The 136,732-nt window shown below is 38.5% G+C and overlaps 1 long non-coding RNA gene across 1 annotated transcript; it reads left to right on the forward strand.

Moving 5' to 3' along the window:
- The first annotated feature begins 41,992 nt into the window (after positions 1 to 41,992).
- LOC144370580 (uncharacterized) lies at positions 41,993 to 101,705 on the forward strand. Its single transcript, XR_013430494.1, has 3 exons — positions 41,993 to 42,222; positions 89,310 to 89,427; positions 101,411 to 101,705. It is a non-coding gene; the product is annotated as an uncharacterized LOC144370580 (long non-coding RNA).
- Positions 101,706 to 136,732: the final 35,027 nt, after the last annotated feature.

The following is a 136,732-nucleotide window of genomic DNA, read 5'->3' on the forward strand; positions in this document are numbered from 1 at the left end:
GTTTCCGCCTTTAAGATGATTATCTCAGGTATTTTGTCACTAACACAACAAAGATATGGCACTTTTTCATTGAATTCAGGGACAGTATGTCAGTATTGGTATTGCTATGGTTTGGATAACAACTCCTGCTTATGTAGGAAAATTCCAAGGTAAATGATTAGAGTATGAGAGCTGTAACCTAAACAGTCCATCCTAGTTTGAATGGACTAACTGGGTGGTAACCGTAGACTGATGGGATGTGATTGGAGGAGGTGAGTCACTGGAAACCCGTGCATCTTCCCTGTAGCCTTTTCAATGTTCTCTCTCTCCTTCCCTCCTTCCCTCCCTCCCTGCCTCCTTCTCTCTCTTCTTCCTAATCCTTGTGAGCTGAGTGGCTTTCCTCTGTTGGGCCCTTCCGCCATGATGTGCTGCCTCATCTTGGGCCCAGAGCATTGGACTAGGCTGTCTATGGACTGGGACCTCTGACCATGAGCCTCAAATACACTTTCCTCCTCTAAATTGTTCTTGTCAGGTATTTTGGTTATAGCAACCCAAAAGCTAACTAAAAGGTATATTGATAATACACTACTTAATAAGTTATAGTATTATATTTTAAAATGACAAATAATTTTATATACTTATGGGGTGCAGTCAGATGTTTTTTGATATGTAGCCATTCCTCAGTATTCGCAGGGATTGGTTCCAGTATCCCCCTTATCAAAATCCTCAGATACTCAAGTTCATTGAATAAAACGCTTTCATATCTGCATATAACCTATCTATATCTTTTAGTATAGTTTCAGTTTTCTGAGATTACTTATGATACCTAATACACCATAAGTGCTGAGAGCCTAAAACCTGATCAGGTTTTAGGGAGTATCCGGCTTCTTGGGTTTAGGGCGGTTCCAGGTTTAAGGTGTACCCTGCCGGGAATAGGGCGCATCCTGCTGATTAGAGCCTGGTGGAGTACGTGGATTTTGCCCAGAACATAAATTTTTCCCCAGAACGTGTTTGTAGAGGGCCGGTGTGAGTTCGGGAATAAAGAATTGCTGTTTGAATCTACAAAGCTGTGAGTGGCTTGTGATTTTGTGCCCAGCCAGACTGCGGCACATAAGTGCAACATAAATAGTTGTTTGTATTGTATTATGTAGGGGATAATGATGAGAAAAAAGTCTGGACATGTTCAATACAGATGCACTGTTTCCCTGAAGGTTTTTTTTTTTTTTTAAATCAGGGATTGAACCCAGGGGTGCTTAACCACTGAGCGACATCCTCAGCCGTTTTTTTTTAATATTTTAATTAGAAACAGGGTCTTGCTAAATTGCTGAGGATGGCTTTGAACTCATAAGCCTCCTGCCTCAGCCTCCCCAGCCACTGGGATTACAGGTGTGTGCCAGTGTGCCTGGCTCCCTGAGGGTTTTTAATCTATAAACTGTTGACTTTGCAGATGTGGATCCTGTGAATACGGAGGGCTGACTGTATCATACATTGTGGAATGATTAGATCAAGTCAATGAACATCTATCACTTCATATACTTATTTTGTTGTTGTTGCTTTGAGAACATCTCAGATCTACTGTTAGCAATTCTGAAATATAAAAATACATCATTCTTAACTATGGTCACCATTTTGTGCAACAGATCTTGAAAGAATTTTCCTCCAGTTTAACTGAAATTTTGTACCTTTTGACCAGTGTCTCCCACTTTCCTACCCTCAAATCCCAGACTCTGGCAACCCCTACTCTACTCTTCTATAAATTCAACTCTTTTAGATTCCATGTAAAAATGAGTTGATGCATTATGTGTCTCTCTATACCTGAGCTTTTTACTTAACATAATTTTTTCCAATTCCATTAATGTTTTCACAAATAACAGGCTTTCCTTCTTTTTAAAGGTTGAATCTGAAAATATACCATATTTTTGATCCATTTTTTTTTGCTGATGGATACTTAGATTGACTCCATATCTTAGTTATTGTGAATTATACTGCAGTGAGTATGGGAATGCAGATATATATTTCATATACTGACATAAATTCCTTTGGATATATACCCAGAAGTGTCATTGTTAGAGCATATGGTAGTTCTATTTTTAATATTCCATATTGGCTGTACTAATTAACATTCTTATCAACAGCATACTGGGGTTTCTTTTTCTCCTTATCTTTGCCAAACTTGTTATCTTTTCTGTCTGATAATGACCAAACAGGTGTGAGATGACACCTCATTATGGTTTTCATTTGTATTTCCCTCATGATTAATGATGTTGAACATTTTTCATAAACCACAATAGTATTATTCTACTGCTTTACATATATTAACTCATTTAATCCTCATAATGAGTCTATGAGGTAATTCCTATTTTTATCCCATTTTTGTAGTTGGGGGCAGCTAAAACTCAGAAGTTAAATGAATTTTCCAAGGTCACACAGCAAGTACTGGGAGTAGGAATCAAGCCTGATAATCTAACAGTCCAGAGTACTCCCCAAACTATGGAATACTGTCAGGAAAGGAGAGTTCACAGAGCTATATTATTATACTAAATAAGGTCTGTATTTTACAGAATGATTTTTAAATCCTATTTTAATTAAGAAAATAATTTCTAAGGGATACATCTCTTTTACCACATCCTCCGAACCTCCTTTTTACCAAGAGAGTAGACAAAATGATGGGTCCATCATTTCAAGATGATCAGTTAACGAGTAAAAGGGGATATGCAATAATTTATTATTTCCTGCTGTGCCCTTTAAGTTCATCTTGAACTTCTTTGTAATTACTTTTGGGAAAATAACTTACCTTTTTGTTTACTAGGGCTAATTGGTACTTTTCTCCTGTCTGTGTGATTGCTAGAATTCTCAAACAAAATTCAGAGGAAACCATTTGAAGTTAAAAAATTTTAACTTCTCAATTCTGTTTTCCCCTAGTGAGTGGGTCATAAGTGATATTCCCTTTCAATATGAAAAACCTTTTTTAATGTTTTCAGTGATACAGATTAAAATTTTCCTAGAATTAAGCTACGGTATACCCGTAGCTTTGTATAAGACTGTTGACTTTGGTTGGTAAAAATATATATATATATTTTGGGATTCTTTTTCTTTTTTTTTAAAGAGGGAGAGAGAATTTTTTAGTATTTATTTTTCAGTTTTCGGTAGACACAGCATCTTTATTTTTATGTGGTGCTGAGGATCGAACCCAGCACCCTGCTCATGCCAGGCGAGCACTCTACCACTTGAGCCACATCCCCAGCCCCAGGATTATTTTTCTTTTTGGCCAAATATGGGGTGACACAATTATCACCAACGTACTTTAAAATAGATGACTTCTTAGGGATAATGCTGATGAATAATAGAATAATTTTCTGTATGAAAACAGGAGAATTCATTCTTGATTGCTAGGACTTCTGATTTTCCCTTAAAAAATTATAACATGACCTTTATTGAAATGTATATCAAAGAAGATACACAGAACGTGATTCTGTAGAATTCTAGTAAGAACCCTGCCGTTGGCTACCAAAACAAAGTAGTGACAAGAATAAGAAATCTTAAGATGACATGGTCAAGGTTCTCGAACCAAATACAATGCTAGCAAAGAAAAGGATCCTAACCACAGTACAAATTTACAAAACATAGCAACAATGGAAGCTTTGAAATGTATCTCTTTTAGATATAAAAGCTACTGGAATTACAACGCAGGTGGCAGGATGTTAATGAAACATGGATTAATAAAAGACAGATAATGGAAGCAAGACTCCTATATATCTTTAGAAGAATGATTGATTCTAGTATTTGTTTAGCTTTAAGTTTTGATCAGAGATTTTTTTTTAAAGGAATACTTCTTTCCAATCTTTTGTATCCTTTCAAGACCATATATGTCACATGGAGTCTCTTAAACAAACACTTCTTTCTGCATTTGTTAGGAGAGCTATTGAAAAAGGCTAGACAGTATGCCACTTAGGATTTCAGATCTTGGAATGCAGCCAGACTCTCAGCATTGAAGTGTATTCAAGGCAAGATGGCCACATGCAGTGACACATGTGTAAGGAATTACAGGCTCAGACAATTCAATTCATAAGGCTCTTGATAGTAGAAAGCATTCATCCAGCAATTAGGCATGAGATGAGTCCCTGTTACTGAGGCCATGGACCCTCCCTGGAGGATAACTTCAGCTTCTGGAAGACCCAGAAATCCTCAGGACATTCAGATAACTAACCTATCCTGTAAAATAGGACTCCCTTTACAGGCTATTGAGAAAGGGAGATCTAATTTGGGAAATACAAGTGTTAGGTCGGGAAGAAAGGGAGATTGTGAAGGGTAAACTTTTGTCAAAAGTTTTGCCATATTAAAAGTCATAAGAGCTTCAAGCATAGCTAATCCTGGTGGTTACTACACTGAGGGACTGTAAATGAGCTGCGGCATTAACCTTTGACACCATACTTTGAATTTATCCGTGACTGCTCAATTCTGAAAAATTATTCAACTAAACAGTAACCGAACTGATTCACCCAAGCATGTGTAATTTGGATTAATGACCCTAGGATCATGTAACCTTTAGTTGGCACTATCTAGGTGATCTAAACACATTTTTATTTTTTTAATTTATTTTAAACCTTTTTAATTTTTTAATTTGTTTTAATTAGTTATACATGACAGTAGAATGCATTTATGCACTTCTATATATCATACATAGAGAGGATATAATTTCTCATTTTTCTGAGTGTACATATTGTAGAATCACATTGGTCATGCAGTCACATATATATAAAGTAATAATGTCTGTTTAAAAGGCTCCAAATGTTTCCCAGTCTTCAGATTTACACTGGGTGGAAAGTATAGCTGATTTGCCAATTCATTTTTTTTTCTATCACAATTTCTTGTAATCTAGCTCTAAGCACAAACCTACCCACTCTTCTATCCATTCAGTCATTTATTTAAAACATTCATAATGTGCCAATTATGTATCAGAACTGTCAGGCACCAGAAAGACCCAGAGGATACTATTGCTGTATTCCAAGAAATTACAGTGGACCAAAGGGACCTATAAATGTAGTGCAGTCTTTATTCCTGTTACTCACATAAAAGGTGAATAAGAATTATGTGTCTTTATGATACTCCAATCTTTTAGACATGTTGCTCCAGATCAGTCTTCCTAAAAGAACTGCTCTAATCATGTTACTCCTTGTCCATCACTGAGTTGTCCAGACCTGGAATTCTGAGCAAATAACATTAATACAATAAATAAAAAGTGACACAACAGCAAAGGGTGAGGTGGTGCAGAGCAAGCTGAGCTAATAGAAAGGCTTTACTAGTTGATGATAGAGGGAGGATCAAAAGCATCAGCCAACTTCAAGAACTGGGAAAAGAGCCAAGGAAATAGAAGATGGGCTCACAGGGAGCAGTTTTTACTAGAAGGATCCAACAAGATACTGCTGCTGAGTAATAATAGCTGTGTTGTCAAGGTTGCCCACCTTCTCCTCCAAGTTTTTTTCTTCTTATGAATATTATGTTATAATATACATTGAATTTAAAATATTTAAATAGTATGGAAAAATAAAAATAAGGAAATTAATTACCATCTCCCATCACCTAGAAGCAACCTCAGCTATTATTTGGTATAATCAGCATTTTTCTACATGTTTCTTACATATTGTTTACATACTTGAGATAATACTACAAATAAAATTTTGTAGTTGGCTTTAAAAAAAATCAAGCTTTCACTTGATATGGTGGCACATGCCTGTAATCCCAGCAAGCTCAGGAGGCTGAGGCAGGAGGATTGCAAGTTCAAAGCCTTGGCAAAAATGAGGTGTTAGGCAATTCAGTGAGACCCTGACTCTAAATAAAATACAAAATAGAGCTGGGGATGTGACTCAGTGGTCGAATGCCCCTGAGTTCAATCCCTGGTACCCCCTCCCCCCAAATTAAGCTTTCCAACAAATAAACATTGTTGAAATGCTTCATCAGTATTCCAGCAGCTCCAAAAATCCAATACGATTGGATAGGAGTTTTAATAATGTTGTTTTAGTGATAAGTTTTCATTTTTCTCTAATGGTTCATTGCTATAAATAACTGTGATCAACATCTTTATATATAAAGATTTCTAAAAAATATTTTGAAATATTACCTTAGCTTAGATTCTTAGAAAAATTACTGGATCCAAAAAATAGGAAAAACAAAAAACAACAACTTAGTGTCTTGATATGTATTCCCAAATTGCTTTGTTGGAAGTTGGAATAAAATGATATACAGCAATGTGGCTGTATTAACAATACTGTGTAGTACACTTAAAATTTGCTAAGAGAGAAGATCTTAATTTTTCTTACCACACGTACATAAAAGGTAACTGTGAGGCAATGATTATGGTGACTTTTTAACAAGGTATATGTATAAAAAAAAAACAAAACAAGGTATATGTATAAGAAAACATCAAGTAGAACACCTAAATATATACAATTTTAATTTCTCAATAAAGCTGGTAAAAATAAGAGTAAAATAAAGACATTAAGATCAGTAAATAAATAAAAAAGAACACATTATTTTCATACTATCATGAGATAATATCGCTACTACCTAGAAATAACCTACTGTCAAAAAGTGAAATCACCACAAATTTATTTAAAAGATTTAATTTTATTTTTGAAGCACCTCACTCTATGAAATAGAGCGTTCCAATGAGCTGAACAAAGGACAATGGCTTTATATATAAGACACAAAAGGGCCCAAGCAGAAATAGGAAACAAAAAGCAGATTGGTTCTTTCAAAGTTACATCCTCGTAGGATCAAAAGAGAGGGGACTTCCTTAGTATTCAGACAAAGATAGTCTGAATTTTCTTTGGAAAACTGGTCCACTTCAAAGTACAGTTTGATTACATGTGTGACTCCATTCTGGATAGAGGCCTGGAGTAAGAGGCTAGTCCCAAACAGTGTTCTCACATTAACACTCCACATGGTGGGATAATAAATTAGGGACTCTTCTGGCTTTTTCCATTCTGTTTGTCTTCACTTCCTTCAGAGTATAACTGAAAGATCATGTTTTTAAAAATGTATTGAATAAGGGTTTGGCAAACCTCAGTTCTGTGCCTCGCATCTGTGCCACGTTTCTTCCTAGAAATCTCGATAAATCAGTCATTTCTTTGGAAAAATGTGGTTCCCTAAACTATAAAATAAAGATGTTATTGGTGGTGGGGAGAGGCAATAAGTTAGAACAAAAATGTTTTATCAATTAAACTTTTCAAAACAACTTTGGGAATTTTCATTAAACATCTTTGATAATTGCTTTGTTTTGTATTTCGATTGAGGTTGAACTTGCAAAAAAAACAGCTAGCTATTTACCAAAGACTTGTGTTTACCTTTCCTTAGCATTGCCTTATGTTAGGCAAGAGCAGTTGACCAGCTAGAACTTCCTTTCCAGCCCAACTTGCTCCTGGTTTGGCCATGTGATGAACTTTTGCTGATGGAAAACAAGTATGTCACAATAACCAGTAATGACTTAATGTATTGTTTAAAAAGTAAGAGTTAAATATATGTTTAAAACCAGTCAGCACATTTCCGCCAACCATCTACTCATTCAGCCATCACTTAATGTATGTTTGTTGGGGGTCACTTACATGCATGTCCCTGAGGATAGGTCACTGTAAGTTCCAAGTGCCACTGTGTAGCACCCTACCTAGAATCAGTGGCAGCCCATCCAATACAATTTATCAGGAGTTCTTTCTCTAGAAAGGAGGTGAAAATTCAAGATTATTCAGTTCATGTGCTTTTGTACAGGTTATATCAGGGAAGGAGAGAGGGTGGCCATTGCACCTGAGGGGAGTGTATGGGAAGGGAGGCCCACAGGCAGGAAAGAACTGGGACATTATCAGGGTGGTCCATGGAAATTTTGAGATAGTGGAGATAAGAAAACATCATTAGGTGCCAGCAGTCCGGCTGCAGCAAAATAGCGGGGGTGGGTGGGGGGGTGGTGGTGATGAATAACTTGTGTACGTTGATACAGCAGGAGTAGGAGCCATTTATTGTAGGACAACAGAGCTATTTATACATTTTGCATAGCTTATTTTAATTAGCATAAACTAGATACATCAGTCAACCAATAAGGAATCTCCAAACTTAATGGCTCGCTTTTGTTACTTCTCAAACCACGCCCTCTGGCATTTTGCCAGGCACCATCCAGACTTGTTTACGAACTCTAACATTCCCCTGGCAAAATACCAGGTGTTATTTTGACTTGTTTACAGACCTTAACAATTAGGAAGTGGGCCAAGGTTGAGAGATGTGTGAAAAATTAGTAGAGAAGGGGTCACTGTTATTCCATTAGAGATGTACATATAGAGCCTCAAATCCTCACCAGGTGAGATTAAGAAGCCTTCACTGGATCTTAACAAGGAGCAACCATCCATTTATTTTTAATAATTTTTTTCTGTTCTGAATTTTTTTCTGTTCTTACTTTCTTGGTTTTGATCTATCTGTTGGGTGAACTGAGACCTACCAGATAAATTATTTCTAGATAAACGGCAGGTTCATTTTTCATTTAATATTTTGGGAAATTAGAGTCATGAGTAAGCCAGTTTTCCTTTTTTTTTTTTTTTTTTTCCCCAGATCTAGTTTCTCATTGATGACATAGCTCTGGGCCATTCCCTTTGGTAAACTATCACTGTGAAATTGATAAAAATGGCTTTAGATGCTATCTGTAAAATAAAGAGGCAAACTGTTCCTTCCATCCTTAAGCATTATTTATCTTTCTAAGGAAATATATATTTGTCATAGGACTGTTTATTCCCAGGACTCTTGGACACAAAGCACATTGTCATTGCTACAGCTGCAGTAAAACTGCTTCTTTATGTTTTTCTGCTTAGATCAGGGAAAATTTGCTGGATTAAATCATCCACAGGAGGGCTCCATTGCAGTGTCTGGGGAAAAAATGATTCTGCAGTTGTACTTTCCTGGCACACATTTCATCTTTGCAGTTTTCAATGGCCCATAGCTATTTATAACAGTCAGATAGATAGCCAGAACATGTACCTCAGGTACATTTAGAAGAGCCATTAAAAAATTCCAGAGAATGTCCTGAAAACTTTAAGTATATTTCTATGGGAAATAGCATGAAAATGAGACTTGAGCCCTGTGTTATGGCATATGCCAGCTACTTAGAAGGCTGAGGCAGGAGGATCACAAGTTCAAGGGCAGCCTCAGCAACCTAATGAGAATGTCCTGCTATAACAAAAGGGTTGGAGATGTAGCTCAGGAGAAGAGCACTTCTGGATTCAATCCCTCATACTTAAAGAGGAGAGACTGAAATGATAAACTCCGATTTATTCATTTTATTTTTATCTCAAACATTTAAAAGCAATAGCTTATATTCAGGATATGAAACTTATAGGTGTCTAGTATATTTATAGTTTTGTATTATCCATTATTTTTCTTCCAGTCAACCAGAAAGACTTTTATTACAATCAAGTCTGACAGTCCAGATGTTACACATCTTTCTTTTCATTTATACCAGTGCTTCCCAATGTGTCTACAGGATGATAATAACTACTACAGGAAGAAAAGTATGGAGCTTCCAGATGAAACAAAATTAATACAAGTTTTTACTGTAGAACTTATCACCAATTAGGGTTCTTGAAGCTTTGTTTTTGAGATTTCTTAATAAAGTGATAGGACAAACATTCAAATAGGAAGGAAATCCCCACTAATGAGGCTTTTAAAGAAAAGTTAACTGATATTTCTTATTCTATACACTAGAAATTTGATTGAAATATTCAAATAGGGTCTATTTGAATCATTCATAAATACATAGCAGTGACTACAGGCTCCTTTTACCTAGGGACTTTATGAAAATTACCAATGTACTTGCTTGCAAGCTATTGAATACATTAAATAAGATATACATTCATATAGCGAGTTTATGTGTTTGAGTTACAAATACATAAACATAACTAACACTGCACAACAGGATTCTGATAACGGGTCCCAAATGCACTAAGGAATTGATAAGCATCTTCAATTCCCAGTGAGACCCAAACTGCATGCATCCCAGAGACCCTGCACATCTGCTTTCCATTGCACACTGTTATGATACTCATAGTGGTGGCATCATTAAGCATCTCTTGATGACACCAGCTCATATATATTACTTGTTAATCACGTCACAGCCATTCCAAATGGATACCATGAAGTTGTCATCACACAGAATTAGACTCCATCAATTACCTGCTGGGCTTTCAGGAATCAATGACAAGGGATGGGAACTCCCAACTATTCACACAATGTGAGCAACTGTGAAAACTATAGAGACTGTTTACAGGCTCAGAAACCGCGATGATTAAATTAACTGTTGTTAAATTATGTGTAGTTAATTGAGGTGTATTGATAGGTAGCTGATTACAATGAGAAGCATATTTTTCGGTAATCAGATTAAACGTAGACACTGTCAAATAGTGATGAGATAGACAGATTACCTTTTATTCCTCAGAAGTGTCTTTGGATTCAGTTAATGCCTTATCAAATGCTAATAAAATCTTTCTTTGAATAAGGAAAAAAAAAAAAGAACTTATCAGCAATTCACTGTGATCTCCTAGAATGGCATTTCATTATTTCTTCTTCTTCTTCTTCTCCTCCTCCTCTTCCTCCTCCTTCTCCTCCTCCTCCTTTTTTTTTTTGTCCTGGGGATTGAAACCAGGGACATTTAACCAGTGAGCCACATCTCCACCCCACCTCCCCCCTCCTTTTAATTTTGAGACAGAGTCTTGCTAAATTTCTTAGAGACTTGCTAAATTGCTGAGGCTGGTTTCAAACCTGCAATCCTTCTGCTTCAGCCTCCTAAGCCACTGGGATCACAGGCTTCTTCCACTGCACCTGGCTGAACTGTTGAGTTTTGAAGAAAAATCATTAATTCTCATCATTTTAAAAAGACATCACTTTATAAGTCACTAAAGATAGCCAGTAGTACACAATTTTCTTTTAAATAGAAGGGCATCCTTGTGGCTAAATGGTAGTTTAGATCACACTTCTTTGCTTTATTTTTTTAATTGTAGATGGACACAATATCTTTATTTTTATCTATTTATTTTTATGTGGTGAAGGGGACTGAACCTAGGGCCTCATGCATTTGAGGCAAGTGCTCTACCACTGAGCTACAACCCTAGCCCTAGATCACACTTCCTAATAAGACTCCAAAAATTAATTTTTCTTTTGTTTTAACAAATCTATCATCCAGGTCATCTTGGTATTTTATCACCTACTGTTGACTACTATTCCTCCTCTCTCCCATGGCTCACTCCTCCTTCCCTTCCCCCACCCAGAATACTACAGGTTGAACCAAAGCAGTCCTCCCTGCTGGGGACTGTTGATTGGCATCTTTCTTTATCTGAGCTATGATAAAGGAGACCTGCCCAGGTACCAGACCACATGGCTATGTAGACAGAGACTCTTTTCATAAGGAAGTTTTCAGGTCAAATTCTGCTGCCATAATAAAGAAATAAGGAGGTGAAATAAAGACAACTTGAGCTCATGAAAAGCACACCACTTGGTGAGCACCCAGGACAGGTGGGAGAAGACAAATGGGAGAAGGATCTATGAATGGCTGCTTTTTTTTTTTTTTTTTTTGTTGTTGTTGTTTTGTTTTTGCAGTCCTGGAGCTTGAGACTGGGAGCGCTCTACTACTACCCAATAGAAACATTTTTAAACTTTCAAATTCAAATCCCACTTCCTCATAAAGTGATCTCCAATCACCCCTGTGGAAAGGATAGTCTCCTTTGATGATTTCTGGCAGTGCTTACTGTTGTCATGATAATAGGCTCTTAGTATATATGGTATTGTGGCCTGGTGACTTGTGTTTCTGTTTTCTCAACTGAACTAGGAGGAAAGTTTTTAGATGGTAGGGAGTTTGTCTTGTTGCAGTATCTAGCATAGTGTTCTGTATGGAGGAGGTAGCCTATAAATAATTATTAAATCAAAATTGGTTGCATAGACTAATGATTTAGGTGGTCAACGACCAGTTTTTCTGACTCCATTACATGAAAAGCTTACAAATGTCTGGCATAGAAGATTAGGATACCTAAAGAAGTTTTGGGAGAATTCAGCCTCTGGGGACCCAGAGGCACTTGAGTAGCAGGTGCCAGGTATGGGTAAGGGAGGCCAGAAAGGAACAGAAAGTTCCAAACTTCACTTTCCCATGGTTGGCCTTGGTTGAGAGGGAAGGCTTTGCAAAGATTGAATTCCACCCCCCACCCCCCCACCCCGCTTGCCCCTCACATGCTCAGCACACCCTTTACTCCTGAAATATATACCCCACCCCCAGTTTCTGAAGATTGAGATTTTTATTATTGTACCAGACTGGACATATTCATCACTGAACCCAAACTAATTCCTAATGATCTAACATTGCCAGAAGACATTTTGTTATTTGAGAGTGACTAAGAGCTATGTGACCCATTCTAGTTTTTAGCTAAACACAAGAGGAAAACCTACACCAGATGAGTGGATTTGATAATCAGGAGGGAAAACAAACTTGTTTTCTAATTTCACCCCAGGAGTCCCCCTGCTAAGCTAATGGTTTCATGAGATAGACTTAAGTGTCCATTCTGGCCTGCTGGAGAGCAGGGAGAGAGTTTACAGCCAGCAGAGGAAAGCAGGGGTCATGAGAGGCTGATGTGCCCCCACAGAAAGGGGAAGCGATACTGCTGTGTGGCCAACAATTTATGCCCCTGCAGCTGTTCTGATTGCTGTGCAGCTGTGGATGGCTCTGCCAGCCATCTTTACTTCCCTTCCTCCCCACCATGAGGGAGACCCACCTCATTTTCCTCTGTAAAACTGTCACCCAGAGCCACTGCCCAGGTTTTGCTTCTTGGGCCCCACAGCATGAGTACACACCTCTATTTACCAGGCTCTCAGGACAGTTCTGATTCTTTCAAATCTCTGTTAGATTTTTTTTTTTTTTAATGTTTCTACTGAGATACAATTGTCAGTTGCCATGGTATTCTGTGCAAACAGAAGCCCTTTTATTCTATGGTATTCTTTCAGACAAGTCATCACACAGTATGTATCCTGGAATGAATTGTTCTGATGACCAGTTTGTTCACAGGTTACACCTCTAGCTGGCAAGTCCTTGAGAACTTACCATTTAGATCAGCTGCACCTGAGATCCGCTTGAAACTGGTGCTTGTGAATCACTACATGTGAAATCATGAGCTCTCACTTTAGTATTTATTGGTATTATCTTGGGGAGAGAGAGATGCATTTTGAGGGCTGGTGAAGATAGGTAGACTTGTTTTCTGTTAATGCCCAAGAACTTGGGTAATACAGAATCAGATTTAGTTGTTGTACCATAACAACAACTGGCCCTGGGGTCAGTTTTAGAAAACATGTTGGAATGTTTGTTTTGTCATTTCTTTGCCTTCCTTCTTCTCTGTGCCTTATTATTTCCTCTGGTCCCCGCTACCTCCTGTCAGCCCTTACTTTTGAGCCTCTTTTGGTTTGGATCTAGAATATTCACGTGACTTGGTCCCCAGCGGTTGACCCTATTTTGAGGTGGTGGGAACTTCTGGAGATGGGGCCTGTTTGGAAGTAGTAGGTCACAGAAGGGGTGAGTCATTGAAGGGGATATTTTGTCCCAGGCCATTTCTCTGATCTTTCTCTCTTCTTCTCCCTTCTAGCTACCTCTATTCCAGACTTCCATTATAACGTTCCCATCTAAGAGAACAGCTAGGAACTATGACATACAAATCAAGTTGTTGGCATTAATGACGAAATGCATGCCATTTGGGGCTTGAGAGAACTATTTCTAAATTACACTGGGAAAAATAAACTTTGGAAGATCTTTGTTTAGTACAGTTCCCAACTGGAGCCAGAACTCCAAGAAATTTATCCTCTTTGGGTATTGGGCTAGAAGAGAGTGGTTTCATTGTGGGTGCCTGAAGGAAAGCTAGCCTGCCAAGGAACAGGTTGCTGTTTGTCAAGCAGTAGCGGTTCAGCATGTAGATTCTACAACCCAAGGGTCTGGGGTCAGGCCCAGTTCTACCACTTAGTAGCTAGTCAAAGTTGGAAAAGTTGCTTAATCACGTGTCTCCCAGTTTTATTTTTGAAACGAGGGTATTTGCTTTGAGTTATTTGTTTAATCTACTTAGAGTAGTTCATGGCACATGTGTTATGTCAGTACCAGTTATTAATATTATTAATAATATTATTAATATTAATATATCTGTTTCTCAGCCTTTCTCAATGGAGTCCTTTCTGAACTGGGTGAGGAGGAGGGCTGTAGGAAGGACTCTGTGAGATCAGGGTTATGGGGAGCACTGTGTTTATTCCTAGTTGAAAATATATGCACCAGACAAGGGTGTTGGGGTGGCCCAAGGAGGCTATAGTTAGGCTTTCTTTGCCAAGGCATCTGGCAGGCTATGTTATGCTTTCAGTTTGTAACCAAAGCTATGAATTGGCTATGTTATGGTCAGTGTGTAGTCAAGGTCATAAACTCCCTGATTCAGCATATACACTCAAGGTCACAAAGATTTGCTTGTGAGTATGTGCCCACTGACATAACCTGTTGGCAATGTGCCTTTTTTTTTTGTCTGGCCTGGATATAAAAATGGCCTATGGAAATGGCTTGGGGGCCTATGGAACTGGCTGGGGCTGAAGATGGAGCTGGGGACTAGCTAAGAGCTATTGCCACCCCCAAATAAAGCATGTCTACCATCCCAACTGCATTCTGCATCTTCTTCCACCTTCAGGGATCCCAAATCTGTTTCCTGGGCCTGACCCGCATCCCCCTCCCTCCACATGACAAATGGTCTGTCTGTCACCTTGAGGAGTGTGACGTGACACTGTGTGGTGAAGGATCTTCAGGTTTTTTTGGAACATCAGCAGATAGTATAGATTTCATGGAGAGAGAGGGACCAGTGCCCATGCCATTGGTCTGGCAGCTAGAGTCTGGGAAGGTAACCGGATGGAACAACATGAGAAGCCTGTTTGTGCACACAGGACTCAGAGGATCTCTTCAGGGGATGCAAACCCCATTATAAAGGCAGGAGTAGGAATGAGTTTAACCTGAGTTTTAATCCTGAGGCCCCATCATTACACTAAAGCTGGCAAGGCCTTGGGAAACTCCAATTAAATTAATGAAAAATATCTTGAAAAATCCACTGACTCTGAGGAAGTCTCCTGGGGCTCTCAGTTCTCCTTCTTTTCTTGCTAGTTTTTCTTTACATTCTTTCCAAACCACATAACTGTTCCCTGAAGGTCTAGGTTTTAAAAATATTATTGGTCTTTCTAGGAGACCCAGAAACAAGACTGGGAAGCTATTACTAATTGACACTACTCAGGGTTTGGGGTTCTTTCTTGTGGATGCTGCCTCAGATCTACCTCTCTTTTCCTCCATAGTCTGTATATTCATTAACAATAAAGTCATTGTGAATGCTGATGCAAATATTGCTAGGAAAGCTGAGATAATGCCAGAGCAATGATTGGCACCTTTGGGCTTGTTGATGATGTAATTTACTTTAATAAGACTCATCTCATTGCTAGGTAAGCATAAGGAGATCTGGGCATGCCTCCCTCCAGGGCTTCTTTTTGAATAAACCAGCCGGCCCTTGGCCTTTGATGATGGATCTGCTCAGTCAGGAGAGACCTATGGTCAGCATCTTAGAGTTTGGTTCCTACTTTCTCTCTAAACAACTGCTGTTTATGTGTCAGTATTGTCTTTTAAGAGAGATGATCGTTTCTTGGGGCAAGGGCTGTCTTGCATTTCTTTGGTATTTCTGCAATGCTTAGCAGAACCTAGAATATACTAAAAATAAATATTTTATTAGCCATGTAAAAAAATAGAGCAGTGAAGTAAATGTTTTCTTCTTTCATCTCACACAGCTTCCACGTTCTTCTTGCTCCTATACTGTTTCAAATGTAAGGAGGGATAAGTCCCCATACTATCCTCACTTCTCATGCCTCTCATAGGAATGGGATTCGTATAGATTTTCTACATATCAGGATAAACATTGCTGCCATGTCAATACTACTGAAATTAGGAGTGAAGATTTATGGAAAGCTAATTGCAAGAAAGGGAGGGTTTTTTTTTGTTTGTTTTTTAAACATATATTGTAAATTGGCAATGATGGCAAAATATAGAGAATGGTAGTGATAATCTAGTGTGTCAAAGTAACATCAGACTAATGCATCACAATGAATGTGTGGTAGACCAGAATGCAGAAATCCAAACTAAGTCCTTATAGTTAGATTCCTATTAATTTACCGAGCAACGTACCTCATTTTATCCCAATTTATTGGGAGCAAACCTTTGCTAATCATGTGGATATTTTGTGTAATTGCTCTTGTGTAGTTTTACATACACTATATTTTAAGAATGCAGCTGAGAGTTGAATTTTTGTTCACAATTGCTCCCTTGTACTGCCTTGACACAGAAATTATTATGAACAGTGACTTCTCTTTGAGGATTGTGCCTTTCTTTTCCCAAGTGTTGAACTCAGTGCTAAATTAAATAAGCAGGCAATGCAATTAAACACAAATCCCAGCAGCTCCGGAGGCTGAGAGAGGAGGATTGAGAGTTCAAAGCCAGCCTCAACAATGGCGTGATGCTATTCAGTTCTGCTAGTCCTCTCTTTTCCACTCAAGTGCTCCTTCTCAGTCTTTTTCCTTCTCACTGTAGATGGTCCTGAGCAGGAGATGTAGGGCCATTAGAACCTGTCACTTTCCACCTAGGGATACATATTATTCTACCAGGGCTGCCAGAATAATGCACCACAGACAGTGGCTTAAACAACAGAAATTTATCTTCCGGCAATTCTGGAGCTAGCAGTCCAAGTAGTTTAGTTTTGATGCTGAGTTTGGTCCTTGTCCTCACTGCCAATCCAATAATGAGAAAAGGGAAAAATAAGTTTTATAGATTTCCTAGCAAATGAGGAAAGCATTGCACTCAGGCCTTAGAGGTCTTGATTCTATCTGCCACCAGGAACAGAAGGCTTTTCAAAAGGGGAATTCAAGGGCTGAGCTCCAGGTGTGACTCTCAGGAGACGTCAGGGTGGTAGCCTTGAGAGGCAGCCTAGTTTTTGGAAGGGGTACTGGGGATTGAACTTGGGGGCACTCAACCACTGAGCCACATCCCCAGCCCTATTTTTTATTTTTTATTTAGAGACAGGGATCTCACTGAGTTGCTTAGCACTTTTCCTTCACTGAGGCTGGCTTTGAACTCTCTCAATTCTCCGTCTCAGCTCCCTAGTTGCTAGGATCACAGGTTTGTGCCACTGGGCCTGCTGAAGGCAGCAGCCAGTTCTTAGATTGACAGCTACCAACTCCCAAGTCTGCATTTCTTCACTCCTGTGACCAGTAGCTGAAGGACACAATAATTCCAGCCTAGGACAGGAAGAATGTGAATATTGTTTCCCCCCCTCAAAGAGGAGGAGAGGGAGAGGAGGAAAAAGAAACATGTGGGTTTTGAAATAAATCATCAGTGGTCAAGCAGCAAGGTTTATGTTTAGGGCTTGAAGTGGATCCCCCTACATGAAAGAACCTTTGTTAGAGCATCTTCTGGGACCTTTCTCCTTGCCTTGAAGAGAGTTGCCTTCTTGTTATGTCCTCCCATGGTCCTCCTTTGGTTTGTGGTTGCTGTCTTCTAATCTCTTATTTGATGATGTCTTTTTTGTCTTGTTTTATTCAGAACAAAGGTTTGTGAACGTTAAGCATATATCTTCAAATATTAGAAGTGGATGCCACTTTCAAACGTATAGAAAATAATTTCCTTCTCTTCTCTAGAATAATCACATTGTTGGTTTTCAACAAAGGCAGAACAGCACTCTTTGGCAAAACAGCATTTCAGAAACCTGCTGGTTTTTGTTTGTCACAATGATTGGAGTGGGCACTACGTAAGGCATAAGCTTCTGGCTATTTCTGTAGCAGGCACATGTTGAAATACATCTTTCAAAATTACAACTTTGTTACATGCTGATATAATAAGAACCATATCTTTTTGGTCTTTATCCCTAGTTCCTAGCATGGAGCTCATTGAAACACTTGTAATTTCCTGAATGATGGGAGCATCTTTTGTTGTAATATTTGGCCTTAGTATCTGGTTGCTGACAGAGCTCCTAAGACCTTTGAAATCTCAGAAATGATAAAAAACGTCCTTTGTATGCTAATGAGGTGGCTTGTATGCTAATTGGTGGTTTCATCCCCTAGACAGTTTGAGGATGAAAACTGGGTGACAGAGAGACCCTGGTGTGATTGGAGGACTGGACAAAGGAAGAGAGAATTTCAGGAAGGAGGGCAGCACCATACGCCCTCAATTTCTTATTTTTCATAGAGATTAATTTGAGGATTGCCCTTGGTTTGTAATCCCCATGAGCTTGGTTCTGAATGTTTTTCTAAGTGGAACTGTTATCCCTGGGATGTCCAGTTGAGTGGCTCCTTTCTTATACCCTGCCTCCACCATCTTGGTTTCCCTGAACTTCTACCTCACAGAACCTCTTGTATCCCCACCGCTTCATATTCTCAAAGGAAAGAAGGATGAAAGGTGGGAGTCAGAATCTCCTATTCCTTACCTCTATGTCTAGGAAAATAAAGCAAAAGCAGTTTGGTAACCCCAATGTGTCCTCTGGGAAGCAGACTGAGATGGAAGTCAACAGAAGTTTAGCTGTGAACATTCTCAGGGTTTACATCTTCAGAAGAGAAGGAATGGGAAAAAAATTGAGTAGAGGAAAAAAAAATCAGGCTATAAGGAAGTCTTGACAAGCCTCAGCTGATCCCATGTGGAATGCCAAAACCAATGTCCTTCTGAATTTCCCATGTTGCAGGGGTGGGGCTGGACATTTATACCACACATTGGCCAGTCAGGCTGCCCGTTCTTACCTTCCCAGAGGGTGTGACCTTGAATGATTTCCAGAGAGGGAGTCAAATGAGAGCTGTGAACTCTGAGCCCTCCCAGCTGCCAGGGTCGGGGGTCGGGAGCGAGGTCTGTCTTCCTGAGGGGAGATGCGGGGGCTTCCCACAGTGTCAGATCTGCTTTTCTGGGATTTTGCTTTAAAGGCAGCAACTGCACAATAGAACCAAGCTTGTGATGTTCAATGTTCCAAATAAAATGGGGTCATGGTTTTGTTAGCCTCTCTCTGACTCATGGGGGGGTCTTCTTATCTTTTCTTTGAGGGTTTCCAGTCTTCCCTTTTCCTTTTGTCCTGGAGACCAATATGAAGAATGAGAGAAATGCACCAAAACCTAAAAATAGTCAACTCAATGCGGCATCTAAAGCAGATAGATGAACATTTATTTTATGTCCTAATGAAGACAAGTATTCCTGTTTGTGGATCTGCGCTCATAAAGTCTTCTGTTTCCATGTGGAACTGACAGAACCAAATAAAACAATTTAAACACTGTCCTCTCATCTTCCTTTAGAATGAATGAAGCCACCAAAGTGTCCTCTCCACTCCTTGTTCTCTTCCTTCTATTTGTTTCCTGTTGGAATGAAAATTAGGCTTTCTCCCTCCTTCCTGTGAGATACTTCTATGGAAATTCTCCAATAATGTCCTCAGATGATCTCCCACATTCAAATATGTTTTCCTCAGCCGAAAGACTTAGGCTCCTTATTCAAACTAATTTTAACTCAGACAATTTAAAAGGCTGGTGTTTTACTGACTAGAAGATGGTTTCTGCTTTGGGGCCAGAAAAATCTATTTTGATTTCATACCACTGACTGAGAAATTTATGCTACACAGGGCATAAAATAAGCAGGAAACTCAGAGTCACATTTCTCCTGGTTTCACGTGGCATACACGATCTTTCAATACATTTTCACAGTAAGTAGTTATATCTTTACAGAAAATACACGGATTCTGTTTTTTACTTCTTTTAATCTGTTGACTAGAATGCTCAGATTGTTACGTTGAATACATTGCTTAAAAATGTATGCTTCATTTAAGTCCTGCCCAGAGCCTAAGCAGTTCCTTAAATGTTCAAGGAGCTCAACATAACTTTCTTCATTGGCTGTTTGTCTCCTTTTATACTTTGATTTTTCCATGATGGTTCTGCTTGGTGGGACTGTGGAGGGTACAAAACCAGCCCCAACCTGGGCACCCAGCAGCTTCAGAGAGGGGAGGCCTTGGATGCTACCAGGATTCATTTTTCTGGAGTTGACTCTCCTCTTCCCACTGTCTTTTCGGATTTAATATTATTTGTGAGACAGAGTTGAAAATTGTTCATTGTCTTCGTTGGGCTGGGAGTCATCTTTAAACCTCGTTCCTCTCACCCTTTCTTATATTTAACCATCAAATCCTACTGGTGTAATCCTTAAATATATCTTAAGTCTTACTCCCCCTGCCATTTTCCTCAGGTGCGGCCTAGGTCCTGCCAGTGTGACGTCTTGCTAGACTGCTGCAGTTGTCTTTTGATGACCACCTCACTTCCATTCCCGTTTCCCTTCAATCTTGTCTACACATGCAGTGTAACCTTTAAAAAACAAACAAACAGGTCATATCATGTCAGTCAAGTACTTGACATATGCCTTAGTCTCCAGCTGGGATATGGTCCAAAGCCCACGCATGGCCTACAAAGCCCTGCATGACCTGGCTTGTGCCTACCAGAATCTGTGTCCCTCTTGGGACACACTCTGTAGCTCCGGTATGTACCTTCAGTTGCTCAAAATGACCAAGTTCTTCCCTATTCTCAACTTCGGTATATTTTATTTTTCCTACTTGAAGTAATTTCCCACCCTTCCTTAACTGGGCAAATTCCTTCTCAGTCACTTCTCAGAGAGGCCACCTCCCTAATACAGTTGTCTCTATTGATGTCCCTGTCATTTTCATTGATGGTGATTGCCACATCCAACATCAACATCTCTACATTTGCCAACACCACACTTCCTGTGTGTTTCATGCTTCTCTTTCCACCACACTGTGAAACTGTAGTGTCTAGTACAAATCCTGGTACCTAATGACTGCTCAAAAAATATTTCTGGAGCAAAAAATATGAAAGTAGAGTTTAAGGACTTTGTCAGAGTTTACCAGAAAGTGTAAATGAAATGTAAATAAAAGGAACTTTTATGCCTTTTGGATCTGAAAGTTTTCCGATGAAAATAGGTAGATGGGCATCAGGATTTCTTAGTACCTTGCAGATCAATCAATCCATAGGCAGCACACATTCACTTAATGAGCTGCTCTGGCCAAAGCCCTTTCTTCAATTGCGCAGAAATAAAACCCCTGAATTAGAAGGAGCATAAACCTCACACCAGGTACACTTTTACACTTTATAGTTGGCTACATTCACACATAACCCATGGGCAACGATATTAATTCCATCCCTTATTTACTGTTCTTCTCCTCCATCACCCTATCAAATGCATAACAATGTAAAAAGTAAATGAGCACCAAATAAAGTGACAGATTAAGTTGACCAAATTCTGGATTTGTTTAACGACCCTTAGGCCACAAGAGGGAGCTGTTTAAATTCTTGTTAAATAAAGAAACAATTGAAAGAGAAGATTTGGCAATCATCAGATTGGCCAGATGGACACCTATTTATATTATATTGACTGAGGAATTCCATTTATTTTTAAGCTGCAAAAATTTCAACTCTTATTATCTGCAGTGTGATTTACATTTTAAACAGTGTTATTAAAGGCAGAGATTTGGTTTTACTCTAAAATCTGATTTTAAGTTTATTTAATTAGTATGGAAAATGTAACTGTACAATTAAGTGACAAAGAAATGCTAATCCCTTTCAAACGAAGTCCATTTCCTTAATATGTATTAATGAACAGATTTTAAATGGTTAAATATCTGCAAACATCATATTTTTAAAAGAATGCCCAATAATGACTTGAAAACTCTTCTTAAGAATATTGAAGTATAATTATAGGTGCATATACATACCACGAATCCAATTATACAGTAGCCAAACCTACCAACCTTCCTGGTCACCCTGAGTTGCAGTTAATCTGTCTGAAGGGACGTGACCCAAGGGCAGTAGTGTGTTTTTCTACAGAGAGGCTAGTGATGGGGCAGGTTGTTTGGACTCAAATGACCAAACCACAGTAGTAATATCCACTGTGTATTTATATAGGCCAAGCTCTGTGCTTGAAGCACTTTACATGAATTAGCTCATTAATTCCTTCCAACCCTGTGGGGTAGCTACTATTATTGTTTTCATTTTAGAGATGAGAAAACAGAAAGGTTAAGTGACTTGCACAAGATTAAAAGCTATTAAGTGATGTAGCCAGGATTTGGATCCCCTCCAGGGGAAGGCTGCTAAATGTAATTCTCTTCAATTGGCAAATCTGACCATTGAGTGAGTCAAATCCTGGGGCCTCTGGGCCCAGTGTTTGTCTCCTTGTGTTGTGCCAAACCTGTACATGATCATCCTTATTTTGAACAAGGATATTCTGCCAAGGTTCTCTTCTTCCCATAAAATATTTTGTTCTAAGAAGGGAGAGAAAAGCTTTTGTAGTTGTATAATAGGCACCTCTATTGAGGATGATTGTCAGTAAATAGGAAATGTGGGAAAGATGATGGTTTTCTGCTGACTCACTGTGTGATGTCAAACCTTATGGGAACGCAGACAAACTTATCTGAATCATAAAGAACAGACGTCATTTAGTGTTAAAAGAGAAGCCACCAAAATGTTCTAAGACACAGGACTTTTTAAAAATTCCTACATTTTACTATAGTGGTCCTGGAACGGGAGTGTGTTTTGAGTAAGTATTCAAATATGTTCTTGAGCAGAATTCTAAATATCATCTTCCTGGCTCAGAGTGATGCTGTGGCCCATATGTTATGGGGAGACAGAGGTTTCAGAATCCTTTTGCTGACTATTGTCTATAGTCCTCCGACATCTTCTCCTTAACCCTACCCTCAACCTATTCTCAATTGGGATCTTCACTTAGAAAACTTTGCTGATATTTCTTATTAGAGTTATTTATGAGAAAATGTCAATCCCCAATATAAAAATAAACAACCCAATCATCATCCTTTCATCTTTTGTAATGTCTCCTCAGGCCTCTGCTGGAGTTTTTCTTGTGAACCAGGCACAGAACTTAAAAGAATTTTTAAGAAGAACTGAAAATCATAGTGCCTTGGGATTCCTGCATTTTCCTTTTGCTGTGGTTTCAATATGATTCGTGCCCCCTCAAAGGGTCATGTGGTGGGAACTTAGTCCCGGGGTGGTATCGGGATGTGGTACAGACCTTTATAAGGTGTATCCTTAGGTCCATTAGAGGTGTGCTTGTGAATGGGACTGTGGGACCTTGGTTGCTTTTTCCGCTTCCTGCCTCATCTGTGATCTTTCCTTCTCCATTGACCGGAGGCCCTTCCCCAGAGCCATGCCATTTGGACTTTGATCCTTCAAAACTGTGAGCTAAATAAACCTCCTTTTCTTTATAAGTAGTCTGTGTTAGGCATTTCATAATAATGACTAAAAGCTGATTAAATCATGGTAGCTTGCACTTTAAAAATATATATTTTTTAAATTTTTAACTGACACATAATAACTGTATATATTTTATAGGGTACGATGTGATAATTCAATACCTAGTGTCCTAATCAGATCAGGGTAGTTGGCATATCCATTACTACCAATATTGTTCATTTCCTTTTGTTGTTCAAAATCCTCTCCACTAGCTATTTTGAAATAAACAATTAATTGTTGTCAACCACAGTTATCCTGCTATTCAGGCTACCCTTTAAATTTCAGTGATTAACAAAGTCCAGCACCAGAACTAAAACTATAGCCTAATTTTGACCTTAGAGACATGTGTTCAAATATGGCAGCAAGAGTAAGAAGGGTCTGTGAAATAGGCTTTGCTTCTGATTTCAATGATCCCTCCCCACAGGGTTGTCAGTTTAAATATAGGCTGTTCAATTACATTTGAATTTTGGATAAACAAGAAATATTTTTACAGTATGATTCAAATATTACATGGTAGATATTTGCATTAAAAATTATTCACTGTTAGCTGGGCACAGTGTCTCACGCTGGTAATCCTAGTGGCTCAGGAGGCTGAGGCAAGAGGATTCAAGGCCAGAGTCAACAACTTAGTGAAGCACTAAGCAACTTAGCAAAAGCCTGTCTCAAAAAATAAAAGGGGCGATATAGCTTAGTGGCAAAGGGCAACAGAGTTCAATACCCAGTAGAAATTAAAAAAAAAATTATTCACTTTATCTGAGGGTCAAATATAAGGGATTGTCTTGTGTCTGTATTTGCTAAGTCCACCTGCCATACTTATTTCCCCTTAATGCATTGGTTGGAACTTTTTTTTTTGGAAGACAGTAATTATTTTAATAGATTTGTTTGTACAGACTAATTTTGGCATTGACTCCCAGTCCATTGGTTGGAACTTAATGGTTAAGAGTAAAGGCCATGAAACCAGACCATTGGCAAGACTGGTTAGAAGAATTTCTAATTCTGTGAGAATTTCAGCATGTTTCTCTGCGTCTTGGTTTCTAATCTGTAATAGAATCTACCTTTCTCATAGGTCCATTGACAGGGTTAAATGAATGAATGCATTAAAGCACTTCGTAATTGTCTTAGTTCAGGCCACTATACCAATATATATGGACCGTGTAGTTCATAAACAATAGAAATTAATTCTCACAATTCTGGAAGCTGGGAAGTCCAAGATTCCAGTTCCAGTAGATCCAGTGTTTGGTGCGGGTCTGCCCTATCACTGGTGTCTACCGGTAGCATCCTCACATGACCCAAAAGGCAGAAGGACAGAAGGGACTGGGGTGCTTCCTTCAACCTCTTTTATAAAAGCAACTAAGCTCATTCATGAGGGCAGAGCACTTTGGCCTAATCACTTCCCTTAATCAGTTCTTAATATAGGTAGAATATCCCCTGTGGGAAGTGTTTGGGGCCAAAAGAGTTTAAGACTTGGTTATTTTTAAAATTTTGTAATATTTGCATATACATTATGATATAGCTATGTCTAAACATGAAATTCATTTGTGTTTCACAGACCCCTTATACACATAGCCTGAAGGCAATTGTATGCAGTAATTTCTGTGCACCTGTATTTGGTCTGTGATTGGTTACACGAGATCAGATGTGAAATTTCCACTTGTGATATCATGTTGGCATTCAAAAGTTTCAGATTTTGGAGTGTATTGGATTTAGGATTGGGAATGTTCAACCTGTACTATCATATTGGGAATTAGGTTTCAAGCCTTCAAAGCACAGAAGTAATTGAGTAAATATTTAACAGTGTTAGTTATTAATAGTATTGTTGCTTTTGAGATGTTCTTCGTACCTAAAATTAGGAATAATTGTAGTTTGTATGTCATCAGAACTTTGACTTTCATCAATTTTCAAATATTGTAGAGGTGAAGATATGGTACCTTGTCTTACGACTACTGAAGGAAAGGTTTTTTAAAGGTCCTTGTGTATGGGGCAAGAGAGAGGGTTTAGCATATATATTTCTTCTCAACACTGATTTTGGACACTTGTGATTGAGCTTATAAATTTATTCTTATACAAGATTCTAAGCCCTGAGAGAGCTTATACATTTATTTTTTTTATACACGAATCTAAGTCCTGGGAGAGCAAATGATTTGGCCAAGGGCAAGTCACTCCTTGTTATGTCTAAGACCTATTGGTAGTTGGGCTTGTGAGGGGAGCCCTGAAGAGTCTCTCCTTGCCTGGGGCATTTGACTGGGTTATGTGTCTGTGCCCACGCTGCTCTCTAAAGTGCTGGATGCTCTCACTACTCACAGGAGATGGTGGGAAAGGGAGTGGCACTCCCTCACTGGGGTGTGAGGATGACCACCAGCTGAACAGCTCCCCAGAGGCCCTTTCAGAGCCAATGAATCTTCCCAAGAGGCTCATTCATCCCCAGGGAAGGACTTGAGTGGAGGAGAGAGTAGTTATTCATGCGTAGCCTCAGCTATGTCAGGGGGCAGTTGAGTATAAATTCAAGGTCTAATAATTTATAATATCTATTAATGGCTGAGCTACGGAAGGCCTGTGAAAACTGAAAATCTGCAGCTACCAAGAGCTATATGCCTGCAATATTGATGAGGCTCTTATCCTATCATCAATTTTCTCACTTGAAAATCTCTAAAAACAGGATAAAAAGAAGTAAAACTTTTCTTTTCATGTTATCATTTACTCCAAAGATTGCTCTATGGGGCCATGAGGCTAGAGAAGTAGAGTTCTATTTCAGCAAAGGCCAGAGAAGAGAAAGAAAACTGCAAGCTTTGGACTTGGCTTTTGTCTACATAGAAAACCCAATGGAGATGAAGAGCAAACCTAAATAGGAGCATCCATCTACCCCTTAAGGATGTAAGAGTGCCTCAAATTTGGAACCAGACGCTATCAGAACTGGAATGAGGCATAGATATCTAATATATCTAATGCATCCTGCCAGTTTACAGATACAAAAGCCAAAGCTCAGAACATTCTGGAGAATTCCACAAGGCTACCTGTCCGGTTAGTGGTAAACTGGATTTATAACCTTGTCTTCTTAATTACCACTGGGCTTGTGAAACGATTGTTGCCGTTCTTACACAAGGGCCAAGCTGAAAAGAGCTGTCCACTGAAGTCTGTGGGAGATAAAGAGCTACAGGAAGGATGTGTCCCCATTGCAGGGATAAAGATACCTTTCAAGGAAATGGGAAATAACTGGGAAGGTTTCCAGTGCTGACCTGCCTTAAGAATCAGGGTAATTTGGATATTCAGTTTATCCCTTCTATGAAGTGGGTATGTGTGGGTGAGGGACAAGTTCCCAAGAGTTTGGGACAGGAAGGGTTTCAATGAACATGGTACAGGATGAAGGAGAAGCCTCGGATTGGTTCCTGTCTAAACAAGGTGGAGAGGCAGAGCAATCCCACATGGAATCAGGAGAGGTGCTGATTTCTATTTCTATTATTCTATTTCTCAGGTGACCTAGCTTCTGTGAATCACTCCAACAAGAAAAACTGCTCTGTGTCTTTAAGGTGGCATGTGTTATTTCTGAGGAAACTAGGAGTCCTAAGTCTATAGGGTTCCTATTTACTAGAAGACAAAACGCCAGTCATCTACAGACAGCTTTGCACAATTTTAGAATTTTTGTCCAGAAATTGCTACCATGTGGTTGTCGTACCAGGAATATGCTGTCATATATTTTTTTGGTGACACTGTAGTTATGATTGTCATTTTTTCTTTGTTGAGTCAATTTTTTTATATGTCTGTTCTCCTCTCTCTCTCTCATCTTCCAGGGCCAGATATTTATTTGTAATGTAACCCTTTGGCGTCTTCTTAAAAATAGCTCAAGATGCTGGTTATGTGCTCTGGGCTTTGCAAAGATGAGACAGGTGTCTTTTTCCTGGAGATGCACAGAGTACCCTGGAGATGGGAATGGAGAGAAGCAGAGAGGATGGGGGGAGGAGAGGTCACACAGGCACACAGATTCCTTTACCTCAAGGCGGATATAAAAATAGTGCCACAAGATAAGTATCCAAACATGCTATGTCTATGCCTTGGAGATTTAATCTGCTTTCAGGGCAGCCTTCCAGAAAGAAAGGGAGATATTAGAAAAAAGGACGTGGAGAAGGTGGCCTTTGAGTTGGTCCTTGAGGACCTAGCAGGCATGTGTTACCAAGCTGCCAAGTGTTTTTTGGGAGTGAATGAATAGCCAGTTTGGCTGGGAGGGAGGTTACTTGAGAAAGCTGGTAGAGATAAGATTTAAAAACAATACTCAGGTTGAGGAGGAGTTTGAACTGCAGTTGATAAGTAATGAGGAAGCCCTGAAAATTGTTGAGCAGAGCAATGACACACAGTCTTACAACTCACTGTTTTTCCATATGATACTTTTTTTTAATATTTATTTTTTAGTTGTAGTTGGACACAATATTTTTATTTTATTTATTTATATGTGGTGCTGAGGATACAACCCAGGGCCTCGCATGTGCTAGGCGAGCACTCTACCACTGAGCCACAACTCCAGCCCCCATGTAATACTTTTTAAAGAAAGAGACAAATGGCAGAGAAGGTAGCTGATATGGAGATCACGCAAAGAACAACTGTGTGGTGCCACAGAACTGACTTTACCATATCTCCCAGAGGTTGTTTTTCACTTTATGTATAAATGTTGTATAAATGTTGTTCATATCAGTGGCATGAGGAGCTGTAAACACTGTTTAAGGAAGCATCAAAAGACATCAAAAACACTGCTTAGGGATTCAACATGGATGAATCCCAAAGGCTTTGTGCCATGTGAAATAAACAGATTCAAAAGATTCAATGCTGTATGAATCAAGTCATATGGCATTCTGAAAAAGGCAAAACTATAGAGACAGGATAGACCAGGGATTGCCAGGGGTTAGGAACTGGGAAGTCTGATTGCAAAAGGATCAAAATTGTAGATTTTTGTATCCTGTTTATGATGGTAGTTATAAGAATCTATGTATATATTATAGTTTATAGAATTGAAAATCAAAAATTTTTATTATTTAAAACATCAACAAAGAAAAGGAGGTCTGAGCATAGGGTGGTGCACACCTATTCCCAGCTACCTGGGAGACTGAGGCAGGAGGATCTCAAGTTTGAGGCCAGCCTTGGCCACTTAAACCCTGGCTCAAGAAAAAACAAAAAGTTTGGGAATGTAGCTCAGTGGTACAGTACCCCTCTCTTCCCTAGTACTGATAGAAGGAAAAAGGAAAAATAGAAGAAGAATTCATTATATTTAAGTAATTTACTGGAAATTTTTTTATTAAAAAACTGGTGATTTCTTTGTATTATACATGGCAAATATGTGTGTGTACAAACAAAAGTATGTACACATACATGTATGTATGTATGTATGCAGTCATTCTTCTTTATCCTTTGGGGACTGGTTCTAGGACCCCCACACACGCCAGGTACCAAGATCCATGAATTGTCAATTCCTTTATATAAAGTGACATAGTATTTGCATATATCATATGCATATTTTCCTGCATACCTTAGCATTTTTTAAAAAAAATTTCTTTCTTTCTTTGAGATGGATTATCACTGTTTTGCCCAGGCTGGCTTTTAATTCAGCTTTAGCCTCCCAAATTGCAGCCATTATAAGTCCTCTATACTTTAAATCATGTCTAGATTATTTATAATACCTAATGCAATCTAAATGTAATGTAAAAAGTTTTATACTATATTGTTTAGGGAATAATGACAAGAAAAAAATTAAGAAAATGTTTAGTACAAATGCAGTTTCCCTCACCAAAATTTTCAATCTGCAGTTGAATTCTTGGATGTGGAACCTATGGATATGGAGGGTTGATTGGTGTGTGTGTGTGTGTGTGTGTGTGTGTGTGTTGTTTTATGTATATATATATATATATATATATATATATATATATATATATATGTAATTACAATAACAAAGTATATACTGTGGCAATAAGAGAAAGTGTATTTTCTGAAAAAACCCAGGTGCTTCATTGGAGACCCCATGGCTCTGGTGTATTAAATAAGGCACTTGTGAATAGTATATGAATTATTTTTATAGTGATTACTCTTTCACTATTTCATCATGATTTTTTTTAACATTTATTTTCCATCTAGTTTGTGTTAGATATTTGCTTAATAAAAGTTTTTTTTTGCTATAATAACATTACATGTAAATCTGAGGTCCAATTTGATCTCACAAATAGTGAAGTTGGCTTTTGAAGTCTGGTTCTTAGAAATACTCTACTCTCAGAAAAGCATCTCAGTGATTGTTGACGATGTTTTTAAAAAGTGCAGCTATTGCAGCACATAATCCAAGTCAAAAAGTTTCAAACCACATTATCAAAGCACTGAGGATGGAAAGTAAAGGGCTCTGTTGTTTATTATAGCCCAGAATAAAAATAGGGACTGACCTATTGTAGATCAGAAGTTCCAAATGATTTCATTCCATGTTTTCTTTGAAGTTTTTTTCTAGTAACTCTCTTGAGTGCTTTTGTCTAAAACGATGGTTGATGATTCTTTTAAAATAACTCATTGCCTTTTCACTTAAGCCTGTGTTTAACTCTGTAGAATAATAGGTTCCCTGATCTGAGAGTTCTGTTCCTCAATGCCACTGTGATTACGGTGACTACTCTCTAAGAAGTAGAGCTGCAGGTACTAACTATATAAAGTCCTTTTGTGATATGGGATGCAACGAACAATTTGGATGTGCATTGGTGGTTTTAGTTTCATCCTCTTGTATTTTGTCACTGATTATACAGGGTAATATATATTGTTAGAGTTATTTTTAAATTAGTAAAATTAGGTTGTTGATATTTTAAGGTCCTTAAGATGTTTCAGGACACTGTCTTCAGCAGATATAATTTGAACATTTTCACTGGTACACCGTATTTCTATTGCATATTTCATCATTTCTGCCCCATCGCCATTGGGCAAAACCCATCCTGAACCATCACTTGCCCTGACTGTTCCTGTCTGTCTTTCATTTACACACTTGCAGGACTGACTGACAAAGCAGAGGTATTTAAAACTCTTTAGTGGATCCTCATTATTCTCAGAATAAAACCCCAAATCCTCAGCAGAACTCAAAAGGCTCAAATTATCTTGCCCTTGCTGACTCTACAAGATGCAATTCTTCTTGCTTGACTTCTTAAACTTAGTTCTTCCTTCCTGAGAGCCCTAGCACATGACCCCTCCACCTGGAGAACTCTTCTTTCTTCCCCACTTTTCAGATCTGTGTTTGAACCTCCCTTCTCAGAGCCAATACACCTAAGTCTCCAGCTTGAGTCAGTGCTCCTTGATGTTAATTTCTTTTATTTCTCCCTAGCAGCACCTGTCAAAATTGTGACTGAGTAGTCAGTTATCAAATTGTTCATTGGTTGTTTTCCCTGTTCAGAATTAGCTCCATGCTTCTAGTGAATATTTCTATTTTATTCACTGGTATTTCTCCAGAACTTAGCCAAGTGCCTTGTTTATAATGCTTGTGCAATGAATATTTGTTGAATAAATAAAAAACCAAGGTGAATAAAACTTAAAGTATAGTTTACAAATATTTTTAGTTAATGCTATTAAATGAGTAAAGTAGTAAATCACCCAGGGAGGCTTCTAAACATATGGCTTCTCAGGTTCCAGTCTCGGAAACACTAATTTCATACCATTTGGGACAGTGGCCAGGAATCTGTATGTATAATGAGTGTTGTGGTTGATTTTGATGCAAGTGTTTGGGGGATACTCATTGAGAAATGCTGCTGTGAAATAATGATTTTCACATAAAACCTGCCTGAGATTGTATTAACAACTGTATTCATGAACACTGTTTGGTATGGTGATCAAATTCAATACAGCCACATTGAAAACAGTTTTACAACATTAAAAAGAATAAAAAGATAAACTGTTACATCTGAGTTGTAATTAAGGTGTCAAGGCTGGGTTTGGTGGTGCATGCCTATAATCCCAGCAGCTTGAGCGGCTGAGGCAGGAGGAACAGGAGTTCAAAGCCAGCTTTAGCAACTGAGCAAGGCCCTAAACAACTCAGTGAGAAGCTGTCTCCAAATAAAATATTAAAAAGGGGGGCTGGAGATTTGCTCAGTCAATTCCTGGTACCAAAAAAAAGTGTCAAAATATTTTAAAAAGTTATTAAATTTAGATTAATAAAATTAGGTTGGAATTCTTATTGACATAGTAAATAAATCCAATGAATGTTGGTAAGTATAAACCAGTTGTGATACAAAAGATTAGTTTTTTCCCCAACTAATCTTTTATAGGAAACACACTCTATCCCTACCTCCCTTAACAACATGAGCAGCAGAGATACACATAGTTCTACTTGGGAATTACAATTCAATGTCTCTGTGATCATTTTTGGCACACATACTGGTGTGTGATTCAGGCAGAGCCAGAGTGGTTTTATACATCTTCTGATATGATAACCTGATCTCAAAGTGGATAATGCTGATTCAGAAGGAATGTAAAAAGAAATAAGTCCAAGGGCAAAAGATTACAGTTTTCACTGTTTATTTAAGTTTTTTTCCACTTGAGCGAAAACCGGAGGCTGGTTGGATCCCCTGGGCTTTTGCTTTAATGGGATAATGGAAGAAAAAGAATGTGACTGAGGGAATGTGCTGCTTCTGACTGGTCTGGTTTTTTTCATTGTAAGTTTTAAAAGACATGTTATAAATGCATTTTCTTGATTCTCAGGTCTTTTTGAGAACATTTTATATTGTAACTATCTGGGCAAATTACCACCTTATTTGAATTAAGCATCCTTAAAGAAATCAATTCACTGCCTTCAAGCTAAATTCCATGTAGTAATTATTGCTTCAGAGATTTCGTGAAAACTACCAGGACTGTCAGCCCTTAGTACTAATAATTCTATTCCAAGACTCAGCATCCAATTTTTCTAATGTAGCTGGGTCATTGTAGGTTGTGTTACAACCTATTAAAAGAACCTGGATGACATAAAAGGCCATATTTGAATTGTCATTGTGAATATCTTTGCTCAATGATATATTTGTGGGTGAAGCCTGAGATTCTAAGATAATACTTCTGTTTATAAAACCATTGCCTTTTCTTGAGCTTCCATGTCAACGCCCTTCAAAAACTGGACTTTTCCTTTTTCTTTTGAGGGAATCATGAAAATAGCCTTCATGTTTATTGAGTCAATTCAATATCATGATCTCTTTCATTTAGTTGGAGCCCTGATGATCCATGATTTTCCTCAAAGTATCCAGTTATCAATTTATCCATATTGGTCCTTCAGTTAACAACTGTTTTCAATATTTCGAATTGTGTTAAAAATCCCTAGAGGCATGATCTGGCAGGGATTGGCATTCACCTAGGAAGAATACAGTTTAGAGAGGATAAATTTCCTATGTACATTCCCACAGGATCCTGTTTTAATTCCCAGGGGCACCATCACCTAATGGCATCCTGTGACTCCTTTCCATTTGATAAATTAAAAGCTTTTAGTGGTGTGGAGTAAGCATAATTTTCTCATACAACAGAAAATAAGTCTGCCATATGCATGAAGTTCTTTTTACCAAGTGAGGTCTCTGGGAGATGGGACTTATCATTTAAACCCAGGTTTCTGACAGTGAAAGACCTCAGGCTTGCTTGAATCAATTTTGCCAACAGGGAGCTATCCAGGGTACTGGACTCCTCTGTCACCACATGCTGGCTGTGGAGGTCTGACTCCATTATACTGGTTGCTCACCTTGTCCTGACACTTGCCATTTTGTTAGAAAGAGGCCCATTCTTACTACTTGAACCAAGTTCTGTCCTGCTTGACATGATCTGACCTTTGCCTGGCCTGGCCTTGCCTAACCTCTATGCCTCACGTAACCTGTTGTGGTTGAAACATTGTCTACTGTGACAGTTGTCCTAGTTATCCCCTAGACTAATGATTCACAAACTGGCCCTGCTTCAGGGTCATTGGGGAAACTTTTAATGTGAATCAGAATCTCTGGACGTGGAGTCTAGGAATTTAGGGACCACTATCTTAGAGGAATATCTTGGTCCTCTTACCATGTTTCCTTCCAGGATTGGACCTAATCTTTCTTGTTTTTCTCTTTCATTTGATGGAAAGTAAATGTATAATACCTAAAATTTCCATAATGGGTAAACAAACTATATATATTTTCAATGGGATGCTGCTCAGTCATGGAAAGGAGTAAACCGTTGAATATGCTACAACATGAATTAATCCAAAAATAATTATACTGAAAGAAGTAAAAAAAAAAGCATATGTGCCACATAGTTCAATTTATATAGCATTATAGGAAATGAAATCCATGATGATATAAAACCTAGGGATGGGGTGGCAGGCAGGGGCACCAGAGGGCTTGGTGTATTCTGGGTACTTTCTTTTTTAATTTTTTAAAGTTATAAATGGATATAATAATCTTATTTATTTATTTATTTATTTATTTATTTATTTATTTATTTATTTATTTATGCGGTGCTGAGGTTCTTCAGATGTGGTAGGCAAGCACTCACCACTGAATCACAACCCCAGCCCTGCCCTGGGTACTTTCATTTCCTTTACTGTGGTCATTATTTTGTGGGTGTACACATGAAATTGGACTCTCTAACTATTTTCTATTTGTTGTATGTCAATTATAATGCAATAAAACTGTTACAACTAAAAATTAAAATAAATATATTTTTAGAGGGGTAATTGGATAAGTGTATTTTAAAATCCATATTCTGTTGAAAGCATTATGAAGTTTCTTAAAAAAAATAAAACTAGAACCAGTGTACAACCTAGCAATCCCATTTCTGGATATACATCTAAAATAAATCGATTTGTCCAAGAGATATTTTTCTGTACTCCCATGTTCATCACAGCATTATTCACAACAACCAAGATATAGAATCTTCCTACATGTTCATCCACTGACGAGTGGGTAAGGAAAATATGGCATATACACACAATGAAATACTACTCAGCCTTAAAAAGAAGGGAATTCTGTCATTCATTTGCAACAAGATAGATAAACCTATAAGACATTATGCTAAGTTAAACAGTCAATGACAAAAATATTTGTTCTATGATTTCACTTATATGCTATATTTAAATACTCAAACTCAGAAATAAATAGTCAAATAGTTGTTACCAGAGACTTGGAGGAGAGAAAATGAGGAGATGTGAGTTAATAGGTATAGAGTTTCAGCTTTGTTAAATGACAAACTTTAAGAGAACTGTTATACAAAAATCTGAATATAGTTAACAATACTTGAACTGTACACGTAATGTGGTTTAGATGGCAAGTTTTGTATTCTGTTTTTTTATTATAATCAAAATGTTTATGTTAAATGCTTAATTGAAAAATATTCTATGTTGGGGATGTTCAATTCAAGGCATAAATGAATAAATTGCTTGATAAGATCTATATATTTTCTAGGGTCTAGTTACCTTGGATTTCACACTTTATTTTGCTTTGTTAGCAAAATTTTATTTAATGTTTCTATTAGCAGGATCTTCAAGTGTCCTTATAGGAAAGGACAGTCTCTAGAGATGTTATCCATATCTTGTATCAGACCTTAGGGAATTCTTAAGCACTTATTTCTCTGGGTCAGATGTTGAATTAATTATTTTAAATTTTGTAGATATTATTTGATTTTATTGAAGTGTGTGTGTGTGTGTGTGTGTGTGTGTGTGTGTGTGTGTGTGTGTGTGGTGCTTGCTCAAATGCATGTTTGGTACTGAAGATTGAACCCAGAACCTTGAGCAGGCTATACAAGCACTTTGTTGCTTAACACTGAGCTAAATCCCACTACATTTCCTACATTCCCTTTATATTTGGGCAGGGTCTTCTGAGTTGCCCAGTCTGACCTCCAATTTGCAATCCTCCTGCCTCAATCTCCTAAGTAGCTGGGATTACAATGTGTGCCACTGTCTCAGCTCACTGAAATATATTTAATTCCAGTCTAAGTGATGACAGTGTACAGAGTTGGGAGAATTTTTAGCAGCATAATGTAAATCTCAGTGGGTCACTATTAATCACTAGTGTTCAATACATAAGAAAATGCAATGGGAAAATTATTTTAATAAGAAATGATCTAACTTTCTCCTTGGAGCATTTCAGGGAGTCTACATATTCTTGATTAGATTTGACCCTTTTTCGATAAGCCTGCTTTAGAGCTCCCATGAACCTTTGTTTTGGGTTAGCAACTCTTCAGAGTTTGCTATAAATAATTCCTGGGGACATGGACTGAATGAGCCCATCTCTAAGATGAATAGGACACCTATTCCAAAGTTCTTGGGACAATTTGGAGAATGCTGGTTGAAGAAGATCTACCTATAACTATACTAGATCCTCCACCCCTCCTCAGATGCATGTTTGAGAGGTGAAAGTGATTATTTTCTAGTCATATCAAGCTGTTTAAATTTCTGCCTTAGATTGATGAAATTATGAAAGAAAGAGATTCAGTGAGAAACTTTGAACTTGTTTTCTTTTTTTCTTCCCAAATATTTCTTCTAAGTCTTTCATGGGTTTATTGAAGACAATTTTTTTTAAGAGAGAGAGAGAATTTTTTTAATATTTATTTTTAGTTTTCGGTGGACACAACATCTTTATTTTATTTTTATGTGGTGCTAGGATTGAACCCAGCACCCCGTGCATGCCAGGCGAGTGTGCTACCGCTTGAGTCACATCCACAGCCAAAGTTTTTTTTTTTTAAATTTTCTTTTAATTGTTGATAGACCTTTATTTATTTATATGTGGTACTGAGAATCGAACCTAGAGCCTTACACACATGCCAGGCAAATGTGCTACTGCTGAGCCCTAGCCTCAGCTCAACAATAAGGTTTTTAACCTCTTCTACCTAAATATTTTTGATGGTCCAAAATTGTCTTTATACTAGAGCAAACCTTCCTAGATCATTATTTGACAAAAAACATTACATAACTGAAATTCATGAAAATCAAATCAAAAGAGGTCCACAGAGACTTAGCAAAATTTCTATTATCTTATAAACATGAGACCAGCGTTAAACACGTGGGAGGTGGTTACCATGAATTGAACCCAGGGGCATTAAATTACTGAGCCATACCCCAGCCCTTTTTCAGATAGTTGATGTGATTGAAAAGTAAACATCTATTGTTTGGCCTACTCTAACAGAGATAGAAACTACAGGCAAGATGATTAGCTAGAAGTGTGCTAAGATATAGTCATTTATTTTTCCTTGAAATAGCCCACAAAGATATCAAGGGGGTAGTAAGATAAAATCCTTTTAAATAAGTAAAAAAAGGTCTGGGGATGTGGCTCAAGTGGTAGCATGCTCGCCTGGCATGCGTGCGACCCGGGTTCGAGCCTCAGCACCACATACCAACAAAGATGTTGTGTCCGCCGAGAACTAAAAAATAAATATTAAAAATTTCTCTCTTCTCTCTCTCTCTCTCTCCTCTCTCACTCTCTCTTTAAAAAAAATAAGTAAAAAAAAAGTTAGAGAAAATAAATCAAGGTAGGAAGGGAAGATGAAGAAGAGACAGTATCCAGAGGATTAGGCAACCGAGGCAGAACACAGATGGAATGGAGAAGAGAGAGATGGAGTGAATTCATGGGTGTCCATAGAAAAGGGGAGAATGGGTAATAGCTGAATATAAGAGCAAGCCAAAGATGATTCCAAGGTTCTAGACTAGAGTTGAAAGAGAAGTGGTACCAACAGTTTAAGTGGTATATATGCAGTGAAATAGATGTTTATAGCATGTATAACAGTAGAACCACTTTAGCAGAGCTAATCAAGCTTACATTCTGGTTATACTGCCTCTATCTTTGTACTCTCTTGATATCACTCATCTCTGTTTTGTTTTTTTCTTCCTCCCTTTCTTAGCATCCTTCCAAGATTCTTCTTTCCCTGACTCCTATTTAACTGTGGGTGTCTTTCCAAATTTGGATTTCACTCTGCTTTTTTATTATTCTACATAAAGGATTGGCAACTTTTTTTTTTTTCTGTAAAGGACCAGATGGTAAACATTTTAGGCTTTGTTTTCCATATGGTCTCTGTTGGAACAACTCAACTTTATAGGTAAGGCCATGTTCCTATAAATCTTTATATCATAAGAAACAGGCAGTTGGCCAAATTTAATCCAAGGTTCCAAGTTTGATGACCCCAGACTTTCACTGTCCTTTTGGCAAGATATATACTCCTGTGACTTCATATACCATCCATGTGTTGATGGCTCCCACATTTTGTTTCCTTTCACAAGAATCATCCCCTAAACTCCAAAAGCCTGAGTATTACGTCTTACTAGACAGCTGAATATGGAAACCATCACTTCCAGTTTGGAACTTACATCTGTCTCCCTCACACCCTTCAACATCCTTTTCCTAAATTCAGAATCACAATGAATCACTCCCTCATCAGTTAGGCCCAAATAGAAACCTGTGAGTTAGCTATCATTTATTCTCAATCTAATTATACAACATCCTCTTTGACCTCTCTACCACTCTCCATTTTTGCTCCCTTTCAACCTGTTTTCTGAACAGAGAGATCTTTCTAAGTTCTTCCCCTGTTTAAGGGGAAGAACCTTTGGTGAAACCTCGGAATGAAATCTAAACTCCTTAGCTTAGCAAGTAAGGCCCTTCACCATCCAGCCCCTGCTTATTTTTGTAGCCTCACTTCAAGTTGTCATCCTGCAGCTGGTGCTCTGGCTCAGTAGAATCCCAGCAGATCTCAAATTTCCTGTGTGTTCCATGGGCCCTCATCTTCAAGCCTTTGTAAGTGCTGCCTTCTATGCTGGGATCAGTATCCTTTATATACCAATGATCCTCTGTTTTAGTCAGTTTTTTTTTTCTGCTGTGACTAAAAGACCTAACCAGGAGGAAAAGTTTATTTAGTGGCTCATGGTTTCAGAGGTCTCAATCCATAGACAGCTGGCTCCATTTCTTGGGGCTCAAGGTGAGGCTGAACATTATGGCAGAAAATTATGGAAGAGAGAAGTGGTTCACATTATGATCAGAAAGAGAGAGAGACTCCACTCTCCAGATGCAAAATATATACCCCACAGCCACACTCTCAATGACCCACCTTCAGTTACCGCTCAGTTAATCCCATCAAGGGATTAATTCACTGATTGGAGTAAGGGTTTTATAACCCAATCATTTCTCCTCTAAACCTTGCATTGTCTCACACATGAGCTTTCAGGAACACCTCACATCTAAACCTTAACATCTTCCTTAGTTTGCCTCTATCCAATCCCACCCCTCCTCTCATCAGGACCCAGCCTGTCATCATATTCCTCTAGAAGATTTCCACAAGCTCTTATTAGAAGCAGATTCAGGTTTTTGTAGAGCATGAAACCTACAAAATCAGCAACCCTCATTAAGACAAATGATACAAAAATATGCTTTTTAAATTTATCAAATTTATAACCATGTTTCCTGGTTCAGTACCTAACATTCTCCATTGAATTATAAGCTCCAGATAATAAGTTCATTCCCTTTTATTCACCTGTTTATACCCATTTTCTGGAATAATGCCTGGATCATGGTTGGATTTAATCAAAACTCTCTGTTCAATAAATGAATAAATGATCTGCCCATTCTATGCATGCTTTGTGCACCAGGGCATAGTTCTTATGAAATGAAAAGTCTCATTATGCCATCTCTATGTAATAAGAGCAGTTTGATCAAGTGGAGAAGGCAGAAGTTTTGGAGCTAGACAGTCTTGGTTTTTGAGACATGGTTCCATAGAAGTTTGGCTTTGAACCTCCTGGTGTTTCTGACCTATTTTCTAATCTATAAAATGATAATAATTATACCTACTGCTAGAGTTTGTTTATGGAGTTCAAATAAAACTGATATTAGTAGAAGCTGTATCCATAACTTACAAATAGCATATCATCATAGCAAGGAATATATGCCTGTCTTTATATCTATATGTGATATATAGAAAGATATGAACACATATATCTATACATATAGAAAAATGTATGTGTACATACATGTTATTGCTCAGAAGAATAAATTAGAAGAAATTAATTTCTTAAATTCATTAAGAGGTAGCCTTCTAGCATAAATCAGAGTTCTTAACCACCTTATTTAATTGACATTAATTGGTGTTAAGAGGGTAAATTTACAGAATCTTAAATTTAAAAGGGCATTTCCTCTTAGAGTTGATATTTTTTTCTCCTCCTTATGGTGCTGGGGATCAAATCCAGGGTATCACTCATGTTAAGCAAGTGCTTCACTGAGCCACATCTGTAGCCCCCTCTTAGAGTTTTGAAGCTGGGAGGGAAGAACCACCATGCTTGCAGTTCAGGAAGTCCTTGAAGTGCATGGTTAACAAATAGGTCAAGGAGAAAGGTGTTGAGGGACCCCTTTGAAGTACTTTCAAATCTTTCAAATGTCAGTCAATAAATGGTATCTTCCAAATAAAGGTTATTTCCATGAGGGGCCCATTGTATGTGACAACATCTTTCTCTTTTCTCCCAGAAGGACTAATGAAAAATATATTTCCAGCAGCTGCTTTCAGGAAATAAGTGTATACTTTCTTCATAGCTCTCCATGTTTCCCACACTACCTTACTAACTGAATGTCTCTGTTGGTGACTCATGGCTTAATTGTGCGGTAGGAACAGAAAGTGCTGAATTTCCTCAGATAATCCACAGAGCGGAAAATTGATTTTATGACAAACAAGGATTAGCAGAGAAAAAAAGAAATCAGAGTGTAAATGGTTATTGCCATAACCATTCTTCTAAAGAACTCAGTTGGGAAAGTTTTGTTATATCTCCATGTTCTTTACCCCCACCATCCCATTATATAGCTCCATATTGTGTAGAAGATGGCTCTATGCCACCATATTAATAATATTGAAACTAGTGATAGAGAGAGGTTTAATAATTCGCACAAAACTACACAGCTCACTGACAGCTAAAGTCAGGACTCAAAGCTAAATTACTTTACTATAATTAACCGGTTATGCCAAGTTAAAGGACTAAAAAGGATTTAAAATGACTGGCTGGCATGACTTCATGTTACTGCTGAGAACATTGGGGACAGAAGAGACAGACAGTGACTCATCTGAAAGCCCACTGCTGGTGAGTGGCAGAGTTGGAGCCACAGAACAGCATTCTCTTGACCATGAAGCATTAATGCCTCATTTAGATATTTTGGCATTTTTTTCTTTTCTTCTCTGCTCTTAAAATTTCCTTTTCAACTGGAAATGGTCAATAAGTACCTAAAAACATGCTCAATCAATATCATTAGCTATCAGAAAAATGCAAATCAAAGCTCTAATGAGATGCCATCTCACCCCAATTAGAATAAGCTATTATCAATAAAAACAAAAAAATAACAAATGCTGGCAAGGATGTTGAGAAAAAGGAAATCATATATGCTATTGGTGAGAATGAAATTAGTACAGACATTATGGAGAATGCTATAGATGTTCTTCAAGATATTAAAAATAGGTCTTTCATATGATCATTAATCAATTCCACTGCTGAGTATATACCCAGAGGAAATCATTATACAACATACTGAAGGGATAACTCCATGCCCTTGTTTATTGGGACAGTATTCACAATGGTTAATATATGTAATCAGTTTAGGTGCTCAAAAGCAAAAGAATGGATAAAGAAAATGTGATATATATATATATACACACACACACACACACACACACACACACACACACACACATATATGTATGTATATATATATAATTCAGTCATAAAGAAGAATGATATCATGCATGCCATCTGCAGCAATATGGATGGAAATGGAGGACATTGTGAAGCCAGATACAGAAATACAAGTACAGTCTTTTCTTTCTCATGTGTGGAAGCTAAAAATAAAGTCAACCTGAATGTTAAATAGTGATTAATAGAGGTTGGGAAGTGTGTGGGGAGTTGGGGTAGAGTGTGGCTAGAGGGAGATTGGATTTGATCAGGGCACAGACTGTATGCATGTATGAAAATATCACAATGAATCCTATTAATATGTACAACTAATAGACTAATAAATATAAATTAAAATAATAAGTTAAAAATTTACCATGTCAGATTGATCTTGAACAAAGGTAATTCTTGTCTTTTAAGTTTCATTTGAATAATCAGTCTTCTAGATGTGAAACAAGATTCCAGGAACTGTAAAATTATAGTTCTCTTCAATGTATTTAGGTGACATTATGAAACAGAGTATCAATTTGTTAAAATAATGCTTTCTTCCAAAAGATATTTTGATTAGGCATAGCCATTTTATTTCTGGCCCATAATAATTGGTGATGAAATCACCTTAACACGACAACAGTTGGTCATCAAAAGCTGTGGGTAGTAAGTTGGGTTCTTTTGAACTTCCCTGTGACAAAGCTTCTACATCCTATTCTGCAGTAGTTACTTATAAAGAAAAGTCATGCTTTTAAAGTGGATCCAGAAAATGAATACGGTTAATTTCAAATACAGATGCCATAATTGCAAGCTATCTTGTCCTTCTGCCATCTAATGACACTTGTGAAAATTATAAACTTAAACATTTCATATCTCCTTAGTTAGCAAAGGAGGTTCAGCTAGCTAATAACATTTGGCTAACATTTACTCCATGTTATCCGTGTGGTTTAACATTTAACATTATTAACAGTTACTATTAACTAAGTTTGTCGATAGTTTACATTTCTATTGAAAGAATACTTTTTTCCCTAATATTTCCTTCTTATAAGGAGGAGGCTCATAAGAGAGGCCTTTTCTACACCTTCTCGGAAAGAGAAGTTTGAGTTTGGAAGGAGAGACTGAGCATGTGCCATGGAGTCCTTCTTCTCCCCCTCCCTCACAGGAGAAAGCTGCCTGCAGGGAGCACACATTTCCCCAGCTTCTCCCTGCTATCAGGAGAACCCTCTGGCAAAGCGGCTCTGTCTGGGACTGGCTGGGTGAGTGTCTCATTCTAGGCCTCCATAAAGAAGTCTGTTTATCTGCACAAAGAATCTACCTTCAACCTGGACCTTATCAATGCAGCATGCGATACCTCAGCTCTCCATCAGCTGCCTAAGGTCTTATTTCTTAACTGCTTCAGGACTCAGTGGGAAGGACAGGCCTCAGTTGTTGGATGTCTCCCAGACCCAAACCTCTCTGAATCAATAGGCTGTGAGTCGTAGGTCATTGGGAAGAAGTTTTCGAGAGCAAAGTATCATGGGAAGATTGAGGTTTCTGGCTTGGCAGGTGCCTTCAGGTTTGGCAGCTCCGTACCTGGTGCTAAACGTGTTCGATTTTTACCATGGTGTGTTGCAGCTTCTGCCAGCTTTGTCCACAGGCAAGGGGCTGTTCTTATAAAGGTGGTCAAGTTTTTCTAGAGGTAGAGATGTGTAGGTGCCACATTGTAAGCTAAGGCCCAGGCCTCATCAGATCTGCAGAGAGAACAGACTGCTCAGGGTGTTTTTTCACTCTATGCAGGCAAGGCTGAGGCAAGCAATTGATTTTAGGGAAGAGTCTTGCCCCACAGCCTTTAGCTCTTGGGTGCAGGACAGCATTTCTTATGTTAAAACTGTCACAGCAGCTGATTTCTGCACGGGTTAGAAAGAACCCGTTACATTCCATGTTAAATCAGCAGTGCCAGATTTGAGCAGGCAGTGTAGATTGGCTGCCCAATTTCTGCTTTTTTCTTATGAATTTTTTTTTTTTTTTTTGCTATCTGCATAGCCAAGAGAAAGATGGACTAATCTTGAATTTATGTGGCTTGTCCGCAGCAAAAGAAGCCAGACACAAAACATCTCAATTGTCTGATTCCATTTATATGGTGTTTAAAATTCAGGCGTGCCAGGAGTGGTGGTTCTTGCCTGCACTCCCAGTGGCTCAGGAGGCTGAGGCAGGAGGATCACAAGTTCAAAGCCAGCCTCAACAACTTAGTGACACCCTAATCAATTTAGCAAGACCCTGTTTCTAAATAAAACAATAAAAAGGACCAGGGATGTGACTCAGTGGTTAAGTGCCCCTGGGTTCATTTCCTGGCACCAAAAACAAACAGTAAAAACCTCAGGCATGACTAATTTATGGTGATAGGTATCAGAATATTTGGTGAGTCATTTGAAGGCTGTCAACTGAATAAAGGCTCAGAGGAACTTTCTTTGGGGTGTTGGAAATATTGTATACCTTGATCTAGGTATGGGTTACTCAGGTATATACATGCACAAAGATTCGTTGAAGTGTGCACTTTTAAGTGCACTTTATTAATTCTCAATTTTAAAAGACAGTATTTCTCTGGTCATAGATGCACACAGATGACTTCTTCAAGCAATTAACTTAGCAACAAATTCCCAGTTTGAATATTTGCCCTGGTAGTCCCTGATGCCCACACAGGATATGCACCCTGGTAGGTGAAAGGTCCTGCCATATTCTACAAAGCACTCATGCACTACAGTTTTCAAATTCACTTTAAAATATTTATTTATTTATTTATACTGGATACCTTTCTGGTCCTTTTTGATGCCCCGAGTGCTCATCAGAATAGTGTGAAAGGATTGCCAGGTCTAGAGTAATGGCTTTAATGTATTCTGGAGTATTTACCACGCAACCAGGTGAATCAAAGGTTTGTGTTCTAGGCATCCCCAACTGCAGCATGGCTCAGCTTGACATCTATTCCTATACAAGATATAAAGTTCATGAGCCATGTTATACAACAGTCATATACAACAGTCATCTAAGCCAAGAGTTGGCAAGCTTTTTCTGTAAGAAATCAGATAGTCGGGCTGGGGATGTGGATCAAGTGGTAGCGCGCTCGCCTGGCATGCATGCGGCCCGGGTTCGATCCTCAGCACCACATACAAACAAGATGTTGTGTCTGCTGATAAACTGAAAAATAAATATTAAAATTTCTCTCTCTCTCAAAAAATAGATCTGAATTTAAAAAAAAAATCAGATAGTCAATATTGTGTGCTTTGGGGCCCTAAGATGTCTGGCAAATACTCAATTCTGTCTGAGAGCAGCCACAGACAATTTATAAACAAATGGAAGTGGCTATGTTCCAACAACATTTTATTTACAAAAACAGGTGGTGGCCCAGATTGAGATCGTGGGCTGCAATTTGCCTGGTCTAAACCATGTAATCATCCTGAAAAGTTGACAAGGTTGAGTTTATTCCATCTTTTTTTTTTGTTGTTGTTGTTTTACTTTTGCAAATGAGGAGACAGAGGCTTGGCCAGCCAAAAGAGCTCCTCAGGTTTTCACTGGATAGTGAGCGATTTCTGACCAGAGCTCAGGTGAAGAATTATATTCATGCTGTTGGCATTTTGTAGTTGTGTTTAAAGGTCTGTGAGAGTAACAGCCCCATCTAATAGTGCTTGGTATTCAATGGAGCACTCTAATATTTTCTCATTTGAACGATTTTGTATGACTTTGAGTCTTGAAAAATCTTCCTGTCCTGGCTTCCTTCTGAGGTTATAGTCAGGCAAAAGGCAATGTGTGGATGAATGACAAATCAAAAATCAAGACTAGATTCCAGCTTTTTCCAAGCTGGCTGTGTTAAACTACTTAATCCCTCTGGATGAGGCTTCACATAGGACTCCTTCTAAGGCATTTAAATTTTAAAAGACAATATATGAGGAAAGTAAGACTCTATCATCAGTGGAGCTTAAAGACACACAGATGCAGGAGATAGTTCAGAACAGCAAACATCTCAAGTCTAACCATATCAGTTTATTACTTCATTTATTAATTGTGTGTGTCATGACAGGCACGCTATGTGACATGGACTGCTGTCTCAATCATGCCTCATCCTTTGTAGCCAGTAACAGGCTAGAGAGAGAGTTTTTAGGCTAAAGGAATAAGTAAAATCATTGCTAAACACTGTTCTATCAAAAGATGCATTATATACATTTCCTTCCCCTGAGTGCTTCTGAGCTCTACCCAAAAGTAGCAGTCATTTGACTATGTGTGTCAAGACATCATAGGGCACACCTTAGGTGTACGCAATCTTAAAAAGACTTCAGAAACACAACATTCCCTCCACGTTTTAAATAAAGGAATTGAATTGCTATCCTGTTGCCTTTACTTAGATTTTATTAATTCAGTCAGCATCCTCAGGAACTGTCTGCCACATCATGCTGCCTCCAGAGGCCATATGCGAACAATCCATGGTTACTACTTTGTCTCTTGAGATGCTCCTTACCTTTTAGATGGCATGAACCGTAACACAGTGACTCAGGAAAAAGCAAAAAGAAAAGAAGTTTTTTGTTGTGTAGGTTATCTGCTCTTCTCTCTTTGCAAAAATACATTTGAGGGGTAAATTATTTGCTACTACATTACCCTCTTGTTTAAAGGAAAGGAAAAGTAAGGCCTTTTTTTTTTTTTTTTTTCTTTCTCAGTGAAGCTTGATCAGCTTGGGCCTCCCACTACCACCCATAAACCTCTGTGAGCCAGTGAGGCCCAAGGAGTAGGGTGGCGGGAGGTTGGGGGAACTCATTTTTGCTTTCTTCCTGCTTTCACTTGGGTCTAGTCCTGCAAGACACAAAGATTCCTTACTTATGTATTCTAAGCGCAACTTTCTGGAAACAGAAAATCAATTTCTTCTTTGTCCTCCTTCCAACCATTCCATATCCAAGGGACCCACCTCATGTGAAAATCTGATTCTGTCAATTGACTGCTTTAAAATTCTTAAGGTGTTCCTCACTGTCTAGAAGGAAACTATATGATCCTTAGCTTGGAATGTAGTTCTTTTGTAGTCTGGCCCTCCTCCACTTTTTAAAATGCTCAATTTCCATGTGCATCCTGGACTCCAGCCACTCCAAATGGAAGCTACTCTTTGTGCCAAGCTATTTCTAGTCTCAGTACCTTTGCATATGCCAGGCCTTCTCTTTAGAATATCCTTTCTCTGATTGGCTCCCCACATGAGCACCCACTCTAACTCAGAGACTACTACCTGTGGGAAACCATTTGACTTGCTCAACCCAAAATGGGCATTTGCTCACCACTATGCCCGAGTGGCCGCGAAAGGGAAAGTTTTCCTTGAGTATTAGCCTCCCACACCAGAACATGCACCCTTAACAAGATCTGTTCATTTTTGTTTTCCTTAGTGCCTGGCCCAGAGTAGAATTTAGTAAATCTGTATTAGAAAGATTAGAGGCTGGACTGTTCCAGGGTCTGCTAATTAGATTTGTACTGTACCTGAAAGTAGAAAGAGTGAGTGACTATTTTATAAAGGAAAAAATTTCGGATTTCTAATATTCCATTTCATAATAATCTTATTACAAATAGGAGGTTCTTAGAGGTCCGAGGCTAAGTCTCATTCATCTTTGTACTTCTTGTGCTAACGTAGTGCCCTGTAGTAACATTTAATAAATGCTTAGCGAATAAATGGAGGAGTGAGTGAATAAATAGATGATGTGTGGTAATGATCCAGTGGATGCCCAGAGCTTGGCTCCATTCATCAAGAAACCCGTAGCTCTAGGCAATGCCAGACTCAGAGCTCCTCTCTTTAGTCGAATGGGTCAATGAGATGACAAAGGGCCATGGCCACTGCTCAGAAGACTGAAAAGTCACGGGTCAACATAGTGAAACATGCCTTTCTTAAGTTTTTAGTTCACGTGTATATTTATATTTTTTGAACCACAATTCCCAATCACAAACCCTTGAGGCCAGAAATGTTTTAGAATTCAGATTATTATTATTTGTTTTTTCTTTCAGATTTTAGAAGGGTTATATTCCACGGGAGCATGTAAAATGGCATCTAGGGCAACATCATGTAATACAGCTTGTTAATGTTTCTGCAGAAAACGTATTTACATTTGTGTTATGTTGTGGGATACACAAAAATTGTAAATAGGCTTATGAGAGTTCAGCTTAGGTTTTACCTTTATATGAGCTCAGATCCATCAGGTTTTTCTGCTAATTATGTTGTGATGAATCTTTTTCCAGAGATTTTTTGGGTTTTGGAATTGTGGGTCAAGGATTGTCTAACTGTAAGAATTTTGCTCTGAAAGTAATTTCCTTTGGAAGAAGAAATTTAGAAATGTATCTAGCAAATAGACACTCTGTCAGTGATTCCCAGGATGGTTTTGTGAGCAAAAGTTATCTCAAAGGATATTAGTAAGATCTAAAGACAAATGAATTTAAATGTATTTTTTATTAAAAAATGAAGCTTGATATTGCATTATTACTCTTAACCAGTAAATCTAATAAGCAGGATAGAGGGCTTCTAATGTTAAAACAGCTGTTACTTGTAATCTTTACTACAGGGAAATTGGTGAAGGGCAGGGCAGGAGGGCATCAATAAAAGAACCAGAGGAAGTAACTACAATTAGAGGCTGGACTATTCCCGGGTCTGCTAATTAAATTTGTACTGTACCTGCAAATGCTCTGGAATTGTTACTTCTTCCTGTTATTTAACACTGGACATTCTTTTCATGTATGCAGAATGTATTCTTTCATAGCAAAAAAAAAAAAAAACACAAAAACTTATTCACAGGAACAACTGCCCTACATAAAGGGTGGAGAATAATATTCTCTCAATGAAATTTTAAGCCTCATTGCCTCTGTCCAGATGGTGTCTGGAATTTTACCAGTAGGTGAAATCCTCATTAAAAAGCTGTTAAGAGCTGGGTGCAGTGGCACAGGCCTATAATCCCAGCTGTTAGGGAGCCTGAGGCAGGAGGATTGTGAGTTCAAAGCCAGCTTCAGCAACAGTGAGGCACTAAGCAACTCAATGAGATCCTGTCTCTAAATAAGATACAAAATAGGGCTGGGGATGTGGCTCCGTGGTTAAGTGCCCCTGCATTCAATCCCTGGTACCATAAAAAAAAAAAAAGCTGTTAAGAATCACACATGAAATATAATAAGAAGTACACATTTCCCTCAGTTGTTCTGATTCCTGAACCACTTTCAAGTGTTCCTCTCTGGCTATTCTCCTGGCTTTTGTGGATAATTAGGACTCTGCAGGTGACCTACTTTTTGAGGGGCTTCATCAGAATTTATCAGGATGTCCTGGTGAAAACTTGTCAAAGAAGAGTTTGGGATGCAGGCAAATCTGTGGACTCTTTAGAGATTGGGATTGTGCAGTGATCTGAAGAGTGCAAAGTGGCAGAGTCCCTGCAGCCTGTCCCTTCAGTTTCCCACTTGCCCGGTTTTCTTCCTCCTGGGCTGCCCCACCCTGCCGCACCTGCCCAGGCCTGCTCCTCCATTTTGGCCACAGGCTCTTTCTCCTTTTAATCTCCACTCCAGTCGATACTGGATCACTGACACCAGAACTTTCTGTGATGGCTTGGAGAATTGCTGCAGTCTGGCTGGGCACAAATCACAAGCCGCTCTCAGCAGAGAATATCTTGGATCTTTTACTTTGCCCCACCCTTCTTGAATTTAGTCTTTCTTCTTGTTTTTGTTCTAATGAGGCTAACCATGACAGAAAAGATGAGGACAGTCTTCTAACACGCTTAGGAGGGATGACAAGGAAGAGAGATGATGCCATTACCGTAGTGGGACTGAGATTAATTTTAGGAGGAAAGGAAAACATCACCAGTGTTTGTTCAGATTGCTGGGAAAGAAAGAAGGTTTTTACAACGTAAGTCCTCTCTCCAATTAATTAGAAGATTAAGGACTCTGCCATCCTATAAAGTATGTTCAGAGGTCAAAGCAGGTGGAAGATTGAATTTCATAGGACTGGGAGATCTTTTTGTTGGCTTTTTTTTGGGGGGGGGTATCAGAGATTGAACTCAGGGGCACTTGACTACTGAGCCACATCCCAAGCCTTTTTTTTTTTTTTTGTATTTTATTTAGAGACAGGGTCTCACTGAGTTGCTTAGTACCTCACTTTTTCTGAGGCTGATTTTGAACTCACAATCCTCCTGCCTCAGCCTCCTGAGCCATTGGTAGGCATTTTTTTTTTTAATTGGTGCATTACAAGTGGATATAATGGGATTCATCGTGACTGGGAGATTTTTTTTTTTTTATTGGTTGTTCAAAACATTACAAAGAAACTTTGGGAGATCTTGATGAAGTTAAAACATTCACCTATGTGAGGCTAGAAAGAGATTATCTTGGAAGGCCACGGCAGAAAGCATCGTTTCATTGAAATCAAGCTCATGCTAACCGTTGAACATTTCTTAAGACCTGAGCATCACAACTCTGAGGCTTCTCATAAGCAGACTTTAGAAAAAAAAAGCCAATTGGGAGTCATGACAGCTACTGCCATTTCTTGAACACATAGAGATGCCGCCTACTGAGCTATGCATCGTCCTCACAAGGACTCTACGAGATGGGGAATATTAATGTCCTCCCTTGATGGATGTGGCCACTGAGGTTGGTCAAGGTCACATGGCTGCTATGTGGTGGCAGGCAGGCTGGCTGCAGCCTCTTGCTCAGCCCTGCTGTGTGTGTGTCCATATCACACGTTCAGCATCCCTCATCTGAAAAGCTTGGGCCCAAAGTGTTTCAGATTTTGAATCTTTGAACAGTTTTGAATATATTCACATATTCAAAAATGTTAATATATCTAACATGACTTTTTATATAATGAGATATATAAAATAGGATATATATATAATGAAATAATAAATATATGCATATATATATAAATAAATATAAATGAGATATATTGGGGATGGGACTCAAGTCTAAAACATGAACTTCATGTCTATTTCCTATAAACACAGTCTGAAGTTTATTTTATCTCACATTCTGATGCGCCTGCATTTAAATTGTGACCTCTTTTCACATGAGATCAAGTTTGGAATTTTCCACTTGTGGCGTCGTGTCTACACTCAGAAAGTTTTGGATTTTGGAGCATTTTGGGTTTAGATTTGGGATTGGTGATGCTTCACCTGTATCATGTATAAGCTGAAGTCAGAACAGGAGTGGGCAGGGATGGTGGTAGCTACAGAGGTAATAAAGATTTAAAATAAGGCTAAGGGGGAACAAATAAAATAGATGACTCTTTCTCTAGATTCAGGACAAGCCAACTGTTTTTGAGAAAAGCCAGGGTGGGGCCGATTCTTGCCAGATATACTCTGACCTCATTTTTCTCAAGACTGGGACTGTAGGTAGTTGAGCAAGAAAAACAAGTCAGGATACAGCAAGTGAAGGAAGGGGAGCAGAAGTGAGAGTTAGGGTCCTCCCAGGAAGGAGACCTGGGGGGTCTTAGCCCTTCTTTATGGTATAAACAATGGTGCTTTTTCCATCTTGTGAAGTGCTGTCAACTGGTGATTCAATGCCCACTCTCAGATGAGGTTGCTGCTTTAGCCTAACCTCTTTTGTTTCAGAATGGAAACTTTGCCCTAGACCGGTGTTGAGGAAATTCTAAGGAAACTGAGGAGACTCTAGAATTGATCCTCTGGAGGCAGCTGATCTACCTGAGTTGGAGCCGTCTTCTGTAGCCAGAGGGTAGAAGGTGGCTCTGGGGAGAGGAAATGGGGAAGATGACAAGAAAGGAAATCCGGTTGTTGTCCTGATATCCTAAAGCAAATATAGTACAAAAACACTAGCTCCTTGGTTTCCATTTTTTCAAATGCATTTTTATGCAATTCACAAATACAAATTATTTGAGCATTTCTCATATAATATTTATAATTTGAGACTAAAATCTTCTTTTGGATCCAGTATATATCTGTAGGTACTTACCTGTTGCATATTTCTTTTCAAGAAGTCCAAATCACTCTGTAACAAAAACTAGCCCACAGTATGGTGGTTTGGGACAGAGTTGAAAGTGCATAAACTCTGGATCAGTAGCCTGAGGCTTGAATCCTGCTGTCATGGTTTGATACTTCTGTGTCTTTGGTCAAATTTTCAAATCTCTCAGAGGCTTACTTTCTTAATTTACTAAGTGAACATAGAATCTACCTTGTGCTACTGTGATTAAGATGAAATGAGGTAAATAGAAGTGCCAATGTGTTGAATAAATAGTAGACATTATTATATATGAATAGATCTCTGACATAGGCAATATTTATTTATATAAGGATTGGAAGCTCTCAATCTAGAGTTGACAAATGAAAACAGTGGCATATATGTTATAAGAATGAATTATATTTTATGTAGAATTCATTGTACATCATTCCTCAAGCCAATTTACCTTGCTAATGACCTGTCACTCTGGCTACTATTATTGTCTTTCCCAGCAATCCCTGATGTCCTGATTGATAAGGATGGCAGCCCTGAATCATTCTGAATAGTTCATGAATAATTGTGTTCAGGGAATTCAGCCACAGTGAGAGTGACACCCTCTCCCCTCCAAATTGATTATCTATAAAGAAGAAATCCTTTGGAAACTTTTTTTTTCCTGTAAGTGTTTATTGCTCAATTTTAGTCTTTCTGTCCTCATGTGCTCTATCATCTCAGCATGACTGAAATAAGGTTTCTCCCCTGATTGCTTACAAATTGCAACGACATGAATGAATCTCTTTAAAGTTATATAGCATATTGTATCTCTTCCATAGGCACCAGGAGATCCAGTTTTCTCAGATTTCACTTTATCTCTTCTGTAACATTCAGGACAAAAATGAAACCATGGCAGAGTGCTCTCATCGATCAAGCATCCTTTTAATGACTTCCCTTTTGCTTCTTGGATGTATGACCTCTGATCTCTGCTATGTGACCAAATGTTTGGATCATCATTGTTGTAACCAAACTAACACCCCTCTAATGCTTTAGATATTAAAGGGTACCTTGTTTGTTTTATTTTAATTGGAAGAAATACTAGCTACATAATGCCCTTTAATCTTATTAGTCAGCAAGCACATGAATAAAACCTGGAATATTGCCTTGATAAACCATTGCTTGCTTCCTACCTTATAAAACTGAGGTCATAAACTCTATAAAACACCCTGTAAAGCACAGTAATCACCATTAGACAAATTCCCCTCACCTCTGGATTGCTAAACAGGTGCATCCCAGACTAGTTTGGTTTTAAGTTTTTACTTACCCTTGGAGCGCATGTTGAACAAGTGATTTACTCAAAAGTGACAGGTTGTATCTGTCATGTCATCTTAGCAATCAAACAAATGCCTTGTGTGGAAGTGAATGGAAATAAAAACTTGTACTGCCATCCTCTGTAACCAGGGGCTGTAGCATTTCTTTTCTAGAAGTAGTTGGACACAGTACCTTTTTTTTTTTAATGTGGTGCTAAGGATTGAACCCAGGGCCTTGCACGTGATAGACCATCGCTCTACCGTTGAGCCACTATCCCAGCCCCTGTAGCATTTCTTACACATCATCCTTAGCAGAGCTGGGTAGAAAAACTTAAGGCCTGTAATTGGCTGAGTCACTTATTTAGAGATTTTTGATATTTTGAAATTTTATAAAAATACTCAATTTATATTACATTAAATAGTTTTGTTATATGAAACAATAATCATTAACTTAAAACATTATTTTAAATAAGGATGTTATTTAAAATACTAAATATTCACGATTTATTTAGAATATTATTTAAGTAGATATTAATAAAATTATAAAATTAATATTATTTGAGCTTGAAATGGTGAATATTGAGTTGTGAGAGGGCTTAAAAAATGTATCCCTCTTTTCAATAGAGAAATATAAAAGAATAAAGTGGATGGGAGTTCCAGATATCTACTGGTAGCAGAGAATATAGCTTATATCTGTGGATTTGGTAGTAGTTAGCTCCACTGAGGGTGTAACCGTGGTAGAGCTCTTGCCTAGCATGTGTGAGGCCCTGGGTTCAATTCCAGCATCAAAAGCAAATAAGTAAATAATAGTGAATTTTGATGTTGATAATGCTCTTAAGGTGAGAATCATCATCATTCTTGCCAGCAGGTAGAGAAGAAAACTGATGAGCTCAGGTAAGAAATTGAAAAATCCTGAGAATAAATGTCAATGGGTCCCATGGCTTGGGAAGCAGTACATTTAACCCTAAATGTTGTCACTGGACAATCACTTAGCAACACAAATGGGACTGTGAACACACACCTACGCCTGAAAAATCTCATGGAGTATTTGACTATAATATGCTCATCCAAATGATCCAGAATATGCTTATATAAAAATTTAAGGTTTTAAATCAAATCAAAATGGAAATACAAAGTAAAAAAAAAAAATTCTGTGTGTGGTACCTGGGTGTTAGGGTTTAGATATGTGTCCCTCCAAAAATCATGTGTAAGACAACACAAGAAGATTTAGATGTAAAGTGACTGGGTTTTGAGAGGCTTAACCCAATCAGTGAATTAATTTCCTGATAACTTGGTGGTAACTGAAGGCAGGTAGGGTGTGGCTGGAGGAGGTGGGCCCATGGCGGGTGTGCCTTTGGGATATATATTGACTCCTTGTGGAGCAGAGCTCTGTCTTTGCCTCATGGTGCCATGTTCCCAACAGCTTTCCTCTGCCACACATTTCTGCCATGGTGTTCTGCCTCATCTCAGGCCCTGAGGAATGAAGTTGATCTTTTATGGATTGCGATCTCTGAAACTTAGAGCCCCAAATAAACTTTTCCTTCTCTAAAACTGTTCTCATAAGGTCTTTTGGTCGCAGATATAAAAAAGGTGAGTGAAACACTGGGATTGAGCCCAAGGGCACTACTACGGAGCTACTTCCTCCAACTCTCTCTCTCTCTCTCTCTCTCTTTTCCATTTTGAGATAGGGGCCTTGCTAAGTCATCCAGGATGTCCTCAAACTTGTGATTCTTCTTCTCTTTGGTCCCCTTGTCATGGGTATCACCCTCCTGAGTCCCTGGGATCACAACCTGTGCCACCACATCTGAGTCAAAGAAAAAAAAATTCTTAGAGTTTTCAGAACCCTGAAAATATTAATGCAGAAACTCAGGTTGAGAAGCACAAAGGTAACACAAATAAAATTAGGAGGTGAAGCCATCAGAATATGTCTCCTTGGTTCTATGGCCCAACAGCCACTCTCAAGGCCAAAGTACAAACAAAGGTGCTCTGATCTTCACCAAATACCTGACCACCTACCAAGTGCAACCTTTGTTCTGGATTCTCCTCCCACCTTGCTTTCTCATAATTTGCCTGTCCATAATGTTTCAGCTATTCTCCTACCATCCTAGAACTGGAGATTCTGGAGAAGGAAGTTAACCGTTTCCCTAGGACCTGAGGAGACTGGGAGGACTGATAAAGAGGTATGGAGACAGACTAATGCAACGATCAAAGTTTGGAGTTAGGCTGGGTTTGAATTTGAGCTCTCACTTCTAATTGTGGTACTTGTACAAATTATTTAGCCTTTCTGTAAGCCTTTTTCTTTTCTTAAAAAATTAGAGATAAAACTCAAAAGTATCTGAAGCATAGGAGGCAACAAATTATTCAATTTAGAAAAACTTTGATGTTCTGAAATTATAGCAATTGGAATTTTCAATTACATCCTTCAGTCATTGAATACACTCATTTGAAAAAATTATGAATTTCTTATAACTTTCAGATATTATAAAAGGGTCACATGTGACAAATTGTCATTAGCACAGAAAATATAAGATATTTTAAATTCAGCATATAATGCTATCGTATACATTGTGATTTTCACTCTCTTAAAGCAATATCTAGAACAAGATAGTAATGTCAAGAATCAGTATCATGCTTCATGTATATTACATTTTCATCTATATATACAGAAAAAGTACAGAATAGTATGAATTCTCTAACATGGAAAATACCCCTCAGCCTCTGGGTACAACTGATACACATCTCATGTTAATTCATGTAGACCTATAAACCTGTAAATGAGAACATAAAAAGAAGGAAGAAAATAGACACATGATATTTGAAGTAGATTTATGTTCATGTAAAAATAAAAATTGAAGTTCAAGGTTACAGGTCCCACTGTGCCAACACTGAGTCCCAGGTCCTGAGTGACAGAGGTGTCAAACACTCTTTAATACATCCTTAATACATGTTGTGGGCAGGAACTATTGTACCTCCTCACATTTTTTTTTTTTTTAATGTGGGTGGCACACAGGGCCTACTTCCCGAGCTCAAAGAGTGATACCACTGGGAATTTTTGTTTTCAGATACTGTTGACCGGTCAGGTGTCAAGGCCACCAAAGAAAATAATAAGCCAAACTGGAAGGTTTGACATTTGAAGGTTTATGCACTTAGTACAGAGGAATGAGCAAGAAGCAAAAAGAAGGTGCTGGCTCCCCAGTGTTCCCCATAGAACAGCAATGGAGGGTCAGGTGGCACAACACACAGATGGTGGGGGATTGTATTAGTATGCGTGGATCTGGAATAGGAAGCCTTTTGTGGGCCCAGGAGGGTCTGGAGAAGGGAGAGAGAAAGGAGTTAGGAGTGAAGAATCACTGATTCAAAATGGGGAGAAGCTCCCTAACCCAGGCTTTCTGATAGGAAGGAAGGGGGAAGCAATAAAGAGATTTCTCAAAAGAGAAACCTGGAAAGTAGGTGGGCACCCTTCATGGCTGACCTGGTGGTGGGAGCAAGTCCTCCACTGTGACTCCTTTGGGGCAGTTGCAGAGCCCACTGTAAGAGTCTGGTGCGGAGAGGGTGGCTTTCCCCCAAGGGGCCTACCAGGTGGTCAAAGGTCACATATGATTGTGGCCTGGAGTGGACTCCTCACTTGCTATGTGGTTTCCATTCAGGATCTCATGTCATCCTCCCCATGATCCCACGAAGTGGATATAATCTCCGTTTTCACAGATGAGGAAATAGAGATTCTGTGTCAACCACACATCCAGTAACACATGTGTCAACAACACATCCAGTAACAACCCACAACTAGTAAATAGCAAGACCAGGATTTGAATTCCAATTCCTTTCACACTTAAGCTCCTGCTCTTTCCTTAGGGACATGCTGTCTGCTGAAAAGTTCTGAAAGAGCATTACATTAAAAACTATTGTCCCCAGCATAAAAAGAGCCGATACTCTCCTCAGTGACATAAGGCATACAAAAAAGATATAAAGAAAATAGATTAAATTTAATTGTATACAGAAGTTTCAAGCAACTGGTCTGGACCATGTGCTTCATTTGGCCAGTGATTCCATGCTCCATACGACATGGCTTCTACCGCACAGCAGAGATGTGGCGAACTGCAGCCCAGGGCCAAATCTGGATAAGCTCATTTGTCTTCAACTGTTCATGTCTGCTCTCTTTCCACAGTGGCAGAGCTGAGTAATTGTGACAGAGAGTGTATGGCTCATAAAGTTGAAAATATTTACTCTCTGGCCCTTTATAGAGAAAGTCTGACAATCTCTGCTGTAGACCATAAAAAGAACAAATAGCAGAAATGGACATACGATAAATGAACATATAGCAGAACAAACCATCTGCTGTAATGAATATATCTAATTTGGTTCTTTAAAATAAGAAATGAATGCCTTGGTTCTTACAGAAAAAAATCTTATTATCTGTTATATATTATTAAATCACAAATAAGCATTTATTTTAGGATTCTGACAAAAATGTGAAGTTCTTTCATTTCTGGACACTTTTAAGCAGTGACTTTTTTTGAGAGTTAAAAATTTTTTAAAAATTTTCAGAAAGCTTTGCTCAAAATATGTGTAATTTTGTTGAATTTCTCATTCGAATGCAAGATGAAGCAGGATATTAATCCTAAGAGGTGGAGTTCCCATCGATTTATCTTACATATGGGGAAATACTCTTGGCTCTTTATAAAAATCCACCTTAATTACCTGAAGGCTTTACATTCTTTGGCTGGGCGACTTGTTTTTGAATTTTGTGTAGTGAATAGCTAGAGAAGAAAAACAGGAAAAGCTTGCAGTGTGGTATGGAGGAAGTGGCTTTGGGAGCCTGGACTTCCAATCCTGGCTCAGCAGCTCACAGGGTCATCCAAACATCAAATCTCTCTCTATCCTCATTTCCTGTAACAAGTTTAGAGACACAGCTTGGTCTGTGTGGGAGTAAGGCCTTCAACCTAAATTCCTACCTTCCCTTTATCGGAACATCTATCCCACCTCCCATATACTTTAATTTCAGCGTGTGTCGTGATGGTTCTAGAAGTATTAGTGGCCTCTTCTTGGATGTAAAATGAAGTGATCTGGGCGTATGTTAGTTAGCTTTCTGAAACTAGGAGAAAATGCCTAAGAGAATCAACTTATTATAAAATGTTTATTTTGAATACATCTAAGTTGAATTTTGGCTCCTAATTTTAGAGGTTTTAATCTCTGGTCACTTGGCCCTGTGGCTTTGGACTTGCAGTGCAGTAAATCATGACAACAGTGCAGGTCAGAGGAGCCCTGTTTACCTCATAGCAGCTGGGAAACAAAGGGAGGGGGGAAGGGCCAAGGCCCCAATATTGTTTCAAGGGCATGCCGCTCCCCCCCCCCCAACCTAACTTCATTCCACTAGGCTACACTTCTTTAAGATTCTGTCACTTCCCAACAGCACTACAGCCTGGAGATGAGGCTTTAATAGAGAGCTTTTGGGAATATTTTAGATCCAAAACATAGCAAGGGCTGAACCAGGAAAGAGGGAGGCCTTTGTGTGTTAAGTAATAAAATCTCTACAATGTGAGAACCTGTTGCTCCCTGCAAGTCTGGTTAGGGAAAAGAAATTGAAAAGGGACACTTCAGTCTGATCTGCAGAAGTTCTAAACTCTCCTTTGCCAGAAGAATCCACTCTACTCAGATGACCCACCAGTGTTCTGTTTGATTGTCCAAAATGCCCCAAATGGCCTTTCTGTTCAGACTTCTACAGGGCCGGACCAGTCAGCCTGAGGCCCATGGCCTTCGCCTGTAGATGTTCTGCTCTGTGGAGAGTCTGGAAGCCTGGTTCTCTGGAGTCTGTGGGCATGTGGCTCAAGACCTCCCTTTGTAAGTGCTGAGGTCACTGTTATTTCTTGGTCTGGACTTCTCCTTTTAGGTTGTATCTTAAACCCTCAACAGATGTCTAGTCTGGCTTCTTCTCAGGTGTGAAGGAAATCTGACCTCATTTGATTGATCCCTGTGGAGTCCAGCAGTTTCTCAGTTCTCTTTCAGGAAATTTCTTCCTAAGGTGAGAAGAGAAATTAGGCTATTCTCCCTAGGGGGGTTAGTTCAGTGTTTTTCAATTTTAGATATCATTTACTTTGCTTGGCTTATTTGTTGCTGGGAGAGGTGTGTTAAATTTCTATGAGACTATGGACCAGCCAATTCCTTTTTGCAATTTGGCCAATTTTTGTTTTAAAAAATTTGAGGGAATGTCTTAGGTGCACACAGGCTTAGGACTGTTATATCTTCCTGATTAAAAAACAAATAGCATTATGTTTTTAACCTTTATTTTCCCACTAATTTTTTTTGTCTGAACCTAATATAGCTAGTTTTTACCTGCTTAGGTTTAATTGATTTTATTTTGTTGGTAGCCACATCAGAATCCTGAATTCTCTGCATTGACCCCCTGGTCATCCCCAGATTCTTAAGATGATTAAGGATTTCCTGATCAGGAGATTGGGTCACTTCTCAGAAGTCAGCGTGAGGCAGCTATGGCTTGAAGATGGCATTCAAGGAGGCATAACTCAATGTTTTAGTCAACTTTTTCACTGCTGTATCCAAAAACACAGGACAAGAATAACTGAGAGGAGGAACAGTTTACTTGGGGCTCAGTTTCAGAGATCTCAGTCTGAAGACGGCTGACTCCGTTGCTCTCGGCCTGAGATGAGGCAGCAGCACATTATGGAGAAAAGGCCCAGTGAAGGAAAGCTGCTCAGCTCATGGTAGGATCAGGAAGCTGAGAGAGAGTGGGAAGAAATGACTTAGGGAGGATGGATCCTTCCAGGGCATGCTCCCAGTGACCCGCCTCCTGCAGCTACTCCCCACCTGCCTACAGTTGACCACTCGGTCCATTCAAACAAGGATGGACTGATTAGATGACAGCTCACCCCAATCTTTTCACCTCTAAATACTCCTGTATTAACACAAGAGCTTTTATATACAAACTGTCACAGCCAAGTTACCCAGAGTGGCAGCAATTCAGACTATCCATTACTGGCAGCCCGTTTGGCAGAGGGACAGTGAAAATATCCGTAAGGAGAGGAAGACTCAGATGCACAAGCTCAGAGCCACGGCACTTCGGCAGACACTTTGCAGAGAGAGCGTGGGGGTGGCTTATTTATTTCCCTAAGAGTTTTGCCTCAAAGGGATAACGGATGTCTTGCCTGGATGATGGCACCATGAATACCAGGTGCCACTTCCTTGGAGCATTCAATATCTTGACACTGGTTTGCTGATCACCCTTTTTACGTCTCTAAAGAGGTGCCATATTTAGGACCTCATTCTCAAGAGATGGACCCAGGATGAAGTCAAGGAAGGAAACAAAAGAGACTTCCTCCAGGAACTTGACCACTATGTTCCTCCATCAGATGGCCTTTCCTCAGAATACAGACAAACAAAATCCAATAAATTATTTTTTTAAATTTTTTTAATTGTAGATGGACACAATACTTTTATTTATTTATTTTTATGTGGTGCTGAAGATTGAACCCAGTGCCTCACACATGCGAGGCAAGCGCTCTACTATTGAGCCACAATCCCAGTCCCCTAACTAACTCTTAAAAGGTGGAACTCCTTGTTGTATTTATTTTTAGGATAGTAATCAACTGGCCACAGAGCCATTGCTAAAGAATAAAACCAACAAGCTGACTGCTACAGCTTGAATGTAATAAGAAGGAGGCTTTCTTACAGAAGAACTTAGCTAAGATTTACATTCATAACCAGTGTAAATAGAGTCACATTTTTTTTAATACAGTTAGAAGTTTGAGAATAATCTAAAAGTGCAGGTTCACAGACAATATCTGACACTGTAACTCATGTAAGTTTCATATTTTCCCCTGAAAATAATTAGTTGGATTTTTTTTCTCAAGTTATATGTATGTTTTGCGGTACTGGGAATTGAACCCAGGGGTTTCAATCACCAGCCCTTTTATAAAATTTTGAGACAGGCTCTAGCTAAGTTGCCTAGGCTGGCTTGAATTGGAGATCCCCCTAATTCAGACTCCTGAGTAGCTGGAATTACAGGTGTGCACCACCACACCTGGTTTAGATGGGTATTATCAAATCTTTCTTAGGGGCAGAAATGTGCACTTATATGCAAATATTTCAATACATTTCCAGAACACTCATGGGGTTTCTTGGAGCCCACTTAAAAGACTTCAAGTTAAGATCTTTTGAATTTTTTGGTATTTGAGCTAGAGTTAAAATAAATTCATATGTGAGCACCCTTGCTAGGTATCTGATGCGGATCACAGTGAGTAACATCTGTCCTTTTAGTCTCTCAACAATTTGATTAGTTTTTTTTTTAAAAAAATCATGTAGTATCTAAGAGCAATCCTGCTGATGACAAAGTAGAGGCCAGGTTGTAATATGGGTTAGTGGGAGCCAAATGGTTGTCCTAACCAAACTGCAGGATTAGCCTGACCTACCAAGCCAGATCTTGGCCATCTGGACCAGGCTGGCATGGCATCTCTAGCTGTGAGTTCTGCTGCGATAAGTAATACTGGAGGGAAGAGATGAGGGGGAAGTCACGTTCTTGAAGGATAAGCTCCTCTGAGAGAAGGGAGGGGGTGGAATTAAGATATAGTTAAAAATTTATCAATCAGTTAAATCCCTTCAGCTCCCAAGGGCAGAGGGAGTAAGTGGTAGAGAGAGGCTGGGGAAAATCCCTCCCCATGCAAATCCCGAGATCTAAGAGATTTCCCCTGGGCAGGGCTGACCACAGATGACAGGTGCTTAAGTGGGAATAAGAGGGGCTACATTGCTTGAAAACAGGTTGTGAAAAATCCTCCACCTAAGTAATTTCTATCCAGACAGCCTTGCTGGAATTGCTGGTGCTGGCAGCGCAGCCACCTCATCACAAGAGGCATTTAGAGGCTGATGAGGAGGGCTCTTCTGATGCCACTCTGTCTCCCTGGCAACGCGACTCTACCTCTGCAGCTCCAAGAGGCAAGTCTCCCAAGCCTATTGTCCTTGCAAGGATTAACCATATGTGCCTACGTTGACGGGAGACATAATGTTACCCCAGGGTTACATTTTTAGGGAGTTTGCAGTAGGGTGGAAGGGGCTGATACAAGTCACAAAAAGGTCAAATCTGTCCATTGTGACACAACCCTTTTGCTTGACACTAATTGAGGAATATCCATTGCTTCTGATAACTTAGCACTTAAAACTTTGCATTCTTATTCACTTTCCTGAAAGCTTGATTTTTTTTTTCCTTGTGATATTTGGCTCATGCTCCTGACATTAGGAACCCTTGACTATTTTGCTCTGTGTTGCATTGCTCCTGTGCCTTATCTCAGTCTCAAACTTGCCCTTTTCTCCCCTTAGATTCTTTCTCATTCTTCTGGTTTAATGACTAAATTCATTACTTTCCTAAAAGCCTGGGAAAGATGGTGTGTCTTCTAAGAATCCTTTAAGGCACGATGTTCTTACTGATGTACCGTCGTTAGTTGCTGTGGATGTGAAATCTTTGGTTCTTATTTTACATGAACTGGGATTAGTATTTCTGAGCCCCAAAGCTCAGCTACTTCTGTCAGAATTCAGTGGCATCAATCAAGGACCACAGAGCAGTTGCGAATCACCCTGTAAGGACCTCTCTCTCCTAGGATGCAATAACAAACCCTAGCTGCTAGTATTAATAAACTGTGTGGGAAATATTTTCCACCAAATGTTTCAAATCTGTTCAACTTGTCTTATAAAGCCTTGTTTACTTTCAGAATCTAGGGAGGAAGCAAAACTTTTTATTTTGTAGATAGTCCATGTTTATTTGATTCCTATTACCATATTTGGGTAGATACTAAATAAAAATGTTATATAAAACCACTGACTATTGGCCCATTTCATCCAAATTCTTTTAACTGAAAAAATTATAAACAACGTATCATACATTCTTCAATGTAAAGAGTTCAGACAATATGAGAGTAAAATACAAAAATCTTCTTTCCTCACCATTCCATTAGGTCTTCTATCTCTCTCAAGATGCAACTATGGAATGCATGAAGATATTTATCATTCTGGCCTTTCTATACACAAACTTAGGTTTTATATATATGTATGCCCACATACACTACATGTATTTACTTATTCATTTATTTAAGAATGCAGTGCCTTAGTCTGTTTTGTATTGCTATAATGATACCTGAGGCTGGGTACTTTATAAAGAAAAGAGGTTTATTTAGTCCACAGTTCTGAAGGTCCAAGAGCATGGCAATGGCATTGGTTTTAGTGAGAGCCTCACAGTGGATAGAATCAGAGGCCATGAGGGTGTGTGTGTGAGAGGCGAGTGTGGAAATAGCTCACACAGATTGAGCAAGGAAGCAAGAGAGAAGAAAGGGGCCAGGATCCCTATTTTATAATAGCCTGCTTTTGTGAGAACGAATTCCTGGAAGACCTAAGCCATTCCTGAGGGAGCAGCACTGATTCCTTCATCTCCTCTTAACTCCACCTCTTAAAGATTTCACCAGCTTTCAAGAGCACCACCCTGGGACTATAGCTTCCATAACAGGAGGTTTTTGGGGACCCGAATAATATTCAAACCATACCATGCAGTTAGACTGCTTGTTTTGAACTTGCTTTTACTCGCTTAATTGTTCATTTTTCCCCCCATTTTAGAGTGATAAAGATAGTAATTGGGTTCATTTTACAAAGTCACACGTGCATGGACTTTGCGTTACTTCATTCCAGACCCTGATCCCTCTTTTCCCTTCCTCCCCCTCCCTCTAATCTCCTTTCTCTATCTACTGATCTTTCTTTCACCTGTTGATTTACTTGTTTATTTGTGATCATCGCCTTCTACATATACATAAAGGTGGAATTCCCTGTGGTATATTTATAGATGCACATTGTGTGATTTTTAAAAAAAAAATCAATTCCACATTTCCTCCCCTTTCCCATCCTGCCTCCCCTCCTCTCGATCTTATTCTACTCCACTGATCTTCCCTATATCTTTATGATATCCCACCTACACCCCCTGTTTTTCCCCCTTATTTTGCTCTAGCTTTTGCATGTGAGAGAAAACTTTCAACTCTTGATTTTCTGATTCTGGCTTCTTTCACTTAACATGATGTTCTTTCTCATTTCCATCCATTTATCAGCCAATGCCGTAATTCCATTCCTTATGACTGAGTGAAACTCCATATGTAGATATAACTGCATTTTCTTGATGCATTCATTCATGTATTGACAGGCACCTAGACTGAATCCATAATTTGACTATTGTGAATTGTGCTGCTGTAAACACTGATGCCTCCCTTAATAGTTCTAGAAGACATTTACATGTCAGTTTAAACAGGTCTACCTCATTTTTTAAAATTGCAACCTAGTATTCCATGTCTCTATTAATACCAACATTTCCTCAGGTGCCTTATATGTTTGAAAGAAATCGGTAAATATAAGGCTAAACACATTTAGCTAGGTTTTCTTTATTATAGATTATCTGAGCCTTCAGAATGGTTATATGTATTGTAAATCTCTAAGATAGCTGTCCAGGATGGAGTGTTGTGTAACTGAGTTTACCACTTGCTTTGATTTGATTTTAAAGTTGCTTCAGGACAGATGCTGCTTCTCACTGGATGATATTGCAAACCTGGGAGAGAAGGCTAATCTTAGGATGCCTGATCTCAACTGGATAAACCCAGAAAGTGCAGTTACAGGATATGATTTAAGAGGACTAAAAAGGTTGCACCTTGGTTTTAAATACCTGTAGCATAATTATAGAAAGAGAATTAGTTATTTTTAGAAAAAGGAAAGCCTTTAGATGAATGCAATATAAGCTATTGAGCTGATTTGTCTATTTAAAAAGCTAATGAAAATTTCAGATGAGTAATTGGAATTATGGTGCTCAGATCAATGGAGATTATTGCTTCTTTTTGATCCAGCTTCAGTCCTTTACTTTCTTATAGGAAAGCCCCCCTCTTAGCACCAAGAGCCAATCAAGTGCTGTATCCTTAATCTTTAGCCATTCTTAGAGGAGGGAGGAAGGGATAGGAGGGACAGTAGGAGCCTGAAGATGCTTTATACAGATATTTTAGAGTTTATAGAGGATTTCTTGAAGGGTGTATGTCCCATTTCAATTCAGTTCTGCAGACATGATTTCCCTCATTTTACAGAAGAAAAAAAAAATGAGCCTCAGAGGCAAGATCAGAGTACGATCTTAGGCCTAATTCTTTTGATACAAGATCTAGGTAATTTCAATGAGATCATTGTTGTTTGAAATATATTTTTAAATATAATTTTTTAGGTTTTTTTTTTTAGGTGGACACAATATCTTTATTTTATTTTTTATGTGATGCTGAGGATTGAACCCAGTGTCTCGGGCATGCTAGGTGAGCACTCTACCACTGAGCATTCTACTCTGACACTCTCCAGAATATTCCATCCAGAGTTAATCTGATTTTTCTTTCCCTCTTTGCCTCTCTATTCCTTCTTCCCTACCCACCATCATACTTCTTTCCTTCCTTCCCTCCCTCTTTCCTTCTTTCGGTAGGCAGTCTTTCTATGCTGCCCAGGTTAGTCTCAAACCCCTGGGTTCAAGTGATCCTCCTGCTGTAGGCCTCCCAAGTAACTGGGACCACAGGTGCTCAACACAACTGGCTCTGTGGATCTTTTGTTTTGCCTTTTTCATTAAGTTAATGGAAAACAAAGATTTTTGGATAATAAACAAAATTTGTGTACAAATTATAATTTGTGAAAATAAATTTTAAAAAATTTTCATTGTCCTGTATCAATCATTTTTTTAATATTTATTTTTTAGTTAAAGTGGACACGATATTTTTTATTTTATGTGGTGCTGAGAATTAAACCCAGTGCTTCATGCATGCTAGGCAACTGTTCTACCTCTGAGCCACAACCCCAGCCCTGTATCAATCATTTTTAAGTTAACGTTTTCAAAAACAGATATTTCAATTACATTAAAAAATACTCAACACATCACTTGAAAAAAATACTATTAGGGCATTGAGCTTTTGAGTAAAGTTCATGGAATTGGATTTCAAATCTCAGAAACATGTTGAAAAATTTTTGAGAGACATTAAATTGTATTAAAAAAAAGCTTTGGAAGATAATGATAAATATCATGAGAACAGATTGAAAATTAGCTTCTTCCTTCTTTCATGAGCTGTGGTGCTTGTGATTGACAAGGGCATTATGGATGGACTAAATCACCTTTAAAATATTTACCCAAATGTTTTAGCTGCCTTGTGTAAATAAGATCCTTCAGTCAATCAAGTAAAGTTAACCCATAACTAATTAGTAAATGTCACTCAATTCTAGGTGCTTTTGGGGGAATCAAAAAAGTTAAGGCAAAGCCCAAGAGCATGAGGAAATGCTGATCAAGTGGAAGAGAGAAAGCCATGCCTGACAACAGAGTAAGAAGAGCTCATTCCCTGTTTAGTGAACCAAAGAGTTTCCCCACCCTCCACGCATAGGAGTAACTCATGTGGTGCAGATATTACATGAGAAGGCAAAGCAACTTCATGTAGGAGGTGAGATGGAGTGATGGGGAAGAATAGGCAGGATGTGAAATGCAAGAGAAGAATCCGGAAATCATCAGGAGAAAGTAGGAATGGCCAGAGGAAGAGAAAAGAAAGAAAAACAGTCATGAAATATTTATAACATCCCAGATTCTATGTGTATGTTGTCTCATTTATGTATTTATTTTTTCAGTACTTGGGATTGAATCCAGGTGCCTTCAAAAAAGGGAATTGATCCTTATCCCTTTTTATTTTTTGAAAGAGGATCTCACTAAGTTGCTGAGGCTGACCTTGAACTTGTAATCCTCTGGCCTCAGCCTCTGAATGCATAAACAGCTGAGTGAGACCCTGTCTCTAAATAAGATACAAAATAGGGCTGAGGATGTGGCTTAGTGGTTGAGTGCCCCTGAGTTCACCACCTGGTACCAAAATAAATAGATAGATAGATAGATAAATAAATGAAATAGCTACGATGCTGTTGTATGTATCCTTGGGAACATTTTCTCAGAAGAATTAAAACAACAACAACAAAAAATGCGGTCTCGGGTGAAAACCCTCACTTTCCTGTGACATTGCTCCTTCTCTCTTCCTGAACAGAGAAAGAAGACACATCTCACTTGTGCTCTAATTGGCTCTGGCATTAATGGAAATGCTGAATTATTTTAAGTAATTATCTGGAACTACACATTTTTGTTTAGCTCCTATACGTAACTCTTAACTGACAATACTATTTAGGGATTGATGGAAACTGGGAATCTAAAGTTGCCACTGAGGTTTAAAGAATATAGACAAACTTCACAGAAAGACGGGATTCTATGATGGATTCTTCTTTACTCTCTTCATGGTAGCCACCTTTGTTTCACTCATTAATGACAAGTTGACTCCTGCTCTGGGAACCAAAGGCCTCTCCTGGGACTTCTGTTTATGCCTACTATAAATTCCTTTCCTTTGAATGAAGTCACTCTCTGAGAGCTTCAGAAATGCACCTTCTCTGATGTTACCAGAAGCAGCATTTTGCATTAATCCAGGGTTGTATTTTCTATCTGCAGAATTCATAAAGTTTGTAACTACTTGTTTAAAATTACCAGAATGCACCTGGAGGTGTGACTCAGTGATAGAGCACTTTCGTAGCATGTGGGGGATCCCTGGGTTTCATCCCCAATGCTGATAAAGAGAGACCAAAACTTGCCAGAATTCTATGCCTGGCCTAAAAATATTGGTTGCTAAATAATTCTTTGAGGTAATGAAAAAATAATAAATTTTAAATTTAATTATTAATTTAATCACAACATAACAATTTCTTTTCACATATTATTGTTGAAAAAAGAGAAAAAAAATGTGACAAACTGAACCAACACAAAGCCTAATAATCCTTTCTAAACTTTGGTAAATATTCTCCCTAAATACATTTTTGAAGATGACAAAATTTTGTATATAAATGAGACCTTGATTTTTTTAAAAAAACTTACATATGTCTCTATTTTTCGTGGACATCTTTTTGTAGCAATACATGAAAATGTGTTTTATACACGTGAAAGCTGAATAATATTCCATCATGTGTATACATAATAAGTCTATTGATGAAAAATTGGTTGCTTCTCTCTCTCTCTTTTTCTTTGATACCAGGTATTGAACTTGGGGCGCTTAACCACTAAGCCACGTGCCCAGTCCTTTTTATGTTTTATTTAGAGACAGGGTTTTGCTAAGTTGCTTAGGGCCTTGCTAAGTTGCTGAGGATGGCTTTGAACTTGTGATCCTCCTGCCTCAGCTTCCTGAGCTACTGGGATTACAGGCCTGCACTACTGTGCCTGACTCATTCTTAACTTTTTATAAAAACAGGCTCTTATAAATAATATTTTACATGCAGATATTTCATTCATATCATTTTACATTTATCTTTTAAATAGATTTCCATTAATTGAATTGATGGGTCAAAGGGTATATTTTCATATATAGTGTTAACTTGCCTTCTGGAAATTTTATGCTAGTTTATATTATGAGGGTACCTATTTCATATTCTCTCTCTCTCTCTCTCTCTCATGCTAGGAATTGAACTCAGGACCTAGTGCATGCTAGGAGAGTGATCTGTGACTGAACTACATCCTCAGCCCTTTCCCACTCATTGTATGGCACCTGATGTTAATACATTTTGTCAAACAAATTGTCAAAAAATGATAACTCAGTTTTGTTTTTATTGGCGTTTCTTTGATCATTGCTGCTGATGAGCATATTTTTCTTTGTTTAAAGTCTATACTTTCGTGAATCATCTTTGTATTCTTTTCCTATTGCTCTTTTTCTTATTTATTCCAAATATTTCTTTAAATCTTACAGCCTTTAATCCATTGCTATATGTGTTGCAAGTATATTCTCCATATTGTTGTTTGTTCACTTTGTTATTCAAATATGGGCATGTTTACATTTAATTTTTAATACATCTGGAATTTGTTTTGGTGTAATGAAGGAGTCAAACCTACTTCGTCCCCAAGTGGTTCAATTTTTCCAGCATGATTTATTGAATAATTCATGGTGTTGGATTGATTGTAGTAATGGCCAGTTGGCTTACTCCTCCTTGTATCGTATCCTTTGGTAGCACCCTTCCCCCACTGCATGAGTCAATTTTCTGTTGCTAATAACACAGACTGAGTTAAGTTAGAGACAAAAGAAACTTATTAGTGCTAGCCTAGAGTATACGAGGCCCTGGGTTCAATCCTCTGCACCACATTAAAATAAATAAATAAAATAAAGGTATTGCATCCATCTACAACTAAAAAATAAATTAAAAAAAAATTTTAAAAAAAGTAACTTATTTTGCCTCATGGTTCTGGAGTACAGGGTCAAGAGGCCACATCTGTTGATGACCTTCTTGCTGAGAGAGTCCCAAGGCAGCCTAGAGGGGCATCACATGGCAATAATCAGGGAGTGGATATATGTAAGTGTGCCTGTCTTCTCTCTGTCCCTTCTCTTATAAAAATCACCTGTTAGGGTTTAGAGATGAGGTGTCCCCCAAAAGCTCATGTGTTAGACAATGCAAGAATTTTCAGAGGTGAAATGATTCCATTATGAGAGGTATAACCTAATCAGTGAATTAATCCCCTTATATGGATTAACTGGGTGGTAACTGTAGGCAGGTAGGATGTGACTGGAGGAGGCAAGTCACTTTGCCTTTGGGGTTAATATTTTGTCTCTGCTCAGCAGAGTTCTCTCTTTTTGCTTCCTGATTACTATGTCCTGAGTTGCTTTCTTCGTCCATGCCTTTCCGCCATGATGTTCTGCCCCACCTTGGGCCCAGAGCAGTAGACTCTACTACCTGTCGACTGAGTCATTTGAATTCATGACCCTCAAATAAACCTTTCCTCCTCCACATTGTGCTTCTCAGATCTTTTGGTCACAGCAACAAGAAAGCTGACTAAAACACATCAGTATGGGCTGGGGATGTGGCTCAAGCGGTAGCGCGCTTGCCTGGCATGCGTGCGGCCCGGGTTCGATCCTCAGCACCACATACCAACAAAGATGTTGTGTCCGCTGAGAACTAAAAAATAAATATTAAAAATTCTCTCTCTCTCTCTCTCTCTCCTCTCTCACTCTCTCTTAAAAAAAAAGAATGAAATAAAGATAATGTGTCCAACTACAACTAAAACATAATAAATATTTAAAAAAAAAATAAAAAAATAAAACACATCAGTATTCAATCACAGGAGTGTCTACCCTGATGACCTTAGGTAATCCTAATTATCTCCCAAAGACTCACTTTTAAACACCAAACACCATAGTTAGATTAAGTTTTCACCCTCATTTTTTAAAAGATGCAGTCCCAGGCTGGTCTCAAACTCCAGTGTTCAAGTGGTCCTCATGCCTCAGCCTCTTCATTGCTGGGAGTGTAAGCACATGGCCCTGTGCCCAGCTAGTATTCACCCTCTTAATATCTCACAATGAGTATTAAATTTCAACACATGAAGCCTTGGGTGACACAATTCAACCATATCCAAGCCGAGTGACCTCTGACCCTGGGTTTGGGCATATGATTTGTGTGGGCCAATGGAACAGTTGCAAACATAGTGCCAAGTAGACCCTGAAAAGTGCTTACGCTTTGGGGCTTGCCTGCTTGCTGTGCTTGGAACTTGGGTGCTCTATAAATAGTCTCAGGTTGGCTTGCTGGATGATAAGAGACAGGTGGCTTCATCTCCAGTGTTTCTCCCAGAAATCTTGACACACAATGAAGATCATTCAAAATAAGTCAGCTTCAGCTGACTAACTAGCTGGCCATAGACACACAGGAGCTCAGCTAAGATCAGCCAGGCCTGGCCTAGACCAGTTTACCCTAGCCCAATCGCCATATCACAAAATCGTGAACCAAATAAATGGCTCTTATTTCAGTCCTCTGAATTAAAATAACTGATCCATCATTGCATTGATTTGAATGCTATATTTATCATACTCCAAATTCCTATAATTCCCATTTACATGCATTTCTGAGTTTCTTATTCTGTTTTTTTTCTTTTTGATATATCTCTTCCTCTGCTAATGTCATACTTTGAACATTAAAATTATTGAAGATTTATGGCATGTTTTACTATCAGTAGGTCAATCCTTACCTCACCCCACTGCACCCTGGTACTATGACTATTTTCTTCTTTTCAAATCCCCCTAAAAGCCTTCTTTGGTTTTTATTCTGAAATGCAGTATTATTTGGAATATACTGCATTTGTAGTATAGAAGTTTGACAAGTCTCTTCATCTACTCTTCAGTCTTTCAGCAGTATTTGACATTTTTTTCTTATAAAGGTTTCACACAAATTCTGAAGTTTATTATCTATTTTGTCTATCAGAATTCTACTAGAGAAGGACAGCCATTAAGAGGTAAATATTAACATCTGTGTTGCCCAAAATTATGTAACAGTTATGCAATCATAGGGGCCAGCTAGGCCAGTCTAAGTCTTTAAGGCCACCAAGAAGAATAGACTTGAACATGGTCTAAGTCTTTTGATGTATTGAATGAGGTTCATTCAAATCATTAATTCCATACTTAAGGTCAACTGATTAAGGATTTTAATCACATCTACAAGACAACTTCACAGAAACACCTGGTTCTTTATTCTATGTTAATCATTATATTTTATTATGATTGATTTTCAGTAGAAAAACAAGTGAATTAAAAAAATAAATTTTCTAACCAGTTGGGTGGTGCGTATCTGTAATCCCAGTGACAAGGGAAGCTGAGGCAGGAGGATCACAGGTTTGAAGCCGGCCAGGGTAACTTGGTGATACCCTGTCTCAAAGAATTTTTTCAAAAAAAAGCTGGGGGTATACTCAGTAGTAGAGTGCCTCTCAATTCCGTACCACAAAAATATTGTTTTCTCTTATGTCTTATAACTACTTATGCATTTTTATTGTGATTAATAGTTGGGGAGGAGTTTGCCTGTTTTCAAACAATAATATTTTCATATCATTCATATATATATGTTCTGGGGCACTTAACCATTGAACAACACCACCCAATCCTTTTTGTATTTTATTTAGAGACAGGGTCTCACTGAGTTGCTTAGGGCCTTGCTAAATTGCTAAGGCTGGCTTTGAATTTGTGATCCTCCTGCCTTAGCCTCCTGAGATTACACATGTGCACCACCATGTTCAGCCCATATATACTTCTTCTATATAATCTTTATGGAAAAAATATGCCAAATCAAAACTGTTTGTGTATATATATATTTGCATATATATGAAAAATCAACACAAAAGATACTCTTTTCTTATTTTTTTTTTTTTTTTTTGGTCAGAACTTCCAGGAAAATGTTGTAGGATGGAATAGGACTTTTGCTTTCAGGAGTTTCAGATGAGGTCATTCAGACCAATTCTCTTTTTGGAGACAAATAGAATAATCTGCACACAACACAGAAAACCTTTGAACAGCAATGAAGATGGTGAGGAATCAGAGGAAGAGAATCCAGAATTTAAATTTCCTTTTGCCTCAGGGTATGCTCTGATCAGGAGGAGATTGCAGTCTCATATTTCTATTTCGTTTTTTTGTGTCTACTTTTGTTTTTTCTGAATGCTCATTCAAATTTTGAGAGAGGCATGTTAAAATCTCCAAATATGATGTTGGAATATCACAGTCTTAATTTTGCCAGTTTTTCAATTAAATGCAGTGTCATTTGGTGAAAAAAAAAGTTTGATTCTTTTGCTAGTTTGGTGTAATTCTTATCAATAACTTTCATTTTAAAACCAAGTTTTTCCCATGAAGTGTGCTTTGATATTAATATAATCACTTCTGCTTCCTTTCTCTTTGCATCTGTTTGGTATGTATTAATATGTAACTCATTTATGTACCTCTTATAAACCTAATTGGGTTGTATTGTGTCTTTTAATACTGATTCAGCTGATGTGATTGGTCTTATTTCTTCCAGTTTATTTTATACTTTTGGTTTTGTGTTTGATGATGGGGTTTTTTTTGCCCACTTAGCTCTTTGTGGGATTATTACAATTTCTTTCTTTCTTTCTTGCTTGCTTGCTTTTTATTAGCAGACTTTTTAGAGCAGTTCAGATTTACAGAAATGATGAACAAAGGACAGAGAACTCCTATTTATCTGGTTTCCTCCACTTTCCTTCTCTACATGAAGTTTAACCATTTTTAACATCTGGTGCTAATGTATTATGTTTATTAAAATTGATCAGTGAATATTGTTACATTATTATTAACTAAAGTCTAAAATTTACATTAGGGTTCACATAAAGGTATAGGTTTTGACAAGCATATAATGTCCTATATTTGCTACACTCTCTTCCACTGTAGTTTCACTGCCTTAAAAATCCCCCGTGTACCACATACTCATCCATCCTTTCTCCCCACTCACACAGATGCTGGCAACCACTATTTTTTTTTTTTTGGCCATCTCTATAGTTTTTCTTTTTCCAGAATGTCATACACTTTGTATCATATATTATGCTTTCTTTATTTCTTTTCTCCTTTTCTGAATGTTTGGAAATGATGCATTCTAAAATTATTCTACTAGTGGATATACACTTAAATAATAATTTTGAAACACATTTTTTTTGAACAAAATAAAAATTTAAGCTCTATCTGAAACCTCCTCCAGTGTTATAAAGAGAAGAGGTTTAATTCTAATTACTTATGTCTTCCTCTGCCTGTCTTAGTGTCTGGGTTTAGTTGAAATGATCTGAATTTCTACATCCAGTTTGAAAATAAATTATTTAAGCATGGTCTCTGCTGGTTGAGAATGCTCCTGTCACAAGTACATCACCACTCATACTGAGCAGGAGGTCTCACTGGTTCTACAGCTCACTGGTTTTTCTTCTATCCTCATCTTTCTACTTCTTGAGGTCTTTATTCTGCTGCATTTGCTACTTCACCAGACACCTCCTTGAGCAATTTTGTTAATAAACGTGTGTAGGTGAGAGGCTTTCTGAGTCCTCAGAAAAGGTATTTTCTTTCACTGATGCAAAGCTCATTCCTTCCTCAGAGTCTTCTCTTCTTTTCTCCATCTCTTCTCCCCAGGCTGCTTCCTTCCCGTCATTAGGCCTCAATTCCAATCCATCAGATTCTTCTCCTCTGGTCATCATATCTTAAAACATCCCCAGTTGTTGTCATTATCTGTCACATTTATTATCCTGTTTTAGTTTTTGCTCAGCACTTATCATGGTTTGCTATTATTGTATTCAATTATGTGCTGATTGTCTTCTCTCTCCCACCAGAATATAAACTCCACGAGGGCAGAGACCTTTCCTATTTTACTGCCACATTTTTGGCTCCTATAAAATAATTCCTAGTAGAGAGGAGGGGATGAATAAATGAAGGAGAAAAATAGGAAATATCAAAAGCTGCTTTTCCACTTTCTAGAATTTTCTAAAAGATTTTCCATGTGGTCAGTCCTCTTTTTCTATTTGATGGTCCAATTTCCTGACACTGCCATGGATACTTTTGGTTTACCTTAAGACTTTTTTTTTTTTTCTCACACTTGCAAGAGGGAATGCACACACCCAGAATGAAGTGAAAGGAACTCTACCATAGAGAAGAGCTGAATTATTCAGTTGATTTAATAAAGTTCACAAAAATCTCTGGAGTGTTTGTTAGAACTCGCTTTCTCTGTTTTCACATTATTTAAATTATCTGAAGCATTATCTCATACTTATTTCTGTTTATTGCCTACTCACGCAGCCAGAAAATATTGAAAGTGGCTTTTGTTGTATCTTGCAAATATGATTCTATAGATAATGAGATTAGAATTGTAAATGGATCTGTTTTTGTGAGAGGTTTAGTGCAATATGATTTGGTGTGCTAACATATCCAGGTTTTGGCAATGGAAGTTACCCCTAGAAATCTGATACTAATACTAAGCCTGTTTTCTTCAGCTATTGTATCTGGAACATATGGGTAAGACTAGAAACCTGAATTCTACAAACTGGGTTTTTGCTTTACTATACCATTACTTTGTTTAAAGAAACTGTTGAAATTATAAGCTGTTGTGCCAAAGTTATTGTAATTAGAAAATTTTATTCTGTTGGGACACAGTAAGTGTTCTATAAATTTACTAAATACATGAGTTATTATGAATAACTAGTAAGGTGAGTTCAAACAAATGACTGACCATGCTTTGCTTTTTTTGTTATTAAATCTTTATTTCTGGGATGAGTAGGAATCTCACTGAAGAAACAGAATGAGAAGCAAAAGATTGGGAAGAGAAGAAAATATTTGTGGTTGGATAAAGATAAGCAATGACTTCATGCTGAACTTCTGTAATAGTCTCATTTGTCACAGTCTGGCTGGGCACAAATAACCTTGTAGGTTCAAACAGCAGCTCTTTATTCGCGAACTCTCACCGGCACTCTACACACACACTTCTGGAGAACACACTCCCTCCACTGGGCTCCGTGCGCCACTTCTCTAGAAACCCCAGGAGAACTCAATGGGAACTCCAAAGTAGTGGGCCCCAAGGCAGCAGGATCCACCCTAATCCCAGCAGGATCCGCCCTAATCCTGGAGCCGCCCTAATCCCAGAGCAGGGTCACCTTTCAACCATTCCCTCTAGCAAAATGCCAGACGTCATTCCGACTAAACTGTGGCTCTCAACACTCATTGTTTATGATTTGTCCACTCTATAAAAAATAGTTTGTAGTAGAGATTGCTAAGCAGGAAGTGTAATAGCTGCATCAAAGTCATTAGTCATTTGTTGCTGTCCACCAATATTATCAGTTCCGTGTCATTTGGACATTTGATAGAATCATAATTCCTGGTACCCTTGTGGTTGTATGGGGCTATACTTGTGGCTAATGAATTGAAGGCAGAAATGACAAATGTCATGATCTGGATAAGTCAGAGAATCTCATTAGTGATGTCAGATCTCCCAAAGTTCCCTTTTCTTTTGGTTTAGTGACTGTCAGGTGTCTCCATCTTGTCTCCTCTATGAGCCTGGGTCCTGGAGTAAGGTGGATATAGAGTTCCCAGCTGAACTCCACGGATCATGTTGTTAGTTGTGCATTGTGACTTAAAAACAAATCTTTCTTTTTTAAAGATGCTGAGACATGGGATAGATTGTCACTGCAGCATACCTTAGCTCATCCTGTCTGATATATAAACTTTAAGTAGACTATGTCAAGAAAAACTTTATTTTAATTCCTTGTTTTGAATGTTATTTCTGGGTCCTATTCTCTGGCATGCAACTCTCTGTCCTGGATCTTAAAACCTTCCATCAATATTTGTATTTCACTTCAGCATTCTACATTAAATCTTATTGCCTTGCACAGCCAATAGACACAAATAAATCATATATTATTTTTATAACTTTAAGTTTATTCTAGAAGGATAATAAAAGGATGAAAAGGTCTTGTAGAAAAATATCAGAGAAAACAGAAAAGAAGAACAATATTGTGTAAGAGTAAAGGCATGTTCTTTTTATTTCCTATTCCTTTTATTTCTTTATTTCTTCATTCAGGAAACAAAACATTGAACATTTGTTATCAGCCAGTTTTAACTGCCAGGATATAATAGCAACCTAAGAGTTATGGAAATTATATTCTAGCTGGAAAGACAAAATTAATTCAAATAATTATATAAATAAATATAAAATTAAAGTTGTGATAAGTGCTAAGAGGATATACACATTATGTCTAACATCCATTCATAGGAGAATGTTGGTATACATATGATAGTATATAGAAATTTTTTGTATCTATTATAATAATTTTTCTGAAGATATGAAATTACATCAAAATAAATTAAAAATATATCGAAATTACATTTTATTTATTTTGAAAATCCACTTTAAATTGCACTTTGTTTTAAAACAAAAGGCAAAATACCCCCCCTTTCTATTTTAAAAGAGTGATATAGTAAAAAATACAAATATCTCATAATTCTTCAGTCACCATTAACATCTGGCAAATTTCCCATCATGCATTTCTGTTTTTAATTTAGCAGCTATGTGTCGCAAATTAACCTGAAATTTGGCTGCTTAAAACAATAAACATAGCCAGGTACAATGGTGTATTCCTATAATCCACTACTTGGAAGGCTGAGGTAGGAAGATCCCAAGTACAAGGCCAGCCTTGGCAACTTAGCAAGACCCTGACTCAAAACAAAACAAAAAAATAATAATTTTAAAAAGCTGGGGATATAGCTCAGTGGTAGAGCACCCCTAGTTCAATTCCCATTACTCCAAAACCAACCAAGCAAACAAACCAAACACTTATGCAGGATCAAGAGTCTGGGAGTGGCTTACCTGGTTCTGGATCTGTTTCTCATGAGGTTGTAGTCACATTGTTGGCTGTGGTTGAAGTCATATGACAGCACTGAAGAACTGGCTTCCAACTTTGTTCACATAGCTATTAGCAAAGAGGTTCCTCCCCAGGCTTACCTCTCCTTAGAGCTGATCCTATGACATGGAATCTGGCCTCCCCTAAAGTGAGGAAAGAGAGAGATATGCGGTTGAGGGAGGGTTGGGGGTGGGGAGAGGGAAAGAACAAACCAAGACAGAAGCTGCAGTTTTAGAATTTGATTTTGAAAGTGGCCATCACTATGTCTACTATACATTCTACTAGTCATACTGCTGGTCATTGTGGGAGATGACACAAGGGTGTGGATACCAGGAAGCATTGGGGACTACCTTGGAGGTTGGCTATCATATAACACTCTATCACATGTATTTTACCACACTGTAAAAAATTTCCTATAATGTTATTTTAATGATTGCATTGTACTGCTGTAAGCTTTCAAACTCATCACATATGTACAAGAGTATTAAAAAATGATGAGGCTAGAGATATTGTACCAGAGTATTTTGTGTTTCTGTAATCCTCAGACAATCATGGACCGTGGAAGCCCTTTTATTTAATCTCATTTCCCATGGTGCCTGATGTACAGTAGGTACCTAGTACCTATTTGTTGAATTAAGGATGTGTTGAAATTCTGGTGTCAGGAAAAAAAAAGTCACTTAAGCTAATGAGTCTTGACTGGTCGTCCAAATCTTAAAAGCAATTATGCTGATGCTTGGTACCAAAATTTTCCTTTTTATAGTCCTATGTTGTGATGACCTCATAGAATTTCTTCATTTTTCTTAAGAGTCCTCTGTCAACATCAGCTGGGCTAAAATAGAGAGCATGTTAAAACATATGTATATTTCCCTATCCTGAAAGTCCCCAGCCAAAAAATGATCACCACCAAAATAAAACAAACATCCCCATTCATATCAGAATTTTTCTACAACTGGATTCATATTCTAACATTCCTCAAAATTGTAATAGGGTTAGTTGTGCCTTCCCTGTGCTAAAAACCATTGCAGTTATTGGTTTCTCCAAGACTTTCAGAAAGATGTATGTCTGCACCAAATGTGTAATCATAGTCTTTTCAAACTACTGCACAGGGGACAGGATGAGGCAGTGGGGAAATAAGCAAATTGCTACTGTTCCCCCAGAAAGCTAGTGTTATATTAGCAGTTCTATTTTGGAGAAGGAAAACAATCGAATTTCAAGGCTGGTATAAGTATTATGCTCATCACTCACTCCCTTCCTTACATAAGTGGCAGAAAATTCTGTAATTTCATGCCAAGCCCTCCAAAAAAGACATGGCAAGGCTTTTTGATTTATCTGATTTCTTCCTATTGTAAAGTGATAAATTTTACTTCTGAAAAGAATTCGAGGCAGCTTCCAATGTCAAAACATTGAGATCAGATCCTTAAAAATAAAAACAGAACAAATCCTAATGAAAGGAATTGAATTCCCTATAGGAGTTCTATAATGAGAGAAGTCACTGGGTGCTCAGAAGGGTTTGAGTAGCAGGCATTTAATGAGATTCTGGTGAAACTGTGGGGAACTAGCCACTCTCTCGATATATATGAACAGTCTCTGTCAGCAGCATCTCATTTTTGGTTAGCTCTGCTTCTCTCCCTTAAAATGTAACTTCCCGTAGTCCTATTCTGTTGAAAACAGTTCTGTACTGTTGTTTGGAAGATTAGAATGTGAACTCCTGAATAGTATCTTTACACTTTTTCTGCATTTGCTTGCTTGAACATTCTCTCCATCCTTCTCCCCCTGCCCCACTTTTAAATATATATATATATATATATATATATATATATATATATATAAATAAATTGGAGACGTTGTGTCTTTTTTACTGTGAAATACTTCCAAGTGGATTTCCTTCCAACAAGAAAAGGACATTCTCTTACATAATCACAACACAATTACCAGTCAGGGAGATTAACAATGACACTGCACTTTTCTAATCTGTAGCTCCTATTCAGATTTGTCAATTGTCTGACTCATGTCCTATATAAAAATAAAAACAATTTCTGATCCAGCATCCAGTCTAGGATAGCATATTGTAGTTAATTTTCAGTTCTGTTTAGTCTCCTTGAATGACTGTTCTTCTGTCATTCTTTCCTTCTCATGACCCTGACAATTTTGAAGAATACTTTGTAGAATGTATTTCGTTTAGGGTTTGTCTGATAGGATTTAGGTTGTGATCCTAATTTTGATAGGAATATCATAGAAGTGGTACTGTATCCTCCTTTATGCAGTGTATTCAGGAGGCATGTGATATTGGTTTGTTCCGACACTGGTGATGTTAACTTGGAGTAGGTTTTTGAAATCCTAACTTCTATTTAGTGGTGTGAAGGAACACTATATTTTTGGTGACTGTTGGGGCACATAAATTGAAGGTGGTTCTGTCCTGATTATTCTTCATCTGCCTGTCACCCTAGATCTAGTTTTATTCTCTCCCTTTCTTCACCCTACCCCTTTTTGCTGAGAGGCAGATCTCTGGAAATTGAATCACCTGGGCTTCTGAAGAGATTCAGTGAACAGGAAATACCAGCAGGAAACCAAAATATAGGAGGAGAGGCAATTTATTTCCCTGAGACCCTCACTATTTTGCAGGTCTTTGGTTGTGGCTGTGCTTTTTCATGGCCATACTTCTTTCTTTCAGTGTGACTTGTCTTCTCAGCCCCTGGGGTGTAGTTGCTGCCTGCTGTTGCTAGTATCTAGGTATCTCAACATGCTTTATTGGTTCCCTTAGCTCTGCTCACACATCTAAAAGTAGTCTTTTGTAAAAGATTCTTAGTTGTCTCTGCTTCCTGGTCAGCGTGTCCTTCCTGAGCTGCTTCCCTCCTCCATACCCTTCCACCACGATATTTTGCTTTACCTTGGGTCCAGAGTAATGGAGTTAGTCATCTATGGACTGACACCTCTGATTACCAATGGAATGCTGGAGATTGGGTCTTCAAGCATGGAGGGGACAAAAGAGAGACAAATACATGTTCTGTAATTGCTTGGTAATGGCTACTGGAGGAGTCCTAGCAGAGTAAAATCCCAGGGAAGTGTCACCCACCCTGGGTGGGACCCAATATCCCATCCTTTGTGTGCCAGTGGCTTGTCCCTGTGGTTTAGTGGGCTAGGCAGGAGAGATGTTGCAGGAGGAGTCAGACATGTCTCTTACTATTGCCCAGATAGTCCAAAACCCTCAGCTGGAACAGCAGACCTGGGCCAGTCTTCAGATACCTCAGATTAAACTTGAGTCTCTAAATAAGCTATTAAGGAATTCTTTAAAATATCAGGATGGAGAAGAAACTTTGGAATGCTGTTTATAGTGAACAGAGTGTCTATCCCTTATCTGATCATCCTGCTGCACCTTCAGAACATCTTAAAGGGTCTTTGGATACACGAGAAAAGCACAGGTATTTACCCAAGGTAAAGCAAAACGTGTCCACAAAAAACAAATCAAAACAAAACAAAAAAAACAACTTGTTAAACAACATTCAGAGAAGCTTTATTCATATGAGCTCCAAGCTAGAAATAGCTCATCTGTCCCTCAGTGGGGAGAATAAATAACAAATTGTATCCTTCACACAATGGACTACTATTCAAAAATAAATAGAAACAAACTGTTGATAGACACAATGTACATGAATCCCTAAACATTATATTGGGTGAAAAAAAACCTTAAAGAGTATATGCTGTATTATTCCATTGATATGAGGTGCTAGAATAGGGAAAAATAATCATGGTAAAACAGTATAATTATTGCCTCTGGGAGCTTGAGGGTAGAGATTTATTGAAAGAGATATGAGGGAATTTTCTGTGGGCTGTGACTGTGTTCAATGTCTTGGTAATGGTTTGAATTGTACATATGTATATATTTGCTAGACCTCACGGAATGATATACTTATATTTGTGCATTTTGTTTTATATAACTTTTCCCTCAAAAGAAACAAAAATGAACCAAAAATATTAAACTCTAATTAGTGATGCATATTAAAGTATTTATGGATAATATATATATATATATATATAATGTTTGCAACTTATTTTGAAATATCTGCAAAAATAAGATGGATTGTTAGGTGCAAAGAGAGGTGAATGGATGGTTAGATACATGATAAAGTAAGGATTGTACAATGTTAATAGTAGAATTAAGGTTGTGTGTCTATGAATGTTCACTAAAATATTATTAAAATATTATTTTCACCTTTTACATATTTTGGAAATTTTTATACTAAACTATAGGGGGGAAAATAATAAGCAAATGAATTAACAACAAAAAGAATAGCTAGTGACACAGGAAAATTCTAGGAATAAATAAAATAAAATCTATTTTATTGGGGGATAAAGATTCTTAGTTGACTTGAGTTAAATTCTGCTTCCTGATCTGGCTGACTGGTCCATCTGTCTCCATTTGTGGTGTTTTGTGGGAAAATTCATGGAGTACGGACGGAAAGACCAGTGATATAACTTATTTCATTAAGAACAAAAATCAGCTGTTCAACATTTACCATGTGTAAGATGCCAACCAAAGTCCTGAAGAACTGTAAGACATATTTCTTTTACCTCAAAGTGCTTGGAATGGAGTTGAGGAGACAGATGGTTTATGATAGAGGAGCTTAGGAAGTAGAGAAAGTAAGTAGAGCAATAGGCAATATTTCTTTGCCTGTTACAGAGAAAACCAAGGGAATTAAAGTGTATCGACTCTTCTCTGTTCAGGTATCTTACCCAGTGCTTTGCATTATTCTCTCTTATTTCTATTTCACCTCCCTTATCTCATAGTAGCAGCGTTTTTCAGGTAAGGACACAAAGGCTTAGCATCTGAGCATGAAATCATAGATACAACTTTTAAACATGCTGGCATTCAAACCCAGTTTTATCTAAAATCTAAAGCTCATGCTCTTTTAATTATCAGAACAATAGGAGTGAAAAAGAGAGTTCCACTTAGAAGAGATGATGGAGCAATGTCAGGGAAGCAGAAATGTTTGGAGTCATTAATTTCTGGAAAACAAAACAAAACAAAATGCATAAGAAGAATCAGAATGTAGTGGATGGAGGCTGTGTGGATTGAACAGGTCAGTTTCCTGTTAGAAATCAGGGTGAGTGCTGTTGCCTAAGGTGAGAAGCCAATGATCAGCTGAGATGGAACAGATAAAAGATTATGCAGGATGAAAGTTGACCTTCACCAGAATGGAATGATCCAGATATCTTATTCATCGTTAGCAAAAATACTAAATAGAATGAGTTGCCATTTTTGCGACCATCTAGTTAAAAAAATTTTTACTAATTAGGCAAGAAATAGTTACTTATTTCATCATCACATATCCCGAGTTAGTAACTATTAGATTGAAATTTAGTTGAAAGGATTATGTACTAAAATATTTCAATATGTAAATCATAAGTGCTTGGATTTGTACACCATCTTTTCTCCAAAAAGTTAAAGACCGGAAAACAAAGAGAGAGAAAATGGCTATGGGCAGTCTCAGCATTAACATAATCATTCCAATACAGATATAACATGTCACAATTCAAGGTGCTTAGAATGTTTTCTTCCATACCTACTTCATAACAATTTTGCGAGTGCTATAAATATTATCAACATTCTACAGTTGCAACATTCTGCAAGGTTCCGAGTTTACTTCTTTTTCCTTCTGTCAGGGCCTGTTGCCTTCCTCCAGGTTCCAAAACTGCCCCACAAGTCACTTTCTTCACTTTCCAACACCTTCCTCTGTGTCACACTTCGTTACTTTCATCTGACTCTTTCCCTGCTAATATTTAAGAGAATCACTGATGATAATTTAAAATATCTTTCCTAGAGAGTTCTGAGTTTTAACAGACATATCTGGAAGGAAGAGGTCCCTAACATTCAAAGAAATGGGCTGTGACTGGTATAATCACAGGTGGTTTGATTATCATATTCTGTAAGGAAGCCCCATGTGCCCCCTACTTATAAGGAGAATTGGGACATGGCCTTCAGAGACACAGAGGATGTCATAGCCACCTTCTAAGAGGCAGAGGAGGTGGAGAGGAGGTACTTTGGGTTTGTTTCTTTCTTTTTTCCTGCAGATCTATTTGCTTTTCTATTAAAGGGCCAAGGATTTGGAGGGTGGTGTGTTGAAGCATCTGAGCTTTGCTGTGCTAATGGGCTTAGCCTTCATTCTCCCCCAGAATGGTGACAGATAGCTCCTCCAATCAGCAGCACGCTAAAAAGGAGAACCGTCACCCAACTTGCTGCTCCCAAAATGTAATATATAAATGAACATCAGAAAAGCTACCTCCAAAATTCCAATTTCATCTCTCCTTCTTCTCCACAGAGATGTCAAAAGAAAGAAGAAACTAATTGTTTTGTAAAACCAGCCCTCTGTAAATGTACAACTGTCCTCTTGATTATGGCATTGAATTTCCTAGGTTAGGAGCACAATGTTGATTTGTTGGTGTTTTTGTCATCTTTCTCACTGCTGTGACCAAAAGACCTGAAAAGAATAATGTAGAAGAGGAAAAGTTTATTTCGACTCACAGTTTCAGAGGTTCAATCCATAGATGTCTGACTCCATAGCTCAGGGCCTGAGGTGGGGCAGAACATCATGGCAGAAGGGCTTGGTGGAGGAAAGCAGCTCAGGACATGTTAACCAGGAAGGAGAGAGCTCTGCTCACCAGGGACAAAATATAAACCCCAAAGACACTCCCCCAGTGACCTATTTCTTCCAACTCTACCCTACCTGTTTATAGTCATGCTCAGTTAATCCATATCAGCAGATTAATATACTGATTAGGTTTACACTCTCATAATCCAATCATTTCCCCTCTAAACTTTCTTGCATTGTCTCGCACATGATGTTTTAGGGGATGCCTCCGATCTGCATAAAATTCTTGGAATGGACTAGAGGAAAAAGAATAGGTGGCTGTGTTTCCCTGCTTTGTTTGCAAGGGAATAGCACCCAAAGTTCCTAGAAATAGTGATATGAATTCTCTCCTCTCCCCTTTGCTGACCCAAGTAAAGGGAAGGCATTTCAGGGCTTATCTCTGTTGTCTGCTCTCAATAGTCTCAAAACATGAGACTCTCCTGAACCTTGCAGAGAACCAAAGGCATTTCTATGAAGGCAGGATTTAACAATAGACAACTCTAGGTTGTGTGTGGGAGTGTGGGGAGACTGGTTATCAGTAATCCTAATTACCAGACAACTCTTTCCCCTTCTAGACTGGACTCGATCTGAATATTTGAAATTTACACCCTTCTGGAAGATCTAAACCATGTAATTCCCATACTTATACAGAGATCAAACTGTTGAGAAGTAACTTCTATACTGTATTAATCCATTTTCTATTGCCGATGACAAAATACAACATATTAAATTAGTTTTAATGAAAAGAGGTTTATTTTGGCTCATGGTTCTGGAGGAACAAGGTTGGGAGGTTTTATCTGTTCTTGTGGTTGTGCAAGAGATCTCATTGCAAGAGACAGGAAGTGTGAGTGTGTGTGTGTGTGTGTATGTGTGTGTGTGTGTGTGTGTGTGTGTGTGTGTGTGTGTGTGTTCTGGTCTCTCCCTCTTGTAAAGACACCAGTGTTCAGTCATGGGACCTCCAGCCTTATCTAACATGTGCCACCTCCTAAGGCCCCACCTCTAGACTCCATAGTTGAGTTTTTACCCTTCACACCTCATCATGGGGATGAAATTTCAACCCGTGAAGCCTTGGGGGACCATCGAGCCACATCCAGACCACAATACTTCCACAGGAGCATGAGATTCTTTCTTTGAGCCTAACATGTTAAAGCACGAAATCACTCCCCACAGAGGTTTGCAGATGGAGTCTGTAGTTTGCTTTCTTTCCCTGTGGCTTGAGACTGAGGATAAATTCATAAGTCAGATTTCATTTCTTCTGAAAGCTTAGTGCATGTGCTTTGAAGCAACCTCAATCTTCAGCATCATAAGTGAATCCTCATTTAAAAAAAAAACAACTAAAAATTTGTAGATGTACACAATACCTTTATTTTATTTATTTATTTTTAGTGCTGCTGAGGATTAAACCCAGTGCCTCACACATGCTAGGCAAGGGTTCCACCACTGAGCTACAAACCTAGGTCCAAATGCTTTTTTTTTTTTTTTTTTTGACATTGGTCAATCCAGTCTGAAATAGCCTGAGCCTTGTGCATTCCCAATCAGCGTTTCTTCATCTTATATTCAGTGGTGACCCAGAAATTGCTGTGTTCCAAATTCAGGCTCTACAGAATTTTAGTCCTTCCCTCTTTATGTTAAAGTTAAAATGTAAAGAAAGATTAATTCAATACAAGCCTCATGCGTTGACAATGCTATTCCCAGCTTTGCCATCTGGAGTTTTGGTAAATTAGATTTAGATTATCTTTTACAAACTGTAGTTCACCTTCAAGGAGGCCACGTGCTATTTTCTGTCTGTTTTCTTAATTACCTGTGGAGCTCGATTCGTCCTCTCTCAGCCTAGAACTGAATGCAGTGAGGGAGGTGTAAGCCACAGCTGATCTAGCCATCATTTACTAGCAAAGCAAGGTGGCTGAAATCCATGTGGTGCTGCCAACAGCTGAATTTTAGGGAGAAAAAAAAATAAAGTAAAAGCAGCTGTTCTTTGCTTCAGAAAATTGTATAGCTTTAGCAATTCCTTATTGCCTGGGTTTTCCGGACCCTCCACCCCTAAAAATCCCTTATAAATGAACCAACTCCATCTATCTGCATGACGTGCAGACTGATGAGTCATGCAGCCCAGAAAAGCACAATAGTCCTTTATGGGTTGAGAAGATGTAGGTGTTAAATGGGATCACAAAAGAAACTCCGTTCTTGCTTTCAGCTCAGCCTACACATCCTGGCTGTGAATTTCCGTGGTACATTTGGGTTCTTGGAATGGCACTCATTTTAGTCTTATGAGTCAAGGTTTATGTGCATTCATTGAAATGCTCCAGGAACAGGTGGCATACAAAAACAGAAAACAAGAGCAGGTGCACAGAGCAGTCAAACATTTTTTTTTCCCCTCCCAGGGAATGTGGGAGAAAGGAGAGAGGAAGAAATATGAACATCTTGGGAATTTCCTCTGGTTGTTTTGTGGACAGAGTGACATCCACAAATACAGGGCCAAATGGGAGTAATAAACCAACGGCGCTATAAATCAATGTAGTCCCACCCATTTGTCTTTTACTTTGAGGAGTTCCTGTGTTTTTCTATGGGAAAGTGATAGTATTGGTTTGGGGTCTCTCTCCAGTGTTAAATTACTCCACTCCCTCCCTGAGAAAATGTGAGTCATTCTGCACCTCATTCTTCCATTCATCTACTCTTGAAAGAGGAGTATAAGAATCATATTTAGGAATTAGGTATGAATGCACACATGATCATCAATGCATCAGGAGTCTGTTCACTGACCTTTCCACTCACCTTGCACATGCTTGACTCTTGCCTTGTTGGAAATGGGCTTCTGAGTCACCTGGTACACCAACATAAACATCCCAAATTCAGCTTAAGTCCTTGCCTTCCAGAAAGTCTTCTGACCCACACCTTTTAGACTCCTTTCTGTCTCTATGCATACCATATATATATATATATGGTATGTGTATATGTGTGTGTGTGTGTGTGTGTGTGTATATATATATATATATATATATATATATATATATATGATTGTTTTTATTTTTTACCTAGAACAAAAGCAATTCCAAATTAGGACGATATCTTTGGTAAATGCCTTATAGTCACATGACAGCCAACATAGTGTACACAGTGGGCTCCCCAGTAAACACTGATGAAGTGTGAGTCACAGAGAACAATTAGGGTTAAAAACATTGCTAGAGAGGAGGAGGGAGAAGCAGGAACATAGAAAAGTTGGGAAAAATTTTGCCTAAGGTTGTCCAGTGACCATTTGCTCATGAAATGTCTCCACCTGTTTTGGAAGTGAGTGGAATGTGGATTTCTTTCTATGGCCAACAGCTGAAGGATAAAAATATCCCAGCGGAAACCTCTCTTTCAGGTGTCAGTCGAGTCTTTGACCATTTGGGTTGCCTTCTTTGGGGCTGAATTCTCTCAGGAGTAGGCTGGGACTCAAGGGGCCCTGGTGGGGGAGGTGTGAAGAAGTCCAAGTTAGTATGGGACAGTTGTTCTCCACAATCATCCCTCTAAAGGCAAGTGTCAGAGGCTCCTGGACTCCTCCCAGGAATTTGGGGGATTGAGATGTCTTCCTTGACAGTGTGATGTTTCTGAAAGGAAGCAAGGAAGGAAAGTTCAGAGTCAATATCCAAGAGATATATTGTCACCCAGGAGAAACAGTCCTGAGAAACAGTGGTCTGAACATTGCCCTTCATCCTGGAAGCTTTGGCTTTGACAGTGAATAAATCTTGCTCCATGATGAGAAGAGTCTGGGCACAAAATTGGTGGCAATAGTGACCATGAACAGTATCAGAAGATAAAAATCATACGTCCATCAAAAACAGAGCAGTTATTGGTTGTAAGAGATGTAGACGAATGTATATGTGTACATATATATATATGTGTGTATGTGTGTGTATAGTTGAAATATACCATATGTGTATAGTATATGGTGTATATCTCTTACAGGAAATTAAGTAGGAGAGTAGGAAATGAATCAATCTGTAATACTGACATCTCTCCTGGATGACCTGCATTGGCTTATGTGCCCTGAAGAATAAATTCAAAGGGGCAGGTGTCCAGATTGCCCTGCTCCTCACATTAGATTTTGATAGAGGCCCAGTAGATCTTCATGGGCACATGTCGTGGTTCTGATCATGGAAGTTCGTCCCGCCAGCCATATTTCATGACACGTTGTCCTCCCTTGTTTTGTCATTTGAATTCCCCCTTTAGAGTACTACAAGCCTTGATTAAAGGAAAAAAAAAGTAAGCATATTACGATAGCCCTCTATGTTATTGTTTTTCAGGTTTTTAGAGCCTATTTTCTCCTAACATAATTCTCAGATATTATCTAATATTTCAAAATAAAGAAAATGTTGTGTAAAAGCAAAACAATTATTTTACTTCAATCTCTTCATCCCCACACTGTTTTCTCATTGAGAACCACCACATAGATGCACATGGAGTGCTCTATGTGGGGAGGGACTTTATCGAGTTGGCCACTGTTTCCCCATCTTCTGGAAGTATCTGGAGCCTAGGAGGGGCTCCCTTTTGTTCTTTGTCCTGGATGACATGGCTGTGACTGTGACTCTGGATTAACATGCAGCATGATGAAAAAATATTAAGGGACAAAATCTTTGGGGATATTTTAAATACAGAGAAGCAGAAGCAGTGGTACAGGGCAGTGTCTTAAAAAGATTTTCTAGTCTTTGCCAGTTGGTATTTTCCAGGTAGGGCTCAGAAAGCTGCTCTTGGCAAAGGAGGTATGAAGTCCATACGTTTGCAGAGAGCAGGAGGGAGGGTAACAGTAATGCGCCATCAATGGCCACATAGCTGTACGACTGTGGTCAAGGAATAGGTAAGGGGTCAAGATCAGGTCATGGGCAAGCAAGAGGGGAAATATCTACTATGGGATGGAAGTGAATCAGAGGACATGACTTTGAGTGAAATCCAGCATCTGTCCCCCTCCTCAAAACATCTCCAGTTGTTTCTCATCTCCTTACATTGGAATCCAAAGCTTCTTCCAGCTGGCTCTGGCTCCAGCCTCACAGTCCATTCTTCTCTCTCTGCTTGGGTTCCAGCCATGCTCTGTGCTGTTGATTGAAAACACTGAATCCCCTCCACCTTGTGGCCTTTGCTTCTGTACCTCCCTCTGCTCAGAAAGCTCTTTCCCCAAATACCTGCTGGACCTCTCATTCACTCTGGGCCTTGATCGGACAGATGTCACCTTCCCAGAAAGGTCTTCCCTTGGCACCACATCTAAACCACTCCTCTTCTCCTCTTACTCCTCTCAGTCTGCTATTTTTCTTTGTGATAATTCTCACTCCCTGACTATGAATCATCCATCTATCTATCTATCTATCTATCTATCTATCTATCTATCTATCTATCTATAACACACAAGCACACAGTCACACATTCCTGACAGGGACACAGCCTGAGAATTGCATCGTTAGGAGATTGAGTCATCGTGTGAACATCAGAGTGTGCTTACCTGAGCCTGGATGCTGTAGTCCCTGGCACACTTATGTGGTCCTCTCCTAGCTACAAAACTCTCCCGCAAGTGACTGTACTGAATACAGTAGGCAATTAAATTGCATGGTGAGTATGTGTGTGTCTAAGCATACGTAAACATAGAAAAGGTCCAGTGAAATGCTAGATGATAGTAATTTTTCAGCCCCATTGTAATCTTCTGGGACTCTTCAGGTATACTGCCCATTGTTGACCAAAGCATGCCTTGGTATGTTTGTTGTTTCTCCCCTGCGTCAATGTGAGCTCCTTGCTATATTGCCAGGTCCTAGAAAAGTGCCAGACTCATAGCAGGCTTGTATTAAATGTTTGTGGGACAAACGACCAAAGCAGATACAGTTTAGAATGCAGGCCTGGCTGTTTATGGGTTGTGTTTTCCCAGGGAGATTACTTACTCTTCCAAACCTGATATTTGTTGTCTGTAAATTGAGTTGATTCCACCTATCTCAATAGAGTATAACAAGGACGGTGTACATACAAGCCACTGGAACAGTGCCTGGCACACAGGAGATGTCCAATAAATGATGGCGATGTTTCTGGCTTGCTTTAGGATATTAAAATGCCTGCTCTTTGCTTTTTATAGTTTTGAAGGGTTTTGCAGCCTGAAGCCCATTCTGTGACTTTTTCCTGAGCCAGGAGTGCAAGACATAGCGATCTCCTATTCACAAGAATGATGGAAATGCCAGTTTTGGTGAGATACTCAGAGAACAAAACAACAATAGTAAAACCAAGTCTTTGGTTTTTCTTTAATAATAGCACACCATTTTTTTTCCTAGTAAGGAGACCTTACTATCCTTATGGAAAGAACGCGTGTGTGTTTCATCTCTAATCATTCTCTGGAAGATCTGGCCTGTGATACACCTTGTCCTTTTTGAGAGCAAAACTCTTCCCAAGGTAAATGCAATTGGACATGCATTTATTTCTGTCTTACTTGATTCTTGGTTGGGTTGGAGGATGGTAACAATTGGGAAGTATGAAGGAAAAACATCTAAGAATAAAAATGACTAAGTCAATCAATAATGCATTTTTTTCTAAAGAAACAGTGCTTGAAATTATGACTGCAAAGACCTAGTTTATGTAAACCACCATTTCTCTATTTAAAAAAAAAGACTCATGAAGAAAGTCTAATGGATAAGTAAAACAAAATTTATGTCCCTAAATATACCAGTATGTGCCAGAGAAGATTAGTTGTTTTTTTCTGAAAAGATCATGCAGCATTGCATAGTTTGTGTTTGTTTATATGAGAGTGTAGATCTTGGGACACTAGCACATCAGTCATAAGAGTTACTGCTTTCCTTTAGCATAAATGATAAAAAGAAAATCTTTAGTGAAGTAGTTTTGGGAAAAACAAAGACAAAATAAATAACAAGGGCAAGCTTGCTGTAGGAAACAACATGATAAATAATTGATCTACAAAACCCCCTTTTTCCCCCTTGCTTTTGTTAACCCAGAGTCTCTCTACCTTTGAGCTATATTCCCAGCCCTTTTTATTTTATTTTCAGACAGGTTTTCAGTAAGATGCCCAGACTGACTTTGAACTTGGGATCTTTCTGCCTTGGCCCCCTAAGTTGCTGCAACTATAGGTGTACACCACTATGCCAGGCTTAAAAATCTTGCAACTAGAGAAATCACTGTGCATGAGATTCATGCTTTATTTAAAAAGTGTGTTCATTATTTGCTAAAAGTATTTTCACGTGAATGAATGATGGTTTTCTGGATGATTAACCTCTTGATGATTAACCTCTTCACTTATTTCATTTTTCTTTCTCATGTTGTCCAATTGTAACGTTGATTTTATTTTGTTTTTCTTCTGCTTCTTGTATCCCAAAAGTAGGATTCATTTATCTTTTGCTTATGAAAATGATATCTGGGTCGAGTCCTGGATTGAAATTCAATTATTCGTTAAGCATCTGCTAAGTGAACGAGGTGTGATGTTGGCTGGACTGGATTGGATGCGGTGTGTGACTTTAGGTAAGCCACTGCTTCTGTAAACCACCATTTCTCTATTAAAAAAAAAAAAGGGCTCCTGAAGAAAGTCATGCTTCTCCCTGCTTCCATGATTTGCTTTACAGGAATAAGATTATTGCTGATGAAATTATACATTAAAAAGCATCTGTGTAGCCAAAAATGATATGATACTAATGTAGCAAATTACAGAACAGATGATTCTTGATTTAGTATATGCTATAGAGAAAGAGGTTAAAGTTAAGAATTGCAAATTGGATTCTGTTCTACAATAAAAGGGCAGCTGTCAGGCTAATCCCTGGAGCCCTCAGAAAATGAAAAATGGGTGTCATAGACCTGGCACAGTGGTGCTTTCTCACAGAGGCCTTGTTCTTCCAAGCCTCTCACCCTACTGGCCTTCAGAGAATGTGTGTCTGATTATCAAGCAGGGCCTCTTGCCCTTTTGGTTCCCTGCCCAGGTCCTGAGAGCTTTCAGTATGGAAGGTGCCTTGACTTAAGGATAATAATTCTCAATGTTAAGTGCTAAACTTTTATTTGGGGTGATGTCATTGTGAAAAGTCAAAGCTATTCATGAAAGGTGAACTAATAGATGACACTTGCTTATGGCACAGTTGAGACTTGAATCCCAGCAACTCTAGAGCCCTACCCTCAAGCAGCACATTACATATTACACATCTTCTGCCATGTCAGCAGGGCTTATGTCCCTGTGGTGAGACCTCTGCCCCACCTACCCAGTCTGGCTGTCTGATGGGACTATGCCTGAGTTCTGGGAATGTGGAACCTGAAGCCAGGGCATGACTGGGGAACTATACTGCCTTAGTCCCCTCAAGTCACTTTGGAAGAAGCACTGGAAAAATACAGTGCAGCAGGAATCAGTCACACACCAGTGTTACTTAAGCATGGATAACTCAAATATGGAGAAATTTCCCAAGGACATTTGTGCCCATCTTATTTGATCCATCTGATTTTACATTTTTGAGGGTAGATGGCAGGAATTTGTTTGTAGGTGTTGATTATTTCCACTATCAATCAATTTTTTTTTGTGGAAGATAAACCCAAAATGTGCATTTGAATAGGTAAGGAAATTTTTTATTTGGGAGGGTACTGGAAGAGTTGAACCTAGACACATATACATGGAGATTTGGGGGCATCCGTTTGGTGGAAGCTGAATTAGCTGACCTCTGAGACCTTGGTAGATATTGAAGGAGTGTGTTGGGCTACTGGACTACTCCAAAATCAAACCTTTCTGTTAGCAACCATAAGTAAATCTACTGATTGCATTTTTTTTCTTCCTTAATCTTTAAACCTTCAGCAAATATTTATTAAGGGTCATGGTTAGGGATGATAGCTCTTCTCAAGGACAGAGAAACTATGGCAAATGCCCCAACTGTCTTCATTTGTTCCTGCTGCTCTCCATACAGAACAATTGGATTTCCACCCAACACAACACCTTTATTCAGGGACTTGGAGACCCTGTCATTGAGATCCTAAGCCAGTTCTCTTTCAATTATACCTCACAGTCTACAGTCAGAGCTTACATAGTAACAAAGGTTTTCTTCATAGCAATGCTTGTTACAATGAAAACTAACAACCCAAAGAGATTTCGTTTTTAAATAGTCTTTCAACATAAATAATACTTCAAAGTGCATATCTAACAAGTGATTTCAGAAAAAATATGTAGATTATCCTGCTGGCAGCCTCTTCCCAGAGGTTTTGGCGATGTGACTCTTTTGTTCTTGGAACATTTGGGCTCAACACCTGCTGATCAAGTACATATTATATGCTGGGTATGGCTTAGATGCTGGGGCTACAACAGTGAGTAAGACACTGAAATCTCTGCCTTCACAAAGGGGGAGAAGCAAAGAGTAAATAAATAAAAAGATAGTATGCTAAGAAGAAAGGCATTTTTGTATAGTTATCTAGGTTGTCCACTGCACAGGGTGTCACGGGCTAAGGGAAGGCATGACATTATAAACATCAGCTTTGTGCATGTATTCCTATAGTGTTCTTGCAGCTGTTCTTGGGAAAGGGTGTCTTTTTAAATTTGTACAAAGACACTTTATGAGTTCATGGTAGGTCTGTCAGTCATAAGTGAGCCTGTGAGGAATCTAGTGTAGACACTCAGGTAAAAGATGATGGTAGCTTGAACTGGGAAAGTAGAGTGGGAATGAGGCAAAAATCTGGTTTAAATTCTGTATATATATTTTGAGAAGAGTTGGAAGAATTTGCTATGGATTGGATGCAAGTTGAAAGAGAAAAAGTACAGTTACAATTGCTACCAGCTACAACTGCCTAAGCCACTTAAGAATTGGGCTGTCCTGTACTGAGGCAGGAAAGCCTTGGCAGGAGCTGGTGTAGGAGCAGCAGTCTGGACAATTGAAGGACGAGATGTCAGCTGGGGATCCATGTGGAGGTGTTGCAAAGGCAGCTGAATAAATGGGTCTGCAGTGCAGAAAGTGTTCTAGGCCAAAGATAACAAATTATATAATTTTATGAAAGCTATTTTGAGCTCTAGTTTGTCTTTTAGTGGATGACAGTGTTGGCAAATACGTATATTTTTTCTTTGCAATGATGGGCATGGAACCCAAGATTGCTCTACCACTGAACTACATCCCCAGCTCATATTATTTTTTTATTTTGACACAGGGTCTTGCTAAGTTGCCCACACTGGCCTTGAACTTGTGATCCTCCTGCCTCACCTTAATGGATGGGATTATAGGCATGCATCACTGTTTCTGGCCAAATTGAACTTTTGTAAAATAAAAAAATAATCCTATTTTCTTTTTTTTTAATTAAATTTTATTTTGGTACTGGGATTTGAATCCAGAAGTGCTTTACCACTGAGCTACATTCCCCAACCATTTTATTTTTTTATTTTGAGACAGGGTCTGAGTTGATTAGGGCCTCACTCAGTTGCAGGGCCTGGCTTTGAACTTGCTATCCTTCTGCCTCAGCCTCCTGAGTCACTGGGCTTATAGACATGCACCATTATGCCTGTCTGGTTTTCATTTTTATAAATCCAAGTGTCTATATATTGGTTAACATCATTATTCTCTTATTTTCAGTGACAGTTCACCTATACCTCAAATTATAATGTGATATATAAGTAGTCCTTAGTCAACCTTAAAAAAATAGGAAAAATAAAAAAGCTTTAGCTGGACTTGGCAGTACAAATTTGTAATCCCAGAGACTCAGGAGGCTGAGGCAGGAGTATCTTAAGTTCAAGGTCAGTCTAGGGAATTTAGAAAACTCTGTTTTAATATAAAAATAAGAAGGGCTGGGGATATAACTCAGTGGTAGAGAGTACCCATAAGTTCAATCCTCAGTCCTAAAAATAAATAGTTGAAAACCAGTTTTATTGAGATATAATTCACATATCATATAATCTACCCATTTAAAATCCAGTGGTTTTTAGTATATTCACAGAACATTTTCATCTCCCCCTAAAAGAAACCCTATATCCACTAGCGGTCATTTCCTAGCTTCCCTTCCCTCCATCAGCCCTAGACCACTAGTAATCTACTTTCTGTTCCTAGGAATGTACCTGTATCTATTCTGGATTATTTCAATAAGTGGAATCATACAGCATGTGGTCTTTTGCCACTAGCTTTTTCCATTCAGTATAATGTTTTCAAGGTTCATTGGTATCATAGCACTGGGGGCTGGGGATGTGGCTTCCTCGTGGTAGAGCACTTGCTTAGTGTGTAGGAGGCCCTGGGTTCCATCCACAATCACTGCAAAAACACAAACATATTTTGGCGTCTATCAGTTCTTTGTCTTACATTATTGCTGAATAATATTCCATTGCAGGGTATACCACCCGTCCTTAATCCATTTATCAGTTGATGGACAATTGTGTGATTTCCTATTATGAGAAATGCTACTAGAAATATTTGTATGCACCTTTTTATGGATACATGTATTTTCATTTCTTGTGGGACTATACCTAGGAGCAGAATTTCTAGGTCATATGGTCACTAATTTTTAAAGGAATTGTTAAATTGCTTTCCAAAATACAAGTTGATTTTTAAAAAAATCTTATCTATCCTGCCAGATGTGTTAGTACATGCCTGTAGTCCTAGCTACTAAGGAGACTGACGCAGGAGGATCACATGTTAGAGGCCAACCTGGACAACTTAGGGAGACCCTGTTTCAAAACAAAAAGAGGCACAAAGGTGTAGCTCAGTGGTAAAGTGCTTGCCTAGCATGTGTGAGGCCCTGGATTAGATCCCCAGATCTTACTCCCTGCCAAAAAGCTACCTGCAATGCTTCCATTCTCTCTTATAGTTTGTCAATAATTTACACATTTCTCACTAACATATTTTTGTTATATGTACACACATACTCTTTGCAAAATTCTCACCTTAATCATGTTTCAAAAATATTAGAATGGCAAAGTTGTCTATTTTTCCCAGTCAAAAGAATCTTTAGAGAACTATCTCATTTTTTTTTGAGATTACACAAAATTAATGTAGTTTAAAATGTTTAATTTAATTTTTATTTTATTTGCTTTTTGAATAGATAAGAGTCCTGTGGTTCAAAATTCTAGAGGTACTAAAGATACATGGTGTATTGTCTCCCTCCTACCTCTGCTAGAAGTTTCTCTCTGGAGGCAAACAGCGTTACCTATGTCTCCCATAGAAGCTTCCAAGAAAGATGTTTTAAACGCAATTTTAATTTGACGAGAATAACTTTAAAAAACGAGTACAGCAGAACACAAGGGCTTTGGTTAATGAAAATCAGCATAGCATAAGCCTCAGTGATGGCTTTATTTCAAGGCTGAATGGCAATGAAGGACTTAGAGGTTTAATGATTGTCTTAAGTAGCTTCAAGACATATTCAAAACAGTCTATTTCTCTTTAACTTTTATTTTCGCTTGAGGAATCAATCCTTGACCCACCCCTTTCTGCTTATTTCACTTTGTCCACGTTCCAGACACACAGAATCTGCTGATTTTTATCTTCTCTAACTTTTCTGCTTCAAATGTCTTACTTTATGGAAATTATCTTCAAAACTCTCAAAGGCTGGCACCTGTCCCAAATCTCATCTCACACCTTGTTTTTGCGTGTGTGTGTGTATGTGGGGGAGCATACTGGGGATTGAACCCAGGGGCACTTACCACTGAGCCACATCCCCAGGCTTTTAATTTTTTATTTATATTAATATTTTTATGGTTGTAGTTGGACACAATACCTTTACTTTATTTGTTTTTATGTGGTGCTGAGGATAGAGCCCATGGCCTCACACATGCTAGGTGAATGCTTTACTGTTGAGCCACAACCCAGCCTCTAATTTTTTATTTTGAGACAAGGTCTCACTAAATTGTTGAGGGACTCACTAAGTTGCTGAGACTGGCCTCGAACTTGTGATCCTCCTGCCTCAGCCTCCTGAGTCACTTACCACTGTGCCCAGCTTCTTGTTGCTCTCTTCTCCTTCCATTGCATTAAGCACTTACTTCTTTCAGGACTTGCTGTAGTATGTGTGTATTTACTAGTTCATTGTTTGGAATAATTTGTTCTAGAATAGTGTACCATCTAAAACAAGCTTGAGCAAACTAGAGCTCCAGTCTTATTTTTGAATGGCCTTGTTTTGAGCTAAGTATCACTTTAAGATTTTTAAAGGGTTGTTTGAATTTTTTTTGAAGCAAAGAAAAACATGCTGCAGAGACTCTGTGATGTGTGAAACCTTAAATACTATTGTATGGCTCTTCACAGAACATTTGACTGATTCCTGATTGTAACAGTCTCCAAAGCGTGGTGTGTGTATATTCCAAGTAGTGTTCAAGACAATCTGCTAGGATCTTAATTATTTATTCCTTCTCAGTTATTTATTGTGTATGTTTATAAAGTATATAAATTTCAGTACAGCAGTGTCTGTGTATGATTTATAAGTTAGTATATACATCCATTAGGAATGAAGCTCCTACTTTTTAAATAATGAGCATTGTGATAAAAACTGTGGAAGCAACTGGGATTAAACTACAATATTTATGAGTGTAAGCACCATTTTTTCTCCTATATTCCCATCACACAATACACAATAATTATAGTTTTTTTTAAATGATGATGGCAGCACACTTATAACATTTATTAAGTATCACCAGCTGCCCGGCCTGGAAAGATGAGGTGGGTTCAAAGAAGCTGGCTGCAGCAATAACTAAGAAAACGGGGAAGAAACCATGCAACACACAGGTCAAGGACAGGACTACTCAGTGTACAGCTGTTCTGGTTGGGTCCTTTAGTTACAACGACAGAAAAGCTGACTAAAACAGTAAGTTTCCTGGAAGGGTTTCTTGTGACCTCTTGGAGTCAGAATCGGTATACATGAATTTACATATCTTACTAAGCAAATCATTTCAATTCCATGAGCTCAATTTCTCATCTATAAAATGAGAAACAATAGTATCCTAGGAGGTGGTTTCCAATATGACATGTATGTAAAAATGATTCACACTCTAAGGTCTATAAAAGACTAGTCTTTCTTCTTTGGTCACATGTAACTATGTAGGGACGTGCTTCTTCTGTTCTCATGGTTTTAACTATGACTTTATCGTGGTTTGCTTATCATGGTTTGCTTGGCTATTTAAAGGATGTTCCCTCACTTGGGCATAGAAAGGAATCAAAAGCCAGATCTAAATTTGACATTCTGTTTCTAGGCTTCTATAAATCTTAATTTATTTGGTCCTCATCAAAAGTACACCTGACTGTTACCTGCAATACAGATTTAAAACAGAAAAAAAAAAACTGTAGTATTTTTCAGTCTCTCCTGCACACATATGACTGGAATGTTGAAGAACACGTTGTATAAATTGTCATCCATCAACAGTAGAACTAGAATGGATGTTACTGTTCAGATTTTTTTTTTTTTTTGGTATCAGGGATTGAATTCAAGGATGCTTCACCACTGAGCCACATCTCTACCCCTTTTTGTTTTTTAATTTTTAAACTTGTTCTAATTAGTTATACATGACAGCAGAATACATTTTGATTCATTGCACACAAATGGAGCACAACTTTTCATTCCTCTGGTTGTACGTTTTTTCATTTTGACACAGTGTCTCTCTAAGTTGCTTGGAGACTCACTAAGTTGCTGAGGCTGGCTTTTAACCTGTGATCCTCCTGCCTCAGTCTCCTGAGCCGCTGAAATTACAGGCATGTGCAACTATACATGGCTACTGTCCAGATTTTGCCAGTGTAACTCCTATGCAACACTCTTAAAACTAAATCCTTCAAGATTCTTTTTTAAAACTATAGCTCTTCAAGCTTATTTTATATTAAATTATAAAATAAAACCCAAAACACATACCACATTTTCATCTTAAATAGTACCATTCATATAAAAATACCAGGACCTTAAACTAAACCTGAGGTCAAACGTTTTTGAAGAAAACAAACCACGTCAAATCATTCTTACAGAGTCCTGAAATTTTTGCCATGGACTCTTGGTCTTCCTCCTTCCCTACAAGTGACTTCTGGCTTTTTTTTCTACTGCTTTTTGCAGGAGAAGCAAGGTCATATTTTTCTTTTAATGTCCGTCTTTGTGCTACCTCCAGTTTTAGGGACTTATTTAGAAGATCCCAGTGTATGGAATGCATTTACTGAAGCTTGTAAATATTTATAGCTCTCCCTTTCCTCTTTGCCGATAGTCCATTTAGCAATGAATCATGCTTGCCTCGTGACAAACGTTCTCTTTTGACTTGAGCCATTATTTCAATATTTCATCGCTATTTAATTTTACATGAATCTGTCTTGTTTTTTTCCAGCCACATTTTAGGGACTTTAAAGGCCAGGTGACTTGCTCATTTTTGAGTCCCACCACAGGGAGCAGAATTCTTGACCATAAGCAGCTTTGAGTTTTAAATCCAGCTCTGTTCTTTGCTCCTTGGCTAGTTTAGTTACTCTGATGAGCCTTTTTCCACATCTGCACATGAAGATGATAATATTACCTTATGTGTTTTTTAAAAGTATTTTTTTAGTTGTAAATGGACCTTTATTTTCTTTATTTATGTGTAGTGCTGAGAACTGGCTCAAGGCTTCAAGGATCCACCCAGGTCCTAACCCTTCCAAGGAACAAGTCAACTATATTATGAAGCTATGGCATTTTTTGTTGTCTCAGTAAATTTCCTTTAAGTAACCAGTTCTAATCTCTCTTTCTTATAATAAAGAGATTGGGAGGTGAAGGTGAAATGGGATCCTGTGTCATCCTGATTCTTTGACTCTAGGGATTCTCTTTAGCCTGAGGGTTTTGTGATTTCAGTCAGTGCTACTGAGCAGAGGGGGATATGGGCTTGCAATGTGTTTGGGGCACTTTCAGGCATTTTGGAATGGGATGACACCCATATTCTTAATGCAGTAATAGATTTAATTCACAACAAAAAAAATTATGTAATTTGAATGGGATTAAGGAAGGAAACAGATGAACTTAAGACCTGGTGAATGAAATATCTGAAACTCCAAGTAGATTTTTAGTGAGTACTGAGCATATGATAAGAATTGTTTTTAAAACCCTAAGGATGGTCTTTGGTTGTACAAATGGTAGGAATGTAAGTTTTTTTTTTTTTTTTTAAGTAGGTTGCACTGGCAAAATCTGAACAGTAGCTAGACATGATGGCAACTCAGGAGGCTGAGACAGGAAGATCACAAGTTTGAGGCCAGTTTAGCAATTTAGAGAGGCTTTAAGCAACTTAGTGAAACCCTGTGTCAAAATAAAAAAATAAAAAGAGCTGGGAATATAGCTTCATGGTAAAGCACCACTGGGTTCAATTCCCAGTGGAGGAGAGGGGTAGGTAAGAATGTGTATTTGAATAAATGGTCAGTGTCTCAGTAGTGATGTTGGTGGAACAGACAGAGTGGATATGTGGTATTAGATCAATGTCACATCATTGCATCGTATAGGAGAAGTTATAATATTATTAGACAGTTGCTAAGAGCACATTACAGGAAAGATATTAACTGGTTAATAGAATCAAAAGAGCTGAAGGCACTTTCAGAGATGATCTGGCCCAACTATTCGTCGTCAGGCAAGGCAATGTCTAAATCATCCTGGACAGGTGTCATTTACCTTTCAAAGTACTCACAAAGGACAGAGTCCTCCACCTTTTTGGTAGCCTATCTGATTGTTTAATCATCCCAAGAGTCAAAAAGAAAAGAAAAGGAATGAGGAAAGAAATAAAGAAACTCACTGGGAAGGCCTCAGATAAAACTCAGAGGATGAACTTTAGATTCTTATTTTCTTTTCCTTAACCAACTGGAAATTGGTGCTTGAGGCCGTGGTGTCATGTTGGTGAATATCAAAGAGTGAGGACAATGTTTCCCTCTTCCTGCACGTCTGATTGTCCCTCTTCCTGCACGTCTGTCTTCTCTGTCTAAGAGGACCATGGGTTCCACATTCTCTACCAATACCGAGCACCAAGCTCTGTGACAGGAGCTGAGGAAGAAGTGATGGATTAAATGCATCCCTGCCTCCTTTAGTCCACTGATAAAGTCCAGCAGGGGGAACAGACAACTAGAGAGAGAGATGGTATTTACTAGGTAGGATGGCAAGTGCAGTGATGTTCAGTATAAACACGAGAGTGTGTATCACATGCTGGAATTGTGTCAAATGTTTCAGGCATGTGATCTCATTGATTCTCACAATTCCCCCCACAAGAAACTCCCCTTAATCATTAATTTCCATTAATTTTTTTTGTATAGGGGATTGAACCCAAGGGAGCTTAACCTATGATTCATGTCCTCAGCTCTTTTAATTTTTTATTTTATTAAAAAAATATTTTTAGTTGTAGATGGACATGATACTTTTATTTTATTTTTTTATTTTTATTTCAGTGGTGCTGAGGATAGAACCCAGTGCCTCATACATGCTAGGCAAGTGTTCTACCACTGAACTATAACCTCAGGCCTTATTTTTTTTTTTTTATTTTGACATAGGGTCTTGCTAAATTGCTTAGGCCCTTGCCAAATTGCTGAGGGTGGCTTTGAACTTGCAATCCTCCTGCCTCAGCCTCTGAGGCTGCTGGGATTACAGGTGTGGACCACTGCACCCAGCCAAATTTTCAATCCTACACATAGTAAAATTAAATTGCCCACAGATGCATTAAAATTAATTTTTTTATAATTGGAAATCATAATCCAGAGCTTATATTTATTTTTCAAATAAATTCAAATGCTCCTATAATTCACTTATTACTTTTCTCTAAAGAATAGAACTCTAAGAACAAGTAATTTATTTCAAAAGTTACTGTAAGTGCTGTATTTCTTGTTCAATATAAGATTTTACGTGTGTCCCACATCTAGGACCATGAGACTTAATAGGTTAAGTGGAAACTTTTTTTTTCTGGTTGGAACTTTCTTTGGCTTCAAAAAAAGAACCTTTCTTTCTGCCAATGATTTGGAGCAAATTTCTGATCAGTCTTACTAGTCTTGTTTTTAAGATGTGTTAAATAAAAGGAAATCACAAAGAAAGCAACATTAAGTAAGCTTCTAAAATGGAGTTAGGATCTGGGCGTGGTGGTACACACCTGCAATCCCAGTGACTTAGGGGGCCAAGGAAAGAGGATCACACATTTGAGGCCAGTCTCACCCATTTAGCAAGACCCTGTCTTAAAATAAAAAAATAAAAAAGAGATGGGATTTCAGCTCAGTGGTCGAGTACCCAATGGAACAATCCCAGTAGCACAAAGTCAATCAATCAATAAAAAATAAAGCTGTCTGCTTTGATTCTTCTGGAGCGTCTGAGTATCTTGTAGCTCCAGCCTCTACCTATCAACAGTTTAGTCAAGTAACTCTTTTAGTCAGACTAAGAAAGAAAAAAGAAAGGAGGTGGTTAGGAGGTAGTTGAGAAAACAGGACTTATACATGCCTCAGGCTGCTTCCTGGAATGTGAACTTCCATCATGTCCACCTTTTTACTTGTAGGTGTCTGAAGCAGCCGGATGATGGGATGATGACATCGTGCCCAGAGACTGAAGATACAGATCAAGAGGTTTTAAGACTCTTGTGAGCATCTTTACTAAGTACATCCTTTTCCTTTTTTTATCTTCTATCTTCAAGTAGCCCTATTTTTTCTCAATATTTAATAGTGCAAATAACCTCCCATTTTCCCTACCTTCCTAAGAACACTGATCCAGAGCTATCTGAACCTGTGTCTCCTGAATTGCAATTCCTAAGACCCCCCCAAATAAAAGTTGTTTTGTTTTGATTTTCACCTTTACACTTTTGGAGTTTGAATTAATTGATAAATATTAAGGAAGTATTTAAAGCTTTAGAAATCCCTTTCTCTCTTGCAGGCTTTTTAAGACCGTTAAGTTTGTGTGGGTTTCAAATTCTATTCTGAAAGTCAAAAACTTTCTTCCTCTTTCATGCTAAGTAATTTTAATTCTTTCTAAGGCAAATGGGGTCCTTGGGTTGATGAGGGGAAATGTCACATGGAGAGTAAAGAAAAAAAAATAGCACTGGTCTCAACATGTCATCTGTCTTTTACAAAATAAATGGATAGACATAGATACTTACATAATTATTGACTTTGGGTCAATGCACATCCTCATCCAAAGATTATATTTTACCTAGAGTATATTATGCCCCTCCTCCTTCCTTCTCCTCCTCCTCTTTTTGTTATTTTTTTTCTTTTTTTAAATATTTATTTAAAGTTGTAGATGGACACAATACCTTGATTTTATTTATTTATCTTTATGTGGTGCTGAGGATGGAACCCAGGGCCTCATTTGAGCAAGGCAAGCACTCTGCCACTACAACCCAATCCCAGCCCCTTGTTCTTATCTTATTCTTGTTCTTGTTTTTCCCCTCCCCCCTTCTCCTCCTCCCCCTCTCCTGAGGTTGAACTGAGGGGCACTGCAACACTGAGTTACATCCCCAGCCCTATTTAGTTTTTATTTTGAGGCAGGGCCTTGCTTCATTGTTGAGATTGGCCTAGAACTTGTGATTCTCCTGCCTCAGTCTCCTGAGTCACTGGGCTTCTAGGTGTTACCACAGTGCCCAGCTAGAAATGATTTTTAATCCTGAAAAATATAGATTACTTATAATTGTGAAATTTCAGGCATCAATGTATTGAATAAATTTTTTTCTATCAGTTTTTCTACTCTACTGAATCTGTTGAGCTAACAACATCCCACATAAAGTTGTTACTTTCTGTAAATTATTTTTCAATACGAATTACAACTTATATATACCATTAATAGGCAATCATTGCTTTTCTACATTTCTGCATTTGACTCCCTAAGTATCTATAGCATATATCTGTATGATTTTTGTTCTCTAAAGGTAGTAGTTATGCTGATGCTAATGATCCAGAATGCTCATGAAGATAGTCTCTGATTACATTTCACAGCAAATGTAAAGCCATACTTCTTTCTACTTGAGTGTATTGAATGGCAAATGGTGTGAATGGTAGGGAAGACAGCTGGGACGACAAGTGTGGGCAGTCTGTTCCCAGAGTAGAATAGAAGTCCACCATTGGGGAAAGAGATGCCTCTTCATTACCTTCACTGTGTTGCTGGTTGTCATTTAGCACTCAGGCTCCTAAGCTGAGACTACACCAACATACTACCAAAAGACAACAGTGAGTTTGGATCCTGAAACTTCTATTTAGTGTAAATGCAAAAGTTATTGAAGGTGTGTTAGTTAGCTGGATGGCTGTCTTTTGGGACACCCTGGGCCAGGTGTCCTCCCTTCCCCTCCTACCGTGGTTTTAAGTGGCACTTGCTGTGCTGGCTGCTATAGTCCTTCCTCTCCTGAGCTTGGGCAGAGGGTGTTGAGAGGGCAAGATGGTTGTTTGGAAGTACTCATTGCTCTCTCTCAATCTTTGATAGAGTTTTCTTACTTCCTGGAGAACAGATTTGGGCACCACTTGAAGTGACCCAATACAAAGTCTGAGACAGCTGTATCATTATGCCTAGAGATTGTGTTAGGGAAAGCACAGCTAGGCAATAACTTGCTTTTTCTCAAAACCCAGAATATATATTTGTATAAACATATTTCTCTCTGCTTCACTGCCTCCTGTCATATCTTTTTCTATTTATCATTCTCCCCCTGTCTATCTTTTCCCTTTCCCCCTCTCCAAAACCTGATAACCACATTACAGGATGCAGTGAATATATTTGCATGCCAGGCAGCATGAGAAACAGCAGATGTGCTACAGGGCGAGGAGGAGAGTTACAGTGCACACTGTGTCCTGCTGAGTAGGATTGAGAAAGTTCACTGTTATCAGTTATAATGTGCTCTACCTACAAGACAGTCTGCTTCATCATTGACCTGACTGGTGACTTAATTTCAGTGGGACAGGCAGCACTCTTTAGAACTGAAATAGCAAGTGCTTTAATAAAAGCACCATTCTGAGACATTATTCACAGACCTGGGGGGAAAAAGCAAAACAAGCAAACACACAAACAGAAAACCCTTTAGTTTCCTCTCTGAAGTTTCATGAATTTGTTCTGTCTTCTTTGGTGGGTGATGGGGGTGCTGCATACAATTAGCTATGCCTGACTCCCAGTGGGGTTTCCAGGATCTTTTGATGATTCACTTAAGATCCTTGAGGTCCCTGGTGCCTGAAGGCTCCTTGGTGTGAATTGCATTAGGAAGAGAGGGGAGATGGAGATGGAGAGGGAGATTTTTTTTCTCTGTCGTCTGTACCTCTATTGAGTCTAAAGATAATGCAGCCATCCAGAAGGGAATTTTACAAAAGGGACTGACGTCATCGTTGCTTGGAATCAGAAGGTACAGCTTTACCAGTCTGTAGCATAATTCCATTTGGGCCAGGTAATCACCATGATGACACCAGGCTGCAATTTGTCTTCTAAAGCACAAAAGGAAATGAAGGCTTTAACAATATATCAAGGCTTGAGTTGTCCCTGAAATGTAATTGTGACATCCAAAACCGAGAACACAGCGTGCTGCAGAACAGCACAGTCTAGGTGCTGGTGTTTCCATTGGCAAAGCTGCCACCTCTGCTTCCGACTCTCTGTTCTTGCCACCCGGACTCCAGACAGTGACAATGACACATTGCGCTGCATGGTCATTTGTTCACAACTGTGCAATCTTTATGGTTTAGGCAAAATTTGAATTGTTTTTTAAGATCTATGCTATGGAAAAAAATGACTTAGCAAAATCCAGTTTCAGAATAGTACCACTCACCATATGGGAAACAAATTCAGCTAAAGGGAAGGCAAGTCTGAAATTTACCTTCAAAGCCCAACATATTCTAAGCCAGTCTTAACCTCTGGCTCATTGGATGTTGAATCATCTCCTTTATATCTGATTAAATCTAAAGTGGAGTGGTCGGCAGAAAGTCTTGTTAGAGTGTTTTTCTTTCCTTGTGTATTAAATTTGTGTAAATAGAGATGAGTTTCAGTGTTTCCCACAACCGGAACTCTGTTTTATTTGTGTTAGCTTGCTTGGAAAATTATGTTCTCGTGACCAGGAGGAAGGAGTCAATCTTCACAGTGGGAAGGGTGGGAAGAAGGAACAGGAGGAATGGTGAGAAGGGTGTGGCCTTGAACTGAGCAACCCAGATTGGCCCCAGTCAGGGCCAGGCAGAGTGGGCCAGGCCCGACCTTGGGATCTTGCAATGGTTCTGCCCAACTACTTCATTTTGCCCTAGGGAGCTATAAACCTTCAGAAGCAAATATTTATCAAGCATTTCCTATGTGCAAAACAGAGAGAGATGAAGAGAGGCAACAAGGAACAAAAATAAGGAAAAATATGTACATATTTGGCAATGATCACTTACAAGGTCATATTTTTCACAGGAATGGTACAGAATAAAGTGCTTTCCAATGTTTTTGAGCAGGAGCCACATTTATTATCCTGTTGCATTTAAATTTATTAATTCAACTGTATTAAATGTATTAACATACTAATTCATAAAGTTAAACTACCCATGCATATGCACATATTTATTTAATAAGCCGTTACATGGTTTTATGTGACATAATCTTTATATTACCTAACTGCAGTTAATATGGGGAATGGTTCTAGAATTAGCTTAAATAACCTTTCTAAAGCCTTAGTCAGACATTGCTATGAAAATCATGTCTGCTTCATCCCTTCATGTCCTCAATTCCTTTTGTCCAGTTGGCAATATCACATTTGCTGATATGCTCTACTGTTACCTGTCACATAACATGTTGAGTGACCTCTAATATCAATACTTAGGGAGATCCTCATGTGTAATAGTTACTTGAATCATTTTTTTAACTGAGGAAATAGACATTTATATAAAGCTATTATGAAGCCAAGAATGCTTTTCTTGATCAAACAATGACATATATTTGAAAGTAGCAGAAAATGTCTGGGTAACACTTATCTGATATAGCTTGAATCTGGAATTTCCCTCAGAGATTAATGTTTTAAAAACTTACTCCACACCCAATGGCACTTTGGAGAGCGGGTGGAATGTTCGAAGAGGTGGGGCCTAGTGAAAGGAAGTTAGGCCATTGTGGGGTATGCGCCTGCAGAGGACAGTGGGACACCCACCTCTTTTTGTTTCCTAGCTACCATGAATGAGCAACTCTTCCACAGTGTGCTCCTACCATGTTTTTCTGCCTTGCTACAGGCAGAAAAGCAATAGAGCCAATGGACCATGAACAGAAACCATTAGCCAAAATAAATCTTTCCTCCTTGTAAGATTATTATCTCATATATTTTGTCACATCAATAATAAACTAACATAATATCATTTGGCTTAATGATCATGAAGGGGAGCGTGTTGATTCACAAACTACTGTAACATCAGACTGCACAGAACAAGTGCTCTTGAAAAGTTTTGAGAAGGGATTTTACATTCAGCTGGAGACTGAGGGATCTCTTCATTGGATCATGAAGAATTTCTCCTTCTTGAATAGCATTTGTATCCCAAATAAGCTTTCTACTCTTTCTTTTTAATGATTTTTTTTTGAGAGAGGGAGAGAGAGAATTTTAATATTTATTTTTTAGTTTTCAGCGGACACAACATCTTTGTTTCTATATGGTGCTGAGGATTGAACCCGGGCCGCACACATGCCAGGCAAGCACGCTACCACTTGAGCCACATCCCCAGCCCAAGCTTTCTACTCTTAAGGCAGTACCTTACCTGCCCCCTGCTCATCATAATTATATTTAACCTAATAAAATGGCACAGTGAAAAGAATTCAATATAAAATGTGTTTCCCAGGGCAAGGCAGAATTCTTTCCTAAGCCTAGATGGTAGTTGACGCCTTGGAGTCCCAGACCAGCTTCTAGAAGCATCTAGCATCCATGTGACCTGACTTAGCCCAAGCTGGTTGGTACAAATTAATGCTTGATCCAAGGGAACTTTCTTAATTTCCTAACTTGGAGTTTGAAATTTGGGCTCAAAAAGCACAGAGTGTGGGAGTGTTGGGAGCTGAGTCACATTGATGACAACTTTCAAAAGAGGAGGATCATGGACTCATCTTGGAGTTATGTGGACTACTCCAGTATCAGTCCAATAACTCTCCACTCCTCCCCCCTTTTTTCCTTAGGGTAGCCAGAAGCAAGTTCTTCACAACCCCATGAACCTTAATTATGTAAGTCTTTGGGGGTAGGGGAGTGGACTATCTTGTTTTGGACTCTAAGTTATAACCACTGAAAATTTTAAGGATTCTTAAGATTGAGAGTTGTAGTCCACACATGTCTTTGTCTTAAGTAATTATAGAAGTTGTATTAACCCAGGGGGAATCTGAATAAGTACTTACAGTCTCTGACCAACCTTGTTTTTTTTTTTTTTTAAGAGGTGGGTATGAAATTTTGACCCTTCCTAACTTTCATTAAACTTTCCTATGTGCAGAAAATTCCTTCTCTGTCTTCATAGAAAACTCGTTTAGTGACTTTGACCAAGTTTATCTAGCTAAATGCCATTTTATAGGGAAACATGCTTCTTGTTTCCTCCACTAACCATCATGCTATCATAGCTAGTCTTCGAAGGGATGAGTAAAATAAATAATAATAATTATTATAATTGCTCTGTTTAAAGCACAAATGTTGGTGAATGTTACAATGTATAGAAGTGCAATTTTTCAAAACCAGTATGCAGTTGCACACATATCGTAGTGATAACCATATAATAAAAATAAAACAAGTATTTATGTAAAAAGATTAAAAGGAAATGGATCAAAGTGATACAAATTATTGTGAAAGAGTAGTAGGATTGCAAATGCTCCTCTTCATAATTTTCTTCAGTTTTCAAAATTTACATAATGTGGTATCATTATGTCTATAATAATCTTTGAAAGCATAGAACTCAGGAAAAGTAAGTAAATACAGCTAATCTACTTTGAGATAAAAAAAATAAGACTATAAAGAAAAAAAGCCTAGAAAAAAAATCTAACTAGGGATGTGAAAGACCTCTACATCAAAAATTATAGAACAGGAGGGGAGGGGGGATAGTAGAGGATAGGAAAGGCAGCAGAATACAACATACACTAGTATGGCAGTACGTAAAAACGTGGATGTATAACCGATGTGATTCTGCAATCTGTACGGGGCATCAGCTGGCAGTCTGAAAGGGCAGGGAAACAGCTCAATGAGCATCTCCAATGAGCATCACCACAGAGAAGCCAATCAGCTAGATGTTGCTAGGGCCGCTGTGAGCCAATCATCAGCCGGCAGCTGGAAGTTTGCTGGCAGCTGGAAGTTTGCTGGGGCCCCTTCGGCTGTGGCTCTCAACACGGGGTAAATATGGGAGTTCATAACCCACTTGAATCAAATGTATGAAATATGATATGTCAAGAGCTTTGTAATGTTTTGAACAACTAATAAAAAAAGAAAAAAATTATAGAACACTAATGGAGAAATTGAAGAAGACACTAAGAGATGGGAAGGCATTCATTGTTTATGAACAGACAGTATTAACATTGATAAAATGGCCATATTACTAAAAGCAATCTACATATCGAATGCAGTCCCCATCAAAATACCAATGATGTTCTTCTCAGAACTAGAAAAAACAATCTTCAAATTTATTTGGAATCATAAAAGGTCCAGAATAGCCAAAGAAATTCTAAGCCAAAAAAGCAATGCTGGAGGTATCACAATACCTAACTTCAAACTATACAACTGCTGAGGGCCATTACCAAGTAGGAATGACGCATCGAAATTTCCTTGCCAAGCGTACCCCATGCTGCTTAGAGGACATTCGATGGGACATTGCATGCATGCTTTAATAAGGTGACCTTGCTCAAGGACCGAGGCGGATCCGGGTTTAGAGCTGATCAGGTTTGAGGAAGTAACCAGCTCCTTGAGTTTAAGGCGTTGCCAGTTTAAGATAATGGGTTTTAGGGAAGTTAGAGGTTGAAGATTATTGCTGGGATTAGGGTGTTCCTGTTGCTTGTTCCCGTTGAGTTCTCGTGAGATTAAAATGGGATTTGGAGAGAGCCTCGTGGAGTAGGTGAAGTGTGCGGGAGACAGCAGAACGCGTTCCCCGTACGGGCCACCAAAATGCCAAAGGTCTGGGCTTGGCACAAGATTCAGGAGGCACCCACACTTACTTTGTAGGTTCAAACAGCAATTCTTTATTCCAGCTCTCACACCACCTCCACACAGGTCCAAGGGCAAAACGCGTTCTGCTGTCTCCCGCACACTTCACCTACTCCACGAGGCTCTCTCCAAATCCCATTTTAATCTCACGAGAACTCAAGCAACAGGAACAAGCAACAGGAACACCCTAATCCCAGCAATAATCTTCAACCTCTAACTTCCCTAAAACCCATTATCTTAAACTGGCAACGCCTTAAACTCAAGGAGCTGGTTACTTCCTCAAACCTGATCAGCTCTAAACCCGGATCCGCCTCGGTCCTTGAGCAAGGTCACCTTATTAAAGCATGCATGCAATGTCCCATCGAATGTCCTCTAAGCAGCATGGGGTACGCTTGGCAAGGAAATTTCGATGCGTCATTCCTACTTGGTAATGGCCCTCAGCATACAACAGAGCTATAGTAATAAAACTGCATAGCACTGGCATACAAACAGACACATAGATCAATGGAACAGAATAGAAGACACAGAGACAAACCCCACACATATAGACATCTGATCATTGACAAAAGTGCCAAAAAAAGCCTTTTTGGTCAGGACAGAATTTTAACAAATGGTGCTGGAAAAATTGAATATTATGTGTGGAAGAATGAAACTAGATCCCAATCTCACACCCTACACACAAGTCTATTCAAATGGATCAAATACCTAGGAATTAGACCAGAAACTTTGCAGTGGCTAGAAGGAAATATAGAGTCAACACTCCAACATACAGGTGGCAGGCATAGACTTCTTCAATAAGTCTCAGGAAATAAGATCAAGAATGAATAAATGGGATGATATAAAATTAAAAACCTTCAGCAAAGCAAATAATTAATAGCATAAAGAGAGGGGCTGGGGTTGTGGCTCAGTGGTAGAGCATTTGCCTAGCACGTGCAAGGCCCTGGGTTCTATCCTCAGCACCATGTAAAAATAAAAATAAATAAATAAAAGGTATTGTGTCCAACTACAATTAAAAAATAAATATTAAAAAAAAAGAGCATAAAGAGAGACCCAGGATGGGAGAAAATCTTTGCAAGTTACTATTCTGCCTGAGAATTAATATCCATAAAAAGAACTCAAAAAACTTAACACCAAACAACAACAAATAACCCAATCAAAAAAAGGACAAATAAACTAATTTCTCAAAAGAAGTACAAATGTCCAACATATATAAGAAAGAAAACATTTAAGATCTTTAATAATTAGGGAAATGGAAATGCAAATCAAAACTACACTGAGATTTCATGTCACTCCAATTAGATTGGCTGTCCTTGAGTATACAAATGACAATAAGTGCTGGAGAGGATGTGGGGAAAAAGAAACTATTGTGTACTGTTGGTGAAATTGTAAGTTAGTACAATCACTATAGAAATCAGTAGGGAGTTTTCTCAAGAAACCAGGAAGGAAACCAGCCATACCAATCCTCAGTATTCATTCTAAAGAATTAAAGCCATTATATTATAGAGAGATATATACATACACATGTTTATAGCAACACAATTCAGCAATAGCCAAACTGTGGAACCAGTCTAGGTGTCTTTCAGTGGGTGAATGGATAAAGAAATTTGATATATATATCATGCTCTCTCTCTCCATATATAAAGAGAGGATATATATATATATATATTTTATATATATATATATTATATATATATATTATATATATATATATATATATATATTTTATTTATATATATATATCCCATAGAATTTTATTCAGCCATAAAGAAGAATAAAATTATGTCATTTGCTGGTAAATGGATGCATCTGGAGAACATAATGCTAAGTAAGCCAATTCAGAAAGTCAAGGGTTATATGTTTCCTCTTGTAACATACAAGAGGAAGCTAGAGAGTTCAAAGTGGGGAATAAAGGTGGGGGTGATCTTATGAGTATAAAGGGAAAACCAGGAGAGTAGAGTAAAGGGATTGGGGAAAGAGGAGGGAGGGAAAGAGGAAATGCCAGAGAACGAGACTGACCAGATTATGTTGTTATATCCTGTGTGCATGAATGAATACCTAACAATGAATTTCACTATTATGTATAGTTAAAATAATAAAAAAGGAAAAGCAAAAGCAAAAATAAAAAAAATAATAAAAGTAGAGAAGAGGTAAGGGGAGGGAGGGAGAGAGCAGAAAGAGAGGAAGAAAATCAGAAAAGTGAAATTAGAGGGGCTGGGAATGTGGCTCAGGTGGTAGCACGCTCGTCTGGCATGCGTGCGGCCTGGGTTCGATCCTCAGCACCACATACCAACAAAGATGTTGTGTCCGCCGAGAACTAAAAAATAAATAAATATTAAAAATTCTCTCTCTCTCTCTCTCTCTCTCTCTCTCTCTCTCTCTCTCTCCCTCTCCTCTAAAAAAACAAAGAAATTAGATATTCTCAGGTATTGTCAGATTTTTAGTAAAAAATTAAACCTGATATACCTGTCTTGAAAACTTTAAACTTTGACTTTTTGTCTTGTCGTACTAGGAAATTTTTGTGCTTATTTTCAGTTTAAGAATGACTGATGTGGAAAGGAACAGAAACTAATGTACTCTTTTTTTTTCTTCTTCAACATAACTGTTTGAAATGCCAGATAACCCCAGGGATGAAGCAGCTGCTTCTCAGAGAACTGATACAGGTTTTAGATTGCAAGGTTATTGAGCAGATGTGTCCAGTTTACCTATTTGTCTAAACTGGAATTAGGTTCCATGAATAATAAAGATACGTAAGAGAGTGCTTGCCTAGCATGTGCAAGGCCCCAACCCCAACACACACACACGCACACACACACACACACACACAGAGAGAGAGAGAGAGAGAGAGAGAGAGAGAGAGAGAGAGAGAGAGAGAGATGCAAGAGAAAGCTTCCAGGTTCAAAAGGAAGTGAGAAAAAGTTGGTATCAATATGGATCCTCTCCCTAAACATATTAAAGAATCCTTCTTTGAGAGTTTTAATGTAAAGATGTTACCCCAGGAAATGTTTTAATTGGAAGATTTAAAAGTATTCAATGAATGTAATGCACCAAGTTTTGTCCACAAAACCAATACTTTCTTTGACATGATGTATACATATATTCACATACTAGTGCTAGAGGACCTAGCTCAAAGTATATAAGACACAATGAATGAGGTTAAACAATTCAATAGGAGTTAGAGCTGACTGGTCTTTACAAATGATGTAGCCCAGCACTGTACATCTTGAGATGAAAATACTCTCAGTAGCCACTGGCACATGTAACCACTTGAAATGTAGGTAGTGTGATTGAGGAACAAAATTTTAATTGAATTTCAGTTAAATGACACACATGGACTGTGCTGTGTTGACAATTCAGATCTATAATATTATGCTTATTTGGCAGATAAGGAAATTAAGAAAGAGGCTGAAAAGTCCAAGGTAGCAATCAAATATAACATGAATGTTTTCAACCGATTTTGATTAAGGAGAAGTTAAGGAAAAGAAGGAAGGTAAGAATGTTGAGTACATTCGTGTTCTGAAACTACTTCTTGATTCAATCTATGTTTTGACCTTGAAATACCTAGAAACAGCCCACTCAGCAGGCTAAGATTACCTAATAGGTCACACACCTCAAAGCCACTCTGATTCTTACACTAATACATTTAGCAGCACTTCATAGTTTTTGCAGATTGTTCACATATACAGTATCCTCTCATCTGCTCTTTTCAACAACCATATCAGGTTGGAAGAGAAAATATTTTTCCTCTAACCTCAAATGGTTCATAATATGGTAGGGATGACAGAATTCAGGATAAGTTGTAACGTCATAGGTTTTTACATTCATGTGAAATTAGCTATTTGCGTGTATTATTATAAGAATATTGTTACATGAAACATCAGTTAGATATTTGGTATGGAATTTTAGGCCACTTTATATGTGTGTTTATATAAATGTATATAATAGTGGAAGAGAAAATATTATCCCTACCTTATATCTGAGTTCCTAACAGACCACGAGATTAGCTCAGGCTCATGTGACTAATAATGCAACTGCTGCAAAAGAAGGTTTTGACCCTTGATTCAACCTTTTTTTGTTACACTTAGTTTTCATCTAAGTCCCCAAAAAGGGTGAAACAATGGGCAACTGCCTTATTATTTAGGGCAAATTAGAGCAGTCCCCTGTTAAAGAAACATCTTTGCTTTGGCAAAAATCTAGTGGGAGATGATACAGCCCCCAGAATCCAGGAGATACAGGCTTTCTACCAGTCTGCCGACCTTGATAGAAGTATCACTTGAGAAATTTAGTTAGTCTATTTAAATGTCACTTCCTCATTGATAAAATGAGGACAATAGAGGTACTTATTCAATGAAATGAGTTATGTGACATGTTTTACACAGGGCATACAGTAACTACTGGGAGCATATTAGCTGTAATTCTAAATATTAATATAGGAAGAAGAAAGTTGAGTTTTGATTGTTTCATGAGTCCATTTCTAGATTCAGAACTGCAAGGTGGTAGCTTTAGTTTTGATCTGCTTTCAAATGGTACTGAATCTTTTTGTATTTTTCCCCAGATTCTTCTTTTCCTCTATAATTCCCTATTTTCTCTCTCCCACTATTATACTATCAAGAAAATGAAATTGAGTTTCTATCCCTGAAAACCCTTGCTGTAACCTTGTGGGGTTCTAGGTTTGTGAACACTTGGAAACATTGATTGACCCTCTGATGTTCAACAGCATCACGAAGCAGCAGTGTAAAACTGGGAGTCCAGGTCAAAGGAATATATTTTGACCATGTTTCTAAAATTAAACTTTTTTTCTCCATGTAAACATCCCTCCATCCACAGTCCTCTCATCCTACCACTATAAAAATTAAGTCATTATCAAAATAGATGGGAGAAATTAGCTATAGGTACAGCCAGATGTTGTTTTAGGTGACCTTCCCTTCTCCTCTAGGCATCCCATGGAATGTTCAAGATGGATCCAAGAAATCTTGTATCAAGAGTATCATTTGCATCTACAGATTTGATCTCTAAAGGTCAGAACTAGTGTGTGACAACAATATCAAAATCACATAAATCCTACATATAAAGTAGGACACAATTGAAAATCAGTATTCTAAGTTTAAATGAAATGCAAATGATAACCTGTTCTCTGTCTGGTGAGAGGAAACACACAACACTAGAAAACGAAAGTTACCATCCAGGGAGGTAAATCTGCTCCGTAATCTGGGCAAACGTGGTTTATCCCCAATTCCATTAATTACCACCGTTTTAAGAGCAGTGCAAATCAATCCATCTTCCTCTGTGGACTGTTTAAATGCACAGCGTGGTTGTAAAATACTTTGGCTAATTATGTACGGTGACAAGAGAAGAGTGTAGTACCATTAGCATCCCACTCTCAACAGAATACCACCAATACTTAATAATTATTGTAGCCAGTGAAATGCCATCTCCATTCTGATCAGAGATTATATTTTTGTTCTTGTTAAAAATTTACATCATAGCAGGAGTGTATATAGATACCTATGCAACTATTTTAGCAGTTTTGGAAAACAAACAAACAAACATTAAAACACTGTACTAAATGTAACCCAGATCCCAGTTTTGATCTCCACGTAAGCCTATTAAATAAAGAGTCTAGTTCACATTTATAGATTGAATCTCCAACTGGGAATATCCTTTTAAATAATGTGCATCACCGGATATCGGATGACTGGGTTACAGAACGCTTATGGCTTACACTGCCCATTAAAAAATTGCTGGAAAAAGCAGGGCAAAGACCTTGGCATTGAGTTTGAAGGACGACACATTATTAATATAGGGAGAAAGTGCCACCCTAGGCTCCAGATCTTGCTGTTCACCATCTGTATGACCTTCAGTCTCTAACCCACGCTCACACCATGTGGAAAACAAAAATCATCATAACTTTTCTTATGGCAAGGTGTTGTGGGGAATAAAGAATGGAAGAGAAATCTGTTCATAATGGTGAAGTAGAAGATGTTATTAATAGCATAAACACTAAGGAATGATTTATAGTTGCTCTTGTGTGTTTGTTTTGTTTTCCCCTGGGGTAGCTTTAAGAAATTGTGGCCTGCATTTTTGTTATGGTGGCATTTAGACCTGTACTGCAAAAGTGGGGAGATATATATGTAAGTTCTTCTTCCATATGGAAATAGAAATTCCCTATGTCTCCAGAGGCACATTATCACCAACAAATACTCAGTTATGATGAATTATCGTGAAACCAGGTTGATGGCCACTGAATAATCAGCTTTCCACATAAATTACGCTAAAAACAACATTTTGTAACCCCCGCTAGGCAGGGCTGGCTTTTAGAGAAGTTATTTGTAGTTGAGGGGGTGGAAAGAAGAAGAGGTGGTCGGGGCAATGCTGCTGCCTCCCAGTGATCCTTGAAACATCAACAAAAATAAGGCCAAGCAATGCCCTGCTTCCTGTTTGACACCTGTTCCTTCAAGGTGCACAGCTGAGTGGTGAATACTAAAGCTGCAAACACAGAGAAGCTCTTCATTCTTTCTTCTCTTTCCTTGAATGAGGCTTTAATGTGAAATTTTCACAAGAGCTCAGATATTTTCTCCAAAAAATGAAGTTGAGCTGGGTGCTGAGGTGCACACCTGTTATCCCAGTGGCTCAGGAGGCTGAGGCAGGAAGATTGCAAGTTCAAAGCCAGCCTCAGCAAAAGCGAGGTGCTAAGTGAGACTCTGTCTCTAAATAAAATACAAAACAGGGCTTGGGATGTGGCTCAGTGGTCGAGTGCCCCTGAGTTCAATCCCTGGTATCCAGCTCTACCAAAAAATGAAGTTGGGTGCAGAAGAAAGCACTTGAGGTAGCATGTCCTGTGGAAGGGATAAACTCTGTGGCTCTGTATTTTAAACACTGACACTGTTGAATGAATTCCTCAACCATTTCAATATGGAGGGGGAAAAGCTACATTCAGGAGAAATACAGGATATAAAACACTTGGATAAGTGGCTGAAAACAGATGAAACATCTGGGTCAACCCAGGTAGTTCAGATTCAGCTGGGGATGGTGACAAGCTCTAAAGACTGGACTTACATCTTTAGAGCTTAAATCTTCACTGAGTCTCTGTCATCATGTTGGAGGACCAGCCTCCAGGCTATAAGAACAGTTCTGCTCTGCCCAGGGGAACCAGGTAAGCTAAACCAAGAAGACAGACAGTTTTACTCCCCTAAGGATTTGTGCCACATCTAAATCTATTGTGCCTAGGAAAATCTTTAGTTTCTTTTATTATTATTATTATTATTATTATTATTATTATTAATTTATTTAATTAGGTATATATGACAGCAGAATGCATTTTGATTCATAATACACAATTGCAGCCCAACTTTTCATTTCTCTGGTTGTACACTGCATAGCATCACACCATATGTGCAGTCATACATGTACCTAGGGTAATAATGTCCATCTCATTCCACCATCTTTCCTGCCCCCCATGCACCCTCCCTCCACTTTGTCCCATCATTATATATTCAATTAACAAATATATGAATGAAAAATACATAAATATAAAATTTTCTTCATTTTTCCCATGTCCCCCACTCCCCCTCCCATTATGGATCAGCATCCACTTATCAGAGAGAACATTTGGCCTTTGTTTTTTGGGGATTGGCTAACTTTGCTTAGCATGATATTATCCAACTCCATTCATTTACCTGCAAATGCCATAATTTTATTCTCTTTTAATGCTGAGTATGTAAGTATACCACAGTTTCTTTATCCATTCATCTATTGAAGAGCATCTAGGTTGCTTCCACAGTATAGCTATTGTGAATTGAGCTGCTATAAACATTGATGTGGCTGCATTACTGTAGTATATTTATTTTAAGTCCTTTGGGTGTAGAACAAGGAGTGGGATAGCTGGGTCAAATGGTGATTCCATTCCAAGTTTTCTAAGGAATCTCCATACTGTTTTCCAGATTGGTTGCACCAATTTTCAGTCTCACCAGCAATGTATGAGTGTGCCTTTTCCTCCAGATCCTTACCAACATTTATTGTTTGTATTCTTGATAACTGCCATTCTGACTGACATGACATGAAACCTTAGAGTAGTTTGGATTTGCATTTCTCTAATTACTAGAGATGTTGGAAATTTTTTCATGTATTTGTTAATTAAATGTATATCTTTTTCTGAGAAGTCTCTGTTCAGCTCCTTAGCCCATTTATTGTTTGTTTGTTTGTTTGTTTTGGTATTAAGTTTTTTGAGTTCTTTATATATCCTTGAGATTAGTGCTCTATCTGATGTACATGTGGTGAAAATTTGCTCCCCAAATGTAGGCTCTCTCTTCACCTCATTGATTGTTTCTTTTGCTGAGAAGAAGCTTTTTAGTTTGAGTCCATCCCATTTATTAATTCTTGATTTTTTTCTTGTGCTTTAGGAGTCTTGTTAAGGAAGTCAGGGCCTAATCCAACGTGATGAAGGTTTGGGCCTACTTTTTTCTGTATTAGGTGTGGGGTCTCTGGTTTAATTCCTAGGTCCTTCATCCAGTTTGAGTTGAATTTTGTGCATGGTGAGAGATAGGGGCTTAATTTCATTCTGCTGCATATGAATTTCCAGTTCTTCTAGCACCATTTGTTGAAGAGGCTATCTTTTCTCCAATGTATGTTTTAGGCAGCTTTGTCTAGTATAATATAACTGTATTTATGTGGTTTTTTGATTCTGTGTCTTCTATTTTGTACCATTGGTCTACCTGTCTATTTTAGTGCCAATACTATGCCATTTTTGTTACTATATCTTTGTAGTATAGTTTAAGGCCTGATATTGTGATGCCTCCTGCTTCACTCTTCTTGCTAAGGATTGCTTTGGTGATTCTGGGTCTCTTATTTTTCCAAATGAATTTCATGATTGCTTTTTCTATTTATATAAGAAGTGATGATGGGATTTTAATTGGAATTGCATTGAATCTGTATAGCACTTTGGGTAGTATGGCCATTTTGACAATATTAATTTCACCTATCCAGGAGCATGGGAAATCTTTCCATCTTCTAAAGTCTTCTTCAATTTCTTTCTTAAGTGTTCTGTAATTTTCATTGTAGAGGTCTTTCACCTCTTTTGTTAAGTTGATTCCCAAGTGCTTTATTTTTTTGAGACTATTGTGAATGGAGGAGTTTCTCTTTCAGAGGATTCATCACTGATGTATAAAGTATATCTGATTTATGAGCATTAATTTTATGTCCCGTTACTTTGCTGAATTCATTAATTAATTCTATTATTTTTCTGGTGGAGTTTTCTGGATCCTCTAAGTATAGAGTCATGTCATCAGCAAATAATGATAGTTTGAATTCTTCTTCTCCTGTTTATATTCCTTTAATTTCTTTTGCCTGTCTAATTACTCTGGCTAGAGTTTCAAGGACTATGTTGAATAGAAGTGGTGAAAGAGGGCATCTCTGTCTTGTTCCAGATTTTAGAGGGGAATGCTCCCAATTTTTCTCCATTTAGAATGATGCTGGCCTTGAGTTTAGCATTGATGGCTTTTACAATGTTGAGGTTTTTTCCTACTATCACTAGTTTTTCTAGTGTGTTTTTTTTAAAGAGAGAGTGAGAGAGGAGAGAGTGAGAGAGGAGAGAGTGAGAGAGAGAGAGAGAATTTTTAATATTTATTTTTTAGTTCTCGGCAGACACAACATCTTTGTTTGTATGTGGTGCTGAGGATCGAACCTAGGCCGCACGCATGCCAGACGAGTGCGCTACCGCCTGAGCCACATTCCCAGCCCATTTTCTAGTGTTTTGAACATGAAAAGGTGCTGTATTTTGTCAAATGCTTTCTCTGCATTAATTGATATAATCATATGATTCTTATCTTTAAGTCTATTGATGTGATAAATTATATTTATTGATTTCTACATGTTGAACCAACTTTGCATCCCTGGAATGAACCCCACTTGATCATGGTGCACTATCTTTTAAATATGGGTTTGTATGCGATTTGCCAGAATTTTAGCATCAATGTTCATCAGGAATATTGGTCTGAAAATTTCTTTCCTTGGTTTTGGTATCAGGATGATACCAGCTTCATAGAATGAGTTTGGAAGGGTTCCTTCCTTTTCTATTTCATGGAATAATTTGAGGAGTATTTGTATTGATTCTTCTTTGTAGGCCTCATAGAACTCAGTGGTGAATCTCTCTGGTCCCGGCTTTTCTTAGTTGGTAGGCTTTTGATTGGTAGGTTTCTAGGTTGCTAGGTATCTTCTATTTCCTTGCTTGAAATTTATCTCTTTAAATTGTATATGTCCTCTTGACTCAGTTTGGGTTGATCGTATACCTCTAGAAATTTGTCAGTATCTTTGAGGTTTTCTATTTTACTGGAGTATAAATTTTCCAAATAATTGTCTTCTGTATTTCAATAGTGTTTGTCATGATATTTCATCACAAATTTTAGTAATTTGAGTTTTCTCTTTCCTTTTCATTAGGGTGGCTAAGGGTTTGTCAATTTTATTTATTTTTTCAAAGAACCAGCTTTTTGTTTTGTCAATTTTTAAAATTGTTTCTTTTGTTTCAATTTCATTGATTTCCACCCTGATTTTAATTATTTCCTTTCTTCTACTACTTTTGGTGTTGGTTTGTTCTTTATTTAGGATTTAGATTTAATGTCAGGTTGTTTATTTGTTGACTTTTAATTCTCTTAATGAATGAGCTTAAGGCAATGAACTTTCCTCTTAGCATTGCTTTTGTAGTGTCCCAGAGAGTTTGATAATTTGTATTGAAGTTCTTATTTACCTTGAAGATTTTTTTTATCTCCTCCCTGATGTCTTCTGCTATTCATTCGTTATTCAATAGCATATTGTTTAGTCGCCAGGTGTTGGAATAGCTTCTCTTTTAAATTTTATCATTGATTTCTAATTTCATTCCATTATGATCAGATAGAATGCAGGGTAGTATCTCTATTTTTTGGTATTTGCTAAGACTTGCTTGTAGCATAACATATGATCTATTTTGAAGAAGGATCCATACACTTCTGAGAGGAAAGTATATTCACTTGTTGATGAATGGATTATTCTATATGTGCCTGTTAAGTCCAAATTTTTTATTGCATTATTGAGTTCTATACTTTCTTTGTTTAGTTTTTGTTTGGAAGATCCACCCAGTGGTAACAGAGGTGTATTAAAGTCACTCAGTATTATTATTATTGTGTTGTGGTTTATTTTGTTTTTATATTTGAGATGGGTTTGTTTGATACAGATAGATGCCCAATTGTTTAAGGCATAGAGACTTATGATTGTTATATCTGTTGATGTATGAATCCCTTAAGAAGTATGAAATGTCCTTTTTTATCCCTTTTTAACTTGACTTGGTTTCTCCTTTGATTAGCCTTTCCTTTAGTGTAGTTTCTCCCTTTGCTGATTTTCATTGATGTTTTCCATTCCCTCTTACTGGAATATTTTGCTGAGGATCCTCTGTAGTGGAGGATTTCTTACTGTAAATTCTTTCAACTTTTGTTTATCATGAAAGGTTTATTTCATCATCAAATCTGAGGCTTAATTTTGCTGGATATGATTTTTGGTTGGCATCCATTTTCTTTCAGAGCTTGGTGTATATTGTTACAGGATCTTCTGGCTTTGAGGGCCTTAGTTGAAAAATCTGCTGAGATCCAAATTGGTCTCCCCTAAATGTGATTTGATTCCTCTCTCTTGTGGCCTTTAAGATTCTATCATTATTCTGTATGCTAGGCATTTTCATTATAATGTGCTTATGTGTAAATCTGTTGTAGTTTTGCATATTTGGTGTTCATTCTTCATGTTTGGAAAATTTTATGATATTATCTCACTGAAGAGTTTGTTCATTCCTGTGGTTTGAAACTCTTTGCCTTTCTTTATTCCAATAAATCTTAGGTTTGGTCTTTTAACGCTATCCCATATTTCTTGGATGTCTGTTCATGGTTTCTTACCAACTTCACTACGTGGTCAATTTTATTTTCCAGATTGTATACTTTGTCTTTATTATCTGATGTTCTGTCTTCCAAGTGATCTAGTCTGTTGGTGATGCTTTTTGTTTTTTTAGAAATTATTTTTATTTATTTTTTAAAGAGAGAAAGAGAGAAGTTTAATATTTATTTTTTAGTTTTCGGCGGACACAACATCTTTGTTTGTATGTGGTGCTGAGGATCGAACCTGGGCCGCACGCATGCCAGGCGAGCGCGCTACTGCTTGAGCCACATGCCCAGCCCGATTATTTTAATTATGTATATTCTGTACTCCTTCTCTGACATTTCATCAACTTCGTTGTCCATAGGTTCTGATATTGTAGTATCCTGTTTTGTTTGGGACACTTTTCTCCCTTGTTTTTTCATGTTGTCTACGTGGCTCCCTTTCTTGCAGTGCAGATCTGAGGTTTTATGGTTTTTACCCTATAATCTTGTAGTCTATGTGCAGATTGTCTGTACCTCACGTTGGTGTTGAGTTTCCAGATCCTGTTGGCATCACATGATGGATACTATTGCAAAGGTGGTGGCAGCAATAGTGGAGGTAACTGGAGATAGCAGTGGGGGTGTCCCAAGAGGGATGCAAACTCTTTCAGAGATGGGGTTGAAAGTGTGGGCCTTACACTGACTTTGGGATGCCTGTTCCAAGATGCAGCTGCTTCTAGACCCTCTCTGTTGTCACAAGGTGAAGGCTACTGTACAGGGGAGGGCTATGGTGATGGCCTGGGCTTGGGCTCTGCTGGTTGGCGGGGGCAGTCTTGGGCCTAACCTGGGCCTGGGCGGAGGTGGTCAAGTTTCTTGGGATACAAGGTAGAGTGGCTGCATAAACTGCCAATGGGAAGAAAAGAATGGGAGGAATCTTCCTGATGTTGAAATCTTTAGGAAAAACATCAGTACTGATTAATTTTCATAGGGAAAGAGGAAGACCCTTGACTGCTTGTTTTGTTTTCCTGGTTAGCTGTGCTCATTAAATCTGTGATCGTTTTGATTCAAATATGGCCTTAGACCCCAGAACCTGGGGAAAGACAAAGAAATAGAATTTCAATTTATTTAGAATAAGGTTCTTTTGCTTGGAGTAACTATTTAACGTGCTGATACAGGTATACGTGTATATATACAAATATCTGTACCACTTAAGAATATACATGTGTAGTGTTCATGCAAATGCTCATCAATACCTAATAACCTTTTAAAATAGTTTTAGAAAAATTTATTCTTTTTTAGTTATGCATGATAATAGAATACATTTTGACATCTTACATATACATGGAGTATAACTTCCTATTCTTGTGGTTGTACATGATGTGGAGTTACACTGGTTGTGTATTTATATATGAACATAGGAAAGTTGTATCTGATTCATTCTACTGTCTTTACTATTCCTATCACCCCTCTGTTCCCTTTATTCCCTTTTATCTAACCCAGTGAACTTCTATTCTCTCTCCCTCTCCTATATGTGTTAGCATCTGCATATCAGAAAGAACATTCTGTTTTGGGGGGATTGGCTTATTTCACTTAGTGTGATAGTCTCCAATTCTATCCATTTACTGGCAAATGCCATAATTTCTTTTTTCTTTATGGATGAGTAACATACCATTATGTATATATACCACATTTTCTTTATCCATTCATCTGTTGAAGGGTACCTAGTTTGTGAATTGAGCTGCTATAAACATTGATGAGGCCATGTCACTATAGTATACTGATTTAGGTGTATGCTGAGGAGTGGGATAACTGGGTCAAATGGTGGTTCCATTCCAAGTTTTTTGAGGAATCTCCATATTATTTTCCAGAGTGGTTACACCAATTTGCAGTCCCACCAACAATGTATGAGTATACCTTTCCCCCTACATTCTCACCAACATTTATTACTTGTGTTCTTGATAATTGCCATTCTGACTAGAGTGACATGAAATCTCACTGTAGTTTTAATTTGCATTTCTCTAATTGCTAGAGATGTTAAACATTTTTTCATATATTTGTTGACTGATCGTGTTTCTTCTTCTGTGAAGTATCTGTTCAATTCCTTTGCCCATTTATTGATTGGGTGGTTGTTGTTGTTGTTATTATTATTATTATTATTTTGGGTGTTAAGTGTTTTGAGTTCTTTATATATCTTGGAGATTAAGACTCTATCTGAGGTACAGGTGGCAAAGATTTTCTCCCATTCTGTAGGCTCTCTCTTCACATTTTTTTTGATTGTTTATTTTGCTGTGAAGAAGATTTTTAGTATGATATTATCCCATTTATTGATTCTTCATTCCCTTCTTGTGCTTTAGGAGTCTTGTTGAGGAATTTAGTTTCTAAGCTGACATTATGGAGATTTTGGCCTATTTTTGCTTCCAGTAGGCACAGGATCTAATGCCTAGGCCCTTGAACCACTTTGAGTTGAGTTTTGTGCAGGGTGAGAGATAGAGGTTTAGTTTCATTTTGCTATATATGTGTTTCTAGTTTTCCCAGAACTTTTTTTGAAGAGGCTCTTTTCTCTAATGTATGTGTATTGCCTCTTTGTGTAGTATAAAATAACTGCATTTATGTGGGTTTGACCTAATGACCTTTAATGACAAAGAAATGATTGTGTGTGTTTGGTTTGAGATTTTTAACTTTTGTGGGGGAAAGTGGATAAATCCAGGGGCACTTTACCACTAAACCACCCAGCCTTTTTAAATTTTTTATCCTGAGACAGCATCTCTTTAAATTACCCAGGCTGGCCTCAAACTTGTGATCCTCCTGCCTCAACCTGTTAAGTGGCTTTTATAGGCTTGTACCACTGCAACTAGATGACATTTCTATCTTAATCTAGTGTGTTAGTAAATTAATAGTTTATGTTTTACAAAGCAGCATATTTCAAATTGATAATTATGTTTGTGTCTATTTTCTGTAACCTGAATTAATAGTGAGGTCATTTTAAAAATCATAAAGCCATTTAAAAGTTATTTTGCAAATAGTTTAAATACAGGCCCAATTTTGGGCTTTTTTTTTTTTCCTGAGGCTTTTAGGCGTGATACATGTTAATAGAAATAGTGCAACTGGGCATGGTGATACATGTCTATAATCTCAGCAAGGAGAGAGGCTGGATACAGGAGGATCATAAGTTCTAGGCTAGCCTTGGCAACTTAGTAAGACCCTGTCTCAAACTAAAAAAAATAGAAAGGGCTGGGAATATATCTCAGTAGAGTGTCACTGTGTTCAACCCCCAGTACTGCAAAAAAGAAAAAAAAAAAGATTGTATGATTTTATACTAAAGTAATATCAGCTCTATGATGAGATAGGGTTAGGAACTAAGTATTCATAGATAGTGTTTAGCTAGATGCATTCTTGAATGAGGTTTTCAAGAGAGCTACTCAAACACAGAACAATATTCAATAAGAAATAGTATGTTTGCTTTAAAAAAAAAACATTTTTGAGTCTGGTCTAAATATGGTACCTGTCCCCTATACACATCCATATGGATAATGTCATTCAATAGAAGTTTTTAAAAACTTTAAAAAAATTATTATTATTATTTAGCAGTACAGTACAAAGGATTCAGGTAACTTTAGAGGTCCTTATCTATAAAACAGTTTATTACCAGAAGATTCCCAAGGTCATAAGCTCAAAGAGTGAGAAAATATTGAAACAAACCTCAAGAGAGAGTTGTTGGATCCACAGATATTTTCCAGCTCTTTCTATGGTATACCACATACACTGCAAAAACAGAAAAAGCAAACCATTTGGTCAGTGGCTATGACAGAGGTGTAAGAGACTCTAGGATCACATTTTTTTTGGTCCTGTTGTTATGGTTTGGGTGTGTGGTGTCCCCCAAAACCTCACGTATGAGACAATACAAGGTTTAGAGAAGAAATGATTGAGTTATGCGACCTTAACCCAACCAGTGAATGAATCCCCTGATAGGGATTAACTAAGTGATAACTGAAGTGGTAGGGTGTGGAGGGAGGAGGTGGGTCCCTGAGGCTGTGCTTCTGGGGTATATATTTTGTATCTGGAGAGTGAAGTCTCTCCCTCTGCTGCCTGATCATCCTGTGAACTGCTTCTCTCCACAACTCTCTTTCACCATGATGTTCTGCCTCACTCCAGCCCCAAGGAATGGAGCAAGCTGTCTATTGACTGAGACCTCGGAAACCACAAGCCTTCAAACAAACATTTCCTCCTCTCTGATTGTTCTGGTTGGGTCTTTTGGTTATAGCAGTGAAAACGCTGACTAAAACATGGTCCCAACAAGGTGACACTTCATTATTATCCATGCTTCTAGAATGGAGTATGTGGCTTAAGTTTAGAGGGAAATGCGTGGCTTTTACTTATTCATTATCTTAGCAATTGAAACCCTGCAATCTATACCTCTGGATAGCTATATGAAACCTGAGAGATGATCGCCCAGCTTGGGTGGCCATGCAAAAAAGAAAGAAATGGTTTCTGGTTCCCAAGACTGGCTAAAATAATTTCATTTGTTTGCAGATATACTGATTGTCTCTTTCTGGAAGCTCCAGAGTCAACTCACTGCTTTATCCCCAGGGCCCAACATAGTGTTTGAGTTATCCAGTAGTTTCTCAATATATAGTGCTTGAATAGAAGAGTGATTTTTAACAGTCATCTTCTCAGAGTTAATTGTGGTCCATCTAATGTTTGGCAATAGAACCAATTAATTTGGCATCTTTGCATTTTGGAAAGAAGTGAGAAGGAAGGTGGACAAAGATGTGAGCAATGAATGAACTTTAGACAAAGCAGTTAATAAGAAAGTATTGAGTTCCTATAACGCCTCAAGAAGAATGCATTAGGTGTGATTAAGATGTATTAAATAAGCTCTAAGAATGTATTGCCTAGTGAGGGTGGGGAGGTATGACATGAATCAACCAGAGGAGAATTATATGAATTAAATGCAATAGGATTTAAAGAAGGGAATGACCAATATGAAATGCAATAGTTGGGCTAAGCTTCATGGAAGAAGAAAGGTCTGTTACACGGGGGGTCAGAGAATCTAAAAAGACATAGAAGAGGAGAAGAGCTTTATAGACAGCTGAATGGGCATGGGTGGAGGAAAAGAGAGGGAGCAAGTGCTAATTTGGGTCAGATTTTGCCCTCTGAGAGCCAGAGAGAAGCTGGATTAGTTTCTGCTCAAATCATGCATATTTAGAATGTTAAAAAAATGTAGAGTCCAAAAGAATTCAAGCAGTGCCTATGGAAGTAAGTGGGAGACTTATAAATGCATTCCTTTCTTCTCTAAGAATCTGATGGGATTTTTCTTTTGACCTGGATTTTTTTCATTAAACAAATATTTGTTACTGTCTAGTATGTACCAGGCACTATGCTTATCGCTGGAATTCAACGATAAAAAAGAGATCACAATCCCTGTACCTGGGAGCTTGCAATCCCTCCAAGAATGTAAATAATATATGAATAAATTCATAATCATGAATTAAGCATCATCTATAAATTATATATTTCAGGAAAATTATTTTATATTAGTGACGAGGGCAGAGACAGAGAAAGAGGAAAGTTTGCAGAGGAGAGGACACTACTAATAGGTTATTTTGCAAGGCTATTTGTATCACAGTGTGTTTAAAAGAACAGTAATGTGTCCTTTTGCATCCTGTGACATAACATAAAGTTCCAGCTGTGGAAGCATAGTTAAATGGTCCAAAGAGACCTTCTCCCTCTTTCTCGTTTTCATTTCCTCTCTCTCCCTTTTTAGATGTTGTTGTCAAATTTTTCACAGTGGTCTTATATATCAACCAAGAACAACATATGACAAACACTAAGGGTTGGCAACGTGTGCTATCAGGATGCATGATAGTATGTGAAAATGACTATACACATCTTAGAGGGCAAGTATTAGAGTGAGATAGTCATGTGCAGTCCGAAGAGGTACAGAATGGCTAGTCTATAGCTTCCATTGTTAGATGAACAGGGACTTTAAAACAGGGGCGTCCACAACCTCCTTCAAGATAGTTCCAGTCACAGGCAATTACTGAATGATCAATGATCTAGTTCTGAAAGAAGGAGATGTCTTAGAGAATTATGGGATGTCTTAACTTATACTTCGTTCTCTTTCTTGTGGTCTGGAATTCTGTGAAGAGGTACAGATTCAAATCTCCTTTGGTAATATAGAATTGTTTTATCCTGGAACATTACCTTAAAAATTTCAGTGTAGTCCTTGAAGATCTAGTTTCATAAAAAATATATAGTGTATTAAAATATAACTTATTATGTATTCTTTTTTAGTCTGAGGCAGGGTTTCACTAACTTGCTGAGACTGGCCTTGAACTTGCCATTCTCCTACCTTAGGCTCCTGAGTTGGTAGGATTACAGGTACACCCCTAAAATATAAATTAAGTGTAAAATCAACTCTAAAAAAAAAGCCAGACACACCTCATAAATTATTGAGAAAGTATCCGTTATGAGATGTCTGTTCCATAGTTGTGTCCTTCCCAGTCTTAGCCTAATTGGGTTGCCATAATGAAATATCACAGACATGACTTTTTCTTCTATATACACATTCTTCTTATCTCTATGTTTCCAAATTTCCTTCTCTTAGATTGAATTTAGGCTCATTCTCATTTCATTTCTCCAAAAACCTTTTCTTCAAATACAGTCACATTTTGAGGTACTGAAGATTAGGGCTTCAACATAGGCATTTTGGGGAAACAGTAAGTCACCCCATCAGCACTTCCTAATCCTAATATATGGTTTTTGGTCCCGAGAGGCCATGACTAGCAGTTTTGTGTTTTCTTTCTGTTGTTTCCAGGGAATTCACAAAAAGAAGGGATCTGAGCTCTAATCTTATACAGACTTAGTTAAAGACGATCCACTGCCAGACTGTATTTAGTGGGTCACCAAAGTTTTGTGTGAAAGGTGACACTCCTGCTGGGCTTTGGAGACTGGGCAGCAGGTAGAAGGAATCAAAACATCAGGGGCAAGACAAATGCATGGAGTGGGAGAGGTGGCACGTGTGTATTTTCTGGCGAGTCTATTGTACACGAGGCATTTAATATATATATTCTCTCACTGAATTTCTCTAGAGCTGCTGTGAGCTAAATCACATAGGAATTTACAGTCTTTTTAACAATTAGGACACAAAAGCTCAGAGAGGTTGAAAAGCTCATAAGTGACAAAGAGGGTCGGAGCACACCTGTCTGACTCCAGTGTTCTTCCCACTCACAGGGACTTGGGTTATTTTCTGTTGTTGCCATTAACAAACCACCATAAACCCAGAGGCTTAAAACACGGATTTATTAGCTCACAGTTCTTTAGGTTAGAACTGGTGGGTGGGCTCCCCCCTGATTTTCTTCTCTGGCTCTAACAATGCTGAAATCAAGATGCTGGCTGGCCTGGGCACCAGCAGGGAGAGAAGCTGCCTTCAGCTCAGATGGATTGTTGACAGGATTCAGTTCCGTGCCTTTATAGGTCTGAGGTCATCTGAAGGCCATTTCCAGCTTCCAGGAACTGCCTGCACTCTCTGTACCCATCATCTTCACAGCGAGCAATGGCAGGTCAAGGTCTTCTTCTTCTTCTTCTTCTTTTATCTCTCTCACCTCCCTTTCTCTGCATTATTTCTTCTGCTTTAAGCTGGAGTGTTTTAATTTTTTATTTTTTTAAGAGTTCATGTAATTAGTTTTGGCTCACCTGATAATCCATGATAATTTTCCTATTTTAAGTCCACAGCTCAAGTTATGTTTTGCAAAGTTGTATTTACCATGAAAGGTAATAGGATAGAAGAAGGAGGAGGAAGAAAAGGAAGATAATAATAATAATAGTAATAATAATAATAATAATAACAATAATTAATAATGGGAGGAGGAAGAGGAGGAGGAAGAGGAAGAAAGGAGACATAAAAGGAGGCAAGGAACTATAATTTTAAGCTGAGGTTCTGCATACCTTCCCAGGGCTGTCACTCCCCCCCAGTCTCTCCTGCAGGCCTGTCACTTCCACATTTCTGGGAAATCTGTAAATCTTGGAGTTACCATACACTCACCTACTTATGAAAATTACCACGTGCACTGTTAACTAGCCTACCAATTAACCAGTAAGTAAGAAGAAATAATATTTTAAGAATCTTATAATTTAGGGGACTTTCCAATGTTGTCAACTGATCAGATGATAGAGACAGTGTCAGCCTAAGGCTCTGGAGTATGAGGACACCCATGTCATCTCCACACACCTTCCCAAGTCCACCTCGCACAAATTTCTTTAAAAAGAAGATCTGGAATCCAGGAACTGCATCTCTCACTCTCCAGATGAAATCTTCCTTGAAGGTATATTACTTGCTTTTCTAAATAGCTTCCTGTGTCTCTACTGACATGGGCTGAAATTTTTCTAACTGGTGTGTCAAAGACCCCATTAGTCCTAAGTTGAGTCCTCTGGGAACTCCTTGGGACCCTCTTCTGGAATATTCTCTTCTTCAGTGACAGTGAATTATTCACAGGCTCCAGGATTAGGGTGTGGGCATTGGGGGCAGGGGTGGCATTCTATCCATCGTGGCACTGGTGGGAGGGACAACATCCCTGGAGACTTGAACTCCAGCCCATGCTGAGGAGTATAGAATTTCTTACAGGAGTCAAGAAATTCCATTAGTGCTGTTCAGCCACTGGATAACTATAAGCAAATGAAAAAAACATGTTGAACTTGAGTTTTTAGGGAAGATATGAATGTATTTATAAAATGTCATATAAATGGGATCATACAATATGCAACCTTTTAGGATTTGCTTTTTTGACTTAGTACACTTCCCTTGAGATCCATCCAGACTGTTGTATGCATGTTTCCTTTTTTTTTCTTTCTTTCTTTTTCTTTTTTTTTTCCAGTGCTGGGAATTGAACCTATAGGCCTTGCTCTTGCAAAGCAAGCACTCTACCACTAAGTGACACCCCCAGCCCTTTTTATTTTTTATTTTGTGACAGGGTCTCATAAGTTTCCCATGTTGATCTTAAACTTGTGACCCTCCTACCTTAGCCTTCTGAATAGCTGAAATTACAGGTGTGTGCCACTGCACCAGTTCGAAATCCATCTTTAAAATATAATAAGAATTGACACAAAATCTGTACAAAAAGGTTTACAGCAGCTTTCTTTGTAATAGTCCCAAACTGGAAACAAAAATGGGTGAATGGTTAAATAAATGGTGGTACACTCAACCGTAAAACAGAAGACATGCATACAACAGTCTGGATGGATCTCAAGGGAAGTGTACCAAGTCAAAAAAGCAAATCCTAAAAGGTTGCACAGTGTATGATCCCATTTATATAACATTCCTGAAATTGGAAAAACAAACAAACTGGCCTTTTGTCTGCCGGCCATACTTTTGCATAAGAAAACTCAGATATTTCTGTTTCTTTAGAACTGTAATAAGGACTGACACTTTTCACTTTTGCTTGAAAATGTCCTATAGGTGGTTCAAAGCAGGATTAAAGACTTGGCATCTCTACCTCCATTTGCACCCATTTTATTTGCTCAGAGATTCCTTGGATTCCAGAAAGGAAATCGAATCCCATAAACATCTTGTGATGAGTTGAAATTACCCCCCCCCACACACACAAGCAACAGTAAATTTTTAATTCTGGACTAGGACTCTCTGACCAATCCTGGGATAATGATGGACAGATCACACCTGGTCAAGGTCACCTGCTTTGGCAGCTGTGAAAAGCTTCCAGCTGTGCAAACCTCCAACACTTGCCCTCATTTCCCTTTAGATAAAACCTCAGGGCCATTGTTAGTACCTCAAAGACAGGGTTAAGGATGTGGGTCCTCTTGTCTTCTTTCATGGGTTTCACCATTACCTTTACTGTTTCGTTTGTGGGGCAATGGCCAGCATCAAGCCTCTGGCCTAGTACTCTGGTAATAGAATTTCATTTCCGAAAGTTCCCATTTCATGTCAAACTAATATTAAATAAATTTTGCATGATTTTTTTCTTTTGTTAATTTTTTTTTTTTTTTGGTTATAGGGGTCTCAGTCATGAGCTTCACAACAGATGAAGAAAAATTTCTTCGTTTCTCTCCCGAATCCCTGCTTCCTCCTTTATGCATTCCACGAAAACAGAAGAGGGTTGCCTGCCACATTCTCTCATCTGCTAGAATTCCTTCTTCCCTGGTTCCTTCTTCTTCCTGCCTTCTTTCCTAGGGACCTAAGGGCAGTGTGGAGCAGGGAGAGAAACTGTCAGAATAAGGGAAGATACAGAAGGTCTGTTATGCTCGAGTTCGGGACCCCCAAAAGACCACCAGAGACCAAGATGGATGTAAACAGCAAGGAGGTGTTTATTGCAAGCTAGCTGGGTCCTCTGCACGCACACAGTAACTGGTAACGCTGAGAGGCCCCAAGCCCGGGGTTTGCAGCAGTTTTATACACTCTTTGGGGAAGGCAGGGACTTCACATACATCATAGCATCTCTTAGCAAATCAAAATCAAACAACAACTTTAAAACATGATGAGCACATTCACTGGCAGGAACAAGTTGGATAGGAGTGATTGGTTAGTACCAGAGGGGGGTTCGTTTGAGCTGATTGGTTTAAGCAATGAGGGGAGTACGTGCTGAACTTCATGGTTTCCCAACACGTTATCAACCACCATAAACTACTGGGAGGGTCATCTGGCATCCCAGGTATTTTCCCTGTCTCATGCTGATTGGTGGTTGCTAGGGGGTTGCTATGGGTCTCCACCTAGCCTGACTGAGTCAGAGACACCTGGCACCACAGATCTCTTGTGTTGTTTGTAGATAAACAACTCAGCAGGGTGGGTATGTGCCTAGGAGTGCTCTGTGGGTCTTTCCAAGGACAAGGGTCTTGCCCCCTTCCTTGGACAGGCTTTGCTCTGAGGTAGAGGCTGGTTTCTCAGGTCTAGTCTTCTAGTCTGTCCCTCAGTCTCCAAGGGGGATTGGTTTCAGGACTTCTGTAATGCCAGATTCGTGGGACCCCAATAGACCTCCAGGAGCCGAGTCTGATGCAATCACACAAGAGTCTTTATTGCAAGCTGGAGCCTGGACTCACAACCGTTTTGACACAGCGGTTCTGAGGAGTGAGTCCCGGCCCTTAGTTCAGTGAGGATTTACAGTTTTTGGAGGGATACTCTATGCATCACAACATCATACAGTAAATCATTTCATACTGAGGGAAAAATCAAACAACAACTCTTAACATTGATTAGCACATTCACTGGCGGGAACAAGTTGGAGGGTGATTGGTTAGTTCAAGTGGTGGATACATTTGAACTGATTGGTTTAGGCCTTGAGGGGTTGCAAGAGTGTATATGCTAAACTGCAGGGTTTCTTAATCATGTTATCAATCACCGAAACTCTGGGAGGGTCAACTGGCATTTCAAATATTTCCCTGTCTCACTCTGATTGGTGGTTGCTATGGTTGGAATTAGGCCTCAAGTATTCTTTTGGTCTTTTCAGGAACTTGCATTTGCTGAGTCAAGGGCATCTGTTACGACAAATGACTCATAGGTTTTCCAAGAACAAGGGTCATCCCCTGCCCCTACCCCTTTGGACAGGCCCTGCTCTAGGAAGAGGCTGGTTTCTCAAAAATGGAGTCACATCAGTTTCTCATGCCCACACAGGTAGCAAAATCCTCAGATGCTCAAGTGCCTTACATGGAATGCCATAGTGTTACCAGGAGCAAGCTGTCTGCTGCTTGGTGGAACCAGTATTCTGGAAACAAGTGTTGGCAGAAATAAATCAGTCTTATTCAATAGCTGACCATGAAGATAGAGGGGCTTTTCACTTCAAAATTCTATCTTGGGAGGCTCAGAAGCATGAAGGACATTTATGGGGAGGGAAGGAGGAACAGCAAGGCTGCAGCTGGCAGGATCTTGGTCAGCTGTTGTGGCTTCTCTAGAATTTCCCAGTGGACTTGGACCTCCTGTGGCTAGTTACTAAGGAAGTGTGTTCCAAAGGCTGTCTGGGTTCTGGGCCTCTCAAGAGAGATTCAGCAGTTCACACTCTATCCAGCTAGGTGGGGCTTCTCTTTAGCTAAAGGATTGGGGAGAGGGGGGTGGCAAACGAAAAGAGAGAAGCACAGGACAATTTTAAGGAGTCCCTGTTATGAAAATATTTGCATATAATCTAAGCACATCTTCATGTATGCTTTAAATCATCTCTAGATTACTTACAATACATAATGTATAAATACAAAGTTAACAGTTGTTATACTGTAGTGTTTAGGGAATAATAATAAGAGAGAAAAAAGCAGTATTCAGTACAGTTGCAAATATCATAGGCCTAAATACATAGTACATATTAGTAACATTGAAATAAATTATTTGTGTGTGAAAAACTTTGATCCTCCCTTGGTTGAATCTGCAAATACCTAATTTGCAGATTTGGGGGCCAACTATACTAATTTTTAATATTTAAAGATTTTCAAGCTAATTAGTCTGAGAACACTTCTGCCTTAGTTTCTAGCAAATAAGCCCTTTTCAAGCTTCTAATAAGAAAATGAGGTGCTTCAGAGAAAGTCAGTCAAATGTGAAAAGTGGGACAATCACCCCTTGTGAAGCAACAATTCAACACTTCATACTTCCTGGTTTTTTGTCTTTGATCTTTCTGCTTGGCCTGAAAGGGAATAAATAAAGTTGTAAGTGGTTAAGAGCTCAGAACTTAGAATTGTAAATGAGGAGCTTTTCTTCTTTGCACAGTAAGCAGGAAGGCCATTTGACCTTCGCTTTATACCCAGAGCCAAAACAAACTCCAAACAATTCAAGAGTTAAATGAAGTAAAATCAAAGTGTAAAAAGCTTGAAAAAATAGTATTTAGACATTTATCAAATATCCAAAGGGCTGAGTAAATCTCTAAGTTTACTAAACAGTGGGCAGATTTGAAGGTATGAAATTAATTTTTAAATGAGTTTGTTTTATGCTAACTGGCTGTTAGTGAAATTGGTTGTAGGCAAATTGGCTTTTAAGTGAATTGGTCTGGGAGAAATTGGCTGGCTCCTCCTCTGGGGAGTGGTGGTGGGAACAGAGCCTAGAAAGGAAGAGACAGGAATAACAAATGACCCTGTTGGGGGCAAAGACAGGATTGGTGACTAATTAGATACAGAAGAGAGGTAGGATGGAGGTGGAAGTTTTGAGCCCAGCTGAGAGGGTAGCGAAATTCATCCACCCAAATATGGAGCCAAGCGGGAGGAGGAGGCTTAGAGAGTTGAAATCAGGATAGGTCACCAGTTCTCCAACTTGAGCTTGTAGCAGAATGACCAGGAGGGCTTGTTAAAAAACAAACAAACAAACAAAAAAAAAACATTTGTTAGGGTCCGGCAGAGCGTTGGAGAAAGAGACCACACAAGAGACTGGCTCCATGCAATTGGCAATAGGGGATTTATTGGGGATCCATTCCAGCGCGCTGGGGCTCCGTGCTCACTCAAGAAGGGAGAGCAGCCTGGAGCCCAGAGCAGAGGTCAAGCAGAACTTAAGTACACTTTCTGGAGAGGGCTGTGGGCTTTGCATACATCAGAACAAATCATCATGAGGTGGGAGGGGGGGGATTGAACAACAACTCTGAGAGGTGATTAGCACATTCATTGGCGGGAACAGGTCGGGCGGGGGTGATTGGTCACTCCTAAGTGGGATACACATTCAAACTGATTGGTTCAGGCCCTGTGACAAACTGCACAGGGCCCTAGGCTAAATGGCCAGTAGGGCGTTGTCTTAACTATCTCAGGAATCTGTGTGTAACAGAGGAACTTAATAATACTTAATCTTTTACATTTTAATTCAAGCTTTCCAGCTTAGAAACTTTATCCTTTCACATTGTTGGGCCCTGCCCAGAGCTGCTGCTTTGGGAGTTCTGGGTTGGGGCTGAGACTTTGTATTTCTAACAAGTTCTCAGGAGATGTTGCTTACTTGGGGACCCTGCTTTTGGGATGGAGGTGGTAGGAAGTATCCCAGTTGTTAGGTAGGTCTGGAGAGGAGCAAGATCACATATTAGGATAATAATTGCTACCATTTTTGGTAAAGCCTCCTGCTGGCTAAGGGACCTAAGTATTGATCATCCTATGGGTTGGTGGCTTGGCCAGGCCTGAGCAGCCTCTTCCATGTACCACAAAGTGCACACACGCATTTCCCTAAAGCCAAAACCATTCTACTGGGTTATCTGACCCACTGGGAAAATGTTGAAAAGCATTGGTTTACTGAGTATTCATTCTGTCGCAGGCTGAAGTGATATCCCCACGAAGAAGATCCTGTTATCCAACGTCATGAGAAGGGACAGTGGAGGTTTAGAGAAGTCAGACCCGTTGCTTACTCACATGGCTGGTAATCTGCTGATCCAGGATTAAACCCTGTACGGCCCATTCCCAGACCTTCAGCATCGAATCATTCTGCCTTTCAAGGATTTGAGCATTATCTATGTCAAAGGTGGTATTTAAAACAACAAGATTGGATGAGACTACCAAGAGAATAGAAAGAGACAGCCAACATCTACGTTGAAGGCACAGGAGGGAAGAAGAAATGGAGTCCTAGAATAGGTCACAGGAAAGAAAGGAGAAGGAAGCATCAAGGAAGAAAAGGGGCTTTAGTAGTGTCACAGGCTGCGGAACTGTGTGGAAAGAAAAATACAAAGAAGGCTCCTGGATTTCGAGACCCAGTCAATGTTCTTGAAAGGAACTGTTTCACCAGTGTCAAATGACAAAATTACTGGAAATTCAGTTTAAAAATCCTAACTGGCTTTTATTTGTGATTCTAGAATCTAGCAATGATTAATAGAGTCTAGAATTAATTAATAGAATTAATTAATAGAATTAATTAATAGATTCTAGAATGTATTAAGTGAAATGGGTTGAGCAGAGGAGATGGGATTTATAGCAAGAAAAAGGCTGAGGAAAGCAGAAAAGGAAAACAGAATGCACACTGGCGGCTCAAAGTTACTTTTCTTGGAAGGGTTGAAGCAGCGGGGGCTTCCTTCTCATGCAGGCTGAAACGGGCTTGTCTGGGGAGCTGGTTACTATCTCTTGTCCTCCTGACTTCCCAGGCGATCAGAACCCAGTAGATTACTTTGGTCGGTGATGTGCCACCTTAGCCTGAACAACTCCATTTTGGTTTGGTCTGGGGGGCCTAGTGCAGGAGCCCTATCTGCAACAATGGCTCCTATAATTTTTATTTAAAACCAGAGAGGTAAAGACAAAATAGTTATCCATTGCTATTTAACAAACAACCCCAGACATAGGGTCCTAAAATAATAGCCGCATTTCTTTGTTCTCACATTTCTGTGGGTTACTGTGAGTTCAGATGGGTGGTTCTTCAGCTCCCTGTGGTGTTGGCTGATGTGCCAGGCCACTTGGAGGCTAGTCATCTGGAGGCTGGATGGGACAGGAAGGTACAAAAAGGCTCATTTACAAGACTGGCAGTCAGTGCTGGTATTGGCTGTTGGCCAGAGGACCTGGTTATCCCTGCATAGTTTATGCATGAGGTTGGGCTTCTCACAGCATGGCACTGGGATCTCAAGGGGGTGTGTTCCAAGTGCTTAAAAGTCAAAGCTGTCGATTTCTGAAGTCCCAATCTCTGATATTTCGTAGTTTTGTCTCAACTACATTCCGTTAGGAAAAGGAGGCCATGAGGCAACCCAGATTCAAGGGGAGGAGAAACTGACTCCAATTCTCAGTGGGAGAAGTGGTCATGAGTTAGAGGACATTTTTTTTTTTTAAAATGTTTTTTTAGTTGTAGATGGACACAGTGTCTTTATTTATGTATGTGGTGCTGAGGATGGAACCTAGGGCCTCCCCCATGTGCTAGACAAGTGCTGTACCACTGAGCCATAACCCCAGCCTGAGGCTATTTTTAATTTATCAGGGCACAGGGGATAAGAATGTGTATGTGTCAATATAAATTATTTACCTTTAT

This window comes from Ictidomys tridecemlineatus, chromosome 14, assembly GCF_052094955.1.
Source record: "Ictidomys tridecemlineatus isolate mIctTri1 chromosome 14, mIctTri1.hap1, whole genome shotgun sequence".
NCBI classification, from domain to species: Eukaryota; Metazoa; Chordata; class Mammalia; order Rodentia; family Sciuridae; genus Ictidomys; species Ictidomys tridecemlineatus.